The sequence below is a fragment of the Pholcus phalangioides genome, unplaced genomic scaffold (assembly GCF_987345545.1).
Source record: "Pholcus phalangioides strain wild (caught in Gottingen) unplaced genomic scaffold, Ppha-v1.0 ptg000010l_1, whole genome shotgun sequence".
NCBI lineage: Eukaryota > Metazoa > Arthropoda > Arachnida > Araneae > Pholcidae > Pholcus > Pholcus phalangioides.
The window spans coordinates 42,164,901-42,309,079 of NW_028301603.1; the positions used below are offsets into that span (position 1 = coordinate 42,164,901).

The window sequence follows — 144,179 nt, forward strand, 5'->3', positions numbered from 1 at the left end:
TCTTTTGGAAATCTTCAAGAAAATATATTATCTCAACAATCTTAAAAAAAAATGTTTTTCCTAGAACGCAAACCGAAAGGAATGTACGAAAAGCATTTGTATTGAATCTTCGAGAACTTAGGTTATTTTTGTTTTTTAGACTGAGGAATATTTTAGCGATGCGATAATAGATTTCTACTTTACACAAAACTGGTTTCTATTTCTAAAAAAAGAGTTTCATATTGTATACGGTGCGGGAAAGAGTGCACCTTCAAAATTTTGGCACTTAATTCTAGATCTTTCAAGCACAAATGCTTTTTCGGAACTCTTGTTACCTTTTAAAAGGGATGTTTACATAAAAACTATTTTTCCATCCTTTTTGAAGAATACTAATGATGAGTTTCAACGCTTGAGTAACAAGTTTTTCGAAATGTATTAAAAAAAAGTAAACCATTAGAAAACAAAGTAAAGCACAATAAATACAAGTAAAACCATTTTAATAAGATTATGGTCCATTATTGTTTTTCTTCCAACATGTGTTATTTCTCCACCTCCATATTCATTTTTGGATTTGATCATTGTAGTATGTGCTCGAAAAATGACAATAACCGAGATCATCAATCATTATTTCGACAAATCTCTACTCCAATGGCTGACGGAAAATCAATCGTATATAGATCTTTAATAACGATCTGAGGTTGAACCAGAGCTTTAAAAGCTTTAAAAACACGTCGAGCTTCGTTAAGTCGGGCGACAGGCGTATATGTGTCTCGTCGTATTGGCTAGGACGTCATATTGGCTTCGCGGGAATGATATCGATCAGTTACTTCGCCTCGATTCGATTTCCTTTGATAGTTCTCACTCTCTTTATTAAATAAAATATACATTTTACTTGTTTCTTACGCTAAAAATATCAGTAAATAGCCATAATGATTATAGTTACACGTACACCACATTCGGTGAATCTTTACTTTCCTCGATTCCTTGAAACTTATCTGATTTTAATCTTCAAAAATGAAGAAACAGGAAAAGTTTTAATGAGTTTGTACAGAGATGAAAGTGAGCAGCGATATAGCTAATGAGAATTTTAATCGTTCAGTTGGCTGAGTAATTCATTAGATAATACGAAATTCTATGCAAATATGTCTTAGGCCGGGATTACAATATAGACGTTTTTAAAAAGATCTTTATAAAACTAGAAAAAAAACAACAACCAATAATCCTGTTGATTACGTTCACTCGAATGTAAACCAATAAGCTTATTAGTTGTTTTTTTAAATTTTTGTTAAAGATCTTTTATCAAACTTTCATAATGCAATACCGGCCTTTTTAGACAATAAACTGCTGTTAGACGTGAAAATCAATTTCATCACTAGAGTTAATGTTTATTCGTTAATTTTCAATCGAAATGATCTAATTGACGTTTTATGTAGATAAAGCAGCAATTATCTGCAATTTACAACCTGACAAAGCAAAAAATTGAATATTCCCTTATAACGAGAAGTCAGTATAAGATGACAATTTTCATTGTGAACTATCGTTTTTTTAACGGAATTTTACCGTACTTAATCTAAAATTCATCGGATGTAGTAGAATTTACGATTCTGTTAGTGGAAAAGTTGGAAAACCTTGTCGTAGAACATTTTTATCTAGTCATTCGAACTTGTGTATACCATGAAGATACCTGCCTCAGAGATACAGTGATAAACGAGTGATGGGTGCATCCTCCCACGACTTAACCCACAGCGATTACAATTGCAGCAACTGTGTGTCTGCTGTTAACAAATTTCCCATTCAAACGTCTGTTCGCCAGAAATGCGTTCCCACAACTGACAGAGTTTGACAGAGCGGGAGAATTTCTATGGCAGGCTGCACCCGACAAATATTTATTGCGAAGGGCCGCCGGCAGCCTTAAGAGCATCGTGGGCGGAATTTTCACGCTCTAAATCTCGAAAATGTTTACGAGATCTCATTATCATGAGGCCCCCGACCAGTGCCTGGATGAGTCTACACTGTTATTGCGCGTAAAAATCGATTTTTGAAACGTTTTTTAAAATTGAAATCTAAATTAATTTGAATGATGACGATGAACAAAAGACTCGAGAATGTTTTTAGTAATTTGGATACCGAAACTAAAAGGATTAGTGTTCAGAAATTCTTCTCACTACACACCGACAGCTGAAACAAATGGCTTGAAAAGCGAAGAAACAACTACCGCTCCAACGTTAATTAAACGTGAGCTGAAAAGACTGATCGTTCCCACACACTGTGGACACATATAAAATAATATTTATCCTCGAAAAGAATGGACCTTTGAAGATCTTCCATGAAAAGAACGGGAAACGTTTGGCAACGTTTTAGAGACATTGGCTCAGTTTGTATTGACGCCAAACATCGGGTATGAGGATGTTGTTGGAAGTGGAATCATCATTCGGGGACTTCCGTATAAAACAGGAAGCCGGAAAGTTTTCGCGTTCCGTATGTTGTGTTCTTTTTATTTATAATTTTGCCGACCGTATGCGTGAATTCGTTTGCAGCACGCGCTGAGAACGCGACGAGGAGACATCAATCGTGTTGGCATGTGCCAGTGCGTGAAGCAACACCGCGTGCATGTTACTTTCGACATCAACAACACGACTAGTACAATACTAAGCAGAGACGTTCTGTATCGCTCAGGGATTATTAGTACCATTAGGCTTTTGCATGTATGGAGGCTCGGTTGGAAAATTATTGGCGGTACTACACGTACTGTCAGCAGGTCAGTCAAGTTATCCCAGAAATAATTTTCTAGTTTTTTCTGCTAGTTACCAGAATTTTTCTTATGATTTTATGATCACGATCTGATCTGCAATATAGTGTTGGTATTGTCCTCAGCGGAATCAGGAAATTTTGTCCCTGGTACGTTTCGGCCTCCAAAAAATTTCACACCTGACATTTCGTCTGCCTTGAACGTATGAGTGACTGATTGTGTGAGTGACTATATAATGATCTAGAACAAAGTGGTGGTATTGTTTATAGCCGGTGTTTTCAATCACAGCCCGCTTTTGAGCTTTTTGCCATGGCCCACCGACAATTTTTAGAAAAATGACTAGAAACATTGAAAGATGATTAAATTTAGAAAAATAATTCGCTAATGAAGTCCGCAAGCCACTAAGTTAATATGCGGTACTTGGAATTAGGAGATGATTTCCAGATACACTAGTAACGTTGTAAATTTGATGCATTACTAGGTTCGTCTTAGTGGGTTGGGAGTGCCCCTATGCCAAAATAGTTTTTAGGGTCCCATGATGTCATGTAATTTGGTATGAAAAACTCGGCATCCAAGAAGGCGTTGATATAATTACAGAATTTACAGAAATATATTACCGGAATATTGGAAGAAATAATTTCATAGTTATTGAATAAGTTAAGAATAGGCAAGAAAATTTTCAGAATTAGTGATAGTAATTACTTAGAAAATAATAAAACAATAATACCGTAATTATAAAGAACGAAATAACTTCAAGATTAATTAAAAGAAGTAATTCTTCCACATAAACGAGAACAGAAACATTTGAAGTAATTTAAAAATAGTTAATGGAGACTTAATTATTCAAAAACTCTTCCGCGCACGCGCGCGGAATTGGTGAAAAAAATAAATGTTTTCAGAAAAATCAAAATTGACAAATTATGAAAAAAATAATAATAATTTCACAATAAATGAAAGTCTTTAAATATTTTGGGCCATGTTTAACTCGGGGTTCCGTTGGCCCTTCTGTTAAGATGTCACTGTACATTACGCGGAGCCCTTGTAAATTTGGATTTCATTTTAAAATTCTAAACGGCTCAGTATGAGTTGGCGGCCCGCGGGCTTCGTGAACATAACCAACAGTATTTGAGTTGAAAAAAAAATATTTCTTATTAGTTAATGCACCGTTTGTCAACGTTCAAGAACTAGAGAAAAAGTAAAATATGCGTGAAAAAAAATTTGACTTACCAAACATACGGTATTTGTGCCCAATCAGAGTTATCTGGAGCAATGTAAATATTATTGATATTTGTGGTGTAAAATCGAATAGTTTTCATTCGATTAGACATGAATTCCTCGAATCTGCCTACTGATCATTATGCAGGGTGATCAGCGAATAAGCCCTTATTTCAAAATTAAATATCTCTACAACAAAGATCAATAGAATTATGCGGTAAACGGTACGTTTATTAGCAAAACTGTAAGAATGTTGTACAGAAATTTAAAAAAGTTAGTTTTTTTAAAAATTTTTTAAAATTAAAAAAAAAACAAAAAAAAAAAACTGAAGATTTTGGGGTTGCGAAAATCCTCATTTGTGTGAAGAGAAACCACTGCATTCGCCTAAAGTTACTGCATGGGCTGCGGTATGCGCCATGTGTGCTGACAAATTGTTCGAAAATTGTAACGTAACGTTCAGTAGTAATCGTTTCTCGCACGAAGAAGGGGCCGATAATGCCTCGTGCGCATACCGCAGCCCATGCAGTAACTTTAGGCGAATGCAGTGGTTTCTCTTCACACAAATGAAGATTTTCGGAACCCGAAAATCTCCAGTTTTTTTTTTAAATTTTAAAAAATTTAAAAAAAAACTAAATTTTCGAAATTTCTGTACAACATTCTTACAGTTTTGCTAATAAACGTACCGTTTACCGCATAATTCTATTGATCTTTGTTGTAGAGATATTTAATTTTGAAATAAGGGCTTATTCGCTGATCACCCTGGATTAAGAAACGGTGCTAATGGATGTTAAAATGATGTTTTATAAATTTAGTTAAAATTGAATACCTTTATTTCGTAAGATTGGAAAAAAATAATTATTTGGATAAATATATATTATCGTCAGATAAATAATTTGATATTTTACACCAAAAAACCATTTTTTGTTCTTTCATTCATCGTTCAATATGTTGTTACGGTAACATTTTACTAATAAAATAACTAAATAGTTATGAACATAATGTATTCGTTTTTCGTCAAATCTTAATTTAAGGATGCATGTGATAACCATCCATCACTCGGCAAGCAGGATTTTCTAGGAGAGGCTTGTAAAGTCTATACATTTTATCCTCTAGTCTTTGTTTTTGAGTCTGATTGCGTTTTATTTGCGATGTTTAGTTCGAATTCCGTTTCTTTTGTGAAGAAAAAATCAGCAGCACACAAAATATGTCTTATTACAGTGTTTCCAAAAGTGTGCAATATCGCCCCCTAGCGGGGTGGGGGTAGAAGCTTTGGGTTTAGTATAGGGTTCTATGAATTAGGAGAGGGGCAATGAGAATTTTTTTTTTTCTTTGAAGAAAGGGTTGCTGGACCGAAAAGATTGGGAAACTGTCTCAAGAAGTCCAAGAAGCTTCGAAAAAGGCGATTGTTAACGCCTTTTTTTTTAAAATTTGGTCAGTGAATTTATTTTATAATGTAGAGATTTACTAAGAAGGAATTTTTTTTTTAAATTTTACCCCAAAAGGGGTCTTAAGGGAGGAGGGATTTTCAGATTACTAAATCCACGAGAGTGAAGCCGCGGGTAACAGCTAGTCTTCTTATGAAGCTTTGACTGTATCTTCAATTCCTCTCCATGTGTGGTTTCAATATCCTTACTTCACAGTTTGCGCAATAGAGTTCGAAACCGACATGGGTTGTTATGTTAAGTTGATAAAGATATCTCCCGTAAATTGACTGTCAAACATTAGAATGATCCACATAACCACCTTGACAAGACTCGATTAGCAGTTAAAAAAAGTTTAAACGTCAGATTTCTCAGGTTTTCATCTCGGAGACACATCTTGCAGATTATATATTTTGGGTCTTTTTCCCTGTATAATTTTCCGTTTAATGTTGTTTTCCTATCGTCATAAATTTCACTGAACCGAATATCTGGCTTTAAAAGGCTGAGGAGTTCCTATCTATGAAGGACTGTGGGCACCGGTGGTGGATTTAAAATTTATAATCGCGCGAAGTGAAGATTTGTCTATATACAAGTGTGAAAGAAATGGCTGCGGAAATATTTGGAACAGTAGGAAACTCGAGGGAATTTCCGACCTTCAGCGATGAACATTTCGCGTGAGATATTGTAATTTTCTTCACTGGGTACAGTATGTATATAACGCACACGGGTTATATGTTCTCTGAAATTCATATACGACCAGAAAAGCTGCTAAGACATCTGAAGACGAATACTATCACTCGAAACTTCAGTATGAGATCAGCTAAAATTCAGATCGCCACTCAAAAGACGCAAACCTATATATGCCGTCTAGGTACAGGGCTATATATAGTAAGGGCTGTTTCATAGCTTTGATGTTGCGCCTGAAGCCTTGGCTCAGTGGACAAGGTCTCAGAGCTGCTGTATCTTTCTCACAAAGGACATCAGGCTTGCAGAACGTACTGTGTTGAAGAGGATTATTTTAAATTTTAGTTGTTTATTTTGCTGTTTTTTAAATGAGTGATTTCTCATGCAAAATAATGATAAGAACTTCAAACATTTTATGTCAGGCTTTTTTATCATATTCGCTTCCCATGCTTTTATGTTGCAGTTGTATTGTAATACCGAAGTTCTCTGTCAAGGCTTTCAAAAGCTACACCTAATTCAAATAAAAACATAAAGGTAATTAAAAACTAATAGAAAGTTTAGAAGATAATTGAAATTCTCGAGTTCGCTTTCAATCAACCCAATAAAAGTTAGCTTACGTACGTGGCTCCACCGAAATAGACCCGAGATAAACATTCTTAGTGGGAGTTACAAAACGTCTTGTTCCAAGTGTTTAAATCGATGAACGAAGCTAGCCAAAATAAATATACAGACACCAATGAAAATCTAAAACATAATTTTGCAAAGAATTTAATAGAAGGGGCAGTACAAGCGTTTCTGCAAATCACCGTAATTAACAACGTAGCAAAGCGGGCGCCCTCAGTCCTGCAGGTAGTACCGACTCCAGCGTCTCATGAGACAGCCTTGCTGTAGGCCCTGGTCTAAGACATCACGGGGCGTTCCAGCCAAAATTTTTGCTAGCTTCTTATATCGATTTTTCAAAACAGATTCTCTAGTAAAAAATATAGAAACATTTATTTAGGGGGATCTTTTCAGGACCCTCTCGGCCAACCTCCCTTCATTTTTCTGCTGGTGGTGTATATTGCTGTTGAATAAGTAGATTGCCTAGTAGGAAAATAATGTGAAAAAAGAGAGCGAGAGAGAATCAATAACTGAATCAGCCACAAGTGTTTCCCAGACCTTTACCTGGAATTGAAAATTCGCCGCATGGGAAAAAGAACCTCATTCCCTTAAAATGGGACTTGTTGTGTATCAATAAATTTTGTACATTCTCTGGAAAACCGGGTTAGAAAGAAAAATGACACAATACACAGAAAAAAACTGGAAAAAGTTTATTATTATTATTTTTTTGTTGTTGCAAACAAGGTTATCACAAGATTGCCATGGAGGTCTAAGGAATACAAATATTACTTTCATTTTCCCGTTCCGAAGCAGAGTTTCTTATTTTGTTCGTGAAATCGGACGAAATTACTTTCTTCCTTAGAAATCGAAACGAATTTTTCGCAATATTTTTCTAATTTCTTGGTTAGGAGATTGACTTTTCTTTTGGGGCGGAATTTCTTGTTTCACCGAAGATAGAGATTGTATTTTGTATCGGATTGAATGAAAAGTTCCTTCATTTTCTTTTGAGAGATATTTTTCCTGACAAGAATAACACTAATGTAATTTAACTTATAGCTTTACTTTATTCATATAGCTTTTTACTTTTACCTTCAAAAAAGTGAAATGCTTCCGTATATTCGGATTAGGAATGTTTACGAGTATACGGTTAAATAGTAGTATAATATCAGTTATGAGTAACGAAATAGTGGATGAAAATCCGCCCACATATGGAGGAACACCGTGAATCAGATTATTCCTTGACAGTTACCTGCAGCAACAGTCAAAATCAATAACTGTAGTGTAAAAGGTGATTCATATAGAGAACCGGCCCCACAAAATACAAATACAAATACAACGCCACAACAGGCAAATTGCCCAACGAGGTGGCTGCATCAAAGATCCCCGAGCCCCTACCTACTACTGCTACACCCCCCCCCCCGCGGAACCCCCCAACGAATCGATACATGCGGGAATGTACGTGTAGTGCAACCTGACGTAAAGTTTTGTTTTTTCTGTGTAATGCTTGTTATGTGTAGTGCTGTCATCTGCCCCCAGTTTTACTAACTATGAGTGAAGTGTTATGGTTGAATGATTTACCGTTGTAGGACTGTTGCTCTCTGTGGCGAGACTTTTTAACGGGGAGATCGGCTCGCATTTGCGCCTTGAAGTTGGGAACCACAGAAAACCAACTTCAGCCGACCACCACTGTGGGGTTCGAACCCGGATCCTCGCATCACGAGTCCGGCACTGTAACCACTCGACCACCACAGCGGCTTACAGAGATACATGACAAAAGATGCCCTATACATATATAACAAACCTTGTACGTTGGAGGACCATTTGTAGAGATTAGAGCAAGTGGGTGCCGTTTTCTTGAAGATGCGTGGGAAATCGATTAGTGATGAGTTGCGGTGTTCCTTTGGTGTATGTCCTGATTCACACACAGCAGGAATGCTTTTTTTCTTCCAAATTTTATAATGCGTGAGTGTGAGGTTTGGTTGTATATGCACCCATCCTTCGGGAAAGCTTCGGTACCTCTCTCAGATAGGGATTAGATCGTCTCCCGTTCCTCAACGTTCAATGCGTACACTCTGTATTTCAGAATAACCCCCCCCCCCCCCCCCCCTAAAAAGACATCAAGGCTTCTGAGGTCTGGGGATCTTGATGTCATTGGACTTAGCACCCTATGTGCTGCCACCTGTTTGCGCCATTCATAAATTTTTTGACTATTCTACTCTAGGAAGCCGAGAGACGCTTATTCGATATTAGAAGATAGATATATTCAAATATAAATTCAGTTAAAGATATTAATATGTGCTTATAGAGAGATATTAATATTCGCTTATAGATATATCCAAATATTTAGCAGTACTTATATCAAACAATTATTAGCTAATCCATTGGGCCGGTTCTATAAGACTCGGCCTGTATTAGAAACACGAACGCTATCAGTTAGAAATTCCTCGGAATATGGACTGAGTCATTGTTCGGTTAGTTAGTTAGAACCGTTCTCTTCATCCAATGAAATGCGGCACATCCTTCAATAATACGTGTATTAGACATGAGGTGATAAAACTCAAGCCATAAAAATGTAAGTTTATTTGGCCTCGAAAAGTTGTACTTCTTCAAAGATATTTATTCGCAAAAACGCCTACACCGGATTTTGGAAAAACCGTCTGACACTTCATTGATGTCGAAAAAGACGATCTGTTAACGTTGTAAAAATACGTAAAGAAACAGACGAATATAGGGATTCCTTTTTATATTTGTTCTTTGAAGCTATTTTTTTGCTCTCTTGCGTTTTCGTCTAGCCACACGTGTACGTGACGTCACAATTTCGTCATTACGTTGAGAAAACAAGACTCGAGAATAAGACGTAAAGTTACATAAAGCAGATAAACTAAACATAGAAAATCCACGGAACGGTCTGTTTTTTTTGAGACGATCGAGAGGAAGACGAATAGACAGGCCCTGAAGCAATGTTGCCAGGAAGAGCAAATATTCTTTTGGAATCTGGGAGCACAGAATGCATTATTACCTCAAATTTCTTTTTTCTGAAGCACATTTTTTATAAACGGAAAGAAAAAGAGATGTACAAGAAATAGCGAACCTTCGAGAACTTCAATTTTTGTGCGGTTCTAAACTGCGGAATCGTTTTGGTGAGATCGAACGCCTTTTTACGTTCCTCGAAATGGCCTGTCTCTCTAAAAAGAAAGAAAGAAATGTATAGTGAATATCATCCTTGTCTAACCTATGGTCCGCGACGATGGCACAGGTGGTCCGGAGGTAGATTGATTGATTGATGACCACTCACACGCCCAGAGCTGTTGTGCAAGACAACGTCCTCTCTTCACCTCCTGGGAGGCTGGGTCGTGTCGGAGAGCATCTTCTATTTAATAATTATATACATTCTATGGAAACAATCAATCAGAGAACATTGAGCATGTTATAATCAGGATTAACATAAGAGAAAATGAAATAATAATAAATATATATACCAAAGAGAAGAAAGAAAAAAAACATTAGATTAATCGAAACATAGATTAAACACAGATTAATTATATACATTAACATCTGAATGCTGTAATTGTGATGTAGAGCAGTGGTTCTCAACCTGGGGCCGTATGGCCCCCTTGCGGTCCTGGGATATTCTAGGGGGACCACGGGAGAAAATCAGAAGAAAGGTGATCCACGACAGGTGGCGAAGGGAAAGCTGTGAAGAGAAAAGCTTTAAAAGTGAAACATGGTTGAAAAATATTACTACTTTCAGAATTCATCAGATCCGTCCATAGAACGAGGGGCATCTTAACCCTTGGGTGTATGTGGGCATGACCCGGGTCTTCATGTCTATAATGGAGGGAGAGGGACTGCACTATATGGGAGCTAGTACTATGATTTTCACATGTAAGCTGTTACTTCCAGCTAAGTATGAAGGGCCGTCACAGTAACGGTTGATGTGTTGGGAGGGTTGATTTATTTTGTTCGTTGGATCGTCCCGTATTTCACACAGACCGTTTTTTACAATATAATTTGACTCCTGGGAGAGATGATAATCCACCATTTGAATCCGTGCCTAGCCAGGATTCCAAAGATTGGTCTGATTTATTAAATTTTCATTCATAATAAAAAAAATAGAAAGTATCTCACTCTTGAATGAGGGTAGAGGGGGACCCTAGGATAGGACAGGGGGCCACGGGAAAAAAATGTGATCCATAAGGGCTGAAAAAAGGTTAAGAAACATTGATGTGTGTAGAGGGTATCTTAAAGGGAGGAAGGGTCGCCTGGAGTGATCTTTCTTTACTCCTGAGTCTTGTGATCATGGGATGCAGGCTAGGAATTTTTGGTTTTGGTTCTGAGGCGGTACATTCGGAGTCGTTGGAATCGTCAGTCCGGTTAATTGGACGTCTGAATTCTGTTTCGCATGTTTCACAAGTTTTATCATGCGATTTGCATTCATCGGACTCCTGATGATGCGTCGTTTCCACAGTGTCAGCTTGTCCCGGTCTGGTAATTTAAAATGGAATTCTTTGGTCTTGACGCACCGTGAGATGAAATGAAAATTATTTCCCTCTTTTTCGCAGAGGCTACTATTTTGAATCTTGCCAGATAGGCCGGGAATGGCCCGTGTTCGGTGAAAAAGATTGTGATGTGTTTCTGGGCCATGGCAAGTGGTGTATATTGCTTTAACGCACACCAACTCATCGCCATACGGCAATTTCCAACCAGAGGAGTTGAAGGGAAATGAAGGTTCCATCCATCGGTTGTTGCCCCAGGTTCGGTAGGTAAAAACTTGCTTCTAATGGTCTATGCCCGGATTCGAACCCATGAATCTTGATGGTAACCTTCATAGTGGAAGACGAGCACCTTACCACGGCGCCACTCGGGCCAAGTGGCGCATACTGACTTTGGGTAGAATTTCGTGGATCTTACGAAATTCTGTACATTCAGTGTCCCATCTTTCTTGCCAGTGACGTAATGATTGTTGCATCCATTTTCTTTTGTATAGTAATTGAGAGATTGGTAGGGTATAGGGGGTTCCCTCTTCCTTGGTGGCCAGCTTTGCGAGGAAGTCTGGTCCGGAGGTAGACATGTTTATTTAATGTACTGAAGGAAAAATCATTCAGTTGTGATAAGAAATTAACTTAATGGACGTTATAACCCTTATGGGTTCCAATAAAAAAGTTTTACCCGTGTACTTGGGATAACCATATTAGCATCGAGGTAAATGCGGGAAATTGCGATCTTAAATACGGGATACCGCTGATTGCATCACAAAAATACTATTTACTATAATTTTCATAATTATCGCTAATTGATGAGGGGTGGAGAATGAATTTGTAAGTAATGGAGTAATCCAAAATGGAGCTAATCCGATTCAGCTACTATATTGTATAACCGTGTATCACAGGTTGTCGAGGAAAAAAATTGATTCGGTGCCTACCGAAACTTCTTACATCAGCGCATCGAACTTTAGTCAGGGATCTCTAGTTACCTCACGAATTGACCGGTCAGAGCCCGAATTATTTCTGAAAATTGGACTTTGGCCAAAATCGGACTCGGCCAATCCGCGAAGTTTCACAGTGTGATTCACGTGAAATGTCATAACAGAATTAAAGTTACACGATACGTTATATATATGTGCGTTGTATATACATGCACTTAAATGTGCAGCGATTTTCATTTTCCCGACGGGAATTCACCGCACAATACAGTCGAATCCCGTTTTAGCGAATAACGATATAGCGAAAAATCTCGTTTCAACGAACACGTTTCTATAATCCCCCAGATAAGTTTTCATAGGAACAATGAAAAAAAAAACAAAAAACTGGAATTCCTATATAACGAAGTGATTTCTCCGTTCTCTTGGAGTTCATTACAACGGGATTCGACTGTACATTATTTAAAATATCCCGAAATACCTGTAAGTGGAATTTCCGATTTTTTGCGACCATCTCCGTATTTATTTTCAGATTTGATCATTTTAGTTTCCCAAAACAGGACAAAAATAAGGATTATCAGCCAATATCTCCCTAGACGAATGTTTACTGAAATTTCTTTTCCCAGATTGACGTAAAATCAATCGTATCCTATATATGTTTAAAAAAACTATCTAAGATTAAAACAAGAGCTTAAGAAAAAGCTGGAAGTTCGTGGGTTGGGGGAAAGCTGTAGTCGCGTATCTCGCTCAGAATGTGATATTAAATTTACGGGAAATATATTATTTCGTCTCACTTTCATTTCTTTTGATCTTTCTGTTGATTTTATGAAATGAAATCTTTATTTCATTTATTTCATCCGCTGCATATACAACAATACGTAAATAATGATGATGGTTATTGTTACACAAACTCTCGACGTCTTCGGTAAATCTTTCCCCCTTTCTTTTGTTGCATTGAAAACTGTCTGGTTTTGATCTTCGAAAAATGAAGAATCGTGTGAGCGGTGATTGTTTTCTTCTTTGCGCTCTTTCAAAGGCACTTTGTGTGTGAAAGACAAGTTCCCATCGAAAGAAAGATTTTACGAAATGAATTGTAAGGTTACGAAGAGTTACATTTATCGATTCCTCAGAAGCCTTTAAAAAAAAAACTCTTCCCTCATTTACCTTTTAGAAGTAATATTTCGAACTGACGTTAGAAATGCCTGAACAAACAGTTTGGCAATATGAAGGATGATGTACTGTAACTGCTGGTTCGGCATTTATTTCATCAGCCATTCGTCGTAGAGGTCGGGTTCTAATTTAAAAAGTGCTCATAATGTGTTCAAAAATCACTCTGTACCAATTTTGAGCGTGAAAATATATTTTTATCATTAAATATAAAATCTAAATTTTTAAACGGTCCCCTTGTCCTCTATTTCTGTGGTGTTTGGTCAGAACATGATAACTCCAAAATCACAGTTTAGAGATAGAAGCATTCTCTCTCTCTCTCTCTCTCATTGTCATTTAAAAATCAAAAATAAAGTGTACACACAAATACAAATGAAAATATCATACATCAGCATGTTGTTTAGTCGTACGCCCGTATTTGTGCATTTATCTCACTTCTAATTAGTTATAATTAGCAAGACTTCCTTTTAGATCAAAAAGTCGTGCTTCGGAGATATCATGTTCTGACCAAACACCACAGAATTTTCAATTTGAAAGTTTTTGCCCTGTCTCTTTTGAGGAAAAAAAAAATCATGTTCCGAAATGCAACGTTCGCTGAGATATTTGAATTCAAATATCTGAGAAAAGTCGGGAAAGGATTGCGTAAAACTTACCGGAAACACATTTATGCTGTTTTTCTTCCCAAGTTTTTAGCGATTTTCGAATTATATCTCAACGAATATTGCACGAAATCCCCGTATATATGTGTAAGATTGGGGGGAGCTTTGGTGAATTATTACCTGCAAGGCAATTTTTTTTTCCTCATGGGGGGGGGGGTGAAAGGTGAGACGGAGTTCTATCGAAAAAGTCCCAACTTTGTTATGGAATAATGGTCGGTAACTTCGACCTCCCCATAATCCTTTGTGCCGCGAAAATTGCTGTTAGCTCCTTCGTCGGCCATTTTGAGCCACCCACCCGTTCAACCCACGTGACGACTTCCGAAAAGAAGGGGGGAAGGGCGGATAAACTAAATGACATGTAAAAACGGGTTGTAGTGAAAATCCCTGTTACCGAAAGCGTTCCGGGATGTTTTATTGCACGTATAAACGGGGCTTTAGAAACATGGACATTTTTTTGGTGGATTTTGGCTTCCGGAGAAAACAGAGCGAAAACTTTCTAATTGGGAGATAAAGGAGAGGGGAGGGGGGCATTTCAAGATTTGTGATTTTATGACGCTCTGTGTTTTCAGTCTCATAACTGATACAGAGTGATTTTTGTGCAATTCAGGGGGTTGGTGCACGCAAATTTTCCAAAAAACACATATTTTTCAATTTTCAAATACTATGAAATTTTCTGCGTCTAACTGTGTTTAAGTTTGTGTTCTACCTGTATTAAAAATATTTTTAATGTATTTTTACATTAACTGCTGGCAGGCATTACACATGCTAATGTTTTTCACTAAAGTGCGTTTTTCTCAAAACTATGTTTATTGTTAGATAAGGAGCATTTTTTCGAACACCGCTCATTAAAATGTCATGAAACTTTGTATGTCTCTCACCACTGTAGCGTTACACACTTTAACACGAGGATTTTTTATTAAAATTATTTTAAAATTTTTTATGGCACAAAATATTTGTAAATTTTGATGATTTTTGAAAAAGTTGCATGTTGTTGGAGTTAAATTTCGATAATAAAAAACAACCAACAATTAAAATCATAAAAGCTCGTGTTAACGTGTGTAACACCTATAGTGTTGAGAGGCACACAAAGTTTCATGGCATTTGAATGAGCGGTGTTGGAAAAAATGTTCCTTATCTAACACAATAAACATAGTTTTGAGAAAAACGCATTTTAGTGAAAAACATTAGCATGTGTAATGCCTGCCAGCAGTTAATGTAAAAATACATTAAAAATATTTTTAATACAGGTGGAACAAAAACTTGAACACAGTTAGACGCAGAAAATTTCATAGTATTTAAAAATTGAAAAATATGTGTTTTTTGGAAAATTTGCGCGCACCAACCCCCTTGAAACGTTTTGTTTCCGTAGAAAAAGTCCGTAGAAACTTAAAAATGAATAAAAACCGAAAAAATAACCAATATAAAAAACGGTTTGCAAAGTTAGCTTCGCTGGGTCGCGGGAATTTTTTTAAGAAAGGAAAAGAAATAACTCCAAAAACAGCCAACAGATGACGCTTGTATGAGCGACTTCGGTGGAAATATGCGAATGAGACGGTTATAAGAACTTGCGCTCCTAATCCACAAAACAGTTCACCTTTGTAAACCGTGTATGTGGACCTGCTGCACTCTGGCGTTGCTGGATTCGTGACTCGCCTGCAATGTGTTATCCCCTGTGGTGGTGGTGGTGGTCACGGTCAGTGGAACACATACGGCTGTGATTTGGAGGCATTCTGTTCGTTATTTGCGTATCTTTTGTTTGACTTGTGTACGTCAGCACCATCTATTGGTTGTTTCTTGAGTTATTTTTTTCCTGGCAAAAATTAACGTGACCTAGCGATGCTAATCCTGCAAACAGCGGTTTTTATAAAGTTTTAAAGTTTCTGCGTACTTTATGCTCACCATATATATATGTGTGTGTGTGTAGGGTGAGGTTATATTAATTTTTAAACAAATATATATATACAGTCAAACCTCGTTGAGTCACTCTTGGGAGAGCAAAAATATGACTTAGTAAGCCATAGCTGTGCCAATTCCTGCATGAAGATAATTGGGACTTCCAAAAAGTGATCCGGTAAGCGGAGTGACGTGTTAACCGGATGACGCACTAACGAGGTTTGACTGTATATGTCCAAAAATTAATTATTGAAATACATAATTCCAACAATTTCATTAAAAAATGCAAAGACCACAACAGAGGAAATGCCCAATAAGGTGGTTTGAAATAGATGCTCATAAAAAAATATGGATGTCGGATATAAACTACACAGAAAATACAGCAACCCAATAGGAGCAATGAAAAACCAATGATTATGATATAATATAAATATACTGCCCATAAAAAAATGATGGTCGTCAAAAAGCAGCGGTGCATTATCTGCGCAAAGAAATTGAATCTCCCCTTTCTATCTACTGCCTCAATATATATCCTAACCTTTTCATTTGATTGAACCTGCAGATAATTTCATCTTGCTGCGTACAGCCTGCGGAATACAAGCAGGGAGAATACTTTGCATATTATAAACGTATACTTTTTCACAACCTTGAATTAGACGAAGGGAAGGAAAAAAAGCGTTTTCAATCGCCATGTCTTTTCCTCTTAATTTTAAAATGCGAACAGAAGCAAGATTGCCGAAAGCCCCTGCACCCTGGCGTTGAGGTTACACGATTTGGGGAGGGGGGGGGGAAGGTGTTGACCTCATGCGGTCCTTAGTCAAGTTGTATTCGACGGAGAACCACAATAAGATATATTACAGTATTTCATTCTTACAAGGGCCCCTCACGATAATAAGAAGTTCCCCTGTGAATTTGGCTTCTTAGCGAAACTTATAAGCTATACAAAATTTTCAAGGGGACGAACAATCAGGGGCTTCCTTAATTGAAAGGGGGATGGGGCTTTAAATGTACGAACGAAATGCCAAAGAAAGCTCTCGACCGCTAAGGGTTATAATGCTCGATTGAGAAAGGTGCTCTACAGCAGCGGTTCCCAAATACTTTTAGTCGCGCCTCCCCCCCCCCCCCGAAATCTTAGTGCCTATCATAGCCGCTGCGGTGGTCGAGTGGTCATAGTGACGGACTCGGGTTCGAACCCCACCGTCACCACAGTGGTGGTCGGCTGCAGTTGGTTTCCTGTGGTACCCAACTTCGAGGCGCAAATGCGAGTCGATCTCGCCGTTAAAAAGTCTAGCCACAGACAGCAACAGGCCTACAACGATAAATCATTCAGTAATTACACTTCACTCATAGTTGGGAAAACTGGCGGCAAATGGCAGCACTACACATAACAAGCATTACACAGAAACAAACTTTACGTCAGGTTTCGCTACACTTACACGCATATTCCAACATGTACCAATCCGTTAGAGGTTCCGCAGAGGAATATGGACGAGGTGCATGTCTGGTGTAGTAGTAGTGTCTATCATGGACCCTCTCCCCCATGCATAGCAGTAAAAACTACACCAATTTGTCAGTGAGAACAATAGAGGACATTCTATCCCCAGTACTAGTAAATGTGATGCAATAGCAATGCCTGTGCCTGAACTGGAAAAAAAAATTCTTACTCCTAGTGAGAGATGTCACCACAAGTACAATTTTTGTCAAAAATCATAACAACATAGCCAGTCATTGCAGCCTACCAATGTTGAAGCTATGTTTTTTTTTTCTCGTTAATTTAATCAGGTAATTTACATTGTTGATTTTCACAACTTAGCTTCAATTTTGTTTATAATTTCTCAATCGGGCCGTGGACCCCCTTGGGGCACGGGTACTCCCGATCGGGAACCGCTGCTCTACAAAATTCCATTGCTGAATAGCCTTTCAACGAAGTGAGACACTCTTAGACAGTGTTTCTCAACCACTGGGCCGTGGCTCATGACCGGGCCCTGGTAACTTTCATACCGGGCTGCGAGTGATTGGTCGTTTTAGTTTTCCCCATTCGTTCGCCGGGAGTCGTGTGTTTGACACCGGGCCTTCTACTTACAAAAATAAATGAAACCAGGCGGCGGGCTTTCAAAGGTTGAGAACCACTGCTCTCTTAGATGCCGAAAGAAAGATTGAAAGAGTATCCTTAGGTCTGTTTTGATATGATTCGTAGCATGACCATGTGTTGAGAAAAATTTATTTTTCAAAAATGTAACTATATTTCATACAAATAGATCAAAAACAGTAATACAAAATTGAATAAATTCTCTTTTACGGCCAAGTAATGGTTTCCTTTTGTTTCAAGGGCTTCAATATGACCTCTTTGTTATGGTCATCACCTCTTTTATGAACGATTGTTTTGTGCCGCCGGTGTGCGCAAAAGAGGAGTTTCACTGTACAATATCGAATTCCTAGTAATTTATTTTGACCGCTTCGCAGAATTTATGTAAATTGGTCAAGGTGTGGCGTTGAAGGACACCCGTTTCATGAAAACAGACTATATTTTTCTTTGCAGTGGGTTCTTATATGAAGAGATGGCTGGGCGACATCTACTAATATACTGTACTCATTCACCTGTGCGAATCTACGTGGTTGCTGGTCTTCATCCGCAACTTATGTCGCCATATCACAAACTGGACTTTCATTGGTGTTTCTGTACACCTGGATTGCTTGTTCAAAAGTTGTTTTTTTTATGTCTCCAACAGTAGTAATCAATCATGACAGAACAACCGGGAGCCAATTCAAACACGTTTTTATGGGAATGCGACGAATACTCGAGTAAGTTATTTCCGGAAGAAACATTTTACCTTAAAAATACGAGAGTGCTAATCTCGGGACCAAGCAAAACGGAACCAAACGATCCGATTCAAAATGAGTTGGTGCTCCCAAGCCACCTCTGGCATTTCGTAGAGTCCACGAAGAGGAAGATTGGAACAATTTCGTAAAACACAATATTCAGAGTGGAAATTAAAACAAACGTCATGTATGTTTAGGACCGAAATTCGAACCAAATAGTAGAGCCGGAAAAGTATGTTGATTGGTACCAAAATGACATGAAATATTTCAATGCTCACGAAGGCTAAAATAAATATACGAAAGCCTAATCTTTACAAACTTGGTTCTATACACTAATGATAATAATCCCGACAACTAGTTTCCCCGAAATTACGATCTCTCAGAAAGTTCGGAAATCATCGATTTGCGGCGGTGGAATGAATATTTCGTTTAATTTGCGCGAGTCGTGACGAGAAATCCGAGGATGTTTCGAAACGGTTCCCAAGATTAACTCGGAATTATAGGATTCGTGCCTCATTGATTTTGGGATTTGGGTGTATTCGATTGGATTCCCTTTCGAAAAACCATTAGGAAATCAAGAGTAGAAAATAAGACCTTTGGACTATTTTCACATTTTAAAAATTGCACAAATAATATGGTTCCGAAAATATTCAAGATACGACGAGCCCATGAGAACTCACAAATTTAAATTAGCATGGATTCTTAAAATGATAACCCGTGAAAGGAATTGTTGGGACTTTGCACAGTTGAAGGCCGCAGTTATTATTATTGTTCCGGATAATGTTTCACAAGACTTCGCGATTGCAAAACAAGAAGCGGTTCGACGGACAAACACAGATTTATTTACAGAACAGCAATTTACACGTATTTACAAGCTAATCAGAGAGCTAACAACTTTCTCGTAAAGTTAAATCACAACTGACTTTTCATCCAATCTCTCTCTCTTATTCTAGCTTGCCATCTTGTGAGCGCCACACTATTTATAACCCTGGTAGAAACTTCGAGAAAAAGAACATTCCACAAATTTCTAGTTTACAGTTTCCAAGTTAGCGGCGCTACCGTGTGGAGGTGTGGGAACTACTGTCTGGAGAGGCGGGACCTTCTGGAATGTTCTCACCAATCGCATCCCTCTCCGATAAACCGAAACCGGCATCAACTCCCGTTGCCAACAGAAGACCGCGAAAAAGAAGTGCGCCATCTATTGCCTACAGTTCGTAACATTATTTTTTCCGTCCGCAGAATACGGAAATTATACCCACAGTAAAAAGATCCGGATGTTTTTCGTTCGAGATTCATGTTTTCTGGTAGCTAACACTACAATGCGTGATTTTTTTATTTTGAGCTGATAATTTTATTCATAATTAATTACGCCTATAGAGAGGCGGGAAAAATATTAAAAAAAAATCTATTCCGAATTGTACTCTTTATACAGGGTCATAAGGTATCCGACTACCTTTCTTGTCACTTTTCTTTAAAATGGTTCTGGAGTGAACTTTAAATACATTTTTTGATAGAAAGTGTCTCGAAATGGTGAAAACAGAGGACAAATTTTGGTCTATTTATTATATTTTCTATGAAAAAGTCGTTTTTATGTCAAGTTTTAGGCAAAATTCACGTGATATTCGAAACACGATTGCAAAAAATTTTATTAATGAAATGTTTTGTGATTGTCACAGTGCATTAAGCTAGTACTGTTGCAGGTTATGAACCAAAATTTAAAGGATTGCATGGTATGTTCATAAGTTACACCAAAATATGTTTAAGTACGTGTGAATTTTTTGAAATTTCATCCTACATTTTGCCTATAAAACACCGTAATTCAAAAAATATATGTGATATACTTTAGATTTTGGTTCCTAACCTCAACAATATATAGCAAAATATCACATTAAAATTTCGTGAGGATGCAATGAATCAATTTTTATAAATCATGTCACAAAGTCAAGTAAAATGTCAAAAAATAGCATTCACGTAAAACACGTTTAAAGTCTTTATTCGCGTATTACTTGCATGTAAAAACGCAACACTAAAGTGAATGTAACTTTGATTCTAAACATCATATAAACAAAACAAGGCCCGTTTTGGAATTACAACAAACGGGGCTTTTATAAAAAATTAAAAAAATTAAAATCCATATTTTCTTCCAAAATGACGTTTTCAACGTCGTCGGATACCTTAAAGAGAACGTGGACGTAAACTAGCAGATAAAATAAATGTATTGAAGTAGTACTTGTTTCCAAATATATACATAAGTTGTGCATTCTTTGGGATTCACACCATAGAAAGAAAACAAATTGGGTTGCAAACTTCAACGCAATGAAGTGAAAATAAATCATTTCGACCCCACAGTGCATGATTTTATTTTTTGACAGGTTACAGAAGATCTACATTTCCTTTTTTTTAAATCGAGTTTTACTGCCATCAATGGCTTTTGAATGAAAATGAAAAATGGGAATAATGAATGTCACAAACATGAAGTTGCCAATTGGCAACGGGAAAAGAAACATGTTTCAAATTAGATGTTGCCAATCGGCAACAGTATGCAGGGTTAATGCGCCATCTCGTGTCATGTACAATTAACAACTCTCTCAACAGACGTTCATTCCGAATAGGCTTTTAACGCTGTTTACTCTACTGTTTAATATGTTAATAATTAATAAAATACATAGTAAAGTTTTAAAATAGCAATTTGGATGCAAATATTTGGGAGAGTTCAACTGTGAAATTTGTGAAAGTAAAAAATTATTTGTATTTTTTGTTCGTTGAAAAATGAGTGAAATACGTAAATATGACTATTCAAAATTAACCAGGTTCTACTATGGTAGAGCTTGGTAAGACGTTCATTCTTAACCCTGTATCACTTCGTGGCAACGACAACTGCAACACTCCGAAAAAATTTGGGACATATCGTTGTTCCCTATAAGAAACGATCGTAATAATGCGTGGGTGTTAAAACGAGAATATACTTCATTTACTTGACAATTTTCGTAACGATCAGGTATAAAATTAGAGTTGGCCCTAGATATATTAAAGGTAAAGAGTCAGAAAATTCGAGGGGATACCTGATCCAGTGGCGTATTTACGGGCGCGGGGGCTGAGAAAGCTACAGACGAAAGCGGCAAGTTCTTATGGGTGGCAAATTTTAGAAATGAGGGGGCTAACAAAATTTGCACGTAATGAGAGAAAGATGGCAAAATTTTATAACTACGAGTCCACCTCTACCCAGAGAGTGAGAGTCTAGGTCAGTGAGTGACCTAGAGAGTTTGCAAGCACGTTAGTGAGCAAAATGATCTGGAGCATGTGTAAGCATGTGAATGAGCAAAAGAGTGATCTAGAGCTTATGTAAGCATGTGAATGACAGAAAGAGTGACGCGAAGCGTGTGTGAGTATGTGAATGGCTAAAAGAGTGACCTAGAGTGTCTGCGAGCATGTGCTCGACCAAAGGAGTGTGCAAGCATGTGAATCACCAAAAGAGTGTGCAAGCATGTGAATCACCAAAAGAGTGTGCAAGCATGTGAATCACCAAAAGAGTGTGCAAGCATGTGAATCACCAAAAGAGTGACTAGAGAGTGTGTGAACATAAGAGTGACCTAAAGAGTGTGTGAACATAAGAGTGACCTAAAGAGTGTGTGATTATGAGAATGACATAGAGAGTGTGTGATTATGAGAATGACATAGAGAGTGTGTGAACATGAGAATAGTGACCTAGAGAGTGTGTGAACATGAGAGTGACCTAGAGAGTGTGTGAACATGAGAATAGTGACCTAGAGAGTGTGTGAACATGAGAGTGACCTAGAGAAGTGTGTGAACATGAGAGTGCCCTAGAGAGTGTGTGAACATGAGAGTAACCAAAAGAGTACGCAAGCATATGAGTGACCAAATGAGTACGCAAGCATATGAGTGACCAAATGAGTACGCAAGCATATGAGTGACCAAATCAATACGCAAGCATGTGAGTGACCGAAAGAAAGACTCGGAGACACGGCAAGACCGGATCATGAATCCAGCCAACTACGCGGCCGCAGAAGGCGCCAACTGAGGGTGGACGGTTTTTTAGGACGCCAACTGAACTGGAGTGGCGACTTTTTTATCACCAAAATATTATTCGCTTACACTTGAAAAACGTGCAGAACCGGCTGTGAGATACGGCCATATTTACAGGCGGGGTGGGGCTAAGCGGGCTACATCACAGGAAGACGAATTCGAGGGAAGAGGAAAGAATGGTCGAGAAAATTAAGCTAGAATAAGAAAATTTTACAAAATTCGGGTAGCCCTCCGGCGGCAAAACCGCGAAAATGCCTCTGACCTGACCTATATCAAATTAACATCGAAAATAAATTTTACTAAATTCCTATTGCTGCTACACGTTCTTCCTCCGTAGGTGCTTCAATTGTGGACCGAGTTTTTATGGGAACACACGTTAAATATTATGCATCTGAATAATTTTCTTCATATCCCGTAAGTATTTTTGAGAGTCCAGATTCGGTTCCAGGATATCTTTGAGAGAATCTCGTTTAAAAGCGTGTGTCGGGGCTGGAGAATTTTTTCTTTTCCCAAAATACCAAATGAGTCCGGGTTCTTTATTCGTATGCAAGGAGAAAGAGCAAATAGAAAGCGTCTTGTATTCAGACAAAAGATGATAATAAAGATATTTCGGTTATATATAACTTACTGGAAAATTGCTTTTTTGACTGCTTTCATAGGAAAAAACGGTATCCCTTTATTATTATTTTTTTCGGGCTCTGGGGCGTCTCGGTTTTCTTTGATGTGGAGTCTCCCGTCTTATCTCTTCGCTTCGATTTCCTTTGGGGCTAGAAGCCCTACTAATTGTGAGGGTTGTGCCCACGCTATCTAGATAACAGAGTGGGATGGATCTCTTTTTACTTCGGAGGTGCATCGCTGGTAGATTTTTCTATACACATAAATCTGGAGCGGAGAGAAGAAGCCTTTTTGTCCGTTATCTTTCTCTCACTCTCCTATGTCTTACTGTGTTACGTGCGAGAATAAATATCCAAGAGATAAGTATCTCTAGTTTTTTCCTCTCTGTTTGCTGGGTGCTCTTTTTCGTGTGGTTGATAAAAAATTAAACGCGATTGGGCACAATCCTGTTAATGATTAGTTTTGGAACTAACTCCATTTTTTATTGGATCTCTCTCTATGTGAATATCTTTTGTTTCTCCCCCTGCTGAATTCGGCTGAGGAAATATCAGCGAATAAATATTTCATTTGTTTGTCTACATAACCCTGTACTATAAAATGGGGGTGAGAATGTGCCATCCTGAGATTCGGCAAACAAGTGCCCTCCAGTGGTTTGTTATTGAAGCTATTAGCTTTACCAAAATACCTCTATATCCTGCTGATCGGGAAAAATAATAGCTTTAATAACAAGCCGCTAGAAGGTGTTTGTTTTCTGGATCCCAGGACGGGACGTTCTCACCCCCCATTTAACGGTAGTTTTAAGTTTCCGGAATGTTATGTGCTACCCAATTTTTTGAAAAAAATTCGATTGATAAAATTCTATCATGTTGTATGAATTCTGAGACTAAATTGTTGACGATGAAATGTAAGGAAATATTTTGTTTGGGGATACTCAGGGCCGTCTTAAGAGCATCGTGGGCCCCCAGGCGAAGTTGTTTTTCTGAGGCCCTATCTGGTAAATTCTAGTAAATTTTAATCAGATCTCATTTTTATGAGGCCCCTCTGCTCGTGAGGCCCCCGGACTGCGCCCGGGGTGCGCCCATGGGTTAAGACGACACTTGAGATACTGTTATATTTACACATTCGCACTAAAGGACCATTTGGTTCTTCAAATTTTGTGGAAAATCGGCAACCAACTCGAGACATTTCGTAAGGATTTTAATCCTGGGAAAGTTCAGTTGGTTCTAGATAGATTTCGATGTCAGTCCCTTGCTGAGAGGGACTTCTACGACTGCTCAAAAACAGTCTTAGGGTTACTTATTTTAGACATACATTCCGATGTGTTGAAATTTATCTTTACCTTCAAGATTGATCATGTGGAACACGGACGGATGATTTTTACTTCTTTACCGCACTAGCATCGCGTAAACATTCCCCTGGGAAATTTTTCAACGAAATGATTCATTACAGAAAGATCACTGACAGACATTAAGATAAGTGAGTTCTGTCGTGCAAATATCCTTTCGACTAATAACAGCAAGAATAATAACTACAAAGGGTATCATTATATAGCTCGCAGTTCAACGATTCTTGAGCTTTAAGAAACTACGGGGAATACTGTCTCACCCTCACACGTCGTACACGAATGATTAAACAAGAAATACATCCTTGGCTGACTCGAGCACTTTCGTAACATTGAAGTTTATGAATCGTGAATCCATTTTTAATGAAGAAAGTTTCGATTAATTATATTGTAGTGAATACATATATATATGTGATTATTAAATCTTCATAAACATTATCTATCCGATTTATTGGATTTTTGTTTGCAGTTATTGTTCGCACTGCAAACAAAAGTCTAACGAATAGTAGAGAAAATTGATGAGAATTAATATGAAATTGTACAGCGAAGATTTCATAATATCCGAAGAGTTCTTCAAAAATCATCATATACAAAATGGGGAACGTACACATAGAACTCTTATACCCAAATGTTGCGACACCTCAATTACTATTGTTCACAGAGGATTGAAGAGAAACGTTGAGACCACATAAATTAAATCAAGCTAAAGCCTTCCATCAAAAAATAAATAAATAAATCACCAAATGAATATTTATGTGCAATAGGAAACATTCGACATCTTATTCACTGTAATGGAAAAGCCAGAGCCAGAAGACGCAGAATTAAAAACTTCTATCAAGCCATTTGATTTTCGGATGACCGGATTGAAAACAGATTGGTTTTAGAATTATAATGATCTTGATTAGATCTTTATCTTGATCAGATCTACAAAGCGACATCTGTTGATTAAATATCATATTTTTTTTTTATAAAACGTAACCATTTTGATGCAAATTTAGCTTCAATATATTTATTTTTAATTACATAACTGACTCACGTCATTAATTCGTTCCAAATAATAACTCACATGAAACTGCTTGGGTTTTTCTTAGGACAAAAGATGAGTAAATTGAAATCAGTAGGCTTTCTGGATGTGTTATGCCGAGGCGATAACTGACAGACATGGTAGAACAGATAAAACGTGTTGCTCCTCTCCACAGGGAACGCACAGACATAATTTTTTTCCTGATCACCTCGGCTTATAATATCCAGAAAGCCTATTGATTGCATGTATCTTAGCCGCGCAAAAAGTCATCATCTATCTCTAATGAGTAAATTATTTGTGATTTTATTTAAATATTAACTAATATGACAGAGCTTCCATACCTATTTTTCTACAGGTTGTCCTTTGAGTGCTAATACGTCCATTTTGTCAACCTCCTGTCGTCGATGTGTGTGATTTCAATTTAAATATTACCCTGTAACCACTTTTGAGAGTGAGGATACGGTGCGTAACAGAATAGAAAATCTAAATTTTTACACGGTCCCCTTGTCCAATTAGAAAGTTATTGCCCTATATTTTTTCTGAGCCCAACAAGAGAGATCATATTTTATGGACGGCAATATTCGCTGAGATATTCGAATTCAAAAATTGGAGAAAGTTGGGAAAAGACAGGCTAAATGAGCGAAAAGAGCGTTGTCTGTTAGTTTTTGCTGTTATTTCATAATTTTACTCCAGTTATTGAATTGAAATATCTTAGAGGACATGGGATTTTTTTTTGCTGGGCCCGAAAAAGACAGGGCAACTACTTTCTAATTGGAATTCAGAGGACAAGGGGACCGTGTAAAAATTTGGATTTTTTCATTTTGCGACGCACTGTATTCTCACTCTCATAAATGGTACAGGGTGATTTTTGAACGCATTTAGAGCATTTTTGAAATTGGAATCATGAATAGATAGATAGAACCGCTCACAATCCGGACTGATGCAAAGCAACTGACTTTCGTTACCTCAAAATTGGAATCATACCGCTACTACGACAGACGGTTGACGAGATAAAGGCCGAATTAGCAGTTACAGGGCACCCTGTATATGCGATGCACACCTTCGTTGTATTACTATGCGATAATGCGTAATAAACTGTATAAGAAAATATTATGGGGAGGTAAGATTGACTGGAATGTGTGTGTGTGTACAAAACTGCTAATTATATCAAGAATTGATTTTTCAAAAACTTCATTTTCTCCCGCTCATGGAAACATTAATACCAACACCATGTACTAATGAGCATTTTTTTTTTTTACCGTCAGCATTAAAACAAGGGGAAAAGCTATCTTTTGTCTCAGATTTATCATCACAAGGGATACGATAATTTCGTATTTACGAAATAGATGCGATAAATGCAAAATCTGGGAATTTTTACGAATAAATAATTTTGCTTCCAATCGATGATTTGCAGTTTTGAAATCGGAAATGGTTTATAATTTCGCACAGTACTTGCACCTTGAATCCCATTAGAGTCGATGCTCGATTTTACGAACTCAATTTACAAACTGCGTAACTCGTATGGTACGTGTTCGGTCAGCTTCTGTTTCTGTAAGGATGGGTACACACTGGCCTAAGAAAATGATGGAACTTAAAACGGCAATATGGAACGATCAATCTACGCATTTGCGCAAGTTTTATGGAGCAAGTTGATAGTCCTGATATCTTTTGAGCGCCTGAGTAAGGGCATTTCCAAAAAAAAGACAGAAAAATTTTGACAACTAAGAATGATGAATTGAGGGGCAAAAATATTATGTTAAAAAGACAGCGGCAGATAAGTATCCGAGTAAAATTTGACTCTACAAATGACATCTAACGCAACGAAATGAAGCCTACCGGCATATGGATATGTTGGCCATCTGAAGCCGCAACAACACCTACATCATCTTCGTGCAGAAATTCAACACTGGAAGCCTTTTCCGAAAACAAAATTAAATATTTTTTTAAAGACGTAATATATACGGGATGGTAGGAAACTATCATGTTAATAGACTGTTATTTCTGGCGGTAAATCAACAGACTTTTGGTTATGTCATGCAAACTTCAAATGTCGTCGGTATAACACGGAATATGCGTCACTTCGGCAACATAAGGATCAAGCACACACAGACATGTATGTTACTGCCCAAGCCCATCATTGGCCAGTTCGTGAATTGGCCAATTTAGTTGAATATTTACCCGGTCAATGTGTCCGAATTTCAGGATTTGGCCAGCCAGTTCGAAAAATGATCGGAGATCTTTGGCCAAACTCCTATAACAAAAGATATGATTCGGAGTGATTGCCAAGTTGATTCTATTTAATTCTGCTGTATGCCTCTAGGAGCGGGACAGTAATATATGGTTAATTTTAGTTAACCATAAAATTTAAATTTAATTTTCAATTTTTTTCCCCCATATACTTTGAAAAAGTGTTCTCATGTTTGATCAGCTGGGGTTGATGGATTTGATGGGCTGGGGAAGGTGTTGCTATTTTTCCAACAGATACCCTTTACGTTAGAGGTTCTGTAAGGAATATTAACGTGGTTATTTGTCTGGTAGTTCAAGTCCAAGTAATATATGGTTGATTGATCATTGCCCAGTTAGCGCATTTTTTCATGGTAATTATGTCCACGGTAGCTATGGCAACCCATCGAACCACAGTCACTATGCAGTATATAATCATTTTTTTTAACAGAAAAAAAACTATATGTCTATATTATTACATAAAGTTTTTTTCTCTTAAATTTCTCCTATTTCCTCTCTTATAAAGTTAATATATATATAGCCGTATCTATATATAGCTTTATCCAATACAGCTAATATATATATAGCCGTATTGGATTTTCTAGCTATGCATATATCTATGTATCACACGTTGGCAATGAAAAAAAATGGATTTGGCACCTACCTGACCGTCTTACATCGAACTTCGGCCAGGGATGTTTTTGTCAATCGTAGAAAGCTATTAATATAAATTAAAATAATGCCATATTTATAAAATAGCCGTAATTATACTTTGAAAAAAAAAACCGTTGCGTCCATTTTAGCGAACAAATGTAAAATTTTTAATTTGAACTTATTTTTTTGCGAATAAATACGGAATTTTCGATTTCAAAACAGTTTTTTTTGCGAAATTCCGAGCTTTTATTTGCGAAATTTACGTATCCGTAATCATCACCCCATTAACAAACACTCCTGGCGTAATAATTGTTACAAACATCTCTTTGCACATACATAATGTAGCCAGAGAGTTGGAATTCCATAAACATCAACTCCAAAAAGCCAGACTTATCGATCTCTGAGAACGCCCTCTAGGAGAGGATATACGCAACCTCACAACAGGTGGATCTTTTCTTTTTTGCCCATCCTTTCATTCCACTCTACATAAAAGTAGATGGAAAATAGGAGTTGGTGTCCAGGATCGCTACGTGGTCAATTTCTCGTGCAAACAAACGAAATTTTCTTTGTTTTGGAATCTTACAGCAAATTACTGGAGAGAGAGAGAGAGAGAAAAAGGAAACTCCAGGAGAGTATAATGATCCCCTCAGCTTTAAAAATTCATCAACAAACTAACCATTTAACGACGTTAACGGCACAGGCAAGCATCCAAACACCTGTCCCTTTGCCTGAGCACGATACCAAAAACATGAATGACTCTCTCTTTGTCTCTCTCCCTGGAGACGAGTTCAACAACGTTTCTGAGAGCTTTTCCTTGTTGTGTGCGAGCTTTTGCTTCTAATTGCGTGATCAGAGCCACTTTGGAAAAAGTTTGTGGGTGTAAAGAATATCGCGTGTCCTCATGGACATGTGACGAGTTTCTCACCGTCAATGAAAAGTGTTGACCCTTCTATGTGTTTACAATAATTATAACGTATAACGCACGCGTTATTATGACATCCGACATCTAGAGAGAAATACCGAGTGCGTTGTTTGACATAATAGCCTGATACAGAATGCTCGGTTTCATTATCAAAAAGGTGTCTTCTCCTGAAGTGATCCTTCCACTTTTCTGGAGCTTACTTCGTCTTGGATTGGAGTTCGTCATAAGGTTTCGGAAACCATACATACAGAGGGACATAGACTTGATTGGGGGGGGGGGTGCAGAGAAGAGCTACGCATGTTCATGTTGGCATACAAGGCTTGAGCCATGCAAACAAAAAGCATGGTCCCTGCTTGTCCCTTGTGGGATATAAGCATGCTACCTTGCGGCTGGGCCATGCTGGAAAAAAAAAGAAAAAGCCCGGCCAGCCACCAACACCACGGGCCAAACGCCGGCCGGCATTGCGCCACCGGACCTCCGACTACAAACACTAACACCAAACATGGCCCTCGCTCTGAAACAGATTACCTAGCGACTGGGCCATGCTGCAAAAACTCTCTTGATGTTCGGGCCCGGCAGGCATCCCCGGCCCGTAAGCCACAGGACCTAACCCCACCGAGGCCCCAATCGCCTCCGACCCACGGCATTCACAACCCCCTCCGAAATCCTCGGAAACCCACCACCGGTCGCCAAGGAGCCCGGGCGGAAAGCTCGAAGAAAGGTTTGATTTTTTGAATATGTTTACATTGGAGGAACGCATTTGTCGTGGGGGATATGATTGAATGATTGAGGTGTTTGAAATTTGCAACGAGATGGATAGGATAGACTAGTGACGGGCAAACTACGGCCCGCGGGCCAGATACGTCCCACTTAGAGATTTTATCCGGCCCGCCGCAGATTAAAAAATAACAGTATATTGAAATTTCCAAGTTCAATGTTTAAAAAAAAATTCTTTTAAGGGTTTGTTTTTCTGCATATAGGAAATATAGTTGTGAGAATTTAGTATGAAATTGATATAAAAAATTATTTGCATATGCTAAAAATTACACTTATGCAATAAATACGTATGACGTTATTAAAATATATCTTATTCATTTTTTCGCAGCTGTGAAGGATAAACTCATTGTTTCTCATTTACAATGAAACCATGACAATCTTCAAAGAATGCAACACATTCCGTCACTTGATTTCTAAGCATACAAATTCCAATTGCCGTGCTCCCCCGCATTAGCTGGCATGTCGGGAAGTCTGAGAGAGACCAGTATGCCGGGGATATTACCATCCCCCTTCTGTTATATGCACAATGTTAACTCAGCTAAAAGTAATTTCTTCTCTCTAAGACAAATGTTGTACTACACTGTGGAATGACAACATAGAACATGTCTACAAAGATGTCGACAAACGAAATGATAATGATATACAAACTGATATGTCTATTATCGAACTGATATGTCTATTACCGAACTGATATCAGAGAAGAGATAAGGAATCTACAATCCAAAAAAGAAAACCATCCTATACCACCTGCGCCCCGACATGGCAAAGAACAGATTTCTGAATACACGGAAGCTACACCCTGCATAGGCGAATGTTGCGATTTGACGTAACAATGTAAATAACGTAGTTTGTACGACAGTGTAAGTATTCCTAGTGTTCGCACCCGGTGAATTGCGGGACTGGGTCACTGAGGGTTGTGGAGTGGGGTGCCGGCGGCTGGTGTTCGGGTCGGTCGGCCCCTTCTGAGCTTGGCAGGAGTTGGGGGGGGGAATCTGCAGGTTCCTCTCCCTGCGATGGCGATATGGGTGCACAGGCCTCATGGTCTGGAACCCAAATTGTAAAGACTGAGGACTGAAGGTGCCGGCCGGGATGCTCGGGAGTTATAGGTGCACTCAGTTCTCTCCAGTAGGGCCCAACCCTTCGGGGTAAGATGCTTATATCACTCATGGGACAGAGCCAGGTCAGGTCCATGTCTGGTCTTACAGTTACAGTATGCAGGGAACACACGTATTTTACGTCATGCAAGGAAATACGAGTCAGAGATTCTGGGAAATTCTTAAATATCTGTGTTTAAAAAGTCCATTAATTTGACTGAATGCGTACAATGATCCTTATTAAATCTCGCTTTCTCCGGCATGCCGTGAACGGGCCAGATCCCAACATTCAAAAAGTTGGCGTCCCTCGAGTCTTACGGCATGCCGGCTTATTCGGGCGAATACGGTATGAATCAATGTCCTGAAAATGTCTGGCCCGCCAAAATATTTTATTTTTGTTTTTTGGCTCTCTACTGAAAACGTTTGCCTATCACTGTGATAGACCATGAGTTGTTAATACCATCAATCAACTCCTTCGACAACGGGGGGCACCACCGTACTTGTGGTGTCGCATCCAGTTTTTCTTGAATAGGGTTGTCAATAAATGGATTCGCTTATTTCCGGGGGTCGCAAATTCTAACACGATTCACACGTTTAATTTATCAGCGGCAATCACGTTGACATTTCGTAAAACTTTATATGCTTAATTTCAGCCACACCGAAATATATCGGCTTCTAAATACGCGTTGAAGTTGTCTTTACAGTAAAACATGTTTTCCATTTCTCCCCCCCCCCCCCCCCCTAACTCCAATCAATCAACTGACCCCTGACGACTGAAACAACACGTACACGCACATTCCGGAATGTCCCAGTTCGTTAGAATTGCTTAGAGGAATGTGTAAGAGGTACATGAACGGTTAATTAGTAGTAGTAGTATTTAGCTCAAACTCATATAGAAACCTAACTACGTATATAATACGTGTTACGATTTATTTGTTTGGTGCTGACACCTGTTGGGAATCATAACATATAATCATAACACGTACAAAAAATGAACGAACAATCAAACGCGTTGATTTTTTTCAATATTTTGGAAGAAAAATCAAATAAAAAAAATCAGTTTTCGTAATAAAATAAAGTGTCAAAAGTCTTTTAAGTCGTTTTGTTTTCACAATTTTCATTGATTACTAATATTAAGTCATTCTCTTCAGATCTCTAATAAGACTTATATTACTCTATGCTTCGCCAGCTTGGGCGCAAGCTTGTAATACCAACATCAAAAAATACTTAGAAAATTTGTTGGAGCTCCTTGGTTTGTTCGTGGAATTAACATCAGACAAGACTTGGATATACTTCACATCTATAAAGAAGTTAAACAATGATCAATTCGAGAGAGAGCGAATGTTTATTTCTCAATTTGAACATTTGAAGGAAATAGTTGACTATGATGCTGACTGCTTAAGGAAATATAGGAGGCCCAAACACATTTCGCGCCTTACATGGGAAAGTTTGTAAGAGTGTTTTCTTCTACAAATCTCATTGTATACATACTATTTTAATACATAAATTCTCTCATACAATTGTATATACTCACATTACTTGCATACTCTGTATCTATCCACGTTTGACATTTATTCGCATTTATTCGATTTGTATCTTCTCATTGAATTTTGTATATACACATATATTTCCCAATTGAACTTGCATATTCAACTTTGACCTGCATATGATGTACATATGAAAAAGGTGTAAAAAAAAAGAGCGAGAAGACTCTTTTTGAACTTTGGATTGTTTTGCTTACGCATAAAATTTATCAATAGTAAATCCCCATTAATTTCTGATGCACTGAGTTGAAACAGAACTTTGTTACCTGTATTGTGTTTTTGATGTTATTGCTGGGGTTTTTGCGTCACGACTCCCATGTGATGTCCCCCCCCCCCCCCTCATTCCACTTGGAATAGATGTTGCTAGCTGCAGATTGTGTGACCTGCTTCTGTGAACTGTGATGACATTTGCCTGCTTACAGCCAGATCATGACTTTTAACCAATTTGACCAGTTCTTTTTACATACACTACACATTCATGCAAACACATATCTATCTACAAACATGGACACATTTTCTTCTTCACAAGCCTTCTTGGCCAGTTTTTATGCCGGCAGTTGGCCCTCGCGGACTGGGAATCGGCTCGGTGCTCTGTATAACGTTCAACAATCACGGTCAATATTAGATTTCAAAAAACCTGAATCCAGCCATTGAAGGAAAATAGTCCACTGTACATTGCAGCGGACAATGGCTTCAATCGTCATGAAATTAATACATATCATGTTAACGTACAATGTGATCGTTCGTGGCCATGTATTCTTGAAGCAAATACAGGTTAAAAACTATCACTACGTGCACGTCGAAGAGCAATGCTTATGGGAATGTCTGAACTGCAGTGTCGTCCGTTTGACTGCGGATAACGCCTTTAAAAAATATTTTCTTCAAAATAATTTTTTTCAAATTAAGGCCCTTCATCGACAGCGGAATAATGACATAAAAACATACCACGTATGGTACCCCTTTATAATTGCTTCAGCATCATGCCATTTCATAGTTAGGGGTTTCCTTCAGAAATACCATTTATCTTCAAACACCTACAAACGCAAGTTTTAAACCGTACATGCTCCACCCATGGCTCGCGGCCCTCAGAGTCATTTGATGTTTCCCGCGACCTCAATCTTAGTTTTGTGAAAATGAATTAACCGACATATTTACATAACACTTAAGTGATCGTAACACATTTACAGAGAACTTAGATGATCCTTGGTTCATTGGTAGATTACTGAAGTGATCTGCGGCGCATTTACAAATCACTCAAGGGACCCGTGACATATTCATAGATCACTTAAGTGACGTGTGGCACAGTTTCTGAATATTTAAGTGGCCTGCAATGCAGGTCCACATCACTCAAGTTATCCACGGCACATTTTCCGATTACTCGAGTGCCGCGACACATTCCTAGACCATTTAAGTAACCAGCGGCACATTCTAGAGCATTTAAGTGGCCCGAGACTCTTTTCTAGATCACTTAAATTATTCTTGGCATATTTACAAATCACTTAAGTGGCCAGCGACATGTTTTCAAATCAGTGAAGTGGCTCATATCCTCCTAAATGTTTTGATCACTCTTATTCTAAACGATATTTTTCTATACATTTGGCTGAAACTGGCGATTCCCGTACCCCGTTTTTTACCACTTTCAAGTCGTACAAATTCCCATTTACATAGGGAATGAAAAATTCGGTTTCACTCAGTCGCGAAAATAGGGGAAAATCGCAAAGTATTATGGGAAAGGGGTATTTTTCCTCCTCTTTCTTCACTTTTCTTTCCCTACGAGGGGGAAAAAATGTCGTCAAGTGGTTGCTAGAACTACCAATTGCACGTGTACACGGGTTTTAAAAAAAATGCTATAACTTACACTTCTCTATAATCAACGAATTTTTCGATTGAATTTTCCCCCCCCCCATTTTCACCGTATTTCTTGCTTTTTTTACGGTTAATGTATAGCGTGAGAATTTCCCGCTAATGATCACGAGATGGAAAAACAAAAAGAGAGCATTTGGAAAGAGAAAAGTGATTAACTCTTCTCACTGTAATTAGCTGGCAACAGAAGCTGTCAGAGGAGATTTCAGTCTACCAGAGTGGGTGTATGTACGGATTCTCTCTTTCTTTCTCGGAGAAAACGGGGTCAGTAGCTACAAGTTTGAGATTTTTTTTTTTATTTAAGAAAGAACAAGGAAAAACTCGACCAAACGAAGACGTTTCTGAAAATCATGAACGCACCACACCACCGACCAACTACGAGAAACGCTTTCACATTAGAAAGAACCACGCCTGATATTCCACGTCGGGAGCCCCACCCACAACAGGGCAAATCGAGGAAAGTGATCACATCTAACCCTTTTTTCCTCTATAACGGACGTCGATCACGACAAGTTTTCATATACATGTTATATACGTCATAGTTTTCTTTTCTTCGTTGTTACTCCGTCAATTACATTCAATTGTGGCTGCCCATTTTGAACGAAACACGCAACTAGTAGATAGGAGGGGAGTGGAGATGTTGATGGCGTTGTGGACAACACTCTTGATATTCGCTAAATTAATTCAGATTGGACTTGCTACCGCGATCAGTGTGTGTATGTAGGTTTCAGCGTCATTCAGTACCATGCATATCCCTGGTCTAATTCCTTAGTGCAAATGCTCGGCAACAGGTAATTGCTGCGGAATTTTGGATGAATCGAAAGTATTGTGGTTATGTTGTCCAACTCAGTAGCGTAATACTCCGGCGAAATTTAAAACCTTGTGGATCAAGTATGGTGTAGAATATAATGAGTGGGATTCAGTATGGCTCAGAACATCCTCACATATGGTCTCTAGAATATACTCACACTATATCAGTCAGATATACTCTTGTTATCTCGTTATGATACCGGTAACACTTCCCTATCAAACACAACACTACATACGCACTCAGACTGTTAGGTACGCACACAATTACACTTCCGTCACAACTCACTAGGTAGTAAATCGCCCATAGATGGTGATAGACCTGAGTTGTGCTCGGTTTGACAGAAAGAAAGAAAAGAAGAAAAGTAAGGTAACACTTCCCAGATAATAAGGGTGCTCACCGCTGCTCGTATGCGTGTAAATAGCAAGGACGAAAACCATTTCGAGGCTGTTCATGAACAACGAGTTACACGACGAATGCAATTGTTTTTCTTCGAACAAATTCCAGGCCACGCTCAACTCGCGTCACAGGCAGACAAGCAAAAAAAGCTAAAAAAAAAGAGGATTTGACCCATTTTCACTCCGAGAATTTGCGTTATTTTCCTCTCAACAAAAAAAAGGGGGGGGGGGCGAAGGAATGCATCTCTCCGGCTGTCAACACCGGAGTTTCGTTACGTGTTTTGCCAACCAAAACAAGTCACCGAAATGTATTCTAACGCGGTATTTGAAAATAGCACCACGTTACCTATTTTCCAAAATCTTCTTTTTTGGTAAATGTAACACATTTTTCTTTTTCTTGTCGAAGTTTTATTTTACAAGGAAAGAAAAGGTCCCAAAGGTTATGGTGTTCAAAAAACTATGAAACAAATTCAAGTACATTCATCCCACCCAGAAACACATAAGAACCAAGAAAATTAGCGACGGAATGCAATTAATAAGGAAACAAAAAAAATAATAAAATGACAACTGTTGGCTGCTTATCGCCTCTCGTCCTTCTTGGCGAGATTTATAAAAATAATTATTTTCACACTTTTCACTCTCCTTGATTTCAATTCATTCACGATTTGAAATTTGTAAGTAATATTTTGCTACAGCACAGGCAGATAAGATACACGCCTAAAGTACCGAGTTTTATACCCGGTTCGTCATTGTCAGAAACTTTTCCTACTTTCCTGTCACAGGGGTACAGCAGAAACGGCGACATGGTCACAGAAAAAGGTTGCTACCGCAGGGAGTCTCACGTGGAAGGTTTAGCGCACCAACCCGTCGGTGAGTTTAAATAAAAGGCTGCCGTTCGGGAATCGGCAATAAATTGTAGGTACAGGTCTAATTAGCACTCGCGTGCAGAAAATGACTGTGGTGCGACAAAAATGATTAGATGGTATTTTGCCGACATGCGATACTGTGGCTTTTTGACTCCGTTGTTTCCTCATAAAGCGAAAGACAAGGACGAAATTTTGTCACCAAAATTTTGACGAACAAGACTCCGTAATGCAAACAATTCAATTTTTTCAGGAAAAGTGACATGATATTTCGCCATCTGAGCGCAGAGTTAGTTATTCGTAAGATGCTTTTTTTTGAGTGTGCCGAAGCGACACACATACGCTTTATTGTATTAAAAGAGTGAATAAGAGTGTCATTATAAGCAATTATGATCTTTTCTAGAAGGCTAGATTCATCTCGATATAGCGTATTATTAATCTAATTTTCCTGAAGATAGATACTAACATATATAGTTTTTCATGTTTCGTTGAGGTGATTTTCTATTGGTCGATTTTTTTTTCCCCTGGAGATGATCGAGAGTGACCAGTCATTAGCATATGCAAACAATCCCCTCCCCCTCTTAGCAAGTGTACTTCGACCTTTATTCTGTGAAAACGGGAAATGAATTTTACTGTGATAACTTTGGAGCAGTGATTCCCAACGTGGGCGTTAATGCCCCCTGGGGAGCGATGGAATATTTCAGGGGGGCCGGTAGAATCTACGAGTACGACATAGGATTCTATGGGTTAGATTGCGTTGGGGGGGGGGGGGGCGATGGGAGGGAAAAATTTTCTGAAGAAGGGGCGATGGGAGGAAAAAGGTTGGGAAACTATGCTTTGGAGCAAGCGCTGAAGAACGAATTTATGAAGAGATGAGGAAATTTTACATCGTTCCCATCCGAGAATCATCAATCTTTTTTTCGTACATAGTACCGTCGACAACCTTCATCACAACAGGATCATCAGTATGAAAAAAGGGCATTTTCAAACTCCAATCATTAAAATGTTTATACAGGCGAAGCTCTTTATAACGACCCCATGTTATAGAGACCATTTCATTACAACGACCAGTAGGATAAGTCCCAAATGTTTTCATACAACGGATAACCTATATGTTTTTCCTTTTGATATAACGAACTTCCACTATAACTTCCATTTTCAACGTGAGGGTGGGGGTCGTTATAACGAGCGGCGAGGACCGTGCTTCCTTTAGGAAGTGTTAATCAGTACTTTGCGAATACGAAATCTAGCACGTAAGCAACAGGTCATAAAGTTAGAGCCTATGGAAAATACTAACAACCATTACGACCGGGATCACATCATGACAGGGCCATCATAAGAGCATCATGGGTCCCCGGGCCGAATGATTTTTCTGACGCCCTACGTGATGAATTCTCGGAAATTCCAACCCCACATTTCATTTTTGTGAGGCCCTTTTTCTTTTGAGGTCCCCGGGCAGTGCCCCGGTGGGCCCATGCGGTAAGACGGCACTGCTACATGATACACATAATTGAATTTGATCATCTTCGAAGAGATTGATCATCTTCGATACAGAAGATTGAGCTTAGAATGACTGATTTAGAATTTACTTTGCCTGATTTTCTATGGCTCCACACCGTTCTTCAATGCCAGAGAAGTCGCTTGCATTTTGCTATGCAATCCTTTGGTCCACATAGCTCCATTTAACTGCTCTCCTGATCTTTGGAGGATTCGAAGAGCAAATGATAAACTGTGCATTAGTAGAGACCACAGAACATAAATTGTCAATCATGTAAGGGGTACTCGGGCCCAATTTTTTTATATTCTCCTTCATCAATGATTTATGCCATCCAAAATTGCATCGTAAAATGGCGTCTTTTGCGGATGATATTGTTTCATATGCCGAAGTAAAAATATTTCCTCATTTGATTACTAAAGTTGAAGGTGACCTTAAATAGATTAACACGTGGCTAACAAGAAACAAATTGCTCACAAATATTGAAAAAACAAAATTCATGCGTCTAAAAACTTGAGATATAAAAACCTGAAACCCCCAATATCAATAAAATCATACACTTCTGAATATTCCTCCCGAAATTGCTCTTGCAATCGTATAGAAAGAGTAAGAGGAATGTACCTATTTAGGCGTTATTGTACAAGACGATATGAAATGGTACAGTAACTAAAATAATGTTTGTAGTAAAATTAGCACACACATATTGCAGTATTATACACATTGAGAAACATCATAAGAGTCCGGAACTCCTTAAGACAGTCTTCTGTGCATGACTCTAGTCAAAAGTATTTTACGCCATATCAGTGTGGGAAGGTGCTCATAACGATAACATCAAAAATTGAAATAACACTTACATCCATATAAAACGTAAAAATTTACATTAAATTCAAACCTACTCATTTAAAGTATAAAATGAATGCTTCTAGACAAGTTTTGAGCTAAATTTAAAATACACACAAAAATAATATATTCACAGTGTTACACATAATGTAATTACTGTTGCTTATTGATTACAGAAAAATTTTATTAAGCTCTGGGTCAGAGCGATCGAGTGCAACCTTTTCGTGAACTTCGGCATGAAAGGCAAAATGATGAATAGGGGCTACCCCTCAATCATAATCAAATTTTTGAGTTGACATTTATCTTTTCAGACCTTTCAGGTCAAGATCTCGTGCCATCGACTCAAACAAAGTACCTGGGTGTCACCCTGGATGAAAGACTCAACTTCAGGAGCCTTATTAGGAACGAAATAAAAAAGGCTCAGATCCTCTTAGAGAATCAATTGAGATTCTTCTATCCGAAGTCCAAACTCAGTTTGAGGAACAAAGTATTGATGTACGAACAAATCATTCGCCCAGTGTTTAACATATGGTGCCCCAGCTTGGGCTTTTCGCATCTAAGAGCAACATGTACAAACTACAACGATTCCAGAATCGCATCCTCAGGCGCTTCACTGGAGCACCAAAATTTTTCCGCCTCACCGATCTACACAAAGATTTGAAGGTGTCGTCTATGTATTCCCACGTCAAGGGACTATCTCGAAACTACTTTGAAAAACAAGAAAGGTCGTGCCACACCAACATCTGACAGAAATATCCAGTTATGATGCTCGCAAGTTTCTGAAACATCTAAGGCCTAAAAATATCCTCCATAAAAAATATGCATCAGAATTTTGAAAAATGTGTGTGCGCTTGTGTATGCATATATATATATATATATATTTGTAAATATTTTCAAAAACATTCAATAGTTCATCTTTTAAGGCAATATTTAGGACAGTTTCCTAAGACATCAAATGTGTGACAAACTGTCGGATAAGACAATTTTCAGCAAAAAAGTGTTCTTTTCTCTTCTTTTTTTCTTTCCCCCCGCCCTTCAAATCATTCATTTTATGCCATATTTTATACCTATGTAATATTGTGTTCCTCCAAGATGAAGGGGAATAGGGCTCTTTTAAGCTCGTCGCTCTGTATTACGTTCAACGGTTACGGTCACGAGTCCCTAAGAGCTGAAGAGTGTATGTTTTGTTTTTCTTCGATTGTCTTTATTTTTTATACCATTAGTAGCTATCCATGTATTACCAGTGTGTGTTATGCAGTTAAAAAAAAGAAGAAAAAGGTAAACGTCGGTTTCGGAAGGGAATTGGGGGCCGATCAATGTCCTGTGGTTGGGCAATTAGTAGCTGTCCAAATTAATCAGTGAGCTATACCAGAATATTTTCTAAAATTACTTCAAAGTGAAGAAATGGTAACTCCAACCATATACAAAAAAGTTGTATCGATGGATAACGCTCAAATTCATATGTTGGTATCGAGATTGTGTTTGTCGGAAGGGTGCATTTTCACATCAGTCTCATTTCGTCTTCCAGAGTACGATTGCCAACTTCGAGACGCGAATGCGAGCCGATCGCCCCGTTAAAAAGTCTCGCCGCAGAGAGCAACAGGCCTATACAACGTTACAATTATTCATTCGTTACACTTCACTCACTATGAGTTGAGAAAAAAACTCATAGTTTAAAAAAATTGATTACAGATGGTAGCACTATGCGTATAATAAGCATTACACAGAAACAAACTTCACGGAAGGTTCATTATACATACACACACATTCCAACATGTACCAATTCGTTATAAGTTCCACAGAGGAATATGGACGAGGTGCATGTCTGGTATAGTAGTAGAAAATTATTGCCTTCTTTTCAAGAACATAGGATTATCTAGAACTGTAATGTGACATTAAGGTCTTCAGAATTACTAGGAAAATAATTGAAAGAACATTTATTGTTTTCTTAGGAGGTGTTTGGCTCTCCTTTAATTTCCCGTATCCTTCCAACCATAAAAGTAACTCGACTGTATTTATTATTCCAATTCTTCTACAGTGGTGGAATGTAATGGATATGATACGATAAAACAATGAATGCTCTGAATAAAATCAAGTAATTGTTTGATAATTAGTCTGATTTTTTTTTTGATTTCGAGAGATACCCTCCACAAAAAGTCTTGAAAGACTCCTTCGAGTGATCAATCGATGTGTCACGATCTATACCCGTTGGACATGGAATAATCGTCAGAAAATGAGTGCTTCGGAGACAAGACAAGGACAAAAAAAGGACAAGGAGGGGATAAGGATAAAAAAAAAAAAGAGGAGATTTAATGGAGAAGTGTGATGACATCTGGTGGAATAATGGCGGTGGAATTATAAGTCCACGTGACGGGAGAGAGAATGATGTGAAAACCCATTATCAGTTGAAAGGAAAAAAAAAATCTGGGAAAGTGGCAATGTATATATATATAGTGTTTTTCTTCTCTCTTTCTCTCCAGGAAAAGGAGAAGAAACAGCCGATGACTTATGACAACGACTTGACAACGTATTGTTAGCCAGAGGATGTGACATGCGATTTCGTTCGTGGACAACAACAAAAAAGAAAAGACAAAAATTTAAGACGTTAGAGGAAATGGTCGTCCTCACGCGAGTCATTCCGAGATACACACACACACATCGATAAAGAAAATAACATAGAATTCTTTTCCACGTGACTGGTATGGATCGTAAAAGCGTTGACCATGGAGATAACAAATGTGTATGGACCATGTGTGTGTTGGGAATGTTTTTTCAACTTTTACTGCAGCATTTTGCCAACAAGATTTTTCTTTTAAATCGTTGATATATGGCGGATCTCAGTAACGATTACCACTGATCCTATCTTTCTTGATCACAATAATAGAAGAAAGATGGTCTTTACAAGGAAAGGGTAATAAGGTGATTTCCTTGAAAGTTTGGAAAAGTTTCCGCTGATTCTACTCGTTTAAATATGTACAAAAATATTAAAGAATTTAAAGAATCCGGAGGAATTATAATGGGTCAATCACAAAAAAATTTTAAATATTTATATTTGGAATGCCAATGGAGGCCAAGATTGAATTGAAAACAGGAAACTTAAAATCCTTAATTTCCTTGACTTAAAAATAAACATTGCTAACAATATGGTCTGTAACTGGTATTCGCACACGACAAAAGAAAATACTTTAATTTCAAAGTAAATTTTCTAACCAATCACAATTTAAATATCAGCGAAAAGTTTTTAAAAATTTTGTATTTTCTCAAATTTCTCGCATCAAACATATCTGTAATAATGCCAACGATTTTCAAAATGCATCAAATAATCTTAAAAAAATCTTGATATGCAACAGGTTTCCTCCTTACACCTTGGACTTACTTCCTCCTCACACCAATAAATTATAACTGTTCACTTTGAATATAACCCGCCATACTTAGGACTAGAACATGGTATGTACTTGCACCTTCTGCATCTATTTTATATATTTTATATTCACTGCTACTTTGCTTTTTTCTTCAACTTGACAAAAATACTTTTGTTTTGTCTTTTATTTTGATTTGTTGGATTCAATGGTACTACAGCAGAGATCGAGCATCTAAATAGGCTACGGAAGCCAAGAAATGCTCTCAGAAACGTTCTGTGTTAAGCCAATGTCTGGGTGCTCCCCCAGATGGAGAGCCCTAGACATTGGCTATGATTTTTTTTCAGTTTTGAATTCCTATTTGAATTTTTCATTTTTTAATTCTTCGATTTTTTTTTTGAAATTTTTGATGTTCATATTTTTTGCGCATAATTAATTTGTTTGCGGTTTTTCATTTAAAATATGGAACTTTTAGAATGTTTTTCCACTACATTCTGCATATTACAGCTGCCTATGGCGCTGGTATTGGTGAGTTTCGACAAAAATAAAATTTTCATATAATATATATTCATTTTTCTATATATATACACATTATATTGTTCCTTGGCTAAATTTTCCATTCCATAACGATACAATTTTTCATTCAGTTTTGCGCGTAGTTACAGGCCTACATCCGGACGAACATTCAATCAATTTTATTTTTCTCCCGAAAATTGGAATCCAATAAATTCAGATATTCACTCATATAGATAATAGGAAGATTTCCTCTCTCACGAGAACACCGATACCATTGTGAGAGGCTCTTTATGGGCGTAGGTTTTAGTTTCAGGTTCTCTTTTTTACAATTATTTATTTCTTGCCATGTTCGTGGGATAAGGGTGGTTTCGAAATTCCTACAGCGGATAACGGAGACTGTTGACACGAGTAATGCGCCTTCCACTCACTCGAACGCTATCTCCCCCCTATTTCTCCAGGTGTCTCCATTAGTGTCTTTTCAGATAAAATAAGCGAGAGAGGGACCCACAGTGGTTTAGGTTTGCATCTTTTATGCCTCAGTATCTTTATTATTTGCGTATCTTTCTTTTAACCGAAGATAGCCACGCTGGAAAGTTCTCTGGTGTCTTCATTTCTCAATAGTATATTTTTGGTTTTTGAATACTTGCTGTAAATAAAACTTGATAAGAATCATCCATATTAACCATCAACAAGTGAAAGTATCGTGAAAACAAATGGCATCGACGTACACCGTTCGGGTGGGTGAGCGACAGAAATTTCGGCAAGGAAAATGAGTAAAAGCATTTTTTCTATATATATATATACTAGCTGATACCCGGCGACGTTGCCCGCCCCGTAAAAAATTTATATATGAATAGCTTATTAATTACTTCTTAATCAAAAAAATTTCTGCATCAAGTAAGACAAAATTACTTTTATATTTAAATATTTTAATTAAAATCTTCAGGCAATCGCTTGTGGATACACAATATTTTTTCTTTTTCCATCTGGTGTGTAGATGTAGAAATTTTTGCTATTACCAACACACGAACAGGTGACGAAAAGGTGTCCATGAGAAATACAGGGCTCAAGTAGGTTGATACCTGCCACTGCTAACAACTGGCCTTGCACTTTGTTGATTGTCATGGCAAAAGCTAAACGAATCGGGAACTGTAATCGCTTGAAAGTGAATGGCATTTCTTCGGTGATGATTGGGGTACGTGGAATGAAGACTTCTTTTTCTTTGTAACATCCAGTTAGAATCGTTGCTTCAATGATGCAATTGTGCAATTTCTTCACGCAGAGTCTGTTGCCATAGCAGAGTATCGGTTTCTCCAAGTTTCTTAAAAGCATTATAGGTGATCCGACTTTGAGGGTCAAATTGTGTGGTGGCACACCCGGAATATCCAAAGAGTTCAGAAATTCTGCAGAATACAGAGCTGTCTGCGCTGTGTCTGTGACAGTGTCAACCGATTTGTAAGATGTGGAGTCTCCCGGAATAATTTTTAGGATTTTTCCGTTGATCTTGTACACACTCATTTTTCGGTGCCAGAATCGCACTCTCACAAAGCCACTCATGCTATCGGTGATTTTGTTGAATGTTTGGGAAGACTTTGTCTGCAAGTTCTTGAACTGAGTTTATATATATAATAACTGGCAAAATCCATTTGGGAACGTTATCAGTCCAGTGCTTGGGTCCACGGGAATTCTTCCATTGCCAAGTTTGATCAACTGATGTGAAAATGATAGCAGTGCTGAGTCATTTTGCAGTTGAACTCGCATGGTGGTGGATAATGATAATTTTTTAGCTTCGTGCCAGAGTGTCGATGTCCTAACAAACTCGAGGCGACCACCGATAGACAGAACCTTCACTTCCAGAACCATCTCACTAATGGCAGTAAATTGCAATGTAGCGATATGGCCAGAGTTGGTGTTTGGTGAAGTAGAGTGCTGATGATTTGAGGCAAGCATTGAGTTCATCAGCTGGCGTTGAACATTTTTATTCCCAGTTTTATCGCCGTAGTTGTTGTTCTCTGTTGTTAGTGACGCCATATGTCCAGCTTCTACAGCGAATATTATTCAAACTCCTTTTAAGCACTTTTTAAATTGAAACTATACCTCAACGATGGGTGGTTGATGAGATAAAGGCCACATTAGCACTTACAGGACACCCTGTATACATGCAAGCAAAAATATCTGGCGCTTCCAGGGTTTTTTTTTAATTACTGGGAGTATTGGAAAAGAGCCAAACCATTATAAAGGAATAAACTGTAATGATGGCAGTGTTAAAGATGTGACAAACCATTGTAAAGACATATACACGTCTGAAACGCATTGTTGGGAACCACGGTAACCAAAGTAAACGTTCCGAAAGTGATTGTTGAGGCCCCCAAAACCATTGTTGCCCGACAGTTTTTCGCCCATTTCGGGCATTTGCCCAGCTCTGACGAACTTTTAAAGTAGCCTACGGCTCAATCCCGGTCCCGTTTGGTATATGTGCAAAATCTGGCGACGATCGGTCTAAAACTGTAGATTTGTATAAAGAGCATACATACATACATACATACATACATACATACTTTCACATTTATATATATATATATATGTACTAGGTATAATACCCCCGGCGCTGTCCGGATTTTCTTCAATGAGGCTTTTTGGATCACGTGATATCTCCCTGTTTCGTTGAGGAACATACAAACCGTGTCTAAGTTAACCAATATGGTGACTTCCTGCGCGACTTCATGAAATACACAAATCCAGATTTAAAGAAACGTAGAAATGAAAATATTTGTTTCTTTTTTCAAGGGGCGCTAAGTATTTCGATATCTCCCCCCCCCCGAACTTCAAGTTATCTATTTCTGCCTGTTTCAGCTTCCAAAAATGCTTAATTAAAGCTGTGGAATTTCTTCAATGTACTTTATGGGCCCCATAACTAATTTTAAAACAACCTAAGCTATATGAATTTATGCAGTTGAATATTGAAAGACAATACGAAGACATTAGTTTTCATGCTTGACAGGATATACATTTATATAAAAAGTTGAGATCAATGTTATTGCATGGATATCAAACTCAAAAAAGTAGGTCCGGCTAATTACTTCATATTTAATTTTCTGGGCTGCTTCGTATATCAATATTTCAAAAATCGAGAATTCAGTGCAATTTTTAAAATTATTGATGTGGTGGAAAATCCACTAAATTTCCGCATTTCTACAGTAAATACGGCTGTTTTAACACCGATTTCTATGGGGATCATCCTTTGCCTTACCCTCAAAGTGATGCTGATGATGGTGTCTTTTCAAAAAGCTCTCATTAGTTGGGGGATTGAAAAAGTGGCAAACCTAAAGGCATAAATTATTATACATACACTGGCAGCGTTAAAGAATCACAAACCATTGTAAAGGCATTTATACACGTCTGAAACGCGTTGTAGGGAAATCACGGTAACCAAAGTAAACGTTTCGAAAGTGATTGTTGAGGAACAAAAACCATTGTTGCCCGACAGTTTTTTTGCCCTTTCCGGGCATTTGCCCTGCTCTGTCGAACTTTTAAACTTTTAAGGTAGCCTATCGTTAAAATCGGATCCCATTTGGTATATATGCAAAATTTGGTGACGATCGATGTAGAATTGTAGATTTGCATAGAGCAAACGCGCGCACACACAATTTTATATATAGAGATATTTCAAAAACCACACTTTAATTTCTGAAAGTATCCACAGTGTATTTTTTCTTCGCTATTTAAAGTTTTTACTACCTTACTGTGCAAGTATTTTATATGCATTACGTTACACGTAAAAAAGAAAAGATTTCTTTCAGTGAGATTGGCGAGAATCAGCCACACCATATACCGCGACAGCGCATCAATACATTGGTTGAAAGGCTTTTGTTGCCATAGCAACGTGTGATGCGGTTCCCTCGTAGCTTCCCCTTCCAATACCTTCTATTGCACAAAGCCTCCACGCGAAGCTCGTGACGTCACTGAAGTCGTCCATATTCAATTATAGTCATTGGATACACTGCAAAAAAAAGTGAAGATTTCGAATACGTCGGACTGCTATATCCAATGGCTACAGGTGAAATGAACGAATTAAGCGACATCAAAGTTTTGCGCGGAGAACAGCGGTGGCCAACAGCTGGCCCGTGAGCCGCATGTGGCCCGTGAAGTGATTTTGTGCGGCCCGCGACAAAGTCAAAGAACGGTGAAAAAAACCAAATTTGTGATCAATATTTGAACTATCGGTTCCAACAGCAGATTTCTTGATTAACACACTGCTGACATCTTCTTATATCAGTGACGAAATTAATTTAATAACTAACTAATTAATTCAATTAATAATGGATTTTCTTTTACACCGAAGTTGCACCACCGATGCGGTCCGCGACGCTATAGCTGACCATTATTTTGGCCCGCGAAAAGAAAGAAGTTGGCCACCTCCGCTATAGAAGGCGTTGCGCCTTCACTACTACTACTAAACCAGACATGCACCTCCTTCATATTCCTCTGCGGAACTTCTAACGAATCGGTACATGTTGGAATGTTTTCCTTCCGTGAAGTTTGTTTCTGTGTAGTGTTTGCCATCTGAAATCAATTTTTTTTAAAAACTACGTGTTTTTTCTCAACTCATAGGGAGCGAAGTGTAATGAATGAATGATTGTAACATTGTAGGCCTCGTTGTTTTCTGCGGGGAGATCGTTTTAATCCGGATCCTTGCGATGCAAGTCCGTCATTATGACCACAACAGCGGCTGTTGCGAGCCTTCACTGCAAAGTTGACCATAAACGGACTGTAGTATGTGTGTTTGAGCGTGAAAAGAAATCATGTATAGATATCCGCAATAAGCCCTAGAGGCGATGAATAGCCAACTGTCGTCATTTTTAATCTTTTTTTGCAGCTTTATAATAATTGTTATCCGCACCTACGTTTTTTGTTTTCATGTGTTTCTTGATAAGAGGGAAGTACTTTTCATAGTTTTTTCATAACGACACCTTGGGACCCTTTCCCCGTAAGTAAAACACGATCCAATCAGGCTGAAGTTCGACTCGCGATTAAGGTTATCTCACAAGGAAAGCGTCCCAAGGTGATCAACCTTAAAAAATTCTGAAAAAATTTAAGTACATTTATCTCACCTAGAAACACATTGAAAAAAGCTGTGGAATGCAAATTATTAAAGCTACAAAAAATTATTGAAAATGATAACAGTTGGCTACTCATCGCCTCTTGCGCTTCTTGGAGGACATCTATAAAAATCTTGCCTCCAGCTTCTCTCTGTTCTAGAAGCTCTCTAGTTCAGGGGGTTCACAAAGTGTGTACCGCGGAGCCCTGATACACCGCTAACCCTTGTTGAGACGCAATGGAAAGGCGAGCAGAGAAATTTTTTTCGAAAAGATTCATTGTTAAACAGCTCTGGGGAGCCGTGGATAACCGTTGATTAGAGAAGGGGCGTGCGCGGGTGTAAAAGATTTAAGAATCTCTGCTCTAGTTGATTGTCCTGTTTTTGCTGTACTTGATCTTGTGTTGTTTGAATAACGTCGCTCTATATCACGCTAGGGTTGCGGGATTTTTCAAGTGATTCTTGGCCTCTATTGGCGTTCAAAATATCAATATTTGATTTTTTTTTGACTGACTTATAATAATTCCACCGGATTTCTTCAGATTTTTGTGCCAGTTTGTATGAGTGAAATCAATGGTATTTTCAAAACTTTTTAGCAAAGGATTTTTCTGTAATTTTCTCATTCAAACATACTTGAGATGATTTCAGAGGCATCCTGTTGCGTGCTCAAGTGGCAGAAATTGTACATAATGCGGAAATGGAGATGTTCTTCGAAGGACTCATCGCAGGTGGTTTTTGCGGGAAGTAACTTCTACATTGGCCGAGGAATGACAGGATTGAAACCATTGCTAACATTCATCGAGCTTGCCAATAAGATGTGAAAGCCGTTATTTTTTTTGTCATTCGATCTCACAGACACCCATGGTAATCTCTCCAAGGACCATGGACTCTGGGTAAGAACTCTGCCATATAAAATGCCATCTGCCTTCAAGATTTAGCTCTATTCAGTAAATTCACCATTGATAATTTTGATACATCCTGGAAATCAACAAAATTGTTTGAAATATGTGTAAAACCGAAGAAATATGAAAAATAAATATCTATTGATTGATTATAAAAATAGTAGTCATCAAGTAACCCAATTTCGTTATATATGTTCATATTACATCTAAATAGTACACAAACGTCTCAACGGTCAGGGACGAGATATTTATTACCAGCTGGTCCCCTGCTGTTATTACAGTGTCCATATGAACGGAGAAGTTATTTTTTCACACCTCCCTCGTTCATTCTATACTCCTCTGTACGTGAATCCCCCACATATAATGTATTTCTTCCTATTATACGTATAATAGAGAGAAAGATAGGGTGAAGGACGCGTGACCAAATTCTACTGTACTCTGTTTTGCTCTTCTATTTTTCAAGGAAACCAGTTTTCTAAGATTTATCCCCAGTACTTCAAATACAGGCCTGGTGCAATCAGTTGCCCAAAGCCCGTACATGAAGGGGGTTAAAGACGATGTGTAGCGAGGTTGTGACGAGCTATATGTGCTGAAAGATACGCAAAATTCAAAATCGAATATCCGTCGAAATTCCTGATCGCCAATTCCGCAAACATCCTTCTAGCTGGTATCGGTAAAATTTTCCAAAAAACTTGTCCATTCCAGCAGCTTTCGAAAGAGCGTAGAATAAACCAAATTGGTCTTCCAACTCAGGAGAAATGTAGTCGTTTGTTTGCAATACATCACTGAAATCTGCGTTCGTCGGAGTAATTTTAGTATGTTTTGGCGACAAAATGTTTTCGATTTTTCACTTCACCGATTTCTCAGCGCTTGTAGCTCGTCATACGGCTATCCTGTAGATAGAGGTGGTGTCACCTTATAGGGTTGTTGCCCAAAATCAAATTGTCGCCAAAATATGTAACCGCCAATTCCGAATTTTCGTCGAATGTACTTCGACAAATGCTGATTTCAGTGACGTATTGTAAACAAAAGACTAAATTTCTCCTGAACCAGAAAACCGACAGGGTTTATTGTAGACTCTTTCGAAAGCCGTTACAATGGACAAGTGTTTAGCAAATTTGAACGATTTTAGGCTAAAAGGGTGTTTGCAGAATTTACGATTAAAAATTTTGGCGACAATTCGATTTTGAATTTTGCCAAACTTTCAGCGCTTGTAACTCGCCATTAAAACCAGATATTTCGATAAAGTTTGTGTCACCTTATAGAATTTTTTCTGTTCTTTCTAAATGTTTGCTCAGTTTGCGCGCAGGTCTCTTAAAAACTTTTTTACCATATAATCGATTATCAACCTAACTCGAAAACGGTTCGAGATAACTGGGTTGGTAGGTTGTTTCATGCTCCATTTGAGCTCGTCTATCACCTCCTTTCGTATGGTGGAACATGTCACGTTCACTCTGTATATTCTAGATTTTTATTTTTTCTCTTGAAGCATATAAAGTAAGGGTGTTCAACCTTTAGGGGAATGTGGGCTTCTTAATTCATTTGAAAACGTATCACGGACCGTTTTATTGATCTGTAAAAATGCCGCGGGTTACTTTAGTGGTATGGGAATGTACCGCGGGTTACTTCAGTCTAGTGGAAATGAGCCATAGGCCGCTTGAATGATCTGGAACTGTGTCGCGGGTAACTGAATTTTTGTGGAACTGCTGCTCTGGAACCGTGCTACACGTCAGTGATCAGCAAAGTAGATATGTAGCGGGTCACTTCTGTCGCGAGCCATTTGGATGATATGTCGCACGCCACTGGTTGATTTGGCGCAGGCCACTTGAATGATATGTCGTGGTTCACTTGAATGACCTGTAAATGTGTCGCGTTTCTCTAAACTGATCTAAAAATGAGTCGCGGGCCACTTGAACGATGTGGAACTGTACCACGTTACCACCTGCCTAGTTGTTGTGAAAATTTGCCGCCGGTCAGTCAATCATCTGTGAATATGTCGCGCGTCACTTAAGCGATATAGGATTGCATCGCAATTCACTTGAGTGATGTGGAACTGGTTCCCTCAGTGATGTGGAACTGTTCACTTAAGTGATGTGGGGACTGGTCACTTAGTTGTGATGTGGAACTGGTCACTTAAGTGATGTGGAACTGGTCACTTAAGTGATGTGGAACTGGTCACTTAAGTGATGTGGAACGGGTTCCCTCAGTGATGTGGAACCGGTCACTTCAGTGATGAAGTGGCTACTTGAGTGATGAAGTGGCTACTTGAGTGATGAAGTGGCTACTTGAGTGATGAAGTGGCTACTTGAGTGATGAAGTGGCTACTTGAGTGATGAGGAACTGCACCGCAGGTCACTTAACTGATCTGTAAATGTGCTAATTAGTTGAATAGGTCATAAGTTGAATACTTGGTCTTTTTACAAAGCTAGGTATCAGGTCGTGGGCCACGTCAAATTACTCCTTGGGCCCTAGTTGGGCATATATGCTATAAAGTAATATTTAATTTATAACATGCGAAGTTCACTTCGTTCTACGCATAAATGTCTCTTTTAATCGACTTCAGTATTCGTTCCCATGCTTTTTTATTCGAAAAATTTACGAATACAATAACTACTCAAGGAAACAGTTATTTTCCGGATATTATGCTGAGGTGAGCTCGGAAAGAAAAGTCATCACGTCTCCGCCGGGACTCGAACCCAGGCCCTCTTGCATACCGGGCAAGCATGCTACCATCTACACCACTGGAGACACATGAATCTGCCTTCCTAATTTCACGCACTGTTTCGTGAGGCGCTGAAGTAGAGGCATTAGTAGCCTCTCTTAACTTCAGGAAATGGCCCCCGGGTGGGACGGTTTAGAAAGATATAGATGGCTTTTTTCTCAGCCAGAGATATCAAGGAAACAGTTATTTTCCGGATATTATGCTGAGGTGAGCTCGGAAAGAAAAGTCATCACGTCTCCGCCGGGACTCGAACCCAGGCCCTCTTGCATACCGGGCAAGCATGCTACCATCTACACCACTGGAGACACATGAATCTGCCTTCCTAATTTCACGAACTGTGTCGTGAGGCGCTGAAGTAGAGGCATTAGTAGCCTCTCTTAACTTCAGGAAATGGCCCCCGGGTGGGACGGTTTAGAAAGATATAGATGGCTTTTTTCTCAGCCAGAGATATCAAGGAAACAGTTATTTTCCGGATATTATGCTGAGGTGAGCTCGGAAAGAAAAGTCATCACGTCTCCGCCGGGACTCGAACCCAGGCCCTCTTGCATACCGGGCAAGCATGCTACCATCTACACCACTGGAGACACATGAATCTGCCTTCCTAATTTCACGAACTGTGTCGTGAGGCGCTGAAGTAGAGGCATTAGTAGCCTCTCTTAACTTCAGGAAATGGCCCCCGGGTGGGACGGTTTAGAGAGATATAGATGGCTTTTCATGACTTGCAACGAAGTCATATTTTGGAGACGAGAGTAGTTATTCCAAAAAATACTTACAATGTATAATTTTCAAATCTACAATCAAGATTCTCTCAAGCAAATGTTAATTTCTGAACCATTTTTTCCAATAATCGGGAGCAAACTTTTATTTCCCGCAAAAAAATGATTGACGATTCGGCGGCCCTGAATGGACGTAATCTTCGTGTATGTGTACGAAAGTTATTAGCGGTTGCCGTCGTCTACGGGGCTCTCAGATTTGCCTTCAAGGGAAAAAAAAATACAAAAAAGAAAAACGCGTTGAAACTGATTAAAATTTCGTTTTTTTCTTGAGAGTTTGGAAAAAAAATCAAAGAAAATTATAAGAACTTTGTTTTTCCTTTCCTCATTTTTTTTGTTCTTATAAATAAGGGTCTTGTGTAATTTGTCAGAAGATTTGCTGTTGGAAGAAAAAAATACGTCTGGAAGATTGTGGTAATGAAGTGATGATGTATGGAGAGGTGTCTTATACGAAAGGGGAAAAGGGAACCGAACGATCATTAAAGAGTGGAATATTTCCAGAGGGAGCATGGGAAAAATAACAAGGAGTTGATTTGTTTAGCTCAAGATGCTATTTTGAAAATGGACGAAAATTTTGAAATCTTATATTTACGAAGGCGTCATTCAATAACTATTGCCCGCTGTCATTTTATTTGAGGCTTTATTATTTTACGAGCTGTATCTAAATACATATACGAAGGCCACAACAGATAAATTAATGGATGAAAAAAAAGGCCCATAAAAATATGGTTGTCAAATATAACTGAAATACAGCAACGCAATATAAAAGTATATATATCTCGAAAATAATTAATAGCGTATAGAATACACTGCCCATGAAAAAAAAAGAGTATGGTTATCACATGATTATGTTATAGCTTCGCGATTTATCCCAATATGTCTATCGTATTTCTTTTTTAAAAATGACAGTTTTGTTGGAATTCACGACCCCCGGAGTTAAGCTGTTCCACTTATTCACAACAATATTAGAGGGACAATGTCCTGCGACACCGCAACTTGGAGCTGTCCCTTACGAGGCCCGTCATTTCAACTTTTTCCGAGGGGGGGGGGCAAAGAACACATATTCAGTGTGTATATACAGTATATATATATAGTAGGAGAAATGAAGATAAAAAATGAAGAGGTAGTGAAGAAGTATCTTTTGAATGACAAAAACGCTAGTGCTGCTCACGTGTTCTTTCACAAATATATATGTGCAAAAAAGAATTATTTTAAGAAAAACGAAAAAGATAATTGAATTTTATGAGTGAAATAGAACCTATGCAGTGGGTCTTCATCAGGGGGAACCCCACACATGGTCGAAAAGTGTAGGCGTTTCTGTAGGGTGGCTATGCCTAAACGCATTAAAAATGCCTACCTTTGTTCCCCGACGCCTGCCTTCTCAAAAACATGTTGGACGAAAAAAGACAATGAAAAATATGTAAAAATACAATATTTTTGAAAAAATATGTACAGAGCTTCAGATTATAAGCTCAAAGAAGCATGAGAAAAATATATACAAAGTTACAGGAATAAAAAAAAATACAGTGAATATTTTACAAGGATTATGAAAAAATGTCAAAAATAAGTTAAAAAGTCCATAAAAGTAGTCAATAAATCACCAGACATACCTCAAGGATGGACAGATTGGAGGTTTGTTGATTTTTCTGGAAATTTCGTTGAAGAAGGCGGTTGGAATACTGTTGCCAGATGCAGTTTTGAAAAGATTGCGGAGTACTGTATTGAATTCCTGTTTATTATTCGATTTTTCTGTTAACAGTTTAAGCCACTGGCATCAACACCAAAATATTCAGAAACACACTCATTTCGCAAATTTGTAGATTCGGACACATTTGTAATAATGAACATGAACTCAATCTATATAGAAAAATGTACATAATGAAAATTTAATTTTTGTCGAAACTCACCAATACCAGCGCCATAGGCAGCTGTAATATGCAGAATGTAGTGGAAAAACATTCTAAAAGTTCCATATTTTAAATGAAAAACTGCAAACAAATTAATTATGTGAACTGGGAAGAAAAAGGAAAAATTATGAACATTGGAAATTTGAAAAGGAATTAATCGAAGAATTCCAAAATGAAAAATTCAAATAGGAATTCAAAAAGGAAAGAAGTCATAAACAATGTCTAGGGCTCTCATCGGGGGGAACACCCTGACATTGGCTTAAAACAGAACGTTTCTGAGAGCATTCCTTGGCCTCCACAGCCTAAATAGGTGCTCGATCCCCCCCGACGTTCTGCTGCAGTACCATTGAATTCAAAGATCAAAAGCCAAAACAAATGTTTTTGTGAAGTTGAAGAAAAGTACGTCCAAGGTGTAAGGAGGAAAAAAATCTTATTATGCAACAGGTTTCGTCCTTACGCTTTGGACTTACTTCCTCCTCACACCAATAACTATAACTGTTCACTTTGAATATAACCCGCTATACCTAGGACTAGCACATGGTATGTGCTTGAACTTTCAACTTGACAAAAATACATTTGTTTTGGCTTTTTTCTTCGGGGTTTGAATTCAATGGTACTACAGCAGAACGTCGGGGGATCGAGCATCTATTTAGGATGTGGAGGTCAAGAAATGCCTTCACAAACGTTTTGCGTTAAGCTAATGTCAGAGTGTTCCCCCAGATGAGAGCTCTAGAAAAGACATTGGCTATGACTTTTTTCGTTTTCGAATTCCTATTTGAATTTTTCTTTTTTCAATTCTTCGATTAATTTCTTCTTAAAATTTTCAATAATTAATAATTTTCGCTTTCTCTTTCCAGTGCACATAATTAATTTGTTTTCAGTTGTTCATATAAAAAAATGGAACTCTAACAATGTATATATACTTGTAAATATCTATACCATTTCTAGTGTATTTTTTAAAGCCGATAGGGGGCAAATACCCACCCTCCGACCCCTCAAATGTCGGGTCTGTCCCTTACCAATCGATATTGGTGTTTCCTTGTCGAAGCAGTTGTTTGATGGTGTATTAATAACTCATGGGTCTGTGTCCCATCCATTCCAGTTGAAAATTTTAAACAATTCAATCATATCCCTCTGACACTTGCGTTCTTCCAATGTAAAGATAATGTTTGAAAAAATCAAGTCTATCTTCATTCCCGCCCTTTTTGAGTTCATCGATAAAAGGTGATAAAAGTATAAGCCTAAGGACACTGTATTCGGGAACTCCAGTTTTCATCCTGTCCAATCAGATAACTCCCCGTTCACCATAGCCAGTTGTGTGACCTATCTCAATTCAATTATCAATTTATTTACCTTTTTTCTCGTGCGGTATACCTAACATGCAAAGAAAAACAACCAAGGAGATCAAAGATCCCATACTGGTGACAACGTGTTACAGCAAGTTTTCAAAGTGAAATAAGAATTCTTGTTGATTAAAATTACATGAAATCAAAATTATATGTAACACTTGTGTTATTAGTAAATAAAATGTTGATGGGAAAAAAAATTAAAATGTTTTCAACCACCATTCTATTCAGTTTAGCACATTGTCTCCAATCTCATGCAGACGCTGCAAGAGTTTACCGTGTGGGACCCGATCGAATGCCTTTTGGAAATCGAGATAAACCACATCTACATTTTTGCTTCATAGCCTTAGTCACGTCATCATATAGAATGACATTCACCACATATATAATAGATTATTTAAAATCTTCTAAAATACCTATAGATGAAATTTTCCCCCCCTACATTTTATGAGGGGCCGTTCAAATATTACGATGGGGGAGGGAGGGGTTTCCGATTTGCTGACTTTTTGATGACAAGGGGGGGAGGGGGGATTTGATAATGCTTACGTCATCAACCACCCTTTAAGAAAATATGAAATATTTTTAATGGCATCTTACTCGGTGCGCCAAAACCGAGAAAAATCCGTCCGTAGTTTTTTGGCACTTGAAGTAACACCCCCCCCCCCCCCATTGATAAGTGCCACTTTAGTGATTTCTAAATGTTTCGCGGATCCAAATGGTCTGGAAATGTGTCCGGGCCGCTTAAGTGCTATGGAACTGTGCCACGCATCACTTAAATAATCTGAGAATGTGCCGCGGTGAATTTGAGTGATGTAGAACCGCACTGGGGGCCACTTAAGTGCTCTAAAACTACGTCAAATGTCATTCAAGGGATCTCTAAATGTGTCACGGAAGGTTTACGTGTTCTGGAACTGTTTCCCGGTTCATTTAAGTGATCTGAAAATACACCACAGGCCGCTTAAATGTCCTGGAATTGTACCACGGGACACTTAAGCGATCCGTAAATGTGCCACTTAGTTCATTTTTACAAAATTTGGTTTGAGGAGGGCAGGCAGCATCAGATAACCCCCAGGGCCATATTAGGTCCACGGGCCAAGGGCGTTTATAAGAAATGGATTATAATAACACATAAAGATATTTTCTTCCGAAATCTCAATTAAAAAAAATTATTTTTGCATTAAAAAAATAAATTTTTGATCGTTGGAGGTGGCACGAGCCCCCCCCTATGCCCCCCCCCCCCGTGTACGTCTCTGATCCCACCAATATGCGTTAAGATTCAGAGGGGCAGAGCTGATGACGAAATTTTTCTGTCGAGGGGGGAGGGGTCAAAAATTTCTAAAAGTTTGCTTACGTAATATTTGAATGGCCCCTGATCATTTCAGGTAGTTTATTTTCCGTATTTATTTTCGGATTTGATCTCTTTAGTACTCAATGTCTTTACGAATCTTTATGCAAATGGTTTTTCAGTCTGACGTAGAATCAAAGATCTTTAAGAGCTAAGATTAGAAGAGAGGTTTTAAGACTTGGAAGTTTGTTGATCGGAGAACGGCTGCAGTTGTATGTATCTCGCCCGGAATGCCGCCATCTTGGATTTACGGAAGAGATATATCGCTTAGTTATTTCGCCTCAGTTTCTTTTCTCTTTTGATCTTTCTGTTCTTTATCAAATGAAATCTTTATTTTATTTATTTCTCCCGCTACATATAACGATAATGGTTATTGTTACACATACTCTCGATGTCTTCTTCGGTTAATCTTTCCCCCTTGTTTTTTGTTCCATTGAAAATTGCCTGGTTTTGATCTTCGAAGATGAGGAATCGCGTGAGCGGCGATTCTTTTTCTTTGTGTTATTTCAGAGACATTGTATGAAGGACATCGGAAAAAAGATTTTACGAAACAAATCGTAAGGTTGCGACGAGTTATTTTTATCGATTTCTCAAAAAAACCTTTAAAACTCTTCTGTCAGTTATTTTTTAGAAGCAATAATATCGGAACGAACATTGGAAATGGCCGAACAAACAGTTTTGCAATGTATATTGATAAATTTCAGTTATTTTGTGATTGCCACGCGACTTGAGAGAATCAAAAGTTTAACTTCAAATAATATTTATATAATAAATATTCGATGTAAAAGCATTAAAACATTTTCAGACCATGTATACTGGGTTCCTGCCTATAGTGGACCGTTTATTATTGTATAGTATATATAGACCATATAGTTTACTAGTGTTTCAACATGAACACGTGTGTTTTTGAAATTTTATGTTTACTAGTTGTTAACGATGTATATTTTTTGTGTATCGCGATGGAAAATGACATATATGTGGATCATTTTTAAGGGTTCTGGTGCACGAAAATTGTTTAATAATCGAATTTTTCAATTTTCAAATACTATGAAATTTTCTGCGTCTATGTTTTCGTTCCAACTGACTAAAAATATTTTGAACATAATTTAATATAAACTGCTCACAGGAATTATACATATATGCTAATGTTTTCAACTAAAATACTATTTTCGCCAAAACTAACGTTTTTGTCAGATAAGGAATGTTCTTGCAAACATCACTTGCTCAAATGTCTTGAAACTTTGTGTGTGTCTCTCAAAACTGAGGTGTTACATACTTTAACGAGGGTGTATTTCTTATTAAAATGATTTAAATAAATTTTATGGCTCGGAGTAAGAACAAATTTTAATGAATTTTGAAAAAGCCACATGATGAAGTTAAAATTCCAGTAAAAAATAGCCAAAAATTAAAATGCCTTATGCTTAAAAATCATTGTATAAAATATCCATAGAAAGTAATAATAGAAATATATTGAGAGCCTAACGTGAATAGAAAATTCTTAAATGTCCCTTGACCCTTAAAACGGCCAAGACTCATGAGTCCAACGAGGACTAGTTATAGTGACCAAGACTCATATATGAGTCCCACTTTGATTACTGAACAAAATAAAGATTACCGCAAGTTACTCGACCTGGAGTTGAGGTTTCACAAAATGTGTAGGGAAGGGGAGGGGGTTGTTGTTAAACTTAGGCGGTCCTTAGTCGAGGTGGACGTGACATATACGACCAAATCAGGAAACAACAGTACTTCCTTCTTACAAGGAGACCCCTTACAATGATAAGGGGTCATTCAAGTGTTAGCATCGAGGGGGAGGGGGTTTCGGATTTGCTGACTTTTGACGACAAAGGGGGTGGGGGGTTTGAAGGTTGCTTACGTCATCAACCACCCCTTTTTGAAGATATTAAATATTCTAAGCTGCTGACGAAATTTTGCTGACAGTGGGGGGGGGGGGGGGAAGAGTCAGTGTTTTGCTGACTTTTGTTGACAAGGGGGAGGGGGGTCAAAAATGGCTGAAAATCTGCTTACGTAGTACTTGAATGGCCCCTAAGAAGGTTTGCGAATCGGCTTCTTAGCAGAACTCATAAGCTATATACAAACCGCAAAGAGACAAACATTCAGGAAACTTCCTCATTAAAAGGTGATGCGCTACGAAGTGCGAACTGTACCAACGAGAAGTGTTGAGAAAACCTCTTGTCCTCTAAGTTAACATGACAAGAGTGTTAACATGTAACAAGAGCTAACAAGAAATGTGCTCTACAAAATTCCCGAGCTCGTCATTGCAGAATATTCTTAGATGCCGAGGGAAAGGTTGAAAACGGATCCTGATCTTGATATGATTTGTAACGCGACATCTGTTGAGAAAAATTTATACTTCAAAAAAAGTAACTATATTTCATACAAATGATCAGAAAGAAGCAATATAAAATTTTATATGTGATACACGTCATTAATTTCTTATAGAAATTTTTAACGAAATTCATGGTTTCAACAGAATTGGATTGGTGTTTGTTGATCAAATAAATATGTATTTAAATATGATATTATCGTTTTATTAAAAACTTATTGAAGTGGGGCACAATCTTTACTAAATAAAACGTCATGGTCTTTATCGGGACGCTCTGTAAATGCGGTCAAGTAACGATTTCGTTTTGTTTATTCATAAGGCTTTAATACGAACTCTTCAGTATGGACACCACCTCTTGCACGGACGGATTGTTTCGCACCGCCGGTGTCTGCAAAAGATGAGCTATGACAGTATAATATTGAATTTCTAGTAATTCATTCTGACCTACTCGCAAAATTTATGTAAATTGATCCAGCCGATGCGTTGAAGAACATCTGGTTCTTCAAATTGAAATACGGTACAGATTTTTCCCAGTGGGTCTTTACATGAAGAGATAGAGGGCGACACTCACTGATATACTCAGTCACGTGTGTGAATCAATATTGCTGTGTGGAAAAATGTTGAAGTTAATCAGCAACCTTATGCCGCCACTTCACGAACAGGGCTTCTATTGGTGGTATACCTGAATTGCTTGTTTAAAAGGTTGTTATTTTCATGTTTAAGACATTAGTAATCAATCATGCAGAACCACCTGTAGCCATTGCAAGCAAGTTTTTAAGGGAATACGACTAATAACTTTCTTCAGTAAGTTATTTCGATGAGAAACGGGGCTAACGCTTCAACACTTGGGGTCACGTCTCCTGAGACGAACCAGCTTATATCCACTAGGGGGACAGAGCGGGGGCCATGGTTGGTCTGGGGGGTCACGGGCTAGATGGTTGCTACACCACCCTCGGTCAAATCGGACTGCCCACCTCCTCGTGAAGTCCCCGGTAACTTGGCCCAGCATTAGTCCAGAGCAAGTGAGTGTGTGAAAAGGTGCCTCTCTCCTGAATAGTAGGCTCATCCAAGGCTAAAACTCTGGCTCGTCACTCTAGACTGCCGGTAGTGATGGTTAGCCATGACAAAAACTTACGGGAGAAATTATAAGGGGTTGCACCCTACCCCCTTGAACATGACTCTGCCGGTAAACCGATTGGGGATGTGTATTTTCCGTCTCCATGCATTATTTTCAACGCTCGGTATAAAATTGATAAATTCAGAATAAAGGTATGAGATAGCCAATATCATGACCAAGCCCAACCAGACGATGCGATCCTGAAAGATGTCAGTGCTCTCAAGCCCTTTCACGGCATCTTGTAGAGCCCACGAAGAGGAAGATTGGACCAATTCTTGTATTACAAATATTAAGAGCGCAAAGTCTGTCGTGCGTTTGGTACTTTCTTTATATCAAACCGATTACAACTTCGCTCTATCGCCATGGTCAATTTACTACCGAATGAGTTGTGAATGCGTGTACTATACAGTCTGAGTGCGTATATAGTGCTGTGTCTGATTTTTCAGTGCTGCCATTATGCGTTTGGTATTTTTGAACTTCGAACCAAAGCGAGAGCCAGAAATTAGTTCATTGCTTCGAAAAATAGCCTCAAATACCTTGATGTCCACGAAGCAATTACAGAAATCCTAATCTGTATGAACACATACTTGGTTCGATACACTAACGATGGTAATCCTGAGAACTAGTTTCCTCGAAATTTCGATCGCTGAGAAGGTTCGGAAATCACCGACGTGAATGTAGTAGGGAAATGGAGTTTTCTGTAATTTGTTTGAATTATAGCGAGAGAAATCCGAGGATTTGTTCCTAATAGAGAGTTCCTGAGATTATCTTGGAATCACGGGATTCGTATCACCGCAGCTCCGCTTTGATGTGTTTTATCGCATTCGCCTTCGAAAAACCATTATGGACTGGGGGGAAACAGAAAATAACCATTGAGCCGTTTCAACATTTTAAACATGTGCAAATAACATGATATCTGATTTACAAAAAAAAAAAATGCGACGAGTCCTTACAACTTCATATTTTTAACTGGTGTGAAATTCTGAAAAGTATGACTGGTAGTACAGTAAAACCCCTTTTTGCGGACACTGTAGTAAAAAATTCGCCCGTAAAAGAGGCGGGGGTTGACCGTATTGGAGGGGGTTCCTGTTGAAACTGAAAAATACGGTTTTAACAATAACTGAAATGGTTCTTTATTTAAAAATGAATGAAATTCTGCCAATATAAGATACGTTTGAAGTCATGGAAGTACATAATTATTGTACAGATACACAACTGAAATTATGTACAAAAGAAATGTTACACAAAATTTATACACACTGAATTTACAACTTTTGGAAAAACTGATGAATCGATATTAGATGAGGTTGTGAGTATATTAACGCCTCAAAATGTATTTTCAGCAGGTTCGGTTTACGAACAACAAAATTTGATTCGGTTAACGAACTTGTGTTGGCTTACGAACATGCAAGCCGGAAAAAATTGTACAAAATCCGAAGGAACAATAGAGAAGTTGAGATTTCCTTGACAACATGGTGGTTTTTTTTTTCATGTTTCTTTCTCGAAATACGACTCCTTATCTACATCATAGATCAACATGCATCATTTCAAACTTTGATGTTTACATTTGAGAAATATTTCAGAGATTTTTTGCAACAATCTCTGACAAAGAATTAACTGACTAGTATCATGATGACTAGTAAACATCATTTTAATTTCCTACATTGTTCATAGAGCTTATTGATAAAACTTAGCAGCAAAGGGACTCACCATGAATTTTGTTAAGTGGGCAATGTGCGGCCAGATTACTTTGCAAGCACAAATTTCGATTTCTTTGACACTGAGATTAATAGATGGAAACGAATGGAACTGGATTTGGGTTCGGCTCTGTTCCGGTGTAGGATATAAGCCCGTTATCTCGTAAGGTTGGGAAAAGTTCTCTCTTAGGAAAAGTTTTTTTTTTTCAGTGTGAATAGGGTGATTTTGGCACCCGGGGGAATGGTATAGTGGTGAAATGCTCGTCTTCCACTGTGAAGGTTACCGTCAAGATCTACGGGTTAGAATACGTCCAAAAACATCAGAATCAACTTCTTTACCTACTGAGCCTGGGGGCCACACCACCCCATGGGTTCTTCATTTCCCACCCAAATTCACTGGTTGGAAATTACCGTAAGGCGGCATATGACCGGGGTTGGTGTGCTGTAAAGTATGATGATTTAAGTTGGTTTGACGTTAGGCACTTGCGCGTAAAGCAATGTTTTTAAAATTGACACTAGAAATCTCCGGGGTCCCAGGAACGAATTAATTCATTCTACATTGATTCCTACGGAGAAAATTATTTCGGTTCGCGAACAATTTGGTTTACGAATGAGTAAAGTTTGTAAACCGACGGTTGACCGTACATATGAAGTAGCGATAAATATAAATTCAAGGAAACTCCCCTTACATTACATGCATTTTCATTGTCGCTGCTTCAATTATACCAAGTTAACATGAACATATGTAAAGGAATATTTTTCTCGTTCTATGATATCTCAAAGAGAACCTTGTTTGAAAGCATGTCAAGGCTGTAGTTTTTATTTTCCCACGTTCCCGGAATACCCCAATGAGTTCAGCTTCTTACGTATGTAAGGCGGGGGCAAAAGCAAACAGAAAGCTTGTTATGCGTCTGTTATTCATAAAAAAAAAAACACGATAGTAAAGATATTTTGGTTATATAACTCACGGGAATAACTTTTTCTTTGGCCGTTTTCATGGGGAAAAGCGATATCTCTTTAGTTCTTTTTCGGGCTGTGGGGGCTTCTCGTTTTCCTTTGATGTGGAGTCATCCGTCTTATCTTTTCGCTCCGATTTCCCTCGGGGCCAGAATCCCTACCAATTGTGAAGGTTGCCCTCGCGATATAGATAACACATTGAGGTGAATCCTTTTTACTTCGTAGGTGCGTGCATTACTGTGGTAGGTTTCCTATACACGTGTATATCTCGAGCGAAGAGAAGCCTTTTTGTCCACCAACTTTCACTCTCACTCCTATTTTATTCCGCATCACGTGTACAAATAAATATCCAATAACGTTATCTCTCTCGAAGTTAGGTAGTTTTTGCTTGTGCTTGATAAAATATTCAACGCCATTGGACAATCGTGTTAATGATTAGTTTAGGAACTCGCTCCATTTTTCATTGGATTTCTGTCCATGTTTTTCTTTTTATTTTCTGCTGAATTCGATGGCGGGTGAATTAATATTGCATTTATGATTTGGTTATTTACATATATCTTAGAGTCTTTCTCAAGTATGGAGTTCGAGTTTTCGGAACGTAATGTACCGTATATCTTTCAAAATTGGATTTATCGAATTATATTACGTTGAATTTAATATGTATGAAAATAAACTGTTTGACGATGTGATATATTCACTGGTGAGTGATTTTGTATTCACTCAGTCTTGGGAAAAAACAATTTTATTCTTACAAAATTTGCGAAAACCGACCATCAACACAAAATATTTCACGAAACTTTAAATCTTGAAAAATTTATTTATTTTGAATCAAATCCCAAATATCTTTCCCTTGCATGGGGAATTTCAGGACTATATAATAAGGTGGAACGAAAAAGGGTGTTTTCCACTTTTTTTGGAAATTGATGTTGCCTTAGTATTCAAAAGATGCCTTTCAAGGTTTTAAGAAGTTATACCAAACTCTAGGAAAACATTTTAATATCTTGAGATTCCTCACGGACCCTTAAGGTCGAGCAAAAATACTTTTCAGGTACACATTATAAAAATCTTTTCAAACATAAACGAAGTTGATGATTTTTAAAAAGGATTCTCTAAAAAAAGAGAAAAACACTTGATTTAAAAGTTATTCACACAGTACCATGAGACAAAACTGAATACATATATATATATATAAACCCAGAGAAATACTCAACAAGTTAAGAGTTCCATATATAAGTTATAACTGATAAACATATTTGCTTATTTGCAGATGTCATGGCAGCTGAAAGGAGAATTTTTCAAGCACTCCGAATATAGTGATTGGAAGAGGGAGATGAAAATAAACCTTTTTAATTTTTTGGTGGGGGGGGGGGGAGACAAAACTATAACCATGTTCCAAATTAAAAAAAACATAGTTTGATGATATAGGTATTAGGAGAATGCCTCTATTGCTTCCTCTGTGTTATCATACTGTTATTACATTTCACGTTTTTGCAAAATAGCCCGCTTCTTTTTTTTCAAACGATGGAAGAGTACTAATTGATTTTATTCTGGCTTGAATGAAGCCTTCACGACTCTCGGTTGTTGATACAGCAGCAGATGCTTCAATTACGAATCGTACGCACCGTTCAACTGCTCTTGTGTGTGACACGGAAAATTCGGTGTAGATGGAAAAGCTGGTTCAGATCATTTTTGTGGGTCCATTTCCTGATTTTTTATAATAGGTGGTCACTCACTCGCACCTGATCCCTTGAAATTAGTTCCGAATAGTGCTTAGCAGAAAAGTTTATTTTCGGAACGAACATGGAATGTACGGATTTCTGCTTCTTATAATCCTTCATTTCTAATTTTCATATTGAAATTATTGGTCTATTGTCATATTTGGCTTCTCTTTCGTCAATAACCCAACATCTTCCAGCACAGCATTCGCAACAATTGCAGCTGATCGATCACACACACCAGTTCTATCACAAGCAAGAACAACATTTGGTAATTTAGTTCTCATCTGAGAGGATGATGGTAGAACTTCAAAAGCAAATGAAGTACTTGCTTCGGCACCGATTGATGGACCAGCTTCAGTACTAGTACATAAAAATGCTAACTTCAACGGTAAACTGTGTTTTGGCTCATATAGATCACTTTCCTCAGAATCGTTGGATATAGATGAGTTTACAGTGGTTGATGAACTAGTTTCCGCCGTTTCTTCTTGAGATGACTTCAAACGGGATACCATTTTCATTTTCCTTTGTTCATTGTTTTTCAATTTCTTCGATGTTAGGACATCTACTCGACCAATGGCCATCTAGCGTGTACTTCTTTGATCTTGCAAAAAACCTCGCTCTAAATTTGGGATCTTTCTCAACTTGTTACACTTAAAGTCTTCAAATTCACAATTGCATGCTTCAATGTCGAAAAATTTCCCTGCTTCGCACTCAAAGGATTTCACGTTCAACTTGAAAGTTTGAGAATCTTTCCTTTTTTTTTCATATTTTTCTGAAGATTCTTGTATTTACAGTAAAAGTTTTTGAAAATTTTGCATATCCGTTGGTGAGAAACCGTAGGAATTGAAGCAGTTTTAAAAATATTTTCTGTCTTTGGCACGATAATTTCAAGAATGTCTGCAATAGCTGGATCTTTTCTTGATTGTTGTGCCTTCATACTGCATTGAGTCAGCAAATAACAAAGCTTAACATCGCCATAGATGGGCGAGACCCGAGAATCCCACTCTTTAGGGAATTTCCTAAAATGTTACAACAATAAAAGCTTCTGGTCATCATTTTGACTGCTAAGTTAAGGGGTAGTATCTCTAGTTAAGGGGTAAGATTGCAGATCAATACTGAAAACAAGGGAAAAACATCGGGGTCACTGAACGAATCACGAGTTCAGGGCAATAGGAAAGCCTCCTAAGCGGTGTCATGCTAGAGAATTCCACACGTGCGTAAAACTTCAGGGGCGATGAGGAGGAACCTCAAGAAGTTTGAATTTTGGGGAAAAAAAATTAGGAATGGCATTTCTTCACATAAAGACATATTTAAAATTCTATTACGATGGCAATTTCGAAATTTTTTTTTTTTCGTTCCACCCTACTATATTCAATCATAACACATCACTCACTTCACTTCTGAAACATAGATGGCAGCACTGAAAAATCACAACACAACACTACATACGCACTCAGACTGTTAGGTACTCACACACAGTTACACTTGCGGCATATCTCACTAGGTAGTAAATTACCCATAGATGGTGATAGACCTGAGTTGTGCTCAATTTGAAAGAAAGGGGACTTTTCATGGCTGCACGTATATTAACACGGTACCACTTATTTAGACAGACATTTCCCACGTTAAAAGGTGTTTTTACCTTCAAGAACCGAGCGTGGAGACTCCTTTGGTTTAGATATGATTCGCAACCTCTAATATATTCCCCAAGATAAATTATATTATTATTTTTATAGTTTAAGAAAAATGGCATCATCTATCCCTTCCAAATAATCCGTAGAGAGAGATACAAAAGAATGTCCTCGAGGAAATTACTCCCATTATCACTCGATGATTCGTTTATTTTTTGGGGGACCCAATTCAAGATATTAATCTTAATATAATCATGAATCCCAGGAGAAATCACAGTAATCAATATATTATAGAAGTCCTCTTATCGAATGGGTCTCGGAAGAATATAAATGAAATTCTTCTTTAGAAACCACGTGCCAAGTATTTTTCTGACAGGTCAAGTGAAGTATGTTTGCTGTGGTATCAAATATCCCCTTCGTAAGGTCAGATCGATCATTGATCACATTCCGAGCGACGACTCGAAGAAATCTTTCAAAGACGGGAGTGTGAAGTATATTTCTCTTCAGAGGAATCAGAAGAAGAAAAAAATCTTCGTAAATCGGTTGAGTTATGGCCGCTGAAATCATATCCATCCATTTTAGAAGACCTCAGTCACATATTCTAAGAATGGATTGAGGTTTGAAATTGCTTGAAAGATTGGAGCTACCCTTTTAAAATTTTAAACCAAATTTTCCTTGAAAAATTGGAATTATTGTCATTTAGATGATGCGATTGATTATATTTCGCAAAGAAATCTATGAAATACAGCTTTTTTGGGAAATAAATGGTTCCTGCTTCACCTTATAAAATCAAGAGGCTCTCTCACCCATATCATCATGAGAAATGAAGTTTCATTGTAGAGAAACAGATTCAATAACTTACGAGAGATCGCTTCTTATTCAGCAAAATAGACGTAACCAGTCATTTATCATAGCAAATGAAAACTGTAGCACCGGAATTGGCGAATTGCCCAACAAGGTGCCTGAAAACTAAATTATCGCCAGTGTTCAAATTACACTCATGTCCATAAATTAAGGATAATTCAGAATCGCACGGCAATCGAAATTTAAAGTAAAAATTTCACCTGTAGAATTATCACACACATCTACTAGAATGATATGCAAATTTCAGGAAGCCACCAGATGATGCCGATAGTACGTCACAATGATGAGAGTGTAAGAGGGGGGTATATAAGGAATGGTGGCAAAGAAGTGAAATTGTTCACAAGAGTTCTGTAAGGCGCTCAGTGCCATAAGCGAATAGTTATGACACAGAGGACGCATGTGGATGATTTTTTACGTGGTAGAACTATCGGCCGTCTGGAATGTGGGCGTACTCAGATGGAAGTATGCGAGGAACTTGGAATTGCCCAAAGTGTCATCTCTAGCCTTTGGCAAGATAACGGAAATGTCAGTAGACGTTACAGTACAGGTCGCCCCCGAGTTACAACGCCGAATGAAGACCGGTATTTGGCAGTAACTGCCAAAAGAAGCAGACGGAGCACAGCATCCGACCTGCCTTGTTAGCTATCTGAAGCCACGGGTACCACAGTTTCAAGGCAAACCGTGTACAGACGTTTGGGAGATATTGGTCGATATGCTGCTCGCAGGCCTGTCAGACGTGTTTCACTCACGGCAACTCACTGTCGGCAGCGATTAGCCTGGAGTAGAGAACATGCAATGTGGACATCGTCACAGTGGGCTTGTGTGATGTTTTCCGACGAGTCCAGGTTTAGCTTGCAGTCTGATTCACGTCGGCCTTTCATATGGAGAACGCCAGGTACCCGTTACCACCAAGACAACATCATTGAACAGCACCGTTACGGTGGTGCAGCATTGCTCGTTTGGGGTGGAATTATACTGGGTTCCAGAACAGGTCTACATGTTCAAACCGGAACCATGAAAGCCCAAATTTGTCGGGACATCATTCTGGAATAACATGTACGTTTGTTTAGGGGTGCCATGGGCGCAGAATTTGTGTTTATGGATGACAACGCCCGTTCTGACCGAGCAAACATCGTGAACGAATGCCTTGAATCTGAGGATATAACCCGTATGGAATGGCCAGCATTCTCACCTGACTTGAATCCGATAGAGCATGTGTGGGACATGCTTGGCCGACGAGTTGCAGCCCGTCAACCACCTCCTACATGTGTGCCGGAACTTCGGAGAGCATTGCTTGCTGAGTGGAGTGATCTTCTCCAAGATCAGATCGATAATTTGATACTCAGCATGCCTAGGCGTTGTACGGACTGTATTTCATCGCATGGGAGACATACAATGTATTAACCATCATAACAACCATGTAATAGTAAGTTTTGTAAAGGAGATATTTTTTACAATTGCTCCAGGGAGCAAAAATCGTAGCTTTTATGAATGGTATCAGACATACACCATCGTTTTTGTTCTTTATCTTTTGTTTAATAAATGGGCTGTATGAATAAGTAAAGTTTGTTTTGTTTCTGAACCTTTATTTGCCGGAGCTGGGATTATCCTCAATTTATGGACATGAGTGTAATTATCGTCGAACAAGAAAATTTATTATAATAAATTATTTGTGAATGAAAAAAGTTTTTGGGATACATATTTTTTCCAATATTGTGTTTTAATGTCTCCACTAACATTCGGAATCTTCTTTTTCTGAGAATTCAGAGAATGTATATTTATTTAATAATTCCGATAGTCTCCTATTTTGATGATTCGGAATCATTAATTTAATGTTTTCTTTCTGATTCAGATATTCCTTATAATATTTTATCTCTGATACTTTTAAATTATTTTTTTTTTTTCCTGATAATATGTAAACAATTTTTTCTCAAAGATTCATGAAATTTCATCCATTCACTTTCTCTCCTGTTTCTCGGAGTAGTTTCCAATCGTCAACTTTCTTTGAATTCCGACTAATTAATTTCCAGCTAATTTGCAATTATCCACTTTACGCTAATACAAAATTATTGGATTTGTCATTAATTTTTCATCTGTATCATCATTATTTTTCCGCAATCATTCGGTATCATCGATTCCGTCAGTGTAAAATCTAATTTCTCATCTTTTTTAGTAAATGAAATAACTGATTTTTTTGGAACTAAAAAATTGAATAATAAGGGTATCCGACTACATTGAAAATGTCATTTTGGAAGAAAATATGGATTTTAATTTTTTAATTTTTTATAAAAGCCCTATTTGTTGTGATTCCAAAACGGGCCTTGTTTTGTTTATATGATGCTTAGAATCAAAGTTACGTTCACTTTAGTGTTACGTTTTTACATACAAGTAATACGCGAATAAAGACTTTAAACGCGTTTTACGAAGAATGCTATTTTTGACATTTTACTTGAGTTTGTGACATGATTTGTAGAAGTCTATTCATTGCATCATTACGAAACTTTAATGTGATATTTTTCTATATATTGTTGAGGTTAGGAACCAAAATCTAAGGTCTATCACATATATTTTTTGAATTACAGTGTTTAATAGACAAAATGTAGGATGAAATTTCAAAAAAAATTTACACATACTTAAACATATTTTGGTGTAACTTATGAACTTATCAAGAAATCCTTTATATTTTGGTTTATAATCTGCAGCATTACTAGCTTAATGCACTGTGAAAATCACAAAACATTTCATTAATAAAACTTTTTGCAATCGTGTTTCGAATATCACATGAATTTTGCCTAAAATTTGACATAAAAACGAATTTTTCATAGAAAATATAATAGATAGACCAAAATTTGTCACTGTTTTCACCATTTCGAGACACTATATATCAAAAAATGTATTTAAAGTTCACTCCAGAACCATTTTAAAGAAAAGTGACAAGAAAGGTAGTCGGATTTAATTAAATCTGTTGTTGAAAGTTCACACCAATTGCTTTATACCGTTCACAACTTCATCCGATCACCTCGGAGTAGCGCAATAAACCGTACTAGAGGAACTCACAGCTTGAAAAGAATGACTGGAAAATACTTTTTGCGACTTTAAGAGTGATCCTTTGAGAGTGAATCCTTTTCACAACCTACTTTTCCTTCCACCATTCATAGAAACATAATTACCAATACATAAAAACAAAACGAGAAGCACTCTTCTTTCTGAGATTCACCATCACCCATTAACACAAATAGCAGAATGAGAGCTACAAATAACTTGCATCCATTTCATGGAGCGAGAGAGAGAGAGAGTTGGAAAGCCAGACTTATCGATCTCTCAGAACACCCTTTAGGAGACGACACTTGCAACATCACAACAGGTAGATCTTTTCTTTTCAGCTATCCTTTCTTGCTAATGTCCCAGTTAATATGCTTGAAAATGCAAGAATGAGGGGAATGTTCGTGTCCAGGATCGCCTGAGAGTCAATAATAATCTCTTTTGCACTCAGGCGAACTTTTGCCCGTTTTGCAAGCTCCGCAAATTACTCGAGAGTTCCAGGGCACAAGAAGATTCTCTTCTTTAAAAATTCGTCAACAAACCAATAATTTAACGACATTAACTAATATTTAACGACAGAACGGCGTTAACGACTAACAGCGCAGCCAAGCATCCTAACACCTGTTCCTTTGCCCGGGCATGGTACCAACAATGTGAAAATGGCGATCCTATCTCTCTGTCCCCCTCGAGAGGAGCGTAACAACGTTTCTGAGGGCTTTTGCGTGTTGTGCGTGAGATTTTGCGTGAAATTGGGTGATCAGGAGTGTTTTTAAAGTAGTTTGAGTGCTCATCACGTGTCCCCATCCACAAGTGGCGAATTTCTCACCGGCAGTATCAATTGTTTTACCTTCCGCGAGTGTGTGAACTAGGTATATATTACAAGACAAAGCCGAATACAGAGTTGGAATGCAAAACTTTGAAACAAGAATTTGAAGCAAGAACGGAGAAAACTTGGGGAAGAAGAACAGCATAAATGAGGGGGAAAATGGGCGTTGCCCGTTAGTTTTTGCTGTTCTTTCATAACTTTCCCCCCTACATATTTTTGAATTGATATATCTCAGAAAATATTGCACTTGGAAACGTTGGAATTCTTTTTCTTGTTGGCCTCAGAAGAGACGGGGCAGCAACTTAAATTATGACAAACTATTTAACAAGAATTTTAATACAATTTCAATAGGATTGATCGAGTAGATCAACTCCAACTGAATTTTTCAAAATAATTTTGTTTTATATTTTTCAACTATAATTAACAAGTTGGTCGATGAACCTATCCGATTAATCGGACCAGTTCTAGTTTTCTGATACTTGGGCTATGTACTAGTCTTTTCATGTTTGCACATCGTTTGCCCTTGATTCCTTCAAAAAATACCACGAAAGTCAAAACTACAAAAGCTATTTCCTATGATATTTCTCCTTCCTTTATTACGTCGGTAAATTAACTGCGCTTAATTGGGCCGTTGTGAAGTAATTTTTCATGTAATATGACCTGAAACACAAGACTTTATTGACGACAATTTTGTCTTGGTAGATCAAGAAGAACAACATTAATTTAGGAATTCAACATTGATGACATACATTTTAATATTTTGTTTTATGTCGAAAATATTCTAGGCTAGAGTTGTTTTCTTTTCGTTATTCCCATAGGCTTCAAATTTTGGAAGAGTGCGGGCCACTTCGTTGGTTCGGAAACATGTCACGGGCCACTCAAGTGATCAGAAAGTGTCCCGCGGATTGCCTGAATAATCTGGAAATAATTTGCGGGTTGCTATGTGATCTAGAAATACGTCGCGGATAACTTTAAGTGGTCTGGAAATGAGCCGCGGGTAATTCGAGTAATCTGAAATGCGAAGTGGATCTCTTGAATGGTTTAGTAAACGTTAGCGTGTAAATTGAATAAAATGCCCCACTAAATTTGTTATGAATTTTTATATAGCCCCATATGTGAAAATCTTTTCAACGAAATTCCAGGGCCATATATTTTACACGGGAGTTTTTACTGCGTACAAATTTAATGTCATTCTAACCACAGCCCGTAGGCATCCACTGTGAAGGGGCGCGATGTGTGTGTGAGCCGGTTTTATAATATGTATATTTCCTAACAGTTTAACCAAACATCACTTTTATGAACAATGATTTTGTTCATATTCACAAAATTAGGTTTGTTGTCTTGGGCCGCATCAGATGACTGTGAAAGCCACATTTGGGCAGCAGCAGACTACATCGGTTGAGCCATGTGCCTAGACTAAGGATAAAAATCATCAAAATGTATACGAGAAAATTGTTTAGTGTTATTCAGAATTCAGCACAAAACTGATATGGAAACCTCTATACACACATAATTTGATGGTGCTGTCATCTGTAGGCTATCGTAAAATACAATCCTTATGCGTGCAGGAAAAATAACAAATAACTTCTGATTTTTTCGACAGTTTGAAACAAAAATAAAAATAAAACAAAAATTTCATTAACTTTTTGTAATATAGAAATATCGAAAATATTATAAGTTATTTTAGTATATTAGTTCTAGCGACTTATATTAAAATAATAATAATTAAATCTCATTGGTTGTAAACATGGCGGCCTAGTGTCAACACTAGAACGGCCGAAGCAGTCATTATAAATGTTTCCGGTTTTGAAAACGCTATAACCTCGATAGTATTTGACTAACAAACTCAATTTTTGGTCATTTGATCATTTTTGTCGCACCACGGTAATTTTCTGCACACTAGGGCCAACTAGACCAGGACCTACAATTTATTGCCGGTTCCGAACGGCAGGCTTGTTTTTATAATCATCGAGAGGTTGATGCGCTAACCCCTCGGTGGAGGACTCCCTGCGGTAGCAATTTTTTCTGCGGTCATGTCGCCGTTTCTGTCGTACCTCTGTGTCAGGAAAGTTTTCTGACCGGGTATGGAACTCGCGACACCTCTAAACATCCTTTGGTACTTTAGGTGAGTATCTTATCGACCTGGGCTACCGCGCCCCTCAATTTTTGGTGACTTTTCATTATTTCTGTGCTTATCTCCGTGTACAAAAATTTGAAGACATTGAACGTTTTTTCGGGAGATATCGACGTTTAATACCTAGAACGGCCAAGAGCAGTCAGTTTGACTGCTGTATGCATATCATATGAGTTTTCTCCTTGCGGCTGGAGTTGATGTATGCTTTTGCTTTCAGGGGTTTATTCCCTATCATTCACTGATGGCACACACAACACAACGTATATTCACGAGTAACATGCCGGTAAGAAAAAATGAACAAAATAATGTTATTTATTGCATCGTGTTATTGGGCAATCTAAAAAATCTATTCTCAGGGACATGCAGGGAGAGATTTTCATGTATCCACATTCCTAACACTATATCTAATTCAGGCCGGGGATTACACTATAAAAGTTTGACAAAAGACCTTTCACAAAACTTCAGAGAGAAAACAACAATAAGCCTATTGGTTTACATTCGTTCGAATGTTACCGATACACTTATTGTTTGCATTTTTTTTAAGTTTATAAAATAACTTTTCCAAAACTTTTATACTGTGATGCCGGCGCTAACTACAGCCTCTGGTTATCAGGAATTGAGGAAACTTTTTCTTTCTTATCGTTTACCTGGTAAGCTCAGTTTCTGTTTTAGTTTTATGTTTTTTAACTCGTCGTGCCACCATTTGCTTTGAAAACTTCCTAGGAAGCAGAGGTTCATTCACAGTATGTAGAAATGGCTCTTAGAGAAGACGGGTGTATTATATCAATAATGATAATGTATCAGTACTAAATGATATTTCAGACAATAGATATGAGACTTCTCTGCCGCAAACTCTTCTCGATGAAAACTCTGACATTGAAATTCATGATTTTCAACGGTATCTACCCGAAAGAGAAAGCAGTGATACCAGAAGTGACTGGTCTGAATCAGATAATACCGATGAAAAAGGGAGACAAAGATGTATTTTTCTTAATTGTATACTCCTTAAAAATTAATTTGTAGCATGAAATTTTAAAAGTGCTCTAGTTTTTCCTAGTGATATATACATATAAATAGGTACACATCATAAAAATGGAATAATTTATGATGTGATGTAAATGCGATGTTCACAACTATATATTTTTTCATGGAAGAACTTTTTCAAAAGCTGCCCACTATATTTTCATATTTAAAGTTGGATAGAGATTTTAAAGGCGCCCCAAGCTTAAAAAATCATAAGTTTATACAAAATTAACAACTTAAAGATTTAGGATAACGCTTGTAATTTTTTGTTGTAAAATTTTAGCGTGATTATGTATTATGTATGATTATATAAGAAGCAGCAGTGAAAGTAACTGCCAGCGGCCCTCATAGGTATAACGTATAGTGCGGTCCTTCTAGTGTTGAGGAATTGTAAAATACTCGGTTAAAGCCGCTGTGTCTCCAATTCACTGCGCTTACATCACTTGTATGAACAATGATTTTTTGATCATATTCACAAAATCAGGTTTGACGTCGTGGGCCACGATTGGGTAGCAGACCAAGCAATGACTAGACCAGCGGTTCTCAACCGGTGCTGTGTGGAGTCCTTTGGGCTACGTGTGCACTCCTCAGGGGCTCCACGGCCGCTCGAGGAAAAAAAAACCCACTAAATTTGAAAATAAATGATTATAATTTTTTTTTAAATTATACAAATAAGTCAGTAAGTTTGATGAATGTATAAAAAATGGAGCTCCGCCATAGAAATTATAGACCTGAGAGACTCCGCTAGTCTAAAAATGTCGAGAACCGCTGGCCTAAACTAATGATAAAATTCATCAATGTATGGTAGAAAATTGCTTTGTTATTCATTATTCAGCTCAAACAGATATAGAAAAACCTCTATGTAAATTTATTTTTATGGTGGTGTTATATAGCTGTAGGCTATCGTAAAATACAATTATTATACGTGCAGGAAAAACAGCAAATAACTAAAACTTCTGATTTTTTGATATTTTGAAATAAAATTTAAATAAAAACAATTTTTATGAATTTTTTGGCAATATTGAAATATTAAAGGTATTTTAAGTTATTTACGTATATCTCATTTCTATTGATTTTTTTAAAGTAAGTATAGCTGAACGTTCAGTAGTGGTTACTAATAACGATCTTGAATGCGGTACGCAACGGAATTTTGACTTAAGGAATAGCAAATTGATCGGTCATAACAGCTGTTTGCAATTCACTTCGCTTACACCAGTAAGATTTGATGTCGTGGGCCACATTTGGGCTGTTGGCCATTGGCTGAGCAATGCCTAGACTAATGACAAAAATCATCAATGCATACAAGAAAAGAAAGAAAATTACAGAATTATACATTCGAATCCCGTTTTAACGGTGATGTCCCGTTTCGTCTTTTCCCGCGATTCATCCTTAGATCAGAATAGTCCCGTTTCATCCGATCTCTTCTTTCCCCTCCTACTTCCCTGGATTACTGTCAATCAAGATAAAACATCCCGTGGTTTCACACTGAGAAGAAAGGCGAGTGATTGACGTACCAGCAAAATGTCTGAAACAATTCATATTTGTCCATATTACACAAGAATGTCCCGTATTTTTAGTGATATTCCCGTGTGTTTTCGGTCATTCCCACTTTTTCTATACACTTTTCCAGTTTTTTTTAACAAAGCATATTTGAATTGGCAATCTGTACTGAAATTATGAATGAAGATAATTTTCATCGCTTTGTAAATTATATTATGATAATTACGTATAAATGTAAATATTAATCTAAACACATATTTGTTGTGTTTTTCCTCCGTTGGACTACATTGCGATTTCCAGTAAATTCTTCATTACCCTCCAATTAATAATTTATGAGCTATAACTGGTTATTTCGCCGTCTTTCGACCAAGTTTTTGGTGAAAATTGCCGATATTCCGTATTCTACTATATTTAAGCTCCAAATTGCCGGCATTTTTTGAAGGAAATATGGTTGGTAGTATAATAAAATATACACCCACAAGTCATGTTGAAATATATTCTATTGAAATATATCTATAAAAATTATTATTATTATTTTTAATTGCGATTTGTAGCAGCTCTTTACTTCTCTGTCCTTCGGGAATTTCAGCAATAATTAGGAAATTCGTCGTAAATTGCAGTTTTGTTATTACAATTATGTTTCGTATTACCGATGGCAATTTCCCGCATTTTTCTCGTTGAGATATGTTTACATTTAGAACGAAAATGTCTTATTTTCCATTTTAATGGAAATGTAGTGTAATGTAAATTTTAAATGAATCTTATGTAGTTAATCAACAGCCTTTCATCGACGGTAGAACAATTGCACAGAAACGTATGTGACTAATTTCATTCTTCTATCTATTTCTATTTCGATGTTATGCCATTCGAATGTTGAGGATTTCCTTCTGAAACACCTTGCACATTGAAACACTTATAAATGCCGTAAGTTCTAAACCAATTTTTTTTCTGTACCTTTGGAAACCTTTGGCGAGTTCTCATTCCAGATTAATACATTCTTTATCACGTTCAAGTCTTACAGAAAAGACAAAACAAGTTATAACTCCCTCGTCTATACTCAACATATTTTCCAAGAAAACTGATTTATCCGGGGGAAACGTTCGCTATTTTTTCCACATTTTTAACGTATTTCTTGCTGTTTTCCTTCACGGCTAATGCACGGACGTGAGAATTTCCTTCTAATGATCAAAAGATGGAGGAAGAAAAAGTGATTAACTCTTATCACTGTAATTAGCTGGGAACAGAAGCTCATGGAGGAGATTTCCTGCTTTCGGAGTGGGTGCATGTGTGCGTACGGATTCCGGGAAAAATCGGGGTTTACTAACTACAAGTTCGGGATCTTTTGTTTTATAAGAATAAGAAGAGAAACTAGGCCACATATATATATATAATACGGAGAAACATTCTGAAAAATCATGGCCAAACCACACCACCGACCCACTACGAGATGTGCTGTCACGTTCAAATGTGAACCACGCCTGACGTTTCCATGAGGGGGAGCCCCACCCAGATCAGGACAAATCGAGAAAAGTGATCACATTTACCCCCCTTTTTTACTCAGTAATTGACATCTATCACGATAAGTTTCATGTACACATACATGTGGAATAGTTTTTTTTTTCCGTTTCTTATTCAGTCAATTACATTAAATGGCTGTCATTTTGAACGAAACACGCAACTAGTAGGTAGAAGGGACGGAAGATGTTGATGTCGTTGTGGAAAAAAAAGTCTTGATACTCGATCGAATCAGTTAAGATTGGACTTGATATCATGATTAGTGAGTGCGGGTCTTTTGGTACCTCGCACATTACTGGTCTAGCGCCAAAGAGCAGCGGTTCAACGACATGTGATTACTGCGAATTTTTGATATATTGAAAGTGTTAGTGAGAGGGCTCGAGAAAAAGATCTCTACCCGTGCGGGACCAATTTTTGGCTTCCTCTGACCACGTTAATCTTGATCGAAAAAGATCTTTGTTTCCACTTTCAAGTCGGATTTGACACCTTGCCGCAAGCGGCTGATAAACAATCCCTACATTTCTAGCTACATTGTAGAAATTTAGCGCATCGTGATTAGCCGAAATGAATGAGGAACCATTACGTCATTCATGGTGAAATTTTTGCTGGTGACGTTTAACAATAGATACATTTAATTGCACATGAATCCGACATCCTCCATTGGAGTAATGGTTATAGTACGAGACTTAGGCACCGAAGTTTCCGTGTTCGATTCGGTCTGAAACCCGTCTAATTTTTTTTCCCCATCCTTCAATCCATCATCTTTGCTCTCATTTATTGATTTACTAAAAAATTTTCCATTTTTGTTTCTGATTTAATCAAATGCGGTTGCCATGCATCGAGAGGACAATAATAATGGCTCCCGAAGCAGGGCCCAGCTATCATTGACTGATTCAGTAAAAAATTCTTACATTTTTCGTTAATGACTTCGAAATTCAGTTTCACCCAAAACTCCGCCTCTCGTGACGTCTTGCTAGATTTTTTTGCTCACAGTAACCAATCACCGGCGTGCTAATACTTCCTGTGTTACTAAGAAAGTAGGGATTGTAATTACGTGCCCTACACGGCCCCTGCGGCACCCCTGAAAGAATTGTGATTTAGTTATCCAAGCCACTAGTATAATCTTTCGGTGAAAAGCTAATACGTACTTATTTGTGTGGATTCTGTTATGGTTGAAATTATAGTGGGTTTTCGAAAAAAAATATGACCAACAGTACATTCCTATATCACTTACCGCCTTTTCGTTGTTCACGTTCAAAGCTGTGCGACAGTTTTCCGTGCACCCTGTATATGATGATCTCAGGATTAGGGAACCGTGGGTGTTGAGAGATTGAAATCCACAGCCGTGGATTAATCAGAGACTGATGTGCATAGGCGGAGATAGACTTGGAAGTCTGGGAGGGGCACGGTCATTATTTCTGGGGGGGGGGGGGCACGATGATGATGATGATGTCAATTCATATATGCATATATACAGTAGATCAGTCGACTTCACTTTGACGCCCCCCCCCCCGTATCTCCGCCCATGCTGATGTTCTGCAGGTGCCACCTGAAAGTGGAAGAGTTTGCATCGACGGTTCCCAAACTTGTTCGAGTGACGAGCACCAACTGTGCCTATTTCCAGAAGCAGAGACTCTCATCATATTTCTGAGACGCATGTTCTCGTTCAAATCAACATAATGATAATTCGTAGTTCAGAAAACGTCTCGAGTACAAAATGGGCAAACTGTTGTCGGAAACCACCAATTGCTTCAATGAAGAGAAGTACATTAGTATTTGCTGCCATTTGTCTTTCAAATTGAAGGTGAGGGAGCTTGATGCCTATTCTGGAATGCTGGGATCTCACATTTGATGCATCGAAACGGTTTCTACGGCTCGCATTCACACCTTGAAGTAGATTTGGAAGTTCTGAGCTGCTGCCAATTTGAATATTGTGTGGCCTTTTGTTGAACCCTACCTATGAATCATCTTGAAACGACGCAGTGAAATCTTGATCAATTTCGTTCTTTAATATACCAGTCAGATCTTGGAAGTAAGCTTGAGTTTATCAAACTTACCAAGACGATTGGCCAGTATGCATAATAACCCATAATTATATGTAATAACCGATTAATCACATTTACCGTAACATGTATAAAAGAAAAAAAAAATTGAATGTGATTTTCTCAGATTACAGTTTTTTGAGCTCATATCCGTAAGATAAAAAGAAACGACTTCACCAAAAATTCTGAAATTTTGCATTTACAGGATACCCTGTATATTTGTTATTTTTTAAAATAATTCTATTGCTAAATACTGATTTATATTGCTAAATGCTAAAATCTATTACTAAATGCTAAATTCTATTACTAAATGCTAAATTCTATTACTAAATGCTAAATTCTATTACTAAATGCTAAATTCTATTACTAAATGATGAATTCTATTCCTAAATGCTAAATTCGGTTGTAAAATACTGATTTATATTATTGCTAAATACTTTGACCTTTGAAAACCAAACACACCCCGCTTCTCATTGAGATATCGAAGCGTTCCTGGAGGATGGGTGTGTCTGGAAATTTTATTAAATATCTTCAGAATAATAAATAAAAATATTACATATAGTTTGCACATATAAATTCACATATAATCAATGTTCGTCAATGGACGTATCATAATATACGGAGGAAGAAATTAAAAATCAACAGTAAAATCTACATCATAATCTTCTGAAAGTTCTTGATTCCATCCAAAGATGAACATTCTGGCATCCATGCGCTCTAAACAGCGTCTCTTGACACTGTGGTCATAGCTTTGTTGAGGTACATTCTTGAAGAGTCCGTCGGTTCGTAAAATCTCACCGATGATTGTCTCTGGAATAAAATCTTAATTTACAAGTTTATTAGACATTCGTCAGTACGAAATGTCGATAGGCCAATGTCGCTTGGCTCTCAGTAGATGGGTTTCAGCGACGAGGCCGCAGATCGTATATTCTAGTAGGGTCCGGGCGAAAGCACCTAGCTGGTACATAGTCGTCATCAGCACCTCGTTTAAGCTTCGTGCCAATCCATTTGGTATGGATATGATGAAGATTTTTGTCTAGGAATTGGATCAGCTGGCGAAGTCGACCGAAGTTCATTAGGCTCTGAAGTACGCGTCGCTTCCAGCAAAGCTTTCCATTATCCGGAATGTTGCCGAAATGAAACTGTTTAGTGTGCGGGCAGGAACACAGATAATGCTGTAATGTCCCGACTTGACCACAAAGACACTTGTGATTGTTGGACTTTTTAAAACGTTTTAAATATACTGGAAACGGACCATGCTCTGTAACCATAATAATCTTTTCGCGCGACCAAATGAAAGGATGCCAGCGAACATGCCGTTGAATTCTATATGCGTCCTTCTGGATGTTACGATCCCACTGTGCTTGCCACTTTCTCAACAGCTCACTCTTTAATCGGTATTTGACGTGGCTGCGTGGCAGTAAGTGTTGTTCCTCTGTGGTCGAAATAATGGCATCCTTGGCCAGACGATCAGCCATCTCATTACCTATAATTCCTGTGTGAACTTTAACCCATATTATACGAATCGAATGATGGGAGCAAAGTAGCTGTTGAATCCTACGAATATCATGATGTGTTGAGCGGGGATCGCAGATATCTTCAAGGCAAGAAGCGCTATCTGAATGTATAACCACCGGGGAGCTTTGTTACGATGCCCAGGTGACCGCATTCAAGATTGCATATGCCTCCGCCTGGAATACACTTGCACCCTGCGTCAGACGACTACTCCAAGTCTCTTTAACTACATCCGATGAGTCGAGGACTACGTATGCACATGCCGTTGCCTCCCCGATCCGAGAGCAGTCAGTGAATATCCGTACTGTCTCATCGGTGACCAAAGATCCCGTCGAAGAACCGGTAGAGTTGAACCACGTAACCTGTAGAGGCGCGATGTCAACACTTGGATGATGTAGCCACTCCATGTGCTTTTGCTCATATTGGGTTGAACTGACCGGGTGATCATTGATCTGGATGCCCTCCCCGAGATGCAGAACTTCTGTCCGACGTGCTTCATACTCCATGAATAGGCTGAGCGGTGGGTTCCCCGTAGCAACGTATAGTACGTCGTTAGCCGTGGTAACGTATGCCCCCGTTATATATAAGAGGAAGGGTCTCTGCGCCACATCCAGTGTATTTCGCATCTGCTGCGTTGGATTTCTATACCACACCGCACATCCATATGAGAGTTGCCTCTGTGCGACCGTTCTGTACAGTGTATTGCGAAATTGCCAACGTAGACCCCACGTGGGTCCTGCGAGACTGCGCATCAATTGTAACGTCTCTTGCGTCCTGTTGACCTGCTTAGTTATATGCGTGATGAAGCTGAGATTGTTGTCAATATGTATCCCTAGATACCGTATAGACGGAGACGGCTTGAGCCTGATGCCGTCGATCTCGATGCAGGGACGTGTAACCTTCGGATGAGGCCACAGTAGCTTTGTCTTATTCACTTCCAACTGGAGATGATTAGAATGAAGCCAATGCGTGAGTCTGTTGAATGTTGCGTTCGCCAGCGGTCCGATGTCCTTGTATTTCTTCGCCGCTATGATGAAAATAAGGTCATCTGCAAACGCCTGCATATAAACTTCGGGGACCCAGTCAGTTTTCAGTAGTAAATCTAGAACTATGGACCACAATAGATGTCCGCTGCAGGAACCCTGTAGGCATCCGGATAACTGTCGCTTTGTAGCCGGACCGGCGTCTGTAACTATTGTGACATGGCGATCCCGCAACATGCTTTCAAACATTCGGACGAGGTTTCCCGGTATCGGAAGTCGTCGCACTCTGTTGATTATGATTTCGTGTCTAACTGAATCAAAGGCTCCTCTGATGCCCACCGAAACCAGGGCTGTCAGATAACCTTGTCTCTGTCTACGTCCAACTTCATTAAGAAGTGCGGCCACTGCGCTCTTCGCAGACCCTCCTGCTCTAAATCCAAATTGTAACGGACTGAGCCATTGCTGTTGCTCGAGGTAGTATGTAATACGTTGGACGATAATATTCTCGAAAACTTTACCCAAAGTGGATAAAAGATAGATAGGTCGATATGACTGAAGCAGCGCTGGGTCCCTATCCTTTTTCAGAAACAGTAGAATCTTGCCTCTTTTAAAATGTCTAGGGAAAATTGATAGCTCCAGTAGCCTGTTGAAGATGCACGTCACAGTTTTGTCATGTGCCTCAAAAAGCGCCTTCAATAACGGGATACTGATGTTATCTAAGCCAGGTGCTTTTTTATTGTTCAGCTTTTTAATATTGTGTCGGACTTCCTGAACAGAGACCGGCAAGTCCGTTCCTTGAATAAGCGGACGGAGTGGAGTCAGTCCAATTTCATCAGTGAGATCTGGAAAGATAGCCGACAGCTGGTGCAGCGCAGTTTCCAGCACCGTAGCTCCTATGTGGGGTTTACTGGTCATCATAACCTGTGTAGGCAGTTGTTTAGCCTTGAAAAAGGACTTATAAGCAATTCCGTATGGTTTGCATTCGAAAGATGTGCAAATAATCTTCAAATATTATTCTTCAGAAATAAATGTGATCCATCCATAAACTGTTATCCATTGAGCATTTCTTAAAGGCTACATTACCTTATTTTTATTTTGGTTCCTTTTCAACAACCACGAAGAACTTTTCAGATATTCGTGAGACGTTTATGCATTTAAATAAAATCCGCAGCTTCTTTTCCGAAATTCCACATGCTCTGGAACATTATCTCCGCACGAAATTTCTTTTATCGTTAACGATACGCATGAGTTCGGGGATTTTTATTTATCGTCCTCATTTAAACGGCTTTTATCGGTTTCAATTAAAATTGAGGGAACGACGTTTCTTTAAAAAATACGACGAATTCAAAAGTAATTATGAGAAATTCCTTCTCCGATATTTATATCTGCCGATGTGTAAATGGAATCCATAATGGGAATTCTTAGTTTGAAATCGTTTCTTCTGTTGATTATGGATAATTTTCAGCTGGATTTGAAATTCATTTCGTGATCGTGATGTAGAAAAAGTTTGTTTCAGAAATTGTTTCTCCGAATATTACTCGTTTTTCAGTATAATTGGAAATTTAATTTACGATGGAATTTCCCGTATAGAATTTACGAAAGAGGAATAAAATAAAAATATTTTACTGCTGAAATTCGTCTGGACATAGCATTTTCAAATCCCTTGATGCATTGCAGGGGTGGGCCAACAGCTGACTCGCGAGGTGATTTTGTGTGCTCCGTGGCAAGGTAAAATCACTGTGAATTAAATTGATTTTATTATTATTTAAGCCATCGTTCTCCAAAGCAGATCTATCTGATTAACAGACTATTTACATTCATTATTTCAAGGGACGATAGTAATTAGATCTGTTCTCATCACACTGTCTTTTCGCATACACACGTATTGCTCCTGTTTTGTGGGCATTTCACGCTACCTTATTGCTCAAGTTGTATTTGCGTGGCCTCTGTAATTGCAGCTGAATGAATATATTTGGTGTTCTGCTCACTGTAACGAAACTTATTCGAAGTGGATGAGAACTCACAATGACACTTCTAGGTCATGGTTTCCAACTGGTGTACAGTTTTATTGGGGTTCCACATGATCAAACGCCACGGAATCCTTAAAAATCAATGATCCTGAAGAGCTTTAAAAGAAGAAAACTTTCTTGTTACTGGTACTCACAAAGTTTATCATTGTTTTGAATTTTAACGAGATAGTGTAGCGATAAAAAAAAAAAAAATCCAGACTACTTGGATGACTAACCTGGAGAATGTAGAAGTATGTGAGTGACCAAAATAATAACCCGGTGAACGAGGGATGAAAACACTGACCTAGAGGGTGTGAAAGCATGTGAACGACCGAAAGATAGTGACACACAGACATATTTACGTTATGGGGGTGAACAGGCTCTAGTCTGGGGCGGTTAATTTGAGGGAATGAGTAGTCAAGAAAACTAGACTAGAATGGATGAATGAGTGGCGGAAAATCTGCATAGCCCACAGGCCACGAAACCACAGATCCGCATTCGGAGGAGAGGTGGGGGGTGCCCTCATCCCAGGGCCTAAAATTATGCGGTCCTTGTCAATTGCTCGAATTTCGTGTAAAAATGAGGCCGTAATGAGGAAAATAATCCGGCTGAGCTGAATAATTTTTTTTATTTCGATGCTGCCAAGGATCATTTTTGTTTTCCCAGATAGTGGACACATTCTCTCTAATTTCAACTGCACAGACCTGTCGTTTCCCTACTCACAAAATTTCGATATCTGTGCGGAAGGAGATAAATATCATACTACCTCATTCAATATAGGGAAATTTGTTCTGCCCAGCAGAAACTCTGTCTACACCATAGTTTCCCAACCCTTTTTGTTCCACACATCGCCCCCCAACGCAATCTAATCCGTAGGATACTATGTTATACCCGTAGCTTCTACCGCCCCCTTGGAACATTCTATCGCCAACGTTGGGAACCATGGGTGTTCACGGAAGTACTCTCATTATTACGTCCATATTTTGTAAACTTATTAACCATGGAAAAATGATGTCACAGTTACTTCTGTCCATAAACAACAAACGGGTGAAAAGAAAATTTTATCAGCTAAAATATGCCATTTAGAAAATAACTATACATTATATGTATTTAACAGTACATTATGCATTATATTGAGAAAAATCGTTTGATTGGAACCACTTCTGCCAGCTATCAAATAAAAAACACAACTATTACAATTTAGTGACTGTGATGGCATAGGGACAGAGCGAACTTATTCGTTGTGTTATTACTGTGCATAAGTGCTGTGACAGAAACTCTCGGTATGAAGAGAAGTCTTTTTGTCCATGAGGTTCTCCCCAGGAGCAGAAATTGGAATATTATACTGACCGGGGGTAAGTGAAATCACTGTAACCGATTTATTATTGTGACGCTGATTGTTTCAAGTACGCGTTTGCGTAGAGATTGCCATGGTGAAAAATTCAGTCCCTGTCATGCCATAACAGGCATGAATTTGCATTTTGTTATTTCATACTCGACCCCGATCGCAAAATTGACTCGTACATCTCCCCCCAAGAATATGTGTGTGGTCGCTACAGAGAACGAGCGGTACCTTTTGTCGGCACACAACGTCATTCAACTATATACATCGCTGTTGAACGTTCAACAATCCACGAGATGGCATATCGCCGCAGCAAGTAGGGGTTGCCAACCTTCTACCAACTCAGGGCGCACTATCGTCGCTGATTCGACGCCAGGTCCTTTGTACAGGCACGGTAAGAACCAGAGAGCACCGGTTACAGTGACCGCTGCTGTACAAAGGGACACTCTCGTACACCAGCGGCGAGCTCACTTTTGTACACTTGGCGAGCTCGTAATCGCCAAGGTGTGAAAACATCGAGGAAAACGGAGTTCCTAGCGTCAGGACAGTCAACATGTAGGAGAAAAAGGAAGAGGTTCTCTTGGAGGGACCTCCTGATGATCGTGCCGTTGCCTTAATACCACTTAAAATATAGTTAATGTGATTCCGCTGTAAAAACCCACTCGAATGAGAATTGGACATCGAATGATCGGAAGCATCATACAATGACGATCGGTCCTGATGACCGGCCTGAAATCCATCTACAACTGCATCGACGCTCACCTGAATAGGACACTGCTCCGAGCATAAAATTTGAGAGCATCACATCAAGACGCATGAACCGACGCCCAGGATCACCCCCCTCCACCATGCTACGGCCATAAGGACATTCATGAATAATTTGAGGTACCTCATTGGTTTTTTTTTATGTGCACATTTGTAATCTAATGCAGAGCCAACATTTTTTTTTGTTAAATGTCAATTCCGCCATCCAAAAAAATTCTGACATGACCATTTAGTGATTTGATTTTTGTTGTCAATTGCTAGCATTTTACCTTGTGAGAATCTCCCTTATGCAATGAACTAATAACTGCGATTTTTTATAATCTTGTTAATCCCACTAAGCTTGCGGCCAAAAATTATTGTTTTTTTTCCTTGTACTTTTGTCATTCCTTGCCATTTTCTTTACCTCTTCCCCCTTTTCAGGTATTCTTCGCTCTGGTGACAAACCCTTTTTTTTTTAACATCACCTGTTAACCATATTTCGCCTCAGTCCCCAAGTGCCATGTGCACAAAAATTCGACAAAGACGTATTTCGCCGAATGGTCGAAACTAGACTCAGTCCTTGATAATATAACCTCGTTGAGCTCACCGACGAGCAAGTGGAGAGATTATCACTGAAATGCGCTCTGCTGATCTTCACTATCGAGCCGGACACAGTCATATCGGCAGAAATGCTTAAAGAGGACCGGGTCCCTTCCATTATAGGACTACATTATCGGACCGCTCTCAGTCTCTATAAGAGAATTGTAGATTCAGATAATGCTAAGCAGAAATTTCTACTGAAAAAGGAGCTTGTGGCGACGCTTATTACCATATTCAAATTGGATTTCGATGAGTCTCTCCATTTTAAGAAGGACCCAAAGTCTAAGATGGAGGTAAAAAAAAAAATGGCTGCCAAGGATAAGAAAGCAAAAAAAAAGAAAGAAAACAGCGAGAACGTCAAGTACAGCACATACACATTAAATTCCGACAGGACCATCAAGGCGGTGATAGAGGATCTGTTACTTGGCACCCCCTGTAAGGATATAGAATAGGCCAGTGGTTCTCAACCTTTTCAAGCCCGCGGCCCGGTTTCATTCATTTTTGTGAGACGAGGGTCCAGTCAAAGGCACGGCCAACGGAAAATTAACTAGGAAAAATAAACCGGCAAATCACTCGCGGCCCGTTATGAATGATATCAGGGCCCGGCGGCTGAGAAACACTGGAATAGGCTCTGTCAGCGCTTGGCTATACTGTGATCGGCGTTTCCTCAACTTAAAAGCTGCAGAGGACGTCACCCGAATAAGACAATGACCCTCATCCTGATTTGGCTAATCGAGCTACTTCGTACAAGCAAAAGTAAAGAGATTTTTCAATTAGAAAACGCTTTTGTATCTAAAAATAAGGGTCAAATCTCACAGAAAAAGACAGGGAATAGTGCAATGCTTTTCCTGCCAAGCCTGGCGGCATGTCGCCAAGAATTATTATAATCAGTACCTACCACGCTTTCCAATGCACATATATTTACTTCAAAACTAGTGTTTTTAAAACCCCAACTTCTATTAACTAAAGGAACTCTTAATTTATAGAATGAAGTTTGTTCAACGCATAAAAATAAAGACTCCTATATATAATTCATTCAATATTCATTCCCCATAATGTTTCATCCGAAACTTATGAATAATTACTTTTTTATGACTCGCAACGGAGTCATTTTTTATAACAAGAAAATACTTTATAAAAATTTTATAATATATAACTTGCAAATCTCTGCTAGAGCAGGATTCCAACGAATGTTAATTTTCAAAACCCTTTTTCCTCCCGATAATCGACAACGGCCATATTTCACAAGCAAAAAATGATTGACGATTCATCTGCTCCGAATGGACGTAATCTTCACGTGTTCGAAAGTTATTAGCGGTTGCCGTCGTCTACGGGGCTCTAATATTTACCTTCAAGGAGATGATATTAAAAAAAAAAGTTCCTTGAAACTGATTAAATTTTTTCTTCAGGCTCTAGAAAAATGCAGAAAAGTATACGATTTTTTCCTTTTTCTCATTTTTTATGTTCTTGTAAAGCGAGTCTTGGGAAATTTGTCAAGATATTTGCGGTTAGAAGGAAAAATAACTGCCTGAAGGCTGTGGTAATGAAGTGATGATGTATAGAGGTCTTATGTTAAAGGGGAAAAAAAGAGCACCGAGAGTGCTCATTAAAGAATGAAATATTTCAAGAGGGAACACACCGAAAAAAGAAAAAGAGATGATTTGTTTAGCTCTATATACAGTGAAATCGCAATATGATATCGAAATATATTTCATTATATTTCGATAAAAAAGATCGCTTTTAATATACATTCTACGCAGCTTATTATAATCACGGATAATGTTACCGTTAGGATATTGGTATCACTTTCACTGTTGTGGTCGAGTGGTCATAGTGACGGACTCGCATCGGGGGTTTAAACCCGTGGCCGGCTGAAGTTGGTTATTCGTGGTTCCCAACTTCGAGGCGAGAATGCGAGACGATCTATGCTTATTGGTAGAATTTTTCAAATTTTATAAATAACTTTTCTAAAACTTTTGTAGTGTAATCCTGGCGTTAGAGAAGAGTGTTTCCTAGATTTCCACTCTTGAAAGTAATACTTGAAAATGCGTACCCTCTTGCAGGCCAGTCTGAACGAGATCAAAGCTCATGTTCAAACATATCTTTAGAAATTGAATATTTGTGCTTGGGTGGGGAGGGGGGCTGAAGTTCATGCGAATTACTGCTGAAAATACAAAGGATTAGTAATTTGAAAAAAAATGATGCACAAATTCAGAATGAATGAAATTCGTCAAAACTTTTCTCTTGTTCAATATAAAGCACTTGGAATCCGTTGGCCTACTCGTCGAGACGGTAACAGCTGCCTTTATATTAGTACAATGACTAATAATGGCTTATTTTCACTTTTTTACCCATTAATTTAACTTATTTTAGCCTTTACTTTATTTTTTTTTTGTGAAAATTCTGCACCCTTCTGATGGTCGATCATGTATCCCCCGGGGTACGTGAACAACAGACAGGGGGAAGCCCCTGGATTGGACGATGTTTTCTATTAAGATTCTGATAGCCTAAAGGCTTTTAATAATTTTACGTCATTCTTATAAAATCAACCCTGTCAAGCAAGGCCCATTCGGATTAGGCATTTTTTACTACCGCTCATGACTACGGTGCTCACCAATACGGCTTACAGACGTTTCAGGCATTGCGGGTCAAATTGAACTTTCCACGGAGAGTGAGGGCCACCAAGGGGTACCATGGTATTTTCGGTTGCTAAACCAGGTTCTCAAAATTATTATATTGAACACTTTTATTTACTCTGCATGTACTACTTTCATTATAAATTTGAATTTTTATTTATTCTCAAATAACTTCTTTTCACTATTTAGTTAATAAATTATTTTTGATCAGTTATTTCTTTTGTAAACCAGAAATTTGTCCCGGTAATTCTGGAAAAGTGTTTTTCATTCATTTTAGATTATAATTAATTATGAAATTATTTCTTTCAAGAATTCTTTTTTTTTCATGAATTATTATTTTTAACAATTCTGAAATTACTCTTGATGATTTCAGAATTGTTCTCAATAATTCTGATTTCCATGATTCTGATTTCAACACCAGTAAATGTACATTATTTCTTTCACTAAATCTGTAACAATTTTTTCATTAACTATAAATTTCATGAATCGTGAAATAGTTTTTTCCAACAATTCTAAAATTATTTCTTTCGGTAAGGTGTTTTTTTAGCATTTCTGTAAATTATGTAATTATGTATAATACCATTTGGATGCCGAATTTGGTGGCCCGTATGAAATCATAGGTAGCAAAAGCCCAGTTTACATGCGCCATATTGTGACAGCATTTGGAGTTCTAGCACCCGCTCGGCAACACTTTTTCCGCTCGCAGGGAAAGAAATGGTGAGCTAGAATGGCCCCTTCTTTACTGAGAATACTTGGTGAGTGTAACCTACTTTCTTATAACTCTCTGTGCAGCGAATTGAACCGGCTGACCCAAGTGACCACTGGTGACATCTGAAAAGTTGGGTTAAAGTGCCGGTCCATGTAAACGGGTTTTGGTGAAAATCCTTTTAAGAACATCTTTTCTTTTAACATTTTTTTTCCATTTCCCCCATGTAAAGGGCTAAAAACCGTATTGAATCAGGGTCCCCGAATTCGTTACGACCGCCCTTTTAATCGAATCTGGACAGTATTTCACATTTCTAAATACCGCAGTACAGATTTCAGTGGTCACAGATCTTTAACCATTTGTCTTTCTTTGAAAATTATTCGTTTTTTATGTGAAGTAGCTATTTTCTAAAAATGGTCGGCGGGCCACAGCAAAAAGCTCGAAAGGCCACATTTATTCCGCAGGCCATAGGTTGAAGACGCCCCCCGTCCCCGCTATAAAACAATCCTATTCTAAAATGCACACTGTATTTATCTGAATTCCGACCCATACCGGGGTTGTCACATGGATGTTCTTCTACCATGCCGGATATTGAGGGTGCTATGGATTAGAAAAAAGTGGTGATCCGTTAATCGTAGGGAACGTTTTCTCTTTTTTTGTTATTTTAGATTTTATTTCACTGGCGTCATTACCTTCAACGAATAATGAATTTCATGCTAACATTTACTATTATTATTATCATTGCAGGTATATTGATTGATAGTGGCTTTTCTTCTCGCAGTATGTTAGAAAGATTTTCACGTAGATGCACAGATCATGGCGTAACAATAAACGTGAGTACTCGTTACCTTTTTTCAGTTCATGACCATATAGCTCTTAAAATAAAATTTCACTCCATATTTATGGCAACAACTCGTAATAATTTTAAGTGATTCGATCAATCCCTGATCGTTTCAACTAAGTGCGTACAGTACATATACTGACTAGATGAAATAGAGAAGATTGGCGATGCACTGAAACCATTAACCTTCAAACACCCATGAGATACGAATCGATTGCATTTTGCGTGAATCGATATAAATCACAAGTAAAAGAGCTGCAATTATTCCGTTTGATTTGGAAATTTCCATTCCCATGGCTATTATCTTTCATGTGCCCCAATTTCGTTATTTGGGGGATGATAGCTATTGCAACGATTTTCCAGTACGGTAGTTTTCTGGAAATGGCTCCCGGAATATCTATCATGGTCGTAATAATCTTCCATAAACTAATATCTACAAGGTGTGACCAGTAAGCCTACGGTGAATCAACCCCTCCGTTCGAAAATGTGAACAGCCCGACTCGCTGCAACATGAGCATTGCGATCTTCTCTATGTTACCTAACATTTGCGGTTGTTTTTCAAAATTTCTCAGCAGGTGTTTATTCATGCGGTAGCTGTAACAGTTGTTAGTGCATCGCACAATGGAGCTGAGAATTAATATGAAATTGGGCAAAACTGAAACTCTCTTTCAAATTGGGCAAAACAGCAACGGAAATCCCTCAAAATGCTACGAAGTGTGAGTGGAGATGAAGCTGTATATCTCGCAAGACAGTAGTTCGGTAATCCGCATTCTTCCGTGAAAGTCACGAAAGAGCTCGAAGATGAGCATTGTTGTGGGATACTTGTGACAAGCAGAAATTTGGCAAATACTGGCCGAGTTCGGCATATGTTTTATTTCCGGCATATGTTTTAATACTGGTCTCATTTTCAAAAAGGTCTCTTCGCGTTCTCCTAAAGTCATTCTTCCGCTTTTTCGAGGCTTAGTTCGTCCTGGACTGGAGTATGCTGTAAGGTTTTGGAGACCATACCTACAGAGGGACATAGACTTGGTTGAAGGGGTGCAGAAAAGAGCTACGCGTGTCCTTATTGGCACACAGGGCTTGAGTTATGAAGAAAGACTTCATTTTTTGAATATGTTTACATTGGATGAACGCAGGTGTCGAGGAGATATGATCGAAGTGTTCAAAATTTTCAATGGGATGGATAGGATGGACCATGAACTTTTAGTACACCGCCAATCGACTGCTTTTACAAGGGGACACCAGTATCGATTGGTGAGGGACAATGCAAGGTTATGGTGTCGCAGGGAATTTTTCTCCAATAGGGTTGTTAATAAATGGAATAGCTTACCCCCGGAGGTAGTAAATTGTAACACAATTGACACGTTTAAAAAGAAGTACGATAAACATGTTGGGGTAAATCGAGAAGCTCTGTCCATTCTTAGAATAAGACAACCATAAGTATTCTTTATGGGCATTGTATAATATTTTATCATGTGTATATATTGTTTATAATTTGTGTTAATTGCATTTTTAATTTGGTTGCTGTATTTTTGAAATATATGACATCCATATTTTTATGGGCATCCTTTTATCAGCCACCTCGTTGGGCATATTGCCTGTTGTGGCGTTGTATTTGTATTTGTATTTGTATTGTACATTTTATTGAACAGTGAAGTCTAATGATCCCATGTCTCATGCTTATCTTCGTAACTTTGATATTTGGATTTTTGTTAATTACTGCATATTTTCATACAATGCATATTCTCAATGAGAAGTGGTGTTGAAGATTTCTGCTATATTGTTGGTAGTCCAAGCTGAATGATGATATATAATAATTTGTAATTGCTGTTACTGATTATTTCTACAGTGTAATACTCTCCATTGCTTTTCCATTTGCTTTTTTTGCTCCATTTGATAGGAATAGTGAAGTGTGTAAGAGTTCCAAAGCGCAACGTTATTTTCCAACTCTAAAATGGGCAATGATGCTCTTTAGATCCCCCGAATGCATTATTGTTAATTGTGGGTGCCTTCTTATCAATGTTCTGTATCATGTCATTGCATTTTATATTTCTGTGTTTTTTTACAGCAGATTTATAGCAGTTGCCCCCCACCTTGCCCGCAAGTGCCACATCACTCGCTTATTTCTCCCCAATGGAGACAGCTATCAAGCCGATGTAACATACAAGCCATTTGACTGTAAATGGATAGCTGAATTGAGTGACCTGGGAGAAAAGTTTCTCGTGCGCCCAGTGGCACCTAAGGGCCGGAGACTGCAGCCTGGAATTTCAAAAGACGTGTGGAGAAATAAGGAGTTTCCTTGAGTCGTGGTGTAGTAGAATGCGGGAATTCTTGGCCAGACTGATGATGAAAGGTTCTCAAACCATGGTATATCCATCTGCTCAAGTCCCTTTGAGAGACAGAAAGGGGGCCGTATTCTGGTTTTGGTGGTGGCGACCTAGTTTCTGTAGTTATTATCACGAGATGGGTGTTTGTCCGTCCGAATTATAGCAGAAGTGAATCTTCCACGTGAAATCGTAGAAGTGAATCTTCCACGTGAAATCGTAGAAGTAAATCTTCCACGTGAAATCGTTCCATTGCGACAGAGGATGTGGGTGAACGCAAACTTTTTGCAATATTGGCCCCTCGTCCCCTAAGCGATGAACCGAAAAAAAAATTGCAAATGAAGCCGTGCTGTGACCAACGATATGACACATAATGATGCCATGTATTTAGTCAATCGTTACTGGAGAAGAGACGATGCATCCAGTACGATACACACACTGAAACACTGTCTTGCAAGATGCACACACAGCCTCATCTTCGTGCACATTTGGCAACAATTCGTTGGTTTCTATTTTCCCTAGTTTGAAACAGAATCTTATATTGATTCTCTGATTCATTACGCAATGCACCAACAACTCTTACGCTACAGCTACCGTACGGAAAAACAACTGCCGAGAAATTTTGAAAAACAAGCGCAGATAGTAGGCAACAAATAGGGGAAAGATGGTAATGCTCATGTGGCAGCACGTCGGGCTGTTGACATTTTTGAAGGGAGGGGATGATTCACCCTGCTTTTTTCCGGTAACACCTTGCATCATAACCTCGCACTCGAAGTCGAAGGTCTGCACTTTTAAAAGTTCAGCCTCTCTATATGCTAAGTAATGCTCCCAGTGGTGTCGGAGACGGAAGTGCTTGAGCAACAACGGAAGTTTGCAGAACGCGGTCCGAGCACTCCCTGAAGTTGATTCAGAAATCCGAATTTCCTACATCAAACTCAAGACGAGCACCCCCCTATTTCGAACGAAAATCTTCCGGCGCCCCTGAATTCTCCTGTTCTGTATGACTGCGATCTGTTATTGATGGTTCAATGTGAGCTACATTTAGGCTATACATTATCTTGAATTTCCGTGTAATTTATATAGTAATAATTCATATGATCACAATCTCCTGATAAAACAATGATCGAGTCTGTAGACGGAACACTGCCGCATACACTGCTCAGTAGAATTAGGGGATATGCATTATTTTTGTAAACTTATTGAATTTATTTGATAATTAATTCATGTGACTCTAACGCCTAAAAATGTTTTTTAGCAAATATTTCATGATTTAAAACGTTTTAAAATGACAATTAAATAAGAACATTTCTCCTAATTGTTTTGAGCAGTGCATATTGTTATTGTCAAAAAGTATATCAGCAGGGTATATGTGAAGGCAATAAAATATGAATATATTTTAAGGCCAAAATACGATATTCTCCAATATTTTAATGTCATATGTACCGTTCTGCTACCCCCATGATATTTTGAAATGCCATCACTATGTAGTTCGAACCCCAAGTGATCTGCGGAAACGCGGTGTATAATCAGAGATTTGGTTTCTGAGCAACATCCGCGATGTTTCTGTGAAACATCTCTTCTAGTTTCTCAGGAGCAAAGTATGAAAAAAATTACTGTTCCAATAATATCCCCTTCGGCACGACGTTCTGCAGTGCTTGCTCCTTAGAATCGACGGTTGCGATAGTAATTTATCGGAAGGCATATTTTCAGAAATGTCTCGCCATAACAGTTTTGAGTTTTTATGGTACCTTACTTATCGTCGAATTGTCTAAACGGGAATAGATCGTCGAGGTAGTTATCTCGCTGCAAGTGAAAGGAAGGAATATCATACTTACGCAAACAAGAGATGCATCATCTAAAGTTTGCGTTGGCGATAGGAAATTGATTATAAGCACGAATTTACACACAATTCCAAAGTAAAATATTATGATATCAATATACTTACATTCAATATCAACTGTTATTTTTAGACTTATTTTTATTCACAACAGAAGGGCGGGCCGCTGGCAGTCATTTTGACTGCTGTTTCATTTTAGTGCAATGTATTTAAACACGCTAATTTTCCACAATAAAAAAATAACAAACATTATCCCACATAGTGAATTCGTTAATTCTGATGAAATTTGCGTTTCCTCAAGCATATAGGGTGTCCATAAAATGACTTTCCAACGATATAAGAGGGCAACTGTAGACAGGATTTACCATGAAAAAAAAAGATAGATAAACATTGCATTTAAATCACATCTTACATTTCTTCATGTTGATGATGTACACCTTTTTTTGTATGTATATCACGGTCTTTTTTGTTCACTTTATTTAGTTCCACGCTATGGATAACATATACTATTATGCCAGTGTAAGTTTGCACTATTGAGGAAAAACTAGGGCACTATCAACATTTCATACTAAAAATTAACTTATGAAGAATATAGTATGAAAAAAATTATACATCTTCGTCTTTCTTTTTGTCAGCATTATGTGATTTAAACCAGTCACTTCCGGAATCACTACCTTCTCTTTCAGGTAAATTTAGCAGAAAAGCCTGATTTTCGTTGTTAGAGTTTGCATCATAATTCTCTTCAGCATCGAATTTAATGTCCGAAATACCATTTAGTACAGGCAAAATATCATTATTTTGTTCCAACACATCCTTCTTCAAAGAGACACACACGTCTACACACTGTGAATGAGCCTATGTTTCCTAGAAAGCAGATGGTAGCATGAAGAGCAATGAAATGTCAAAGTAAAACAAAAACTATGCTTGATAGGTGAACGATAAAAAAAAAGTTTCCTCGACTTTGATGACAGAGACCATACCTAAATAATATATGGTACTTTAATTGTGGATACATGGGTACTGTCCCTGCCAATAGACATTTTAAATTGCCCAGTAACACGATGCGAAACAAATTTATTATTTTATTGATATGTTACTCCTGAATATATGTTGTGTTGTGTGTGCGTGTGTCATATTTCCCAGACCTCAGAAACTGACTGTTCCACGAAGATGCAAGAATGTGACTGAGTAATGTAAACACAATATTATGTTACGATTCTTGTACACATAGGGGGAGATAGACTTGAAAGTCCGGGGCGGGGGGCACGATGATGATGTCAATTCATATATACACATACATTAGATCGGTCGACTCCTCATTTGATGCTGGGGGGCACCCCTGTATCTCCGTCCCCGCTTGTTCAAAAATAGGTTTTTATTGAGATTGCACACACACAGAAAATGAGTATTACACAGGTTAGACAATATCGACAGCCCGATAATTACACACACGATTCCTTGTGGCAAACTAATATGGGAAAGTTTTTTGATCTGAAAAGAGTTATGGAGTGTAACAACGCATTAAAAATTTGATGACGTCACTTTCGATTTCTGCCAAATTCACCGAACGTGCACCAAACGTTGGCGTTTTTAAGGAGATTGCAATACTACAACCCTGAGCATAATCGAGGAAGCTCTGAAGCTGGTGTCAAACCATTTTTTTCATTGTCCGTTTCCTCAAAAAATTTCACAGAACAGTGAAAGAAAGATCACATTTTTGCAAAAAAGGTGTTGATTTTGACAAAACAGTTTTTCCAATTGATCCCGTTTGGCTAACGCTTTACGAATTTGGTGATAATTTCGCCAATATAGTGGGGCGGAAGATAACACATAATAACAAGGTTGACATCATTCTCTACACGAAGAAGAATCGCCAATCGTGAAAGAAAATAACTGAATTCGTCTTCTAATGGGGTATTCAGTTATTTCTAATTAGCGGCAACCTGCTGCAAGGGGATTTTTTTTCCCCCGTTGGTTGTTTGGCGCATAACTGCGAATTACAAAAATGACACGTCACAAAATTTCAAAACGTTATAACTCCTTTAATATTCGTCCGATCCTAAAATGGCGAACATTTTTTTTTTTGTATTACTTTTCACAAGTAATAACGTGTGTGACTATTGGGCGGCAGGGTATGAAAAAATCATGATTAAAAAAAATCAAAACAATCGGATCTTTTTGATTTAAATCGGATCTTTTTGATTAAAATTAACTGACTGCTTATTAATTAAAACAAATCTTGTTAATCATAAAGAATGCATATTTCCATATCACCTAATTCCTTTTTTTCCCTCAATCGCTCAAATTCAATTAAGCATTAATGAATAAACAACAAATGAACTGTAAGCAAAAAATACGAATACCAAAAATCTGTGTTTATGTAAACATGAAAGAGGTCACTGAGCGCAAATTAATTATTAATTTCATGGATTAATATTTGTTTGCAGAGAAAAGTGTTTTTTATTCATGAACCCCCCACCCATTAAAGTGAATGAGTGGTGAATGACGTAAGCAACCTTCAAACTCCCCTTGTCATCAAAGCCGAACACCCCCCCCCCCCCCCGATGCTGACGTAATACTTACTTTTACTTCAATATCATTGAATTTATATATAAAGAAAAAACAAAATTTAAATTTTTTACCCAGACGTACCCAGTTGGGCGGTCGATAGCATTAACCCTGTGCAGATAAACGACGAGTCACTGGAATTTTTGATCATTGATTGAGGGGCCATTCAAGTATTACGTAAGCAGATTTTCAGCCATTTTTGCCCCCCAAGCAAAGTTTCGTTTGCAGCTTACACTATTTCATATCTTCAAAAAGGGGTGGTTGATGACGTAAGCAACCTTCAAACCCCCCTTGTCATCGAAGCCGAAACCCCCTCCCCCTCGATGCTGACGTAATACTTAAATAACTCCTGATCATTTGCTGCACACGAGGGCTAATTAGACCGGGACCTACAATTTATTGCCGATTCCGAATGGCAGGCTTGTTTTTTATACTCGTCGAGAGGTTGGTGCGCTAACCCCTCGATGGGGGGGGGGGGACTCCCCTGGAATTTTTGCATTAATTTGTGGGAAATAAATGGTGAACACGCAGATCGCCCTCATGATCCATTTGAAATCTCACATCAGAGCTTTCGCCATTACAAACTTTTTGCTTATAGGTGTATTTCAATTCATAAAAAGGCTTTTTATAAATTTAATATTCTTTTAAATAACAATAAACAGTTATTTATTTTTATTTTTGTGGATTTTAAACAGATAAGAGCTCAGATAAAGATCCAAATATTAGCATTGTTTACAGAATAGAATTACATGCTGTAAAATTCTGTGAAAAACCGACAGATAAATCTTTTTTTTTCTATGAAAGATACAAACGCTAGATGGCGCTTACCAAATACTACAAAATGCGTTCCTTTTCATGATGAAATCGTACCATAACTTTCAGAAAACGGGTTTCCGACATTATGCAACATCCTGATTGGAAGCCAAATAATAGAAATTATTTGGCTTCTAATCACAGGATTGATGTCCCCTTGAAATCCTCTCATTTCGGTAATCCAGAAATAGCTCGTTTTGAAACCCTCTCATATTTGCAATCCCGAGCCCATGGATCAGCACAGACATGTTTTCCGTCTTTCAATGAATTACCAGTGGGCAGAGTCAGCTTTTGTTCAAATTAAAAAAAAATCTCAAAGGGTTAAATATATATAAGCTGAGTTTATATAAATTTCTAAAAATGTATCACGGACTTTAGACTAACGCCGTAACGTTTCAGACACACGTATACAGTTTATATACATGTTTATAGGGAGCTTCCGTAACTATTTACCGACATGAAACGTTTCGGTTTTTGCACCAGGTGAAGTGCCGGACCAAACCAAAAAACCTGCCGAGGAACAACCGGTTGCCCACGTCTGTAAATAGAACCAACGTCAATCGCTGCTGCCTCGTCATCCATCACATCGCGAGCGACGACGATGAAGAAACGGACGGCGCATGCGTTCGAACGGCGCACAAACGGAACCGTCGCGCATCCAAAGGTAAGCGTGCATTTGCAAATAGACATTGTAATATCACGGAATTGTAATTATAAAAATCCGTATTAATAAGTGACGTGACTTCTAAAATGTTCATTTAGACCGAATAAACCAGAATAGGTGACGTTGTTACTACTTTGACCTTTAAAGACCGGAAACGCCTGCTTTTTTCCCCCATCTCGGAGAGACATCGAAGCATTCCCGAAGGATGGGTGTATCCGGGAAGTTTTATTACAATTAAAAGGTGGATCTGAGTGGCCGGTGAATGGGAGGGTCTGAGAGCGCGTTCATCTGTAGATTCGGATTGGATCATCGACTACAAGGACGTATCAAGTGTGATTGCGGACATATTGCGTTTGTAATTGTGTGTGTGTGACGACAAGGACGTACAAGCGTTGTTGTTGCTAATCACGTGTGAAACAATTTTGTTTATTGATCTTCTTTATGCATTAGTGCTATCAGAAATGTATTGAACCAGATGGACGTGGAATAGTCAGATTTTTCATTGAATTCCCGCCACACTTCCTTCCCCTGGAAGCCATCTCAGGCTTACCAATAAGGGCCCATGGTTGTCACTTACATGATTGGTAGCGATGTGTATACTGTATGTTATCTACATTGGGGAGGTTAAAAAATGTTAAGAGTGTAAGTGTGTGTGTGTGTGCGTGTAGTCACAGGCCATGATAGAGAGCTATCTAGTGTTGGCGCTTGATACGATGTACACAGTTATATACAGGGTGTCTTGTAAGTTCTAACGCAGACTTTATCTCATTGAACATCCCTCGTAGACGTATAGTTTCAATTTGAAAAATGCTCAAAATGCGTTCAAAAATTACCCTGTACCAATTTTGAGAGTGATAATGCAGTGTGCAACAAAATTCAAAAAAATAAATAAATGTCTATACGGTCCCCCTGTCCTCTAACTTCCAATTATAAAGTTGTCGCCCTGCCTCTCCTGAGACTTAAAAAAAATTCACGTTTTTAAGCGCAATATTTGCTGAGATATTTGAATGGGAGGAGGGAAAACAAGCATTTTTTCCGCTAGTTTTTTCCTGTTCTTTCATAACTTTTCTGCAATTTTTGAATTATAAATTCACTGGATATTCGCTAGGATATTTGCATATCTTTAGCGAATATTTGACTTGGAATTTTTTTGTTGGCCTCAATATAGACAGGGCAGCAGCTTTCCAACTGGAAGTTTGACGGAAGAAGGGAGTGTATACAAATTTAGATTTCTTATTTAGCGACAAACTGTATTTTCACTCTCCAAACTAGTGCAGGGTAATTTTTGAACGACTTTTTGAGCATTTGTTAAATTGGAATCATACCTCTACGACGGACGGTCGATGAGATCAAGGCTGCACTAGCACTTTCACGGCACCCTGTACATATGCAGCTGCAGACGCAGAAAATGAACAAAGAACATCGGCGTATCAAAATTTCTATCGCAGTCAAAGAACACTACGAAGGAAAGTCCAGTTTTAGAGCGAGCATGACTTGTAACAATATGTAGCTGCAATCACAGAAAATGATTGATGACCACTGAGATTTCGCCTCCGACATTTCGCCCCTGGGACGTTTTCGCCCCTGATAATTCACCTGCCGTGACCGTATGACTAACTGATTGTGTGAGCGACCAAGTGATTAACTGAGTGACCGTACGAGTGACAAAGTTAGTGTGCAATGGACTGTATGAGTGAGTGACTATCAGTGGCCAAGAAAATGTGCAATTCACTGTATGTATGACCAAGTAAATGACCGTGTAAGTGGCCGTATGTGCGACCAAGTAAATGACCGTATAAGTGGCCGTATGTGTGACCAAGTAAATTACCGTATGTGTGACCAAGTAAATTACCGTATGTGTGACCAAGTAAATTACCGTATAAGTGACCGTATGTGTGACCAAGTGAATAACCGTATGTGTGACCAAGTAAATGACCGTATGTGCGACCAAGTAAATGACCGTATAAGCGACCGTATGTGTCACCAAGTAAATGACCGTATAAGCGACCGTATGTGTCACCAAGTAAATAACCGTATGTGTCACCAAGTAAATAACCGTATGTGTCACCAAGTAAATAACCGTATGTGTCACCAAGTAAATGACCGTATAAGTGACCGAGTTTGTGACTGTATTGAATGATCAAGTGAGAGAGGCCGTGTGAGTGGCCAAGTGAGTGACCGGATGAATATGTGTGAGTGACTGTGTGGTTGAGTGAGTGACCGGATGAGTATGTGAGTATGAGTGACCGTATGGTTGGGCGAATGACCAAGTGAATGACGTAACTCACATAGTATTTATTCAAGGGACGAAATGTCGAGTATGGAATATCCGGGGCTGAATGTCCAGCTCACTTTGTCGCTCACTTGGTCACTCATACAGTCACTTATTTGCTCACTCATACGATCATTCATACGGTCAGGGCTGGTGAAATGTTAGGGTAAAATATCCAAGTTCTAGACCATGTGACAAAATACAGACACAGACGTCGATCACGGCTGAAAAAATAAAATCAAAAATCCCGAAGCAAAAGTGACATAATAGTCAATCACTATTACAAAGCACCACACTCAGAGAACATGCCTCATGTGACTGCAGCAATACTTCGAATATATTCCCAATTTTGCTTTAAATCTGGGTTTACGGAAACTGACCCCGACACTTCGCCTGCCCTGACTGTATGAGTGACCAAGTGAAGGACCATGCGAGCGATCGTATGAGTCACAAAGTGAGTGATCCTATGAGTGTTGGACATTTATTTCCTGACATTTCGCCTGCCCTGACCGTATGAATGATCGTATGAGTGAGCAAATAGGTGACTGTATGAGTGACCAAGTGAGCGACAAAGTGAGTTGGACAGTCAGACCCGGATATTTCATACTCGACATTTCATCCTTTGAATAAATACTATGTGAGTTACGTCACTCACTTGATCATTCACCCAAACATACAGCCACTCACACTCACATACTCATCCAGTCACTACCTCAAACATACAGTGATTCATATACTCATCCGGTCATTCACTCAACCATATAGTCACTCACACATATTCATCCGGTCAATCACTTGGCCACTCATACGGCCTCTCTCACTTGATCATTCATGGTCACAAACTCGCTCACTTATATGGTCATTTACTGGGTCACTTATACTGTCGTTTACTTGGCCACTTATACGGCTATTTACTTGGTCACTTATATGGCTGTTTGCTTGGTCACTTATATGGCTGTTTACTTGGTCACTTATACAGCCAATTGCACACTATCTCGGCCACTCATAGTCACTCACTTGGTCACTTATACAGCCAATTGCACACTATCTCGGCCACTCATAGTCACTCACTTGGTCACTTATACAGCCAATTGCACACTATCTCGGCCACTCATAGTCACTCACTTGGTCATTTATATGGTGACTCACTCATACAGTCGATTGCACACTCACTTTGTCAATCATACGGTCACTCACTTAATAACTTGGTCACTCATACGGTCACGGAGGTGAAATCTCCGGATCCCATCAACCCCGACTATCAAGAACCTGCAGAAATTCCTCTGAACACACAAAACTGTATTTTTTTTTTTTTGTTCACACCCTGTACATTAATTTTAAGAGAAAATTTCCAATTAAAATATAATTTATCTCTCTGAAAGAAAAATAGCGATATATGATTATCCGAAATAAATTTTTACGACTTCTTAAATGTGTCCCCGATAACGTCACTGCCATAAATTCCGACAGTAAAATTTCTACAATTCCTGGAAATTATTTCCCCCCCGAGAGAATATTAAGTTACAAAATGTCTTTTATTTTGTTACGTACAAAGATATATTATTTTCTCCTTTACGGATAGTTAAACACGAGAGAAAAAAAAGATGGCGGCAGTGGAGCACAAAACTCCACCCACGCCATGTTTCGAAATAGAATAAATTTCTAGTTATTTCAAGAGCAGCATAAAATTCCAAGCGAGATATGATTCGACATTGTTGCAAGTTCTCTTTGCATTTGCAACTGAAATAAATTACCATTTTAAGTATCATGTATATGAATGTACAGGGAAATTTATCCTCGGTGTATTTTTTTTAAAAAGAAAAATAGGGTATATAAATTCTCTTAAGAGGAAGGAGAATGTAGAAGAAAATAGTAAATTTTTGCGTTCAAGGTTTTACTGCAATTTTAAAACAACCCGAGAATTTGAAGATATTCATTTATACAAAGCGATATTACTTTTTCGACTTTATATTATTCGCATAGATTTTCTGATTCAAAGTTTCTTTTGTCTGAGCTTTTGTCTGTTGAAAAGAATCACGAAAACTTCCGTCAGCTTTGAGTTCAAATGCATTATGGGAATTTATTGCAGTCGTTGTGCTTAACTCTTGGTTCGATTCAAATTGCAAGAAGTAAAGTTGACTATCGATACTCCGCCCGTGCGCTATTTCGATCGTCTTCAGGAGGATTTTTTTTTGAGGCAACCCCAGGAGAAAAAAACATGGCAAACATCCAATGCTATTTAAATGGGCTTTTTCAATTGGCTTCCAGTAGTTCAGCGATTTCGGTAATCCTCTGATATGTGCGGGATTTCCCGAGAGCCTGTTGGACTTTTACTACCTTTCAGAGAAGATCAGTGTTTCTTAACTCTTTACAATTGATGGTCGGATTTTGTTTATGTTTTTGTGCAGTGACTCTTTTAACAACCATGTTTGGTCTGTTGTCGTATGAAAGTCTTCTTGGGGGTGTAGCTGGAAACGGATTTTATAATTCAGTATTATAGTGGTGCTCAAAATTGTCACACGTGGTTCCTTTGCCCAGTTCGTGGTTCATGTACAGCCCCCAGAATCGTTTGTGATAGATGATTTCCTCATATAAAAGAGCCACTTCAAAGCACAGACAGGCACACAAATAAATATCTCCAGCTCGCCGTGGCCCCACTGATAGAGGTTGGTGATGTACACTTTGAGAAACACCGCAGTATTCTGCAAATTCTTAATGATGCTAACCACTGATAGAGGTTGGTGACGTACACTTTGAGAAACACCGCAGTATTCAAGAGTGCGGGAAAAAAGTTAAGAAAACAAACTCGCACCAAAAACAGCCTTTTTTTCCGAGCGAACCCCTCATCTACATATTGGAAACATCAGAGCACATGAAAGAATTAAAGATTTGGCTTGTATTAAGAACGTGCTCAAAATGTTCATAAGCTCCGAGCGGTGACGTCATAGTCCTTGGGCCTTATCTAGTTGTTCCTTCCGTCAGGCACCAAGATGGCGGCGCGTACGTTTGCGAGGTTGCTGCTCAGGATCGTCGTTCGAACACCATCCTGCGAACTATTATGACGGCAAAAGTGAACGTCATCAAAAATCGAGCAACTGAGTGAAGCGCACTTCCGTATTATAGGTGAAATCTATAGATATAAATTTCGTGAGATCTCTAATGCAAAACTCATATTGCCACATTTCACGATCATGGTGGACATCGAAAGTCAACCTGGACAATCCAGGTTTTTTAAGATAATCATGAAATCCAAAATAATCGCTGGATGGAACATTTCCATTAGAACATTTGTTGAAAATCATCTGTAGCGGGTGTGTATGGTTCTTTAGACATTTCGATCAGCTAATCTTTCCCTGCTCAGAAAATCCCCAACATATAAGACAAATACAACGAAAATACAAAACGCCTAATGATGTAGAAAGAAACGATGTCACACTCTCCGCTTTTCATACGAAGTACGAAAGCCTGGATAACCAAGCGGAGATCGAGATGTAGTTCGGAAAGAAAATTCACATTCCTCTGTGGGGAATCGAACCACCAATCTCTCACTGTCCGGGCGAGTGTTCTAACCATTGAACTACAAAGGACAGACATTTTCATTCCTTAGAGCCTATGTATGATGGTTATCCAGGCTTTCTTACTTCGTATGAACAGCGGAGAGTGACATCGTCTCTCTCTATATGTCGCCATCTGGGGGCTAACGTCGTAAGAGTTATTAGCTGTGCTAGGAGGCTGTCCTTGCGCAGTCCCGTTCAGCATTCATAAATATGCTCTAAGGAATGAAAATGTCTGTCCTCTGCAGTTCAATGGTTCGAACACTCGCCCGGACAGTGAGAGATTGGTGGTTCGATTCCCCACAGAGGAATCTGAATTTTCTTTCCGAACTACATCTCGATCTCCGCTTGGTTATCCAGGCTTTCGTACTTCCTAATGATGTGCAGAAATTCCATAAATATTCCCGTATGACCTGTCATGTGATACTGTAACCTGCTCTGCATAATTCAGTAAACATGTTTGTGCTGTAAGCAGAAATTAGGAAAGGTTTTCGCTTCATTTGATCAGCCGAAATATGGCAAAACAGATATAAGAAAAAATATAGAACAGAAAATATTTATGGAATTTCCGTACAGCTTGAGCACGTTCCGAAAGACAACGCATTGTTTCATTGCAAGTTGCTTTTCATCCTATAATATGAGACTTTTCTTGAGCTAAACATTATTTTTTGTGAAATTATGCAATTATATATTTTACTCATAACATTTTCGTTTCTGTACGTAATGTAGATCCCGTCACCAGACGGATACCATCCTGTACGACACTAGAGCTGCGCGTCTGTCTTGGCGACGAAGCGCACTTCCTGTGCGAGGTCAGCTCCAATATCTCCAGGGCTCTGATCTCTTGGAAGACGCCGAGCGGTGACGTCATAGTCCGGGGGCCTTCTCTAGTCGTTCCTTCCGTCAGGCGCCAAGATGGCGGCGTGTACGTTTGCGAGGTTGCCGACATTCTTGGATCTACACTTCTGAGGAAGAAGCTGCGCCTTATCGTCCAATGTATTAAATAACGATATTTCTGTAATTTTTCTATGCTTTTGATACTGTGATTGTCGTCCTGCCCAGGGTCGTCTTGACAAGTTCTGGGTACCGGTTGAGCACTACTTATACATAAAAAATCTCGTACAAAATTTGTAGGAGGGTACCCTACAGAACTAGAGCTTCGTTGGCTCTGCCGTTAAGACGCCCCTGGACAGGCTAGGCTCGATATAGTGAGATTATATGAGATTAGCATCCAACGCAAACTAATAATCACGTGTCTAAAAAAAACGGAATTTCGGTTTCTTTTGGCCGTAATTCACATTTTCGCATACATAAAGCATATAGAATTCATGTTTCTGAACATCCATGGTACTCACTAAAACACTCGAGTGTTGTATATGCATGTGCACTGTTCCAGTGCTTGCCACTAGCGCTTCTAGTGCAATAAACGTCATAGGATGCTTTTCTTATGGTTATTGGTATGAATGGTGCTTAAAACCCAGAAAAGATTGAAGAAAATATGTTTTTATAGTTTGCAGACCCGTATGATGTTATTTAGATAACTCATACACGCAGTCGTGCTTTATTCATCTACCGTTATATTTATTGGATTGCTCACATGATTCAGTGATTCATATCGCTTAAAAACTAAACGTAAGGGTTTTTTTACGACGTCATTAATTGCTCAAACATCAATCATTTGAGAATAATTAGTTAAATATGTGAAAGAATCGTTTACTTTTAGTTTTCAACAATAAAATATATGCATGAAAAGTATAAACGAATACATGAAGGGGTTTGATGAGCTATGATTACTCATTGCAATCCCAAAATTACTCATTATGGTTTTAAGATTTCCATTAACACATGAACAGAGTGAAGCTAAATTTAAATTTATGTTTACGTAGCTTATAAAGTATTTGTCTAATTGAATGTCCTTGGTTATATATATCACGAGGGGCCTCCATGACAAAAGAAAATGAATACGGATGCAATTCATAGCTATAGAGCGAATCGGTGATCTTGGCTGGCCCATATCCGGTTTCGAATTACACTTTAAAAAGATTTGGGCTTCGTATAGTATTGATTTCATAGTGACACATGCATTTGATTAAATGTAATTCGAAGGCACTTACGCCTATGCACTATACTTAAATTGGCTTCGGAAAGATATTGCTTGCCACAAAAAAGAAGGGGAAACTGTAACAGGGATTAAATTGATTGTTATTTACACATACAAAAAAAAAAGATTAATAATTAAATTAAAAATTATTCCTGGAGAAAAGACGTATATTAGGAGCCGGACTGGTGCATTTTGTTGGTCGTAGTGTGGACTAGAGCAGTGGTTCTCAACTTTTGGAAGCACGCGGCCCGGTTTCATTTATTTTTGTAAGTGGAAGGCCCGGTCAAACACGTGATTAACGGAACATGAATGGGGGAAAAGGAAACGGCAGATCAATCGCGGCCCGGCGGTTGAGAAACATGGGACTAGAGGATCATACGAGTTCTATTCATAGTCAAATGGCCACGCACTGAATAAAAATATAGGATGTCTACAATTGATTTGGAGCGCTATGAGCTGTCTACAGCTTCATCTACTAATAAGAAAGCCAAGAAACTTTGAGATCGTATTTATGAAGGGATGGAGAAGAAATAAAGATCGCACACATGTGCCGTACAAATTGCAATTGATATTGTCCTCTGCCTATGCAAAGAACACAATTTTTCCCTGTACTGTGGGGGGTATCGTCCCCTCCCCATATGCTGGTTGGCAATAAGAAATACGTATCTCCATATGTTTTCATTTGTGAGAAGTGGTATACACAATGCTTTTTTTATTTCCCGCAGTTCCACCAGTGATCACAGTGCCAAACCAATACAGTAGCAATAACCCATCCTCACCAGACCGTCACGTGATCGGTCGCTTGTCCTGCACAGCCGAAGCCGTTCCGTCAGCCAGCTTGATGTGGTACAAAGACAGCGTGCCCCTCGTCAACGACAACGCCACCTACCAGAGCCACAGCATAACGTCCGAAAGAACGCACTGCGTCACCAGCTCTTCGCTTTTCTTCCGGAGGAGTGACGACGGGGAACATTTTTTAAATTTTTCTACAGACCAGAGTGAAATATTTTATGGAAACTATACTTGTACAGCCACGAATGATTATGGATACGCGAGCAGATTATTTAGTTTATATGGTGAGTATGCGTTGAATCCGTTTTACGGAAAATTCACCGACAACAGTTCGACACGAGTCGGTGAGCCAGCAAGTTAGTGAGGAATGATCGAATGACTGAGTCAGTAAGGGCGGTATTTACCGACATGGTTTAAACTAGTCATAATTTTTTGATAAGAGATCGACACGGATTGGTTAAATTCAGGTTTTTAACCAATCTATATTGATCTCTTATCCAAAAAATTGTGACTACAGTTTAAACCATGTCGGTGAATACGGCCCAAAATGATACAGTAGTTAGTGAGTGAGGGACCTAGAGTAAGTGATATATTCAGTGAGTGAGCGAGTGACCAAGTGAGTTAGGGATAAAATGAGGTACTTACGGAGTAACAGAGTGTGCAACTAACACTAAGTGTTGGTGAGTGACAGAGTGTGCGACCTACTAAGCAAGTGAGAGACCAGGTGATTGATTTTGTAACAGAGTGAGTAAATCAGTGAGTTGATGAGAGGATAAGCGACCAAGTGAGTGATAAAATGAGTGACCTAGTAAGTGAATGACAAAGTGAGCGAGCTAGTGAGTAAGTGAAGGGCCTAACAAGTGAGTTAGCTATCTAGTGAGTAAGTGAGTGGCCTAACAAGTAAGTTAGCTATCTAGTGAGTAAGTGAGTGGCCTAAGAAGTAAGTGAGTGGCCTAACAAGTAAGTGAGTGGCCTAACAAGTAAGTTAGCTATCTAGTGAGTAAATGAGTGACCGAGTTATTAAGTGAGCGAATGATCGAGTGACATAGTGAGTGACTTTGTGGGTAAGTGAGTGACCTAGCGAATAAGTGAGGGACCTAGTGAGTGGGTGATATAATGAGCGACCTAGTGAGTGAGTGATATAAGGAATAATGAGCGACTTTGTCAGTTAGTAACAGAGTGAGTGACCTAATGATCAAGTGTGCGAAACAGTGAGTGAGTGCACAACGTGGTGAGTGAGTGAGCTCATTCATATATTCACTCACTCTCTCGTTCATTCATACACTCATGTCGAACGGTCGTCGGTGAATTTCCCAAGCGATGAATTTACCATTCGGTGAATTGCAGTCGGTGAATTTTCGGGACACTTCGGGAAAGAAATCTCTGATTGCAGTTGAAGTTCGTCTTCTTTACGACATCAGAGAGATCGTAATCTTAGTGAAAATTCCAGATAAATCCATCGAATGCAAATGTTTCTGTAACTCCATACTGATAAACTAGGGCCTCGGTTAATGTGTGTATATGTAATGTATGTGATGCATCTTGGCTATGTACGTATAACAATCAAAAAGCTCATCTATTTATAATGTTGGGAAAAATAATGTTTATATTGAGATTTTCTTCTTTCCATTTCTGTGGAATAGGATTTTCTAACGAGAAAGATGAAGAAGAGGAGGAGGAGGAGGAAATACGGAAGTTCAATGTGACGGGTTTCATAATAGGAATGTTACCACCGATATTCATTTCCGTATACATAATTTTAAAACTTGGCTACAGATCGAGGTACGCCGAAGAGAGGCCCGAAGATGATGGGATGAGAGAGGAACCGTTTTTCATAAGCTACTAGCAACCAGCGTTTCGTTCTTCGAGCTGCGATGGCGGTAATTGGCGCGGCGGGTTGCATTCTGAAGTTATTCTGCATTTGCGTTGTGATGTAACACGGATTACAACGAGGTTGTCGATTTGTTATATTAGTATCATTCGCCAATCGATTGTTTTGTATGGATAATCATAGTGAAAGCAGCGGTTAAGTATAAATTCCAATGATTTATTTATATACTGGGTGTCCTGTAAAAGCGGCCTCTATCCCATCAACGTTCGTCGTAGAGGCATGGCTTCGATTTAAGGTGGGAAGGGGATTAATGCACACAAAAATCCAAAAAAAACCACGTTTGGGGCCGTTCAAGTATTACGTCAGCAATTTGCCATTTTTGACCCCCACTCTCCCCTTTGTCAGCAAAAGTCAGCAAAACTCCCCCCTTGTCACGGAAAAATTTCGTCATCAGCTCTGCCCCTCTGAATCCTAACGCATATTTTTGTGATCAGAGACGTACACGGGGGCATATGGGGCTCGTGCCCCCTCCCCTCACGGACGATCAAAAATTTATTTTTTTAATTCAAATTTTTTTCAATTGAAATTTCGGAAGAAAATACCTTTATATGTTGTTATAATCAATTTCTGTTAATTTTTAATGTTATTTGAAGGCTATGAACTCAAAATTTATCTTTAATAAATTCATTGAGACCCACCCTCTAAGCCATATACGGTGAATCCCATAAAGGCCGGCGGACAAAATATGGACCTGGGGGTTATCTGATGCGGCCTGCCCTCCTCAAGCCTAAAGTTGTAAAAATGAACGAAGCGGCACATTTACACTTCGCTTAAGTGACCCGTGGTACAATTCCAGTGCATTTAAGCGGCTCGTGGCACATATTCAGATCACTTAAATGACCTGGGACAGTGCAGAACACTTGAACGATCCGTGGGAGATTTAGAAGTCCCTTGAGTGACACGTGGCACAAATTTAGAGCAATTAAGCGCGCGCATCAGTGCGGTTCTACATCACCCAAGTTACCCGCGGCACATTCCCAGATTATTTAAGTGATCCGCGGCATAATTACGGATCGCTTGAGTGATGCGTGACACATTTCCAGATCTCTTGGATCCGTGAAAAATTTAGAGATCACTAAAGTGGCTCTGAAGGGCACTTTTTAATAGGGGAAGAATGTTACTCGTGTTACTTCAAGCGCCTACAAAATATAGAAAGGTTTTTTCTCGTTTTTGGCGCACCGAGTAAGACGCCATTAAGAACATTTCATATTTTCATATCAGGGTGGTTAATGACGTAAGCGTTATCCAAACCCCCCCCCCCCCCGCCACCGTCATCAAATTCAGCAAATCGGGAAGCCGCTGTGGTGGTCGAATGGTCATAGTGACGAACTCGCATCGCGGGGATCCGGGTTCGAACCCCACCGTCACCACAGTGGTGGTCGGCTGAAGTTGGTTTCCTGTGGTTTCCAACTTCAAGGCGCAAATGCGAGCCGATCTCCCCATTAAAAAGTCTCGCCACAGAGAGCAACACGCCTATAACGATAAATTATTCAATCATTACACTTCACTCACAGTTAGAAAAACTGGTGGCAGATGGCAGCACGACACATAACAAGCATTACACAGAAACAAACTTCACGTCAGGTTTCGCTACACGTACACGCACATTCCCGCATGTACCAATTCGTTAGAGGTTTCGCAAAGGAATATGGACGAGGTGCATGCGTGGTTTTGTAGTAGTAGTAGTAGTAGTAGCAAATCGGAAACCCCTCCCCGATCGATGCTGACGTAATACTTGAGTGACCCCTTTTCGAATTTTGCAATTTGCAAAGACTATGGAATTTACTGCGTCTTACGGTGATTTTGGTTGTTCATGTTGCAGAAATATTTTCAAAATATGATAATATAAAACGATGTTCGTCACTGAAATGCTAATTTTCTCAAAACTAAGTTCATTGTTAGATAAGGAAGATGTTTTTGGAACACCACTCATTCAAATGTCTCGAAACTTTGGCGTATCTCTCTCTTTGGCGCTATGGAGTTACATACTTTAACTCGAGGATTTTTTATTAAAGTATAATTTAACATTATTTATGGCACAAAATATGGGTAAATTTTGGCAATTTTTGAAAGAGTCAAAGTTGTTGAATTTAAAACGAAAACAAAAAAAAATGTAAAATATAATACAAACTGCTGTCAAACCTTAGATATGCGAATGGTTCCCAGTAAAAGTCCTTTAAAGGACATATTTTTGAATATCATTCATCAATGTCTTGAAACTTTGTGTTTCAAAACTATGGTGTGCTACATATTTTAACGCGAGGATTCTTTTATTGAAATTATTTTTAAAAGTTTTATGGCACAAAAATATGGGTAAATTTTGATGACTTTTGAAAAAAATTGCAAGTTGTTGAAGTTAAAATTCGAGAACACAAAATAACCAACACTTAGAATCTCAATGCTCACGTTAAATTGTACATACATATCCATAGTGTTTGAGAAAAAAAAAGAATTAAGTGCCTAAATTGAACAGAAAAAATTTAAATGTCCCTTATGGAAGGAAATTTTTCTCATTGGGAATCCTAGATCGTGTATCAACCACCCTTAAAAAATGCTGAAAATATGTTCAAAAATTACCCTGTAGAGCAGAAAAATAAAAAAAATCTAAATTTATATACGGTCCCACTGTCCTCCGAAATTTCCAATTAGGAAGTTTTCTTGCAATTTATCTCTTCTGAGCGTCACAACAAAAATTCCTTGTTTTTAAGTATAATATTCACTGAGATATTCGAATTCAAAAAACGGAGGAAAGTCGGGATCTAACATTGAATGGGTGAAAGAAGTGTTGTTCGTTTGTTTTCGTTGTTCTTTCCCAACTTTTCTCTTATTTTGAATATGATTATCTCAGCGAACATTGTACTTTAAAACATGGACTTTTTTTGGTTGGCTCTCGGAACGGACAGGGCAACAACTTTCGAAATGGAAATTAGAGGACAGGGGGACCGTATATGAACTTACATTTTTTGTTTTGTGACGCACTATATTTCCGCTCCCGAAACTGATATAGATCAATTTTTCAACGCATTTTGAGCATTTTTAAAATTGGAATCGTACCTCTACGACGAACGGTTGATGAAGTTGCATTAGCACTTACTGGAAACCCTGTATAATAAAATTGATGCGATGCTGTGTATTACGACAGGGTGGATTTCATCATGTACAGAAACTTGGGAAAAATATGACATTAGTGATGGAATTCCGAAAACTTATTAATTCTTTCAAAACTTTAGGCAAAGGAAGGAAAATTTATGTCATTAAATAATTTATCGAACCAAATTCGAATCTTTCACTCCAGACCTCAGAAAGGTCATGAGGGAAAACATGGCGACATGGTCACCTGATTTACCTAAATCTAGCATGTACGCTATCAACATAACGCGCTCATGGGGAACTACTGCCATTCGAATCCAGATCGTTACGTCGTAATAACGGCCATTTCATGTAGCATTGCAGGTGATATCGAGCAGTTATGCTTCACGAAACTGGGGATTAGTATGAACTAATTAATTATACACTTCATCGAAAGTCGGCCAACGTTCTTAACTAGTATAGAGTTTACCGACATCCACGAGAGCCAGGCTTCAGTGTCGGAATCCATTCGATGACTGTTTATAGCGCTGTTATGCGCTAATTTATTGAATGCGATAAACTCCACATATAAATTCCGATCCATTGCGATTCAATGTTTCATTCGTATGTTTAATTGCAGATAATTTGGATTACATAGCATTGAAACTCGGGGAATTCCATCGCTGATAAATTGTGAAATTATCAGCGAGAATCACTCTCTATGAATATTCCATTTCGAACACAAACCATGCAGGTCAATACTCGAACTATTTAGTGTTTAGTTATTGAAATATTCATGTGAAAGACGCGTTATACGTCGTAATAACCTTCAGCTAAATATTGCAGTATATATTTGCTCGCTTTCTTTCGCTGTATTCATACACATTTGTTTACATGTATTATGTATAATCAAAATTTTTTTCGTGATGCCAGCATGAACGTTGAGTCCATCTCATCATGAGGATAAAATGCAGCGACCGCTTTACTCGACATCACGAATGCTTATATGGATTAATCATGCTTTGAATATTTGTGTTATTTGTTTTGCGTGTTCATGTGCTATGGCTAGTGGCTGATGGAAAACAGGGGTTTTATACCTAAACCTTCAGGTATTATAAGGTCAAACAAATTCCCGCTCAATATAAAACCCAAAATCCTCTCCCATCTCATCACTTTCAGAAAAACATCACACATATATTATCATATAAATAGGAAACATGTGTATGGTCAATGGGCGTCTTGAGGAGAGAACAAAAATGAATCGTGCAGTAGTTGCAATAATAGATGTCATAGTTACTACAATTAATTTTCATAGTTCATATATAACAGCGTTTTGCAAACGGGGCTTTTTACGAGCCATTGCCAGGGGTTTCGCGATAAATAGTGGCAGGAAATTTTTCTGGAAGTTCTTAAGAGAGAAAAAAGCCCCTTTCGCGTATAAACAAACCTTACATTCCTAGATACATTATAAGGAATTTCGCGCATCGTGATTGGTAACAATGTATGATGAACCATTACGTCACTCATAGTAAAATTTAAAATTGGTGAAGTTCAATGATGATTTTCTTTTCACTTGGTTGCAGGTGGTTTTTTCGATTATTTTGTTTTAAAAACTTCATTTTTTTATTTTATTAATTTCTAAAAGGCCTTGTTATGGGCCAATTTAATTTTTTCAATGGAGAAAAAATTAATGATGAAATCATAGAAGAGAAGAATGAGCTTTCGTAATTCTATTTAAAAGCGTCTAGCCAGTTATCCGGCAAAATTCAGTTTCGCCAAAAGCTCCGCCCCTTGTGACGTCTTGCTACCTTTCGTGCTCGTAGTATTCAATCACTGCGTGCCAATGCCTCTTTTGTTACTAAGAATGTAAGGATTGTGACAACGCAACCGGTTCAGTAGGGCATCCTTGGAATATGGATAATTTTTGGATGGTTTCACTAGAACTAGACGCTAGTGGATGAAAAATGCTTGCCTTAGAGAAATATTTCACCTATAGATCCACAATATTCCGCTAAGACCAATTTAATTTTCCAATAATTCATCAAAAATTTGAATTTTGATAACAAATTACATGATCTCAATTATGTATTATGATACTAATCCTTCTCACGTAGCTTTTAATGCGCGTCATCGTGAAAATCACCGATACATTAAACTCAGTGCCCCGAATTTGATATAAGGAGGTCCCCGGATAAAGCAAGCATTGATACTTCTCTCATGATAATAGGGTCCAAATGATAGATTAGTTACTCAGTGAATATATGCTAATTGAATTTTGAATCCACCTAGGCAAATGCCTGCTTGTTCATGATTAGGCCCAGATTGAACAGTAACCAAATGACTCTTACACTTTTGTCTGTCACTTTTGCAACGCTCACTTAAGATTTAAAGTCGACATTTTTCCCGATACGACTAAACTAAGCGTGATATTATGAATAAAGACTGCACACCAAAACCTGTGCGTTTTTTATGACGAGGACCAAAATCTCGGTATGGAAATGGAGACTCCAAACAAATTTTACAAAAATCGATGCTCATCTTTAGTCGCTCGTCGTATAGTTTTTTTTGTTTAAATCTTTAAACATATAAAGTAGGACTTGGTTAATTCGAACAGGGTTAGTTTGAATTTTGGAAAATTCGAACTTTTACGAACTCCCCCTTCAGTTTTCTACCTAATATTGTGTTAAAATTTCTTGTTTAATTCGAAATTTTTGTTCCAATGTTTTGGTTAATTCGAAGTTTCAGGGGGAAAAATATGGTTTTTTGTACGAGCGAATTTAGTTTGGAACAAGTCAGACTTTTTTGCAGACAGAAAATTTTCAAAAAGAAATTAAATTTTTAAAATTTTGTTTCCTCTACTTTTTCTCTGATAATTTAATGCCCATTTCTACATTGTTCAGCTGGAGTGCATCGAGAATGTGTACCACTTGATACCGATTATGTTGCTTAAATTATAAATCGAAGATTCATCATTCAAGGATTCAAAAATTATGAATCCTTTCAAAATCTGAATTATTTTATTGTCATTAAGACCATGGAAAGTATCAGAAAGTACAAATTGTGTAAACATCTAAGGAGTATATTTCCTTCATAGGATAAGGATGATAAGCAAAAATTTCGGAAGCAGTTTTGTAACAGATTATAATGAATTTATTCCGTAATTCAGACTTAGCATGGTCAAATAATAATGATAATTCTGCAGTGATATTGATTCCAGAACAGTGGTTTAACGTAGCAGCTAAGACTAAAATTTGGAAAACTGTTTCGTTACTGATGGTAAAGCTTTAATAATTGATAATTGTTTTCCTATGTGAACGTGTTGATGATTATATTACAATTTGCATATAGTCAGTTTACGGATCCAGGATAGATTATTTGGATATAATTCGATCTTTTTTTCCAGTGACCTTCTACTTCGAATTAACCAAGTTCGACTGTATGTACAACACGTAAATATCACATGTAATCCATATGCGTGTGTGCTGACTTTAGTTTGTGCTAAATTGTGCATCGACTAAATGCCGAAAAACATTGTTTTCACTGAATTATTTTATAGTATATCTGAATATTTACTGTGACGGGTGTTTCCGTAAACACCACATAAATACTAAAATGAAATGTCTACTCGCAATAGAGTCCTGATGAAACATGAACTAGAATTAATGGCGTCACGTAATTGGGACGCCATTAATTCTAGTGTCGCCACTATCAGTGACCCGCCAACGCGTGCGAGTTGTCAAAGCAGGTTTTTGGTGCTCTAGTGCCATTGGTAGAATGCCGCGCACAGTCATTACTGATTGGTTGGGAATTGGTTTCAGTTCCAGGACGTGATTAATTTTGTTTGGAGCTGTCCATGGAATATATGAGTAATAGTTCTTTGGATATGGAATTATTTACGCGGTTTTTACGGAACAAAACACTCGTTTTCTCTGAATGTATTGGTACGTTTGATGGAGATCAAATTTTTAAAGTTTTATGCATGTAAAATATGTATATTTACTATTTTCACGTGTGAACGTTACTAGATTATGTTTGCATGTCATATTTTAATACTTTACTGCGAACGCAGGGAATTATATCATAAATATGTTGAATATGTATTATTCGATCATTTGTATTGAAAATTAAAAAACAAAAATTGCGCCTTAATTTTTTAAGAAACAAAGTTGGAAACATTTTTTGTATGAAAAAAAAAATTATATATATTTTTATTCATGATCTAAAATTTGAAACTTTTTCCCGTATTTATGTGTTAATGAAATGATATCCAGGAAAAGCTACATCTGGGCTCCGCGCATATCGTAAAATGAATCCCATATGATCACTTGATAGGATATTTTAGTGATATTACATCCCTAGTGCTTCCAACAGTTGCCTTTGCGTAGTTGCATCACTGCTTTGTACTGACATTCTTCTAAGAATGTCACAAATTTTGTAGATTTTTTTTTCTTTTTTACCTTATATGTAATTTCTATAAATCTGGAGATTCAAAGCTTCAAGGAGGAAAGAAAAAAAAAAGTGTCAAACAGTAATAAATCCTAAAGGGGACCACAGCGCTATCTGGAGCTCTTCAACACCTGAGGAGATATGTACTATTCTGTGTGCTATTGCACAAACCCATATATAATTACATGATACGTATAGCATTGAATTACAAACAATTTTATTAGAATGAAATTTTAGAGCATCTGTAGATGTAGAATCTAATGAATTTCTCATTCGGTGCATATCATTCATTATCCGCTATAAATGCATTTTTGAAGCTTATGAATTCCATTATAAATTTCCGGGAAAAAAAAGAATTGAAACATGTACATATTGTATGTATATGTTACGGTAAATGTGATAAATCGGTTATTATGCATACTTACCTATCGTCTTGGTAAGTTTGATAAATTTATCACTTTTTTACCGGAGAATATTATACATAACGCCCACGAGTCGTTGGTAAGTTTGATAATTGCTTGAAAAATAATCACTTTTACCTGCGATTATGCATATTACCCTAGTGTAGTTAGTGAACGTGATAAATACGAAAAAAAATTCCAAATGAGTTCAGTGAGTGTGATGAATATAGTCTGACCCCGACATAATGACAACATATTTTGCGATCATACCCCGATATAACGATACAATACATGTATAAGTCATCATGTATAGTTTACATAAAGTACAATTTATCATGTATGTCATATAGTACAACTTACCATGCTTACCAACGGCGCGACGCTTGGGTATTATGCTAATCGCTAGTAAAAGAGATTAATATAAGGTAATATATGAAATTTACCAACGACGCTAAGGTACTATGCACAATTGCCGGTAAAAGTGATAAATTTAGGGAAATTTATTGAATTTAGCAATGACGCCTGGGTACTATCAATAATCCCCCTCGATGAATTTAGGGGAAATCTATCAAACTTACCAAAATGCTTGGTAAGTATGCAAAATAACCACATTTATCACATTTGCTGCAACATATAAACTCTCATATCAATAAATCCAATATATCTCACAGTAAATTGAAATTTCGATATTAATGTTCACTACGTATTTCAAATATCTATCATATATACTATATTCTTATACTTTTCCTGAGGGATCACGATATTACAGTCTTTTCTCCCTTCCCATTAGGATGTTGATTATTGAGAAAAAATGAATGAAATTATTTTTATGAGGGAAGCTGGGAAATTGGATGATTTTTGCATGCTATTGTCTAATTATATAAATACAAGCTGTTCTCTGACCGTACTGTGAAAGGATACCTAGTGTCACTTAGCATTTTTGAACAAGAAACTTTTCAATCCAGGCCAAAATTATAACTCTTAATGATGATTATGCGAGAGTCGCTCTTAGGGTGGGGGGGGGGGTGTGCGAGAGGTGCGGTCGCACTGGGCCCCGCACTCAAGGTAAATTACTGGAAGCTTTTGACTAATTCTTAAATTATTTTTTCTTGCATTGATTCTGAATTACATCAATTGGGGAATTTTTTTATATCAGTATTGAAAAATTATTATTTTCATTAATTTTCAATATTCAATAATTGCACAAAAATAAGCTAATTTAATTTCATTAGTTCTGAATTTTCAGCAAGTCTGGGATTTATTTCATTTTATATCGTTAAGTGTTAGTTTTCATTGATTGCGAAGTTATTAATTTCATTATTTCTCCAATTTCATTAGTTCTGGAATTTATTTCACACTGTTAATTCTTAATTTCCATTATTTGAGGGAATTATTAATTTAAACTAATTGTCGAATTTTGTTTTCCTTGTTGATTCTGAATTTTCACGAATTCTGGAATTACTTCTTTCATTAATTCTGAATTTTCATTGGTGCTGGAATCACAATATTCCTTTGTTATTTTCAATTCATCAATTCCAAAATTTTCATCAGTTTGAAATTACCTATTTCAAATTGAATGTGAAACTGATTTCAATTCCATTTAATCGAGTTTTCATCAATTTCTGTGTTAATTTACATTCAATTGTGTGAGTTCATAATTTTTTTTCTATGAATCTTTCATAGACTTCCACTCGAAGTAATGGATGCCCCGATTCCCTTCCCGCGTCGAAATATACGAAATCGGGGCGAAGGAAGTTCTAAATATTTTTGACGCCCCGAAATATTGTTGAGATGAACCTGGTCCAGCGTCTGGTAAGGGCGGCCCTGATGATTATTGTGCAATATTTATTTTATGTTCATATAAATTCCATACGAATAAGTGGTTTTCGCACATAAAATGACGCTCCATGGAATATTCCTAGTAGGATTAAACAAAGTTTAATTGAAGAAAAAAAATTTTTCTCGTCAGACAGCTGACATACTTCAACTCATCACACATAAACACGAAAGTACAGTGTTACTTCTGATATATAACTCAGATGGCAGCACCACTATAGCGAGAAACACACCTAACTCTGACATCACAAATACATTGGCGTCATACATGTACGCAAGTCTCGGTATCTCTGGAGATTGTCCACAGAAACTTTTACGAGGTGCATATATGATGAAGTAGTTGTATAGTTATCTATCTGTGGCTCCTGACTTCGAGTCGCGAATGCGAGTGGTCTCCGTCACATAGAGCAACAGGCATACAATGGTACAAACATTCAATCATCACAATCCACTCATTTCATTTCTGATATATTGATGGCAGCGATGCGAAAATCACACACAAAATTGTATATACACTCAGTCTGTTGAGCACACAATTCCGGCGCACCTCACTTGGTAGTAAATTGCTCACGGTGATAGCCCGGAGTTGTGTATCGGTTTGAAAGAAAAGTAGTAGTTTGTGGTCTCCAATACACTGTTTGCAGGACAATATTGTAATCTTTAAGAAGCCTAATGTTTCTAGTAAACGCGTTCTTGACAATATTTCATTGCCTATAAAAAAACAGGCGTCGCACATGCAAATTTACGGCAAACTAAGATGTACAAGTTGGATACTGTCCTGTCGACAGCCCAATAATTACTCGCGCGATTCCTTGTCAAAAACTACAAGGTGTTTCAAAAAGAAACATCCGATTAAAAAAAAATATCATAACTCTTCAGCTTTTAATCCGTTTTGATCGAATAATGTATAGGTAGAAAGATGGAAATCTCGAGATTTTCACGTAGTTGCTGACAGCTAGCGCAACCGCAACTTCAGCTTTTGTCAAGATGTCGACTGCGCAACAGAAATCGTTTTGTGTTCTAAGCTTCGCGATGTGTGTCCGCAACAATTGTTCATCGTGCTTTTCGCCGACAATACCCTGGTGTTGAACTTCCTACCGCTCCGAGCATTAGGCGATGGTATGAACAATTCCGAGACACGGGTTGTCTGTGTAAAGGGTAATCCTCTGGCTGTCTCCGCATGTCGGACGAAAATGGGGAGCGCATCCGACAGATTTTCGCACGCAGTCCACAGAAATCCACTCGCAGTGGATGCAAACATGCTCGCAAAAGTTAGGGACGAATTTTACTACCGTATACACATATGCCGTGCATCCCAAGGTCGACCATATTGAGCACATTTAATTTGGTTTGCAAAAAAACTATATGATTAGCCATGTAATATAAACTTAATCTTAAGTATCTATGTTGAATATTTTTCATAACACAAGCATTTTAAATCGGATGATTCTTTTTGAAACTCCCTGTAATATAAGAAAGTGTTTTCCTTTTTAGGATTGGTCAAATATTAAGGGAGTTATAACGTTTTGAAATTTCGTGACGTGTCATTTTTGTAACGGTCAGTTACGCGCCAAACACTCAAAGAAAAAAAAATTCCCTCATGCATCGGATTGCCGATAACTGAAAATAAACTAAAATATCCAACCCCGTTAGAAGCCACGTTCAGTTATTTTCTCGCACGATTGGCGCTTTTTTCCCTGTTGTGCAAAATGATTTTGATCTTGTTTATACGTGTTGCCTTCGCCCCACTATATTGGCAAATTTATCACCAAATTTGTTAAGTGCTAGCCAAACGAAATTCTATTTGAAAAATTGTTTTCCAATCAACACTTTTTTTTGACAAAATGTGGTGATTTCACTTCTTTCAGTAATAATTGAAAATGTTTAAGGGGAAAAATAAATGGTTCGAACAGCTTTAGCGCTTTCTTTATTACTCTCAGGGTTATAGCAATCTCATATCTATATCTCGGGGTCTATCAGCTTAAAAACGCCAAGTTACAGGTTTGGTGCGCGTTCGGTGAATTTGGCAGGGTTCGAAGTAGACGTCATCAATTTTCAATGCATCGTAACTGCATAATTATTGGTCAAATCGAAAAACTGAAAACAATTTTCCGCATTAGTTTTTCACAAGGAATCGAGTGGGTAATTATTGGGCTGTCGATAATATATCCACCCTGTATAAAAGTCTCTCTTCCAAGTACAGTACTCTAGACGTATATAGGCTTTGACACAGTTACGTAACCTGCCTGAAGACTAAATAAAATCGTATTACGGTATACACATCACATACACACTGAAGTTTCCATGAAACGACATTTTTTGCGCGAATCAAGAAGAACCTGGGTATTCCGTGGATCCAAAGAGTCGCCTGAATTTCATATTTCACGAGATTTGATCTTTTTTATGTTCTTGTGAAAGGTCCAATTTTAGAAATATTGTTTGATACGTTCCCTGTAAGTGAAGAATGTGCTTCACACACAAAAATATGAGAACGTTGTGATCTGTAAATTAAGCCACGTACGGAACAGCAAACAGATCACTTTGGTCAGGGGGGCATTGCATTGTCGGAAAGTTCATCGACAACAATGCACCGTCATGCGATTCCCCGTTAGGAAAATTCACCGAACAACGAAATTCATCGCCGGAAAATTTACCGGCAACAGTTCGACTCGAGTCGTAAGTGAGCGGTGAGTCGAGATGAAGTGAGTAATCGGTTTACTGTGAGAGCGATCGTGTGACCTGGTGAACAAGTGAGTGGCCTAGGACAGGCATCTTCAACCCGTTGCTCCTGAGCAATGTGGTGCTCCCCGAAGTACCCAGAATGCTCGATGCTCGTATTTGATTTCGTGATCGCGAGCACTTGATCGACGTTCCAATTAAAACACCTTGTAAAAATTGCATTCAAGGATTGAAATCATTTTGATTTTATGCATTCTTATGCTAAGTTAGCCGTAAGGGTGCTCTTCTTTTTGACGACGGGTACAGACAGTACTCGCTACTGGGAAGAAATTGAAGACGTATGGCCTAGGGAGTAAAAGAGTGAGTAACACACTGGGACCGATTCGGTGAGTGAGTGATAAAATGAGCTACCTAGTGATCGAGAGCGAGCTTGCTCTAGCGACAATCCGTATTCGCTCATTCATTCACTGTCGTGTGCATTTACTCATGTCGAATTGATGTGTCGGTGAATTTTCCCAGGGGTTTTCATTCGGTGTGGTTTGGCGAATTTTCTCGTCGGTGAATTGCATGGAGGTGTATTGTTGACGGCGAATTTTCCGGACACGCATCGTACTGTGTGACTCAGTGCCTGATGGGCACGAGCATGAAAATGATTGTTACTGATCTGGTAACTCGAATTTCCATTCTGTATATTGTGAATACTTGTGACTAATGAAAACGGAAGTTCCTTGTAAATAAGAAAATGAAGAGAACAATTGTTTTTTCGCACATATTTTGACATCTTTCTTACACTAACTTCTTACCATCTTTGACTGATGAATAGCCTTCCGATGCACCAGTAGATGCCTTTCTTTTGTACGCTGTATATGTAAATAATGATCGCACGGGTACAGCTGAACCAAAAAGAAATATATTTAAGACAAAAAAAAATGAGGTATCTTATATATTGATTGTAGCTGTATAGGAATTCCATTTCACACTATGTTCAAAACTATGCAAAAATAAAGCAATATTCACATTCAATGTTTCTCTGTGTCCATTACTTTGCGTATAGTTAACATATGCATTTTTCATGACATTTATTTTCTTGAGCAACTCTACAGTAGACGCCGCTTATTAGAATCACGGTTAATGTTATTATTCGGATATTGCTATCACTCTCGCAAAGAACGGAGCAGAGCAATATAGAAACAATGGGAAAAATTCGTTCTTAGTTACCGAGACTTCTGATAATGTTATCATTCTTTTTGTCTATGTAACAGAGTGAGCAACCTAATGAGTTCATGATAGAATGAGTGACCTAGTGAGGGAGTGTCCTTGGGAGAAAATGAGCGACCAGCTTACTAAGAAAGTGATCGAGTGACTTGGTGAGTGTGTGTCTTGGTGAGTAAGTGAGTGAACTGGTAAGCAACTGAGTAACCTAGTGATTGACTGAATGACATGGTGAGTGAGTGAGCGAGCTGGCTCTTGTGACAACTCACATGCTGAAGGTTTAACTATTTTTGCCCCTGTAAAGTTATCGTTATCAGGATGCATGACTATGCAGGAGGCTATTCCGTGGCGTTTGCCTAGCCAACCGTGGTATCAGGGGTGCCGAGGAGAGGTGGCCCGACAAAGGTTTTTCGAAAAGATTGTGAAACTGCTCTCTCTGGGGTGCCGCGGAATGATGTCATTGTTATAGTAAATGTGATAAAACGGTTGTTATATAGACATAAATAACCGGTTATTATACATACTTACCAATCGTCTTGGTGAGTGTGATAAATTCATCACTTTTACCGGTGGATATGCATAATACCCAAGCGTCGTTGGCAAATTTAATAAATACTAAAAAAAATATCACTTCTGCCGGTGATCATGTATAATAACCCAGTGTCGTTGGGAAATTGGATAGATATGAAATTTATCTTCATCTGCGATTATGCATAGTTTAATTTGGAAATCGGTGAATCTGATAAATACGAAAAAAAATTACAAATGAGATTAGTATGAGCGATGAATAGTCGGATACCTCAATATAGTGATGACAAATTTTTTCGATCGTACCCATATACAATGATATATAAAATTTTACGATCGTACCCCAATATAATGATAACAAATATTACGATCGTACTGCGGTATAATGATAACAAATTTTAAGAACATACCTCGATATTATGATAATGGATTTTACGATCGTACCCCGATGTAATGATACAATACATGTATGCATTATCATGCACGATATATTATACTTTGTTTCATTTTGTACGATATATCAAGTATTACGCATAATCGCCGGTGAAAGTGGTAATTTTTCGGTACGTATTACATCTACCAACAACGCTTGGGCACTATGCGTAATCGCCGGTAAGAGTGATAAATTTAGGAAAATCCATCAACGATGCTTGAGTAGTATGCATAACTGCTACAAAAATTGATAAACGTAGGGAAATTCATCAAACATCGAAATGTTTGGTAAGTATGCGTAATAACCGATTACCATACATCACAACGGCATTTATCTCGTTTCCCGCGACATAATTATTGAATACAATCAACAACTTCAGAAAAACCCATGAACAGATTCGATTAGATTCTCCAAGAGTGATAATGGCGTCATATAAAAATAAATTACACTTCTTTTCCTCCAATGATAATTGCATTTTCCGCTAGAACAGGGTCAAAAACACTTTAATTAAATTTTACGATTATCCATAAAACACAAACATGGAGCTCTAAGTGAGTAGATAACTTGTTTGTTATCATTTTTGTTATCTTTATTGAGAAACGTGATGAAGACTGGCCAAAAAAAACCCCCATTAATTTACTTCTCTGTCATAAACGGTGATTACGCTTCGTTTTTAACGTTACTCGTATTTGTATCGAAACAAAATGACGCAGTGACAATTTGTTTTTACGACCAGATATGAAACAAATACATGGGATATCAAGTTCATAATTAAGTCGTGTCGATAATTACATCGGTTATTGTACATTTTATGTGTTTTTGCCTTTTTTGTGTGTGTATTGGTTGTATTAAAGGCTTGTTTTTTTACGTGAACGGAACTAATTATAATTACCGTTTTTTTCCGGGGATTGTTACGAACGTTTCTGAATAAAATCCATTTATGAGGGTTTTCATTTGGAATAATTTTCAAAAATTCTTTTTAAAAAATTTTTTCCCATAGAAATGATAAACATAAATACAATTTTTTTAACAAACTTTCAACCGAATTCCATATTCATGAATCATTACATAATTCATGAAAACTTCCAAAGTTTATAGCAATTAAGTGAGGGGAAAAAAACCCGATGACTTGAGTTTTCTTGTTACTTAGATCATTAGTGATTACCGGATCACTGCAGTGAATCCCGCTTATACCTTCTTCAAAGAAAAAAAAAAAAATGAAAAACGCTGTAAGCGGGTAAGCGATTTCAACGGGAAATCTGGATGAGTATTAGAGTATAAATTAAGAGTTTAAACCACAGAAATGAGTGGTGCTAAGCGGGGGAACTTTCTAAGCGAGGACGTTTTAGATCGATCCAAGCCTTATATGTTCCAGGCAACTGTCCCGTTGCCGCTGGGTTCAATTATTCAATTTGCAGTAGTTCACACAAATCACCGATTGTTACTTAATCAGTTCATGTAAATCTCGTTTTGAATCGCTTTTTGAACATATGCAGCTTCTCGGATGCAATATAGTGGTACCACTCCGTTTTTTGTTATCACCGAGTCGATATTCTTATGGTATGATGATCACTATAATTGAAACGGCAGAAATGATTCTTCTTGTAGCCCAAGTTTTTTCTCATTACCATTTAAGTTAACCCTCAAATGCAAGATTATTTTTCTAGCTGATCATTTATTTCATAGTCACTGACACGTAATATACACTCATTGCCATAAAAATTTGCGTACCAAGAAATAATTGTGGGATCGGAACGAAAGTTGGCATGAAGGTACATGTCGGGCAGATATGCAAATGATTAGAAATGCAGCGTGATTGCGCATTGCGTAATGCCACTAGAGGGCGCTGAACTTCGTTCTCCTTGGAGTATAAAACAGGTAAGCAGAGCTTGCTGGAGTGTATTTAATCGTTTGCAAAGGAAATGCTGAGGTAGACATGCCGTTACGCCGCCGTCGAAGACCATATGAGCAGTTGTCAGAGTTCGATAGGGGAAGAATCATCGGGATGATGGAAGCTGGGTGGTCAGCTCGGCGAGTAGCTCGTAACTAGGCCGTTCTGATTTTACTGTGAGGAGGTGTTGGGACCAGTGGACAGAAGAGACGTCATTTACACGGCGACCGGGTTCAGGACGCCGTCGACAGACCAGTCGTCGAGAAGACCGTCACATCATCCGAAACGCACGCGTAGAGCCAATTGCCTCATTGGCCGCTATCCAGACACAGGCAGCAGCTTCACTACGGGCCCCTGTGTCTTCCCGAACCATCGCAAGGCGCCTGGCTGAAGGACATCTGGCATCGCGGCGCCCATTACGTGTGCTGCCAATAACACCCACCCACCAACGCCTCCGTTTGGAGTGGTGTCGAGCACGACGGGATTGGACTGCAACGGAATGGAACCAGGTCGTCTTCAGCGACGAATCGAGATTCAATTTGAGCAGTGATGACAATCGTGTTCGTGTGTGGAGGCCCCGTGATGAACGCTTCAATCCTGCCTTCTCTTTACAGCGACACACCGCTCCCACAGCTGGTGTCATGGTATAGGGGGGCCATTGCTTACGATACACGGTCACCCCTGATATTGATCCATGGCACAATGACAGCCCAGCGGTACGTCCATAACATCCTTCAGCCACATGTGTTGCCACTCATAGCAGGGCTCCCGGGAGACATTTTTCAACAAGACAATGCTAGGCCACACACAGCAAGGATGTCACAAGACTGCCTCCGCCACATTACCACCATTCCCTGGCCTGCTCTATCCCCAGATTTATCACCAATCGAGCATATCTGGGATCATTTGGGACGGCAAGTTGGACACCCTACGAGGTTGGTCGAACTAGAGGCGCATTTACAGCAACTGGGGAATGAGATGTCTCAGGACATCATACGGAACTTGTATGCCTCAATGCCCGCTCGTATCGCATCGTACATTCGCGCTAGAGGGGGTCCAACAGAGTACTAAAACTTCTGTTCATCTGTACTTTTTTCTGCCATAAATGATCCTTTTTCTTGGATTTTCTAATCACTTACTTATATCAATGTAGTACTTACATGTGTAAAATTTCGTTTCATTTTGACTTCTTCTGGGTGCGCAAGTTTTTATGACAGTGAGTGTATATAAAGCCAGAAAAAAAACCTATTTCAAACTTTAATTCTTATACCGGGCCTTAACGAGTACGTACAGCGTTTCAAAAACTTCAAAAATTGCATATCAAATAAATGAAGTGAATTAATATTACTTTTTTAAATGCGTAAATACCTTCTCTCTCTGCAATATAAACTATATGTTACTAGTGGTTCTTAACCTTTTCTAGCCTCTTATGGCCCCTTTGAACTATATTTTCTCCTCGTGTAGGAACGAGACACTTTCTACTTACTGAATTTAATTTAGTCCAAACTGAATTTGCCGTGAACAAAATTTGTATGAATAAGATCTATCTCTTTGTTACCCTGGGCCGAGCACGGATATAAAACGAGGGAGGGGAATGGAAGATTGCCACAAATTATATGGGAATAACAGGTGTGTGTGGGAAATATTGGATTTTTATAAACCTACACAATAAATCACCCATCCTGACACATTTCTATGGGTTCGCTCCTACTCTGGGGTTAGAGTTCTATGTGTGGCTGTTTCACCATCATGGGTCCTCGGACAAAGTGGTATTCTGGGGCCTCCATACTTAGCTGGAACTAACCGCAGAAGCTTACGTATTTACACTCAGAAACCATAGCACCGTATGTAATCATAAGCATCCCAAGCCCACATGGGTTTAGATCTCCCCTTCCCCTTGTTTCATGAGCAGCTCTATGGCTATTAATGGCTACTAATGCCTCTACTTCAGTGCCTCACGACACAGTGTGTGCAATAAGGAAGGCAGGGTTGTGTCTCCAATGGTGTAGTTAGTAGCACGCTTGCCCGGTTTGCAAAGAGCGCTTGGATCAACACTATCTATAGCAGAAAGCCTCCGCGTGAAGCTTTAACGTCACTGAAGGCGTCAACTTCCCCCTTAGCATTGGTTAAAGCAGGCCGACGTATGCGGAATCGTAATTTTTTGCAGTATAGCCAATGAATAGGTGAAATGGACGACTTCATTGGCGTCACAAGCTTCGCCTCTAGGCTTCCTGCTATAGTACATCCAGTGGCTAAAGGGGAAGTGACATTTTTCAGTGACGTTACTAGCTTCGTGCGGAGGCCAACTGCTATAGATGGTGTTGCCTAGGTTCAAGTTGCGGCGGAGACCAGATTGCTTTTCTTCTCGAGATCACCTCCGCATCATATCATGAAAAAAAACCCCGGATTTTTCCTTGATATCTTGCGCTGAGGAAAAAATTCGTCCATGACATTTTCATTTACGTGACGTATTCACGTCAAAAACATTCGGCAGTGTACCGCGATTTTTACGCTATCGATTAAAAAGGCGTCGGGTGGGGCGGGGGCGGAGGAGCAGAAGGAGTGGTTATTGAAAAAAATAATTCCCTTAGTCGAGCTAAATTTTTCAGCCTAGGGTCCAGGCTATAAGATGAAGATTCATAGACTGCCGCAATATAGAGTTACACGGAATGGTAAGCATAAATAGTGGACGATGTTGGTAGCATTATTATCATGCTTTAAAACGAGAAAAAATTGACAAAAAGAACGAATAATGTTTAAACAGAAAAAAATGTCATATTGAAATGAACAGTATTCAAATTGAACGTTGTTTTGAGAAATTTATTAGAGCTCCCTCTGTGTGTTGCGCAAGTGGTTAGGCATTTGCAGACGATCAAGACAATTCACTCACCATGGTAAAGTGAGCCACATAAGACAAATTGTTCACGGGTGAATCTCACACATAATACGTATAAACATCATGTAAATCATGTATTTTTTAGTGTTACGAATTATCAATAATGGATAATTGAAGTAATAATTAGAGAAAAAAATATTCATTTTCAGTCCTATTTCCAATCTAGGCTAACGCGGCTCGTTGAAGATAATACTGGCTTTCAATCGCTGGTTATAACTGGGAATTGTTAAGTAATTATTATAGATCGTCTATTGCGGGGGTGATCAAACTCCGGCCCCGTGGGTGTAAAGAGATTTCAGCCGGCCCGCGAAAGGCGTTCCTTTGGGAAAGTATCAATAAAAGCCTAGGATGGCCATATTCCTTTCGTTAAAATACGGGAAATCTCGCTAAACTATACGAAACCGCTAATTATCCAAAAAAAAAAAAAATTCCAATGTGAGTTGTCAATTAAAGCAAAATTTATCAATGGCAAGTAAGGTTGCAGTCAAATAAAATTGTCTAAGGCTAGTAAGGTTGCAAATTAAAGCCAATTTTTATTGTCTAAAGTGAGTAAGGTTGGCAATTAAAATTGTCTGAGGCAAGTTTCCAATAACAACGACAAAAATTGCAAACTTGAGTGAAATTGGCAATTACAGTCAAAAATATTGTAAAAGTCATTGCAAGAGAATAATCTCAATTTTTGATATCAAATATTTATGTGAGCTTTGAAGGAAAAAATAGGATTTTTTTTTTTTTTATGAAAATGTTGGGTGGACCAAAACTATTGAAAGCATCGTAAAATACAGGTCATCATGTTGTCACCCTATATATATATCCAAGTTTCTCACCCGCAAACGGCAGAAGTCCCCACATATCTGGCCCGCGGACTGGAAAGTTTGTGCACCCTGGTCTATTGTTTCCGGCGGCTATCGGTACTCAACCCCAGACACGCGCCTCGTAATAATTCTTCTGAGGAATTTCTCATGAATTGGTGAATGCCGAAAAGGGCTGTGCATGCACTTCATAACTACAGTGACAACCCCGAGATACCTCGTCTTCTTATAGCCTTCTCATTTCGACAATCCTGACTCCAGCTAGCTCTGTTCACAGAGCTTTTAACTGCCTGACAACATATTGTCCTTCTTTCCGTCCTGTCACTCAAATGCCACTGGGCGTTGAATGATGATGACCGTTGAGAATGTGTATTGTACGTTCGAAAAGTGCGGTCATCTGTCTTGGAAAGCAGTAGTCTATTGCCTGTAGATATTATGAACGGATTTCGAATGTTTTTTGGCCTTACTGCTACTTTTAGAGAGTCTTTTTGATTGAAATCCAAGCCTCGAAATCACAGAGAACCAATGTCCCAGGTGCTCGTGGAATGCTCCTAGGTGCTGCACTAACTCCCCGGTCCTTCTTCTCAGTCTTCTGGCATGGATCAAACATTAATTCGAAAGGCGGGCCAATACGGGCCACTTCAACTTTTTTTCGCTCAGTGCAAACAACGAGTTGGCATCTAAAAGTAATTTTTTAAGATCACGTGATGAAGAAACTGAAGACCCACGTGCATCGTGGGCGATGGTTGTCACATCGAAAACGGACGTAAAAATGTGCATTTTTCATTCACCCACGCCCGTTTTCTTTTGTTTTATTTTCTGCTGATCATGCAATGCATAGTTTGTTTTGGCTTAGCTGCCATTTTTTCAAGACTCCAGATACCGTTGTACGAGAAAAGCCAAGAAGATTATCAGCTTCGGAGATAGATTCACAAGAAGCAATTTGACTAAACGTGCTAAACAAACAGCGGCTTTTCTTACGTTCAAGAGATCTCGTCTTAAACAAATACTTAACAAACTGCACGTTGCTCCTCTCTGGCGGCGCTTCTGTGTAGGCGAGAGAAAAGTCGGGAAGCTTATGGAAAAACCCCTTTGGAGTCATGACATCGGTGCTGTCACCTAAATTCACCTAGTTTGTCGTGGATTCAGTCGGATTTACATAGGAAATGCGTTAATGACTATTTACTGGTGAAAAATGACATTATACATGATAAATAATAACTATTTACATAATTCGCGCAACAATACCTATACGGTCTTCGAAAAAATTAATGAAGTATTTAAAGTTGACTCATCATTTGCATACTTCTTCTCGTTGAAAGTGCGTCTTTCAAAATCATTGGTTCCAAATTTAAAAGGGATATACAGTATAAGTCCTCTTATTCAGTACCTTTTCCGATACACCTGATTCTGTCAATTGACCCTTAATTATGCGCATCAGTGTCAAAAGTACGTCTCAGAATCAAGTATATCGCATAACTGTGTTTACTGAAAACCCCAAATTGATTTCTCTCACACCCGATAGGCTATCGCTCCAGTGGCCGCAAGATGTATTTGGTTTTTCAATCCGTATTAAATTGGAGGGTCGTTATCGCGTTAATCGTTTAAAATCCAATCAGGTCTACCATATACAGTGTGCATAGGTAACATCTCGCACTGCATTTTAGTGGCGAACCATTGATCCTAGAGGTATAATTCCGAACAGAAAAAAGTATCCAAATAACGAGTGAACCTGAGACACGTCGATCATATTGCAAAGAATTGCGTAGTTATTGAAATGAAAATGTTAAATTTTTTATATGGACACAGTGTGCTCAAAAACACAAAGTTTGTTGCTGCCCTGTCTTTACTGAATCCAACCACTTTGAAAATTCCACTTTTCTAAATGCAATATTCGCTGAGAATGAATTCGCTTGAATTCAAAAAAATGAAGAAAAGTTGGGAAGAAAAAAGAAATACGGACAATAAATTGGAAAGCGCCACCTATGATATAAAATAAACATTAAAAAACGTAAATTATTGTAAGTATAATTGGATCACAATTACAAAAATAATAAAACGTTTATATAGATATTTCTGAAACAATAAACTTAACTCATAATTACAATATTTACTGTAGATTAAAATTTATAAAAGTTAAAGTTCTATGAGTAAAAATTAAAATTATAATATTAACCATAAATGTCAATAAAATTCGTTAGCTTATGGCCCGCTCTAAGTGTCGGGCACCAACGTAAAATTCTGAGTCTGGTCAGTCTATTATATGCACTTTCACATTTCTAGCTCGAAACGTTCGTCAGGAATCGCTATAATGGTACAAACATAGCTTCTGCTGTATTCTGGTAGTGGGTGCCGTTTCTAAGGGTTTGAACACGTGCGTTCGTATTTCAGATTCTGGATACCCGCGTCGTCTCCGACTGGTTAAAAACCCGAATTTCAACTTTTTTTTACTTGAAATTTCGGTTTATAACCGATCGGAGACGACGCGGGTTTCCAGAATCTTAAACGCGGACGCACTATGTTCACACCCTTATTCTTGATTTCCAAGTTTTTAAACAATTGGAAACGACGCCGACTTTCTGAATCGTGAACCAGCCGCTAGTATACTATTCCTGGTTTGAATAATCATACACATGAGTATCTCGAGAGAATTTTTAACAATTTTACGGGAGAATTAAAGACCAGTTTCTGACACTTTATCATGATCAAAGTACTATTTTGCTATCTAACGCAATGTTCCCCTCTAATCCACAATGAGAGAGTTTCCATCCGAATTTCATAGGAATATCGCGGTGAAGTATATTCCTATTATAATTGGACTTTTACAGTTTTTAATATCAACTAAACCAACCGAATGGGTACAGACTTGTTGAGCAGTAAGGTAGTTTTGGCCGTAACCCTGCAATACGACAAGGAAATGGTTTCAGCATGACAGTTTTCCAGATGTCCCTGTTTTTATTAGGAATATCTCCGGGATATACCTGGGCTTATTTAATCAAGTGAACTCTAACGAAAACAATAATGAAAGAAATGCAGTCGAATTCCGTTATAACGAACTCCATGAGACCGAAGAAATCACATCGTTATAACGATTTTTCGTTATAACGATGTCCCAGTGTTTTGCATTTTATTCCTATGTAAACTTATCTGGAGGATTAGAAAAGTGTTAGTTAAAACGAGATTTTGGCTATAACGGTATTCGACTGTAATCAATAACAAAAACTGATCAACAATAAAGGTAGACAAAGAGAACACGGTAAACCTACGAATAGTACGAACAGTACTTCTGACAATATTTTTATATAATTGCATGCTGTTAAAAAAATTTTAGAAAAAAAATTATAACAATTTATTGCGTGAAATTGGATATTTTGCAACGTACGTTACATTTATTCTGGTTTAAACCATATTTTCAAGTCTTGAAAATTATAATTTTAGAAAACAAATATTATGTGGAATAAAGCAGTAATTGAACAAACAAAAAGTATTTGTTTTAAAGAAATAAAAATATACAATTTTTATTTCTTGAGCGTATAACCCAGTGATCGGCAAACTCATTGGTCAACAGAGCAAACAGTACAACGATTGAAACTTCTTTTGAGTGCCAAATTTTTCAAACTTATATAATCTGTATAGGTAGGTACATTGTTATTAACTTAATTAGGGTACTCCTAAGCTGGCCTTTGCTAAAAATTTCCTCGATCTGATTGAGGTACGTTCGCTGAGGTCGACCCCTTCCAATTCTCCCATCCACATCATTCGTCTTGTATACTTGTTTGGTCTATCTACTTTCGTTCATCTCCTCTCTATGTGGCCAAACCATCAAGCCAACATACCTTTTTCAATCCTCGACAATACATCTTCTTTCATTCACCACAAAATTAACTTAATAAACTTTACTTAAAGTCATTATTTTACTTGTTGTCTTACGGATATCTCACTCTCTTCTCTGTAAAAAGGTGCGGAAGACGGATTCTCACTGTAAGCGCGTCCAACGAGATGTTAGCCGGAAGAAGTCGTCGGTGAAATACCAAGGCGGGCCGTCTTGTGGGGGCAGAGTCCCCAGGAGCATCGTCTTCGGATGGTCACCCCTGGTGGATTGCTTCAGCAGCGATGACCGATGCTGGATGCAGATGTAGAGAGAGCTGGCCACGAGAGAGTCATCACGAGAGCTGGCCACGGGAGAGTCATCATGGGTGCTGGCCACGAGAGCGTCGTGGCCAGCACCCATCACCCCCAGCACCCCCACCCCCGTCTTCAGAGGTGGTGGCCGCTGGCTGATGGCTCCTAGCAGTGTTGATCGATGTTGGATGCGGATGGAGAGAGGTGGCCATGGGAGAGAGTCGTCATGAGAGGTGGTAAGGTGGTGTTCCAGGAGCGTCGTCTTCAGATGTGCGGCCCCTGGTGGATCGCTTCTAGTAGTATTAACCGATTTTGGATGGAAGAGGCATCGAGAGAGCCGTCATGAGAGGTGGTGGCCCAGGAGCATCGTCTTCTATGATCTGGCAGGATAGAGGTTGACATTCCTTAGTATGGAAAACATTGCATGTCCCCCCCCCCCTCCCATGTTCTGGGAGGAGGCTCGTCTTTTGTATCTATCTACCTCGAGTTTACCTTATCAAAAAAGCTTTGTTCTTAACAACTTTTCCCCGAACTTCCCAGTTTCGACCCACATGATTGGTCGCGGAAGAGTCACGGGACAGCAGCGTCAGGCTTTCACTCTTTTTTTTTCGGCAAAAACTCGTGGAAAAGATGACTCAATTGGGAGGAGAGGGAGCGAGAACACAAAATGACAAAATGCATGTTTAAACATGATTTTGCAAAAATCTGGAATTTTTGTGCGCCCGCACGCGGTATTTTGTGGAAGAGCCACACTCACGGGCCAAATAGCCGTATGTGGTTTACCGACCGACCACTAGTATAACCGAAGTGTATGCTGCAATCGAGATTTTGAAATCAGTATATATAGCTGCTGTATACATGCATAAAATGCATTATTGAGATTACCGCGGACATAATACGTGTATGCAGTACGTGATTGCATCGAATACTGCATGAAAATAGTTTTTGGAATGTTATGTGGAATTTTGGAAATTTTATTAGAATATATGATATATGTACGAACATGCATGAATTTTTGCTTAATTAAATTGATTTCACTGATATTATTTGAATTTAATGCTAATGGTTTTCATACAAAGTTGCCGGCAGTTGAAAAATTAATATAAAAAAGGGCGACAAATGTCCATAAAATTTTACGTATCAATCGACATGCTTTTGCATAGTCTATTAACAAGTAGAGATCTGATGCTTCATATTTCTGGTTTTCCGTAGCACAACAGGTTATCACTGCCATCTACCAGCAAACAGAGGTGAATTTATGCCCATATATTCTAGTCTAATTTTCTTGATTACTCTGTCCTCGAATGCGCTGCCCGGTGCCGTAATCGCTTGGCCTCAACTCGTGAAAATACAGCTGTATCTCTAAGGGCCGTATTCACCGTAGTAAAACAATTTGTAGTCACAATTTTTGGATAACAGATCAACATAGATTGGTTAAATTCAGGTTTTCAACCAATCTGTGTGAATCTCTTATCAAAAGATTGTGACTATAGTTCAAACCATGTTGGTGAATACCGCCCTGAGTCACTCTTTTAGTCATTCACATGCTTGCACACGTTCTTTCTAGGGCACTATTTCGATCGCTAACTGACACGGTTTCTTGCTTTATAGGTCACTCTTTTGATCATTTAGGCGTTTTTACACATGCTCTTTGTTTTTTATTGTCATTCAAATGCTTGGAGAAGCTCTAGATCACTCTATTGGTCATACACGTGCTTGAAAACTTTCAGAATCACTCTTTTGCTCATTTTACGTGCTTGCAAACTCTCTACGTCACTCGTTTGTTCATTCACGTGCTTGAAAAAAAAACTATCTAGATAATTTTTTGGTCATTCACAGACCCAGGGCCGTAACCAGGATTTTTGCCACCCGGGGCAAAGGTAATTCAGCCACTCGCAGCGAACATTATTTGTCCTCCCCCCCCCCCCAACTTTAAAATTCGATAATTTTGTGATGGTGTGCTTTGTTCCCACGTGAAACTGCGCCACCTACATTTTGCCGCCAGGGGATGTTCACTCCATAGTTATGGCCCTGCACTGACCTATTCCCTTACTTTTCCGGCAGTTCTACACTATTTATCACTTTTAAACTCGTTCCTCAAATTTGCCTCTCTGGGCTATGGCCCGCTAAGCAACCCCCAGCCCATAAGTACGCCACTGCCAGGTGATCCAATGCTATCAGAAAAAGTAAACATTTTCGATGATTTGAAAAGCATCAACGATGTGCAGTGTTCGCAGAAATAGAGGAGAGCGAGGAGTTATCAAATAACTAGAAATATTATCCTCAGAATGTAGTTACATTTGATAGTAACAGGGGAAGCACATTTCAGCTACCCACAACAGGATCCAGAGCAATATTTTAGGAAAGGCAAATTAGTGGGCTCAAAGGGAGGTACACTAAATTGCATCCAGTATATTTTACGGGAGAAAGTCATAATTTTCTTAATTGTATATCTGAATTTGAGAAGGAGTGACCCCCCAAGATCGACGCCTCATTCATTAGAGATTAAAGAGCCATCAGTAGTATACGCAGCGCTTTACAGCGATTTACGCCATTTTCCGCCACCAGATGGCGCCACCAGAAATGATTCCGATTTTTCGCGCGTTTTTGACCGACTTCCTTTTTTAGCCGAATTTATAGCACCAGATCACCTGTCGGATATATTTCGAACCAGAATACCTGTCGACCGTATTTATTTTCAAAATGGCGGTTGGTCTTATTTATTTGGAAAAAAACTTTTTCAATGCCCTATCGGGATTCGAACCCATGACAACCGATAAACTATTTCGTTCTCCAGGATAGTGTGCTAACCACTGAACCAAATAGACTTGCTAGACAAAAGCCTTATGAAATAAGTATATAAAAATAATAAAACGTAGAACATTTAATGAAGTGTATTAAAGAACGTCGCTCCTAATTTTGATGTGCCTATGATCGACGATCGGCCACGGAGTTATTGGTGAAAAGTGCGCATATTGTGAACCATATCTACTGTTTTTCAATTATTTTCCACGAACCATTTTTTATTTAAATAAATTTTTAAAAATTTTCTCAAGATGGTCGATCACGTGACCCACGTTGATGACGATACTAGATGGCAGCACTACCGATATTTAACTTCCGTGAAAATTATTCACTATGCCGTTATATAAAAAAAATTTATGAAATGTCGTCCCGATTTTCTCTTTGGACATGAAGCTGCATTAGAAATGAATTTAAAAGAGAAAAAATTAAGTCGCCAAATTACGGCGAAAATGTCAATTTTGGCACCAAACTAACCAAGATTTTTCTCTAGCTGTTTTCAAATCTCAAGTTTGAAAAGATATAGTTCGTTTGCGGTTGATGATGATGCTAATTAACCACTAGTGTTCAAATTATGCTGCTTCGAGAAGAGCCTTTTTATTAAAAAAGTATCCAAGTTAATCAAACATGATCCAAAAAAAACGCTCACTTTCCAAGCGTTATTATTTTTACCCATCGTCTTTGGATCTTTAAGAGATTAGATACCAAAAATATGCACAAAAAAAAAAACCACACACAAGTTTTCATTGTCAACATTTCTATATTTCCTTCCATAACGAAACGAGATTTGTAACTACACCCTTAAAAAGCTTATTCTTTAGACATCACTTCTTATACCACATAAATAAGAAAGATATTGTGTCTTCCCACACTTTATTATTTTATTTCTATTTTAGTTTTTCATTATGTCACTTTATTCATGGCTTTTATTTTATTCACTTCAAACACTTAAAAATTTATTTATTTCACTTTATCCAACTTATTCTATATTTAATTATTCAAACTTTTATTCAAAAATGTTTAATATTTTCTTTATTTTATTATCTTTTTCATTTCGTTTATTTTTAATCATTCAAAATTTTATTTTTTAATGTTTCATCGTTTATCTATTTGATTTTATTATCTTTGTGTGAACATTTTATTTTCATTGATATTATTTTTTAAATTTAAACCTACTTCTAGTTTTTCATTATGTCACTTTATTCATGTCTTTTATTTTATTTTTTATTCACTTCAAACAGTTAAAAATTTATTTATTTCACTTTATCCAATTATTCTCTATTTAATTATACAAACTTATATTAGAAAATTTAATTTTTTCTTTATTTTATCTATTTGATTTTATTATCTTAGTGTCATAATTTTATTTTCAGTGTTAGCTTATTTTTTCATTTTTAGTTTATTTTTATATTACATTCACAACCACTTAAAAATTATTTATTTCACATGTTTTAGTTCACTTTATTTCCATTGATATATATATATTTTTAATTCAAGCCTTTCCAACTTATTCTATATTTAATTATTCAAACTTTTATTCAAAAATTTTAATTTTTATTTATTTTATCTATTTGATTTTTATTATCTTAGTGTCATCATATTATTTTCATTTCGTTTATTTTTCAATCATTCAAAATTTTATTTTTTAATGTTTCATCGTTTATCTATTTGATTTTTATTATCTTTGTGTCAACATTTTATTTTCTTTATGTTTTTATCGTTACTATTCATCTATATATCGTTTTTTTCATTATCTTTGTTATTTTATTTTTATTTACTTAAAATTGTTTATTTTGTCGTTTGAAGATTTTACATTTCTTAAATAATATATTTTTAAATTAAAATGTCATGTGAATAAATTTCACGCGTAGTTCAAAAAATGAGACAGACTACAAGTTTATACAGTTCAAATATTTATTCATATCAAGATATCGATAGCATGCTCGATAAGTTTATACATTTGTCTGGAATTTAAATTAATTCCTTTTATCGTCGGTGTGTTATTGACAAAAACACGAATGTCATAAATTGTATTACATTTCGTGAAAAAAACACCATCACCAAGAGGTTGGGAACGAGAACAGTTTCCTCTAAATTTGAAGCTGGGGTCGTCGTACACATTCAATGCAAGGCTAGATAACGTGATAATCACGGACACAACGATGATCCCGATCAAGGCTTTCCCGGTCTCTTCACGGCTAAAAAATTTTCTCTGGGCCGTCACAGAGCTATCCTTTGATACGTCTTGCATAACTCTGTACTTATCACGATCTCCACTGGAAATGACAAATGCTAGCGGGATTTCAGCAATTAATATGCTTCATTATGAAAAAGCGACGTGGTCTTTCTAGTGTTAAACTGTATTTACGTTGAATTGGGTATGAAAACCGTGTCTCTGACATGTCTCAATGAATAAAATTTTCATAACTTAAGAAAATATTCATTTCCTGGCGTTTTATGAAATATGAATGTTTCTTACATTTCTGCTGAAAAGATTTCTAATGTTTATCAATCTGGGAAGTTACTCCGGCTTACGTACTATAAAATATTATATCTGTATGTTTATTCGAGTTTTTTTTTTCATGAATTTTACGTTCCTTAGCAGACATTGTTATAACGAGAGGCATGTTTTTTCGAATAGTGATGAGAATAACAAAAGGCTAAAAATAAACTACTGAATCCGATATGACTGGTGTCAACTAAAGAGTGGACATGACATTTTAACTTTTATTCTTTCTCTCACCAATTTTCTCAGAAGCATGTGTGCATTAAATAAAATAATAATACTTTTATAAAAAAAGGGATAAATAACATGAAAAAATGTTAAAACTCATAAAAATGATAAAAATAATCCACTAGGAATTTTTAGCCAGCAAGACTTCAAAATGAATGTCCTTTTTTTACTGTTTCTAAATCGCATGTTATATCGTGACTTGGAACGTGACCTACGTGAGTGGCACTTATTACTTTCAAAGGTCACGCTTAGAATGACCAACTGAACACATTATTCCGCCCTAACTATTCAGTGTGAATCCATTGTTTCTTTCATAAAAGTTCTCACAGTGAATGCTTTCCAAAATCAGTTTTTGGTTTCCAATCTTTAATTCCGACATATTCAATTTCTCGAGATGGACGAATTCTCAGCTGTTTTCTCTCATTCAATTTACTATCTTTTACTAATTTTAACATATTCTATTTCGAATGAAATTAAATTTATTATTTTTATATATACAGAAAAAAAATTGAATTATGGGAAACATCTATACCATCTAGAGAAAAATGCCTGTACCGACGATTAAAAAAATTACATTGTTATTAAGGGATAAATAAAATATTTATAAAATTAACAAAAAAAAATATAAAAAAACATAAGACAAAATTACTGATGATAAAAAATAAACACAGAAAAAACACATACAAACACAATATATAAGGGAAAATTCTTAATTTATGATGAAAAATGCAAGAGAAACAAGACAATTTTACGTTCACATAAAATTCCAAGATTTAACGAAATGAAATGATTTTTTCAGCTGTTGTCGTAAAGTACTCCGGATATAACACTATAAAACGAAATGAGTTTTTATATATATAAGTTATTCTTCTTAGATTATTTTCACAAATTCAACAAAATGGGATGCATGTCGTTCTTTTAGTTTTTCTTAGATTTCCACAGTGGTTTCAAAGGATTCAACCTAAACTTTGCGCTAGTCAACTAGTTGATTTGTTCTCCCACCCCCCAAACAAGAGCGACAATAGAGAAGGTAGTATGGATACAGATGATTGCAATATCAAAGATGGATAGACGAAACAAATACAGAGATGTTTGGTTTATGGTGTATGGATGAGATGAATAATGGTTTTTCAAAACTGAATTGTTCAAATGGATAAAGTATTCACGTAATTTTCGAATGATGTTCAATATGATGAGACTTAACAAACCTCTTTTATTATTTCAATGCATTAATTCCTTTTGACATATTTTCTTTGATTTCGCGATTTTTCCCCTTTTCAAATTACCGATTTTTGATTTAAAAAAAAAAGACACAGTTGTATCATTTTCATCAACTTTTTTAACAGAAAATACTTTAACTACCGTGAGCTAATAAAATATGAATTCGATTATTTTACTCTTCGTATGCTCATTCAAACTTTTCCTTGGACTCATCATTCGCGACGTTTCAAAGAATTATTTTCCGATAAAACTTGCATTTTCGATGAAAAGATTTTTCGTCGAGGTTTCTTCCCGCTATCTTTCTATTGTTTATTAACCTATTGCCGCGAAGATACTTCAGCTTTAATGTTATAAAATATTATCTCTGTATATTTCTTCGTGTTTTTTCATGAATTTTACGAGTCTCAGCAAAATTACATCGGTACTTGATAACTCTCATATCGAATTGTTGAACATCAACGAGGTCACGAAACCCCCATACCACATTAAATACTCAATATTTCTCACCCATATGAGCGTTAATGCTGAGAGTAATACTTTGATTTAGACAAAATTTATCACTTTAAATTCACTTTGAACGTATACGCCTGATAAAAAAATTTATTACCCATACCAGACTGTTGAAAAAGACGATTAGGTCAACAAAATTTGGGCGTTCACTCTTAACTTCGAGAACTTTGATGTCCTATATTACGACACAATCTTGACCAATCGATGGGTTTGTAATCCAAGAATGTCGTTCAGAACGGGTACAAATTTAGGTGAAAAGACGGCATATATCATCAATATAGTGGAAGAGAAATTACATCAAGCACAAATATTATAGAAAGGTGTTTATTCAGTAAAATAATTATACTTTAAAATAAAAGACGTCATTGAAAATGATAAAAATGATTTAAAAAAACATTGAAAATGGTAATAAAGGAAAAATGGTAGAAAAAAATATTACAAATTTTAAAGAGGATGAATTTGAACAAAAAGTGTGTGGGAGACTGCCATGTGTCTGCCTTATCCACAGAGTAATAATACTTTATATCTTAAGTCTATGGCCTTATCCTTGCAAAGGACTATCAACAAAGATGGATGCCCAGAGAATGGAAGAAGGGGGGGTCATCGGTTGCTACAAGATCTGAGTACTATTGTGAATGACAATAGCTACCGATATATATATATATATATCATTTAAGAAATGTAAAATCTTCAAACGACAAAATAAACAATTTTATTTTTTTTTATTCATTTCAAACACTTAAAAATTTATTTTTTCTTTATCCAACTTATTCTCTATTTAATTATTCAAACTTATATTCGAAAATTTAATTTTTTACAGATCTGCATATCCTATGGCAGTCCTTGCATGTTTTGCAGAATGTTTTGCAAGGCATAAAAGCCTCGGGGGAAAAAACAGCACATACTGCCAGCAGTTCTTTTAAGTGGTTGTGAATGGAATATAAAAATAGCTTTTTTTTTTCATTTTTAGTTTAACACTGAAAATAAAATTATGACACCTAAATAGTTATCTAATAAAATTATGACACCTAAATAGTTATCGTAAATTTTATCACCTAAAATTACGTGAATACTTTATCCATTTGAACAATTCAGTTTTGAAAAACCATTATTCATCTCATCCATACACCATAAACCAAACATCTCTGTATTTGTTTCGTCTATCCATCTTTGATATTGCAATCATCTGTATCCATACTACCTTCTCTATTGTCGCTCTTGTTTGGGGGGTGGGAGAACAAATCAACTAGTTGACTAGCGCAAAGTTTAGGTTGAATCCTTTGAAACCACTGTGGAAATCTAAGAAAAACTAAAAGAACGACATGCATCCCATTTTGTTGAATTTGTGAAAATAATCTAAGAAGAATAACTTATATATATAAAAACTCATTTCGTTTTATAGTGTTATATCCGGAGTACTTTACGACAACAGCTGAAAAAATCATTTCATTTCGTTAAATCTTGGAATTTTATGTGAACGTAAAATTGTCTTGTTTCTCTTGCATTTTTCATCATAAATTAAGAATTTTCCCTTATATATTGTGTTTGTATGTGTTTTTTCTGTGTTTATTTTTTATCATCAGTAATTTTGTCTTATGTTTTTTTATATTTTTTTTTGTTAATTTTATAAATATTTTATTTATCCCTTAATAACAATGTAATTTTTTTAATCGTCGGTACAGGCATTTTTCTCTAGATGGTATAGATGTTTCCCATAATTCAATTTTTTTTCTGTATATATAAAAATAATAAATTTAATTTCATTCGAAATAGAATATGTTAAAATTAGTAAAAGATAGTAAATTGAATGAGAGAAAACAGCTGAGAATTCGTCCATCTCGAGAAATTGAATATGTCGGAATTAAAGATTGGAAACCAAAAACTGATTTTGGAAAGCATTCACTGTGAGAACTTTTATGAAAGAAACAATGGATTCACACTGAATAGTTAGGGCGGAATAATGTGTTCAGTTGGTCATTCTAAGCGTGACCTTTGAAAGTAATAAGTGCCACTCACGTAGGTCACGTTCCAAGTCACGATATAACATGCGATTTAGAAACAGTAAAAAAAGGACATTCATTTTGAAGTCTTGCTGGCTAAAAATTCCTAGTGGATTATTTTTATCATTTTTATGAGTTTTAACATTTTTTCATGTTATTTATCCCTTTTTTTATAAAAGTATTATTATTTTATTTAATGCACACATGCTTCTGAGAAAATTGGTGAGAGAAAGAATAAAAGTTAAAATGTCATGTCCACTCTTTAGTTGACACCAGTCATATCGGATTCAGTAGTTTATTTTTAGCCTTTTGTTATTCTCATCACTATTCGAAAAAACATGCCTCTCGTTATAACAATGTCTGCTAAGGAACGTAAAATTCATGAAAAAAAAAACTCGAATAAACATACAGATATAATATTTTATAGTACGTAAGCCGGAGTAACTTCCCAGATTGATAAACATTAGAAATCTTTTCAGCAGAAATGTAAGAAACATTCATATTTCATAAAACGCCAGGAAATGAATATTTTCTTAAGTTATGAAAATTTTATTCATTGAGACATGTCAGAGACACGGTTTTCATACCCAATTCAACGTAAATACAGTTTAACACTAGAAAGACCACGTCGCTTTTTCATAATGAAGCATATTAATTGCTGAAATCCCGCTAGCATTTGTCATTTCCAGTGGAGATCGTGATAAGTACAGAGTTATGCAAGACGTATCAAAGGATAGCTCTGTGACGGCCCAGAGAAAATTTTTTAGCCGTGAAGAGACCGGGAAAGCCTTGATCGGGATCATCGTTGTGTCCGTGATTATCACGTTATCTAGCCTTGCATTGAATGTGTACGACGACCCCAGCTTCAAATTTAGAGGAAACTGTTCTCGTTCCCAACCTCTTGGTGA

General features: G+C 37.9%; 1 protein-coding gene across 1 annotated transcript; it reads left to right on the forward strand.

Moving 5' to 3' along the window:
• Positions 1 to 2,443: 2,443 nt before the first annotated feature.
• Positions 2,444 to 110,920, forward strand: LOC149081516 (uncharacterized). The gene is made up of 6 exons (XM_089237358.1): positions 2,444 to 2,737; positions 90,770 to 90,855; positions 98,889 to 99,069; positions 105,625 to 105,891; positions 107,722 to 108,072; positions 109,432 to 110,920. Exons 1-6 carry the CDS (start codon positions 2,683 to 2,685, stop codon positions 109,632 to 109,634), a joined length of 1,143 nt encoding a protein of 380 aa, XP_089093484.1. The 5' UTR covers positions 2,444 to 2,682; the 3' UTR covers positions 109,635 to 110,920.
• Positions 110,921 to 144,179: the final 33,259 nt, after the last annotated feature.

Bases quoted from the DNA above. Each gene is read 5' to 3' on its own strand.
- LOC149081516 (XM_089237358.1), top strand. From the start codon at position 2,683: ATGTATGGAGGCTCGGTTGGAAAATTATTGGCGGTACTACACGTACTG. The intron at 2,738-90,769 runs GTCAGTCAAGTT...TTATCATTGCAG, and splicing joins ACTACACGTACTGTCAGCAG to GTATATTGATTGATAGTGGC. The intron at 108,073-109,431 runs GTGAGTATGCGT...TCTGTGGAATAG, and splicing joins CAGATTATTTAGTTTATATG to GATTTTCTAACGAGAAAGAT.